Raw genomic sequence first — 144179 nt, 5'->3', positions numbered from 1 at the left:
TACCTAAAAAGGAGGAAAAGTAATTTAAGAAGCTATCTAAATAAAAAAAGGAATCGAATCTATAGGATAGGAGTTTTAAATTTTTAAATGTAAATTAAAATACTGCCTAGATTGTATATATAGAAGATAAGTAACTAAGTATCAATATACACTATGCCAATATATGGTATATTGTTGTAAATTTATATAATGGTTTCAATTAACTTACTCAATTTATTATGTAGATTCTTTTTTCACTTTTGGTAACTTGTTTACGGAAAGAAAAAGTTTTCAAAACTGATTATGTAGATTCTTTGGTCATTTTATTTTCTTGTTACCAATCTCTTTTTTTTTTTCCAGAGAAATATGAAGTGGATTATTCTCTTGTATTTCATCCTTAAAAAAATATGTTATTTTGGTCCAGTTTGATCAAGTAGGATGTCGTATTCAATATTTTAAAAGACGGGGGCGTGAGGCAAGGCGTAAGCCCTGAGACATGGGGCGTAAGTCCTACAGATCTTTAAATTTTATTAATTTTAAGATAGTATAAAATCATAAATAATTATAAAAATTACATTAAAATCACAAAATTATAACAAATAATCTATTTAAAATATTTATAAATTATAATTCAACTATGAATAATACGAAAAGTATGACATATATCATAATATGCAAATTTGGTGCAACGTCATTACAACTCAAACATCAAAAGTAATGTATTCGATACGAAATCTTATACATATCTCTTAAGGAACAATGAATCTTGAAAGAATTTCGATATATTTGATATTTTTTTTAAAATACTCATATTATTTAATATACTTTCTATTTGAAAGAGAACTTATATAAAAACATAATTAACAATTTAAATATGATTCACTAGCATCATTTATTTTTAAGCTTCAACAAGTTAATAAAGTGACACATAATTCACCATGCAATACCATGATAACTAATTATTTATAAACAGTTACTAGCTAATATCGAGCTATTAAATTAATAAGTATTGTATCTCGTAAACGTGAAAAATACTATTTAGGAAAATAATTATAAAAAAAATTATGGACTATTATATAATAAAGATGTAACAAAAGTTAATAAATAAATACATTTTAAATAAAGATTTATTTAAAATTTACTATCATAGAAGCCTTAGTAGATAATGTGCAATAAATTTTATTTTAGTTATGACATAAAATACTCTCAACTTAATGATTTATGCTTTAAAAAAGTAACTTTGAATAGTCAACGATTTATTAAGAAAATTCGAGGTTTACAAGGTTAGTTACATATAGTTGCATAAAGTTCTAAGAGGCGAGCGTGTCCCGAAGGTCGAAGCGTAAGTCTCACGGAACTAAGCCCGACCCACACATACGCCAAGAGGTGTTTTACGAGTGCACCGTCTCGGGGCGAGTCCTAATCCTGGCTTTTAAAACAGGATGTTGTATTCAGTTGAGTTGATGTAGTATATAAGTTAGTTTTATAAAAGATAGTATTTGCCCCTCCCCCGACCCCTTTAATTTCTTATGTGATTTGGTGCTATTAGTTAGAAAATATACAAAAAAGAGGCTCGCTGCTGAACTAATCTATATCTATACTATATTAAAAGCACGAAGGTCGTTAGCGAAATGTCGTTCGCCTTTTTTACTCTTTAAAAATAGAGATCACATTGGACAAGATTGTAATTAATTATTTTTCTAATATTTAGGATTTTGAAATCAAATAAATTTTTTCTTATTAAATTTTTCCTTATTTGATCTATGTAGAACTCCTAATATTTAGGAATTTGAGATTGAGTAAGATTTTTACCTCGAAATTTTCTATAAACTAGTAAATTTGATCGTGCTTCGCGCGATTATAAAGACATCAATAGTTTAGAAATAATATTTATACATTTTCAATCACAATAGAAAAATTATTATTTATCACGTGTATATAAAAATAATACATATATAGTTAAAATCACAAACACAATTTTCTCTTAAAATACAAGCTTAGACTAACCTCATTTTATCAAATTTTCTTTAAACAAGGGAAGAGAGTTCGTAACGAAACTTTTCACACAAACAATGAAACAAACACACATTAATTATATGTTTTGTGTGTATGCGTGATTCTTTTAGTCAAATTATATATTAGATACATGTTTATATGTACCTGAACTTTTGTTTTTTAAATAGTAAAACTTTCTAAATAATAGAATTTTCTTTTAGCCAAATAAATGAAACATAAAATGAAAAAAAAATCAGAAAAGAAAATTAGAAAGTGAAGAAACTACAGATAGAAAGAGAGAAAAAAAAAACAAATAAATGGCAACGCAAGTTGCTCTGTCTATCCTAGGGCTGTATTTTGTCCCGGGCCCGGGCCTTAGTGGGCCTAACGGGCCGGGCCTCGCGGTCCCGGGCTTCGTGGTCCCGGGCTCTGGCGGTCCCGGGCCTGGCGGTCCCGGTCTTCGTGGGCCTAATGGGTGGAACCGGCCCGTGACGGGCCTAAGCCCACATGGTCCTGTGCTTAACGGGCCGGGCTCGTGGGCTTCGCGGGCCTAGCGGGTTTTTTTTTTTTTTTTTAAAGACAATTTCTTGTAGTATCATGGCTATATTAATATGTAGTATATATGTATATCTAATTATTAAAGTGCTTGACGAAAAAGAAAATAACAAAACAATAGTAAAACACTAAATTGTCATGCATAAATATCACTTCTTGATATTATATTGTATCTTATGTATATATATTCTCTTATATATTTTCTTTTAGTATATATATTGTATCTTATGTATATATTGTAGCTTATAAATATATTTTCTTGTAGTATATATATTGTATATTATGTATATATTGTAGCATAATATATTTTCTTGTAGTATATTATATTGTATCTTATGTATATATATTCTCTTATATATTTTCTTGTAGTATATATATTGTATATTATGTATATATTGTAGCATAATATATTTTCTTGTAGTATATATATTGTATCTTATGTATATATATTCTCTTATATATTTTCTTGTAGTATATATATTGTATATTATGTATATATTGTAGCTTATAAATATATTTTCTTGTAGTATATATATTGTATATTATGTATATATTGTAGCATAATATATTTGCTTGTAGTATATTATATTGTATCTTATGTATATATATTCTCTTATATATTTGCTTGTAGTATATTATATTGTATCTTATGTATATATATTCTCTTATATATTTTCTTGTAGTATATATATTGTATCTTATGTATATATTGTAGCTTATAAATATATTTTCTTGTAGTATATATATTGTATATTATGTATATATTGTAGCATAATATATTTTCTTGTAGTATATTATATTGTATCTTATGTATATATATTCTCTTATATATTTTCTTGTAGTATATATATTGTATATTATGTATATATTGTAGCATAATATATTTTCTTGTAGTATATTATATTGTATCTTATGTATATATATTCTCTTATATATTTTCTTGTAGTATATATATTGTATCTTATGTATATATTGTATCTTATAAATATATTTTCTTGTAGTATATATATTGTATATTATGTATATATTGTAGCATATAAATAATTCTAAGTATAGACAAAGAAATATTGCGAAAAGAAGCTCATGGGTAGAAGCAATAAATTTTATTACCAAAAAATGACATATCTTTCTTAGTCATCCTTCCCCCAATGGAATGAGCACAACAAGGTACTAATACCACCATTAGAAGGAAAAAACTAAGGAAGATGTGCCAAAATACAAGTTACATATTATTCTATGTATTATCTCTAACAAATCTCATAAATCCTTCAAGGTTCGGAGGAGGTTGCGTTGGTGGTGGTGGAAAAGAAGCTTGTTCATCACCACTTCCGGGCGAAGCCGAATCCTCCGTAAGTTCCGCTATCATTTCTTCATAAGCTTCATCTATCGCCGGTTGTGCTTCTGCAATTCCAAAGTTTCTTCTTTCCGAGCGGATCCAATCTCTAAACAATACTGATTTTTCCAAGCTATCCCTCATAGACGCTCTATGATCACCTATTTGCAGTCTTGCTTGACTGAAAGCGCTCTCTGATGCAACAGTTGAAGCTTGAATTGATAAAATATCCCGAGCCATCCTTGCAAGAACAGGAAAATGTTTTTCCCTTGCCTTCCACCATTCCAAAAGATCAAAAGAGCCGTCTGGATTCTCCTTTTCAAGTCCCTGAGACAAATAAACTTGAAGCTCATTTAGATGTGAAGTTTCATCATAATTTTCACCTTGAGACCCCCTGAACTCCGTCCAAGATTTAAGAGCTTTTAAGCCCGCAACTCTTTTAGAGGATTGTGAGCTAGACGAAGTAGGGGTTGGAATAGTTGGCCTAGCATGCTCTAAGGCAAGTTGATAAGCATTATAAACTGTTTGAGCGTTAATCTTAATTGAAGCTTTTGCATCTGCAAGTGTCGCAATTTCCTCATTTGAAAGATCTAAAGCCTTATAAATATTTGAATACCAAAAATGAGGACCTCCCAATTTCATTGTAGGATTTAGCATTGCAGCAAGACCATAAATAGGAGGGATAGGAAAAAAATATTTTTTAAACTTTTGTTTCATTTCATTTATAGCAAGTTCATAAATATCCCCACCCTCACTAAATTCAACAAACAAATCAGATAGTGCTGCAATATAAACTAAACAGTTTGAAATAGTAGGATAATATTGCCCAGAAAATGCATTTGTTGCAATTTGAAAATGTTCTAAAAAATCTAAAAGAATTTTAACATTAGTCCAATCTTGAGTGGTAAGCATTTCATCATCATCTTCACCACCTACCCGAGAATTAAACGTTGCATTAATTGGGTTTCTATATTCATATGCTACTACTAAACTTTCGTACATACAATTCCATCTAGTCGGGCAAGGTTTAGGAACCTTTCTTTCTCTAAGGCCATATTCATCACATTTTTTAAAATACTCTCTAAGTCTACTTCTACGGTTTGAATAAAAAAGCCAATTAAGAGCCATTCTAACCTTTTCAATTTCTATGTTTAATATTCGCATACCATCACCGACAATTAAATGATAAATATGACAAATACATCTAACATGGAAAATATTAGTAAATGCAGGATTTAGTGTTGTTGTAAGCATGCCTATAGCACTGGTGTTACTAGAAGCATTATCCATTGAAATTGCCATTATTTTATCGCTAAAGCAAAAATATCTACAAATATCTGCAACAGTGTTAGCTATAAATTTACCTGTGTGACGCGAATTAATTATTCTATATGCAATTATGCGTTTTTGCATTATCCATTCTTCATCTATCCAATGACTTGTAACAGTTAGGTAATCACAATCATTACCACTTCTACCAATATCAGTAGTAATAGAAATCCGATTAGGTATATGAGTAAATAAATAACGCAAATATTGTTCATATTCATGTTTGAATTTATAAATATCACTCTTAACTGTTGCGCGAGGCCAACCTTTATAAGTAGGATTAAACACTCTTCTAATATAATGAACCCAATTAGGATTAGAAGCAAAAGTATAAGGTAAGCACATAACAGTAATCATCTTTGCTAATTCTTCACGATCTCTATTTGGATCGTAATATAAAATACCTCCAGTGACAGTGTTAATTCCTGGTTGAACTAGATTTGAACCTGTACTAGGGTTAATCGCAGAATCTACACTTGTCCCCTCTAGATGCGCTTTCATTTGAAAAAATCTAGCCTTATCTCTAGGGTGTGTTTTTATGTGCCTAGTCAAACTACCTGTGCCGCTACGGTCTCCTACATATTTATGCGACATTAATTTCCCACAAGTTTTACACTTAGCCTTATTTTTTTCTCTTACTTGAGTAAAAAAATTCCAAACTAATGATGTTTCTAAGCGTTTAGCAGGTTCTCTATTAAAAGTAGGAGTTTCTACAGGTGGGTCGACCGGTGCATCACTTGGGTTATTAAGAGGACTAGTAGGTGTATCATCTAAATCCGGTGCTTGAGTTTCATCATCATCCTCATTTTCCTCATTATTTTCTAAGATGGTTTCATTAGGATAAAGAGCATTCATAATTTCATCATCTAATCTATCACCTGGTGCAACATTATGATAAAATTCACTATCGGTAAATTGAAAACAAGGGTGATCACTATCAAGAATTACGGAAGGAGGAGGACGTCTAGGTTGGCGACTACTTTCAACTTGCTTATCTTTTCTAGGTCGGGGAGCCGGGGGAAGGGTAGTTGGTTGGCCACTACTTTCACCGGTTTTATCTTTTCCTTTACCAAACATTTTTTTCAAAGTAAATGCCATATTAATTATAATTATGCAAACTAAACCACACAAAAATATATTATAAAAACGTAAGAGTTGAAACGAGTTTACCGGATTGCCGAACAACTTCTTGAAAATTGAAAATCGTTGAACACTTGAAAACTTCAATTCAACAACTTCACAATTTTTCACGAAATTTCAACAATAAATTAAGTAATTGTAGTAGAGAGATTGAGAGAGATTGAGAGATATTGAGAGATATTGATGAATTGGTGAATAAAAATGAAAGAATGAGGGGGTATTTATAGTTGAGAAATGGGGAAAAGTGTAATTATATAAAGTTTGGGGTTAAAATAAAGTTTGGGGGCCAAATGGCCATTTTTTTAACTTAAAAAACGGTCATATTTTCAGCCCAAACGGCTAGATTTTAAATATGGCCGTTTGATTTTTTTTTTTTTTTTTTTTTTTTTTTTAAAATAGCCGTTGGGCCCGCCAGGCCCGCCAGGACCGGCCCAGGCCCGCCTGCCGGTCCCGGGCCAAACGGTCCCGGGCTCGTGGGCTCAACCATGGAGACCAGCCCGTGACGGGCTCAGAGGCCCACCAAGACCGGCCCACCCAGGACCGGCCCACCAGGCCCACCAGGCCCGTTAGGACCGCGGGCCCGGTCCGGTCCGGTTCAGGCCCGGCCCACCGAGCAGCATTAGTCTATCCATTACCGGTTCTTATTTCTTTTCTATCAAGTAGTATTATTTTTTCTTTAATAATCTTTTTCATTATTCTTCTATTCTTTCCTTTTCAGTTGTTCTTTTCTTCAATTCTTCGTGCCTTAAAGTAGCTCAAATTTTGATGTCTTGCCGCTTCATCTTTTGGAAAGATTTTGATGTCTTTCTGCTTCTTTCGTTGTTATATGTAATATTTTTATTACAATGTTACATCTACCTTGTAAATGTTGTTTTTTCCCATTTCCCCTATTGCAAGCACAAACCAATAATACGATTGCGCCAAGTAGTTATGTTGAAAAGTTTTAATTATGAGTTTCTTATATTTGGATAAATTAGCTTACCTTGGAGCATGAAAAATCCCGACAGTTCCAAGCTTGTGTTAGTTCCTTGGAATGCTTCTTTCATTCTCCAACACCTAAAATTATTTGGTAATTTATGTGACCTCAAAATTAATGGGCCAAAAAATAATAGCAAAATATTATTGCAATTTAAGTAATCGTACCTTGATTAACACTTGATGGTCTTGATATATTGTAAAAAGTCCGGCAATTTTTGGTTAGAGCATAAACCTTTCTTGAAATTAATCTTTGCATAAGGCAACCAACTATATGGCTCCCTATTCAAACAATACATTAATTTAAGCACAAGAAGTTTCTGCCAAAATAAGATTAAATGAAATAATCTTTTATGTTGAGTACATCAGATCAAAAATATAAGAAAAAGGTAAAAGAAAGAAAAATTTCAGAAATAGGCCATGACTTTTTGATCGAAATCTTCTCCTCCCATGTGAGTTTATCCGTAATCATCAGAACCTCAAAAAAACCTTAATATAAAACACCTAACATATATTGTTCTTCTTGTTGGACTTGATTAGATCACTGAACGAAAGTAAAATAGTTGGGGCATGTCGATCATTGGAGATCAAAATGAGATTGATTCAAACAGGACAACATGCTACAAAATTATATATTTTTACTGTTGCTACTTTCATATTATTCGATAAGGAAAGATGCAATTTAGTGTCTGCAAATTAAATATTTGGTGGTTACGTTATTGAAAAGTCACAACCTTATTGAAGAGTGAGTTTTACGGACGTCTTCTAAATTAGAAAATTATTTTTCACATTCCTATCTAATTGCAACGGTTGAATATCATTGAATGGATTGGAACAATTACATTTAATTAAAGGGAAAGTTGTGACTTTTGGATTTCTAAACATAAACATTAAATTTAATAAAATGGAAAAATGAGAGAAAAGCCAAAAAAGGAGAAAAAAGATAAGTGAGTTTCTTGGACAAAGAGAGGTGCCACCTCACTTTTCTATTGCCCTCTTTTATATAAATATATAGATTAGGCCAAGTAATAACAACTCACTTTTAAGCTCCTTTCATATTACGTTACAAATAAATAAAAATTTTGATTCTCATAATATTCACAAATAACAATATGATTTTAAAGTGGTTCATAAAAAGCAAAGAGACCAACGAAAACAAAAAAAAAGCAGAAGCACAAAAACTCTTTGTGGCTATATCAACAAATTAATCTAAGTGTTTTGTTAAATCACTTTTGTTGTTTTTTCTTTTCTCTTTCTTTACCTTTAAAGTCAAAATATATTTTAAAGGGATCTTTTATGATTCTCCCTTCAAAAATATATTTTACACTAGACTAAATAACTATTTAATTATTTTATTAATATTTTGGACATGAAAGTTCACTGAAATTTTGTTATTAAATTTTTACTAATTTGAATTCTATAATTAAAATTTAGGAATTTAAATCAATTAATTTTACCTTAAATAAATAGTTAAAAAGTCAAATAATTTTAGGACTTTGCTCTTTTACTCTTGTCTTCAATTTGTTGGTTTTTGTAGAGATTTATTAGCTCTTGAACTTCGTTTGGATCATTTGGCCAAATTTCTTTACAATTATTTCCTTCATATATTTTCATGCACGCCTTGATATCACAAAGTATTTAGAGCTCTGAGATTTTCTTGATTAAGCAAGCTTTCCTTTTTTGGAAAGTGGATTTCCTTGTCTTCTGATCTTGAATAAGTTCCATCTTGATTTTTGATCTTCCCATTTTAATTTTCCTGTTCAAGAAAACATACATATAATGAAGTTAATGAAAATAACCTTGATTTTATGCTTAGTAAAGTAAAAAGGAAAAACAGAGTCGGTAATGTTTCCTAACGGCTAGAAAAGCAAGAAAAGAAAATCGGTAATGAGAATTCTAATTTTAAAAAGGGCATCTAATTTTTGAATTTCTTTCTTTAAAACTAGAAACAAAAATTTTGGCTAAAATTGTCTCTTTATTAGTAAAGCACCAAAAAGTAAATTAACAAAGGGTTTTATATCATATATTTTCTGCATTTTTGTGAAGATTGGTTGCTGCTTTCTGGTAATTATAAATGTTAGAATTCACAAAAATCAGCAATGATTAAATTTTCAGCACAATGAATTAGAACTTTATTCCTTAATATTATAATTTAAAGAAATAATCTCCAATTAAGCCAAAACACATAAAATTCATTGGAGGAAGAACCACAATAGAATTTGAGAATTAATACAAACTTCAAATTGAGAACTATATTTAAACTTCAAGAACGTCTGCTATTACAGAATTTCAAGAACATGTATTACTCTACCAAAAGAGAAAAAAAGAAATTAATATATTATTTTCCAATATAATCCGTTCTACCAGATTTGCAACGAAATAAAGCTTCAAAATTAACAAAGTGAATACAAAGAAAAGATAGAAAGTTACCTGCTAATTAGGGGTGTACAAAGAAAACTAACAAACCGCGCCAACCCGATAATCCGAGTCAAACCGAGAAAAAAAACCCGACTATGGGTTGGTTTGATTTGGTTTGGTGTTGGAAAAAAAAAACCCGACCATAATCGGTTTGGTTGGGTTTTAAGTAAAGAAAGTCAAACCGAAACCAAACCAACCCGACATTTTATTTTTTGAGGTATTATTTCAAGGTTGGACTTAAAACTTTTGAATGTTCCAATAAGTTTTATAGCCATTAACATTAGTAAATTAAATAGTGGTAAAAAGCCCAAACCAAAATCAAATCAATACTAATGCTAACAAAAGACATTTAATTCAATACTACGAACAAGAATGTATTGAATATCTATTTTTTGTTTTGCAATAATTTAGATAAAAATGCATAACCTATTTTTATTTTTTCTTTAGCGTTTAATTATGTATTTAATACTCCCTTATTAGTCTATTTATTTTAGCATGACTTAGTATTCTTAGATTATGTTTATTTTATTATGGCTTTTTAATTAGCAATATTTATGTTACATAATTTTAATGTCATGACATATCTCATATTTTGTATTATTTTCTTGGAAAATAATTTATATAGTTGTATCTTACTAGGACTAAAGAAATATTTTGAGCATAATTTATATGTTTTGTTCTACGAAGATTTTACCGGAAAAAAAACCCGAAAAACTCGAATAACCCAAAAACCCGAGAGCAAAAAATTCGAGTTTTATTGGTTTTGGTTTGGTCTTTAGATTTAATAATCCGACATAATTGGTTTGTTTGGTAATTGTAAAATCCGAACCAACCCAACCTATGTACACTCCTACTTGCTATTGCTATGAATGAAAGCAAAGTGAACACTTCCACTCAAAAAGGCCAAATTAGCAATATGTTTTGTGAGAGTACAATGCCATAACAATATATAAGAGTTTGACGCGTTTTTTTTTATTTTAGAAACTATACTTAATTATTTTTCTTGTCCCTTTTCCAATTGGAGAAATTATAGGAAACTAGGAATATGTGTCCTTCCACCACTTTTTTACACCGTTTTTATACTAATAACTAAGATTATAAAAACATTAGTATTATTGTTTAACTATGTAATAAACAATTCAAGTCTTTAGCATCACAACGATTTTATCTGGAAATAAGGATAGCTTTTAGGCTTTTACCAAAGTCCCCAAGTGAGGACTTACTCGAACTCGGACATCCTTTGGACTCAATAGTCGAGTGAGTGTTTGCTCGAACTTGGAATAAATATAGCCCTGAGGCTTTATTAGTAGTCCCCGATTGAGAGCTTGCTCGAACTAGGGTAGCCCTTGGACTCTTTAGGCTGACCCTTAGGCTCTTACGCATTGGCCCTTAAGCTTTTTAGGCTGGCCCCTAGGCTCTTACGCATTGGTCCTTAGGCTCTTTAGGCTGGCTCCTAGGCTCTTTAGGCTGCCCCTTAGGCTCTTACGCATTGGCCCTTAGGCTTTTTTTAAATTGGGTCAATGCGACCTCTAATATGGCTATAGTTTTTCCTCATTTTGGCTAAAGACTTTTTGAAGTTTTGATTATGCCTTGGCATATTTTGTGTTCATCCGACTCTTCGACGGCTCAAACGAGAACCTCGATTATGAGTCGATATGTGTCGATAACTGAGTACCTCGGGAGGTTTGCTCGAAGGCTAAGTTTTCGAAGCCTTTTCATCGAAGGCTGATTGTTTTCGAAGCCTTTTATTTATTCAGAGCTGATATTATCGAAGCTCCTTTGCTTATGCCGAGGGTAGCCTGATTAACCGGTACTTTTCGAATATTTTCGAAGTATTTGGAGGCCTTTAGTTTTGTGGAGGCAGTCGGATGTCTCAGAGCCACGTTAATTCGGCCGTAGTCTTTATGTTTGGCTGTAGCCTAGTCACCGTGTGTGGTGACCTTGACGTCTATATCGAGGGTATGCCTTTTTAGGAGTCTTATAAGTTCGATATATAGCCTTGGCCTTAATATCGGGGTTATGAAGGTCTTACAGATTTGGTGTTGCCTCACTGAGGGCTTACGAACTCGAAGTTGCCTGATCGAGGTCTTATGAATTCAAGTTTTTGATGGCTCGATGAACTGACTGTTGATGACAGTCCCCAAGTGTTCGAGAGTTTCTGGCCTTTGAGCCATCTTATGAGAAAGTAGTGAACTTCTTTGAGGCACAAAGTGTTTTGATGAGCAAAAGGGCTTCCTCAATTACTTGATATATGCGTAAATGTTTTTTGCCTTTGGAGGCTCGACTATTCTACATGGACACGGTTCATTTGACCGTTTGGCCCAATACAACATTCTCCTATCGAGGTCCTCCTAGGCGTAGTTCGGTTTCTTCCAAGAGGTGACCTCGTCCCGGGGTGATGCCCCCGGTATTTGAGGTTGATCGAAGAGAAACCTTGAATACTCGATGAATTCTCCTTGGGTAGCATATGGATGTTGCCTCATTAAAAACCTCGCCGGTAAAACCTGTTCGGGATAAAATCTGGTCTAAGGGAAAAAGAGCGCAACACATACTTCAAAACCCGAGGTTTTTGAGTCGAAAGGTGCTTCGGCGTCTTTCGTCAAACACCTGTAAGAAACTAGTGTGAGTCATAAAGCGAAAAAGGGAGAAGGTTATACCTTAGCAATAATAGCGTTTGAGCATCGATATGTTCCAATTGCATGGAAGTTGCTCGCCTTCCATGATGCCAAGTTTGTAGGACCCCTTGCTTACTATTTCGAGGACATGGTACGGTCCTTCCCATCTCAGGCCAAGCTTCCCTTCATTTGGGTTTCAAGTGTTGAGGGTGACTTTCCTTAGGACTAAGTCATCGACTCCGAAATATCGTAGGTTTGTTCTTCTATTATAATATCTCTCGATCCTCTATTTTTGGGCGGCCATTCGGACTAGTGTAGCCTCTCGCTTTTCATCTAGTAGCTCGAGGGATATAGTCATGGCCTCACTTTTTAAGTCCTCAGTAGCATGCCGAAATCTGGCGCTTGGCTCTCTAACCTCGACTGGTATCAGAGCCTCGCACCTGTATACTAAAGAGAACGGTGTCTCTCATGCGTTTGACTTTGAAGTTGTTCGGTATGCCCATAGTACTTCGGGCAATACCTCTCTCCATTTTCCTTTCGCATTTTCTAACCTCTTTTTCAAGTATTGAATGATGGTCTTGTTTGTGGACTCGGCATATCCATTCGCACATGGGTGATAGGGCGTTGATAGGATTCTCTTGATCCTATGATCTTTGAGGAATTTTGTCACTTTGCTGCCTATGAATTGTTTCCCATTATCACATGCAATCTCGGAAGGGATCTCGAAGCGGCATATGATATGATCCCAGATGAAGTCAATGACCTCTTTTTCTCTTATCTTCTCAAAGGCACGTGATTCCATCCATTTTGAGAAGTAGTCAGTCATAAATAGAATAAATCTGGCTTTACCTGGTGTCGTTGGTAAGGGGCCGACGATGTCCATCCCCCATTTCATGAACGACCATGGTGATAATACTGAATGCAGCTGTTCACCAGGTTGGTGAATCATCTGCGCAAACCTTTGGCACTTGTCACATCTTCGAACGAATTCCTTGGTGTCCTTCTCCATGCTGTCCCAATAGTAGCCTACCCTGATCACCCTTTGAACTAAAGAATCAATGCCAGAATGATTTCCATAAGTGCCCTTGTGGATTTTTCGAAGTACATAATTGGTGTCTCCCGATCCCAAGCACACTGCTAGAGGTAAGTCGAAGGTCCTTCTATATAGTGTTCTGTTCTTGTCGAGTGAAAATCAAGTTGCTTTGGCTCGGAGGGCCCTCGATTCTTTTGGATCCGTGGGCAGCTTCCCGTTTTTTAAATAGTCGATATATTTATTCCTCCAATCCCATGTTAGACTTGTCGAGTTGATCTCGGCATGACCCTCTTCGATCACCGATTTGGACAACTGTACAACAGCCCCTGGGAGTATATCATCTGCTTTGACGGATGACCCCAGGTTCACGAGTGCATCGGCCTCACTATTTTGATCTTGCGGAATATGGATCAGATCCATTCTTTGAAATGATGCAGTATGACCTGAAGTTTGTCTAAGTATCTTTGCATCCTGTCTTCTCAAACCTCAAAGCTCCCATTCACTTGGTTAACTACCAGGAGGGAGTCACATTTTTCTTCGACGATTTCTGCTCCTAGGCTCTTGGCCAGCTCAAGACCTACAATCATAGACTCATACTCGGTCTTATTGTTAGTGAATTTTGGAGTTTTTATAAATTGTCTAATCATGCCGCCCGTAGGTGGTTTCAGAACGATGCCGAGCCCAGACCCTTTTATGTTCGAGGCATCGTCTATGAATAAGGTCCATACCCCTGATGACGTGCCCGTTTCTAGCAAGAGTTCTTTATCTACCTCGGGCACAAGGGCAGGCGTAAAATCAACTGCGAAGTCTGCCAAAATTTGGGACTTGATAGTCGTCCGAGGTTGATACTCGATATCATATCCCCTGAGCTCGATGGCCCATTTGGCCAATCTGCCCAATAATTCAGGCTTGTGTAAGATGTTTCGAAGAGGGTATGTTGTTAAAACACATATACGATGGTATTGAAAATAAGGTTTTAATTTCCGAGATGCACTTATTAATGCAAGAGCTAATTTTTCTAAGTGGGAATACCTAGTTTTAGCATCTCCTAGAGTCTGACTTACATAATAAACAAGGATTGCGTACCTTGTTCTTCCCGAATCAACATACCACTTATCGCTACTTCGGATACAGCCAGATATAAGTACAACGTTTCATATTCTTTTGGGGTGTGGAGCAAAGGCGGGCTCGAGAGATACTGTTTTAACTCCTCTAAAGCACGCTGGTATTCTGGAGTCCACTCAAAGCTGTTTTTCTTTTTGATCTAGGGAGAAGAAATTATGACTCCGATCTGACAATCTCGAGATAAATCGGTCTAAGGCCGCTATCCGCCTGCTCAGCCACTGTACGTCCTTCACATTGTTCACCACTGTGATTTCTTCAATGGCTTTGATTTTGTCTAGGTTAATCTCGATCCCCCTATTCGACACCATGAAACCTAAAATTTGCCCGATCCTACTCCGAAGGCACATTTCTCGGGGTTGAGTTTCATATTGTAACTTCTAAGGATATTGAATGTTTCCTGCAAATGAGTCAAATGGTCCTCTATGCGCAGGGACTTAACTAGCATGTCATCAATATAAACTGCCATATATTGGCCTATTTGATGTTCGAACATCTTATTAACTAGGATTTGGTACGTAGCTCCCGCATTTTTTAGCCCGAAGGGCATTACACTATAACATTATGTACCATACTTCGTGATGAACAAAGTCTTTTCCCTGTCATACGGGTTCATTTGAATTTGATTATACCCGGAATAGGCGTCGATAAAAGTGAGGGTCTCGTGGCCAGCCGTAGCATCAATCAAGCGATCGATGTTGGGCAATGAGAATGAGTCTTTAAGGCATGCTTTATTCAAGTCTTTATAATCTACACACATTATTAATTTATTTTATTTTTTTGGGGACCACTACTGCATTAGCCAACCATTGGGGTTATTTTACCTCCCTAATTGATCCTATTTTGAGGAATGTTGTTACCTCATATTTGATGAACTCATATTTTACCTCGGATTGAGGCCTCCTTTTTTGCTTCATTGGCTTGAACCTGGGTTCGACACTTTGTCGATGGGTGGTTATCTCCGGCAGGATCCCTGCTCGAGTTATTCGACCGTTGATTTTGTTGCTTCCGATTCCTCGGGGGCAATGAAGGTCCAAGGAGTGAGGAAGTCTTCTTCGTCGTCTTCATTCGAACGCTCACAGACTACCTATCCCTCGGGGTAGGCCTATTTCCTAACTCATCCCAGACGGGGGGAGTCGATGTTGGTGCCATGTCGTTTACCGCGAACATCTCCTTTGCTACATGTTGTTCTCCGTACACCATTTTTATACCATTTTTTGTTGGAAACTTCATCATCTGGTGTAGAATTGATGATGCCGCCCCCATGTTATGTATCCACGGTCTCCCAAGTAAGGCATTGTACCTTATGTCACCTTCGATGACATAAAACTTGGTGTCTTGAACTGTACCGGACACGCTAACCGGGAGGATGATTTCTTCTCTCGTTGTCTCGCTTGCCAGGTTGAATCCATTGAGGATTTGAGAGGTGGGTATGATTTGATTGAGCAATCCGAGTTGCTCCACCACCTTCGACCTAATTACGTTAGCCGAGCTACCTGGATCCACAAGCATACGTTTAATTTGAACGTTATTCAAAAGAAAAGAAATTGCTAGTGCATCATTATGTGGTTGGGACGATGCTGCGATATCTTCTTCTCTAAATATAAGAGCATCCCCAGGTACATAACTCCGAGTTTGCTTTCCAGTTGCGATGGACACTTTGTCCCGTTTGAACACGGGTCCTTGTGGGATGTTGGTTTTTCCGACAATCATGTGAATGATGTGCTAAGGTTCTTCTAGTTCATTCTTTCCATGAAGCCCAATACCGTTGTTTTCGTGTACATTTGTCGGGTTAGATATTTTTTGACATAGAATCAAAGATCCTTGAACAAGAAAAAGTGTGAAGAATAACTTATTTTTTCAGGAAACTAGCACCAAAATAATCACTAATATTCTTAGCCCCACGGTGGGCGCCAAACTATTTACCTTGAAAATGGTATTTATAATTATATTTGGTTTATGGTTCTAAAAATACGTGATTTATCTTAATACTAGTTGTTAGGAGAATACTGCTTTACAGTATAAAGAACAAAGTAAGAGACTCAAAGAAAGCAAACTAAATTATAGATACGAAAGTTTCCCTACAAAGGGGCTGGCTTCAACAACCCATAAGGGACGACTTGCCAAGCTACATAAATAGTTAATTTGTTTATAGTCGCAAAAATTTTCCTACAAAGGGGTTGGCTTCAACAATCCATAAGGGACAGTTTGCCAAGCTATACAACTCAAAAAGTTTTTGTACTATAACCAAGTTGTTTATAACTCAGAAAACTTTCGCACTACAATAAGCTAACTTTCAAAGAGTATTCTTACTCTATTTTCATACATGGACTGACCTTTCCATCCATTCGAAAGAAAGAACAAGAGGGAAATTTAGAAAGCACTCATATGTAATATATCACAAAAGATTTACAAAAGTTACAAGATGATCTTCCAACTACTATAAGGCCTCTTTTATATAGGACTAGGAGGTTATTACAAGACAAACTTACATGATAAAATAAATCTATCTTACATGACAAACTTATCTACATATTGGTCCTTCTTGGCATGTGAAGGACTTTAGCCAAAACAACTAAAAAGCTCATGAAAACATGTGAAAGGGGCAAAATATGCATGGTGTAGCATGTGAAAGTATGAGGGAGCATGTGACTACATGTGAAAGTAGGGTGTTGCATGTGACGAAGCATGTGGAAGCATGTGAAAAAGTGGAAGTGGACCCCAGATAGTATGGAAAGATGTGAAAATTTGTCTTGGCATGGGTAGATGATTTTGAAGGGTTTTTTGGTGGGTAATGTAGGATTATGGTGGGATTAGTAGGGATTTAGATAATTATCCTTCATTGATTCTAAGGTTGTCTTCTAGGCATCTTTTCAAAGACCTTGTGTAGTAATGCTTGGAACTTGACAGTCCTTCTCCGCTGTATTCTTTCTCCTTTGGATTGAGAGATGTAATCCACAACTTTAATCTAGAAATGTCGTGAGTGATTTTTTCTCGAATGACTTCGTATGGGGTTTGATACCCTTTTGCTGCTTCCCGGAATCTTTTCCAGTGAGGATGAGTGTTGGTATAATTCCAGCTTGCCCAATCTTTTGGCCATATCTCTCTCACTATGCACCTATTTTGCTGGAAAAGGATTCTTTGTGCCTCGTTATACTCTTCCTCCATTGATAAAATGGACACGGGAAATTTCCACCAGAATGATACCTCTACTTGCGCCTGGACTTTTCCATTAATAATCTTCACTGGCCTGTGGACCATGAATACCTTTGCTGTGTAGGAATTGTTGAAACATTTTATCCAATATCTTTTAGGTTTGAACCATAGCAAAAATACTTTAAGGGCTGGTGCAATGTTATCAAAATCCTTGAAGATGTTGCATTTTAATTCCATGAAAATATGATACTGATGGCACATGTACCAGAAAAACCATAATAGTTCTTGTGGAAAATTCTTGGCTTGAGCTATGAATGTATGGCAGAACGGATATTCTGGATTGACCCCATATGGCTTGAGAATGGATCCTCCATGTTGCCAGAAAACTTGGAGCTCATAATAAGTTCTTCTTTCCATAATAATTGACGGATCAAAGGGATCCATGAGGTTGAACAACTCCGGTAGATGATCTGTTGGCTTTAATGAACTTGTTCCTGGTATATTTGAAAGCATGAAGATGTGGCTAATTAGATTTTGCTTTGACTTTAGTTTTGTTGGGGAAAATATTTTTGAGAATTCTTCTGGTCGAGACAGAAAATCCTCGAGAATATTATCCTTTCCTTTCAGGTGCTTGACTTGAAATTTGTATGGAGAGAACCATTGAGCCCATCTGAGAAGCTGAGGATTGGAAATAATTTTTGCATTTATCTGGATCATCTTTGGAAAGGCCTTCATATCCATCTCTATTAGAAATTCTGTATGAATAAGGAAGAAATTGAATTTCTTGATTCCATTCTTTACTGCAAGAATTTTCTTGAAAGTGGAGTGATAATGTTAATCGACATCTTTGAACTTTCCACTAGCGTATCCGCATATTTTCCTCTGGCCATCTTTTTCTTCAAATAGAACAGCACTCCAATATTCATTGTTGGCATCAGTTTGCAGTATCTTCTTTCCATCTGAAGGGATGTAAAGGGACTTGCCATTTTTAGATATCTCCTTTATTTTTCTGATTGCTTCATCCTGTTTCTCTCCCCATGATGGAGCATTTTTCTTGAGCATTTCTGTGAGCGGTGAAATGTATGTAGAGATATTTGGGATGAAATCTCTTACATAATTTATTACACCCAAGAACTGTTGGATCTGCTTTGTTGTGAGGTTGGTATCCGGAAATTTGAGTAATTCCTGATATATATGTGGTCCTGGATTGTATTCATCTTGGACAAAATGCATTCCGAGAAAATCGATCTCCTTTTGAGCAAGAACCATTGTTTTTGCTGAAAGCATAATCCCGTACTGTGTTACCAATGCCTCAAATTGACGAAGCAAATTGACATGTTCTTCCAATGTATTACTAAATAACAAGATGTCATCAATGTAAACTAAGGAGGTATGGAGGATGGGTTGGAAGAGTTTTATCATGGCTTTTTGGAACAAGGAGGGTGTAGTTTTCAACCCGAAGGGCATGACTTTCCATTGGAAGTGATGATCGGGGATGCAAAATCCCATTTTGGATCGTTCTTCAGGGTGGATTCCCAATTGCCAAAATCCAGATTTTAAATCAAACTTGGAAAAATATTTTGTCTTTGCTAAGTGGGAGAAAAGAGTGAGTTTATTTGGGATGGGGAATTTATCATCTTGGAGGAAATGGTTAAGTAGCTGGTAATTAATAACTAACCTGAGTTTTCCTCTTGTCTGCTCAGCTCTTTTGTTGACATAAAATGCTTCGCATGCCCATTGTGAATCTGTAGGCTCTATCAGATCAAATTCCAAAAGTTCTTCGCATTCTTTCTTTGTAAGCTGAAGATGATCTAGATTCATGTCTGAATGACTGGCCTTTGTCGGATTGATGTTTTCATTTTTCTTGAAAGGGAGATTGATAAAAACTCTTGGTTTTTCCATAACGGGATTTTCCCTTTCTTCATGAAATCCTTATGGGATTCAGCACATGAATGTTCAATGAGATTTTGCTCAATCTCTTTGATTTGTTCGTCATTGGTGATTTGGAATAGCCTTGGAATCTCAGAATAAAGTTTGAACTGCTTTTTAAAAGCTATCCCATCAGCCTTGATCTGGAGTTGATACCTAAGTTGTCTTTAAATGTTGAATCCAACAATAAGATTTTTTCCTGGTACATCAGACCCTATCAGCTTGGTTCTGTACTTCAATCCTGGAAAGAACTCAATTGTGACTGGATGCTTTGTGATGACGGTGTAGTTAGGATTCCATTTGATGAGTGTTAAAATCCTTAAAGTGCGGCACCCATTGATCTTCAGGGAGAACAACAGGATATATGAGTGGGGAAGTAGCTCCGGTGTCGATGAAAGCAATAACTCGAGTTGATTTTTCCTATTTGGATGAATAGACCTTGAGTTCTACTTGAGGAACGACTACGAGAGCATTGATATCCTCTCGGGCTTCGATCACTAGTTCTGAAATTTGGTAGTGATCATTACCTTGATCTTCATAGACATCAAGAGAGAATAAAGTTTCTTCATTAGGTTCATCATCCACAGAGAATATGGATTCAAGGTCCTCCTCTTTTCCGAGATGTATGCCAGTGTAATCTTCAATCTCTTCAAGGAGTTTGACAGATCTTCTCGATTGGGGGCAGTTTTTAGCGAAATGTCCAATCTTGTGGCAAATAAAACATCTATTTTTCTTGTGAAAATTTCCTGGCCTTCTATGTATGAAGTATTTTGTGCGTCTCTTGGACCTTGATTTCCCGTTTGGAATTCTTGGCCATTTGAACATCCTAAATTCTCTCTGTCGCCTAGATGTGTGGCAGGAAAATCCTGACCCGGTGATTGTCACATCTCCTTTTTGCGCGCCCGCCCCCGAAGGGTTAAATGCGCGAGGGAGTTTTTCCAATTTAAGTGACAATATTCGAAATAGGATTATTTATTTGATTCAGAGTCGCCACTTGGAAAGGTTTGGCTTTTGGTGTCCCAAGTCACCAGTTTATCTTGAATCCCAAATCGAGGAAATTTTTGACTTTTCCAAATGAAGTCTGCGAACCAGAAATTCTAAGTAAGGAATTCTGTTGACCCGAGGGAAGGTGTTAGACACCCTCGAATCCCGTGGTTCTAGCACGGTCGCTTAAATTGTTATAATGGCTAAATATCTGATTAAATACATGTTGTGACTTATGTGCTTTTATTAAGTTTAAAACCACTTTTATTATTATCCTTTATTTTTATAGAATTGCAACGTCGTGAAAATGCATCTCGAACCACGTCACAATCAATGCACCCGTAGTTGTTAACACATTTCAACTCCGTTGAGATTTGAATTTGGGTCACATAAATGCGCACCCGAATTTAAGAACGTAATTTAATTAAGCCGCGCCTAGAGAGTCTAACGCGTTATTATCTTTGGGGAAGGCCATGAAATTCACTAAAACGGCCTGTCCTGAATTCTAAATATTTATTATGGTTGGTTATTGAGGGCCCCACAATTTGCATTTTTATTTGGCGAGGCTCGTCTCATTATTTTAGAAAAAGATATCCTAAAGCGACTACATTTCTATTACATTTGTCCCTAAAAATAAAAGAGAAAGATACCAAACTTACTTGTTTAAGCAACTACATACTAAATATTTACTATGTTTGACGAATTCGAATTTTGTTTGATTACCTAATTGGTTGTTTATGAGATGAGAATTACCTCATGCCTTGTCTTCAAGGAGTGAATAAGCTTTGTTAATTTGCTAAGGGGGATTGCAAGCAAACTAATAACGTACACTAAATTTACATTAAACGACCTTCCAGTTTGAATTTTAAAACTAGCTCATTTGGGCTTGATAAATGAAATCAGTTGTTTATTAGGAAAACTACTATTAATTGAACTCAAAAAGTAGTCGCATTACTTCGAAACAATGAATCTATATCGAAACCCATATCGAACCTATATAGGAGCAAGTAATCTAACAAGAGGGTTGGTATACATGGCCATCCTGTTAACGTAACACCACATGAGAATTAGCTTGGGGTACATTTATCTTGAAATTAAATAGAACCAAATATAATAGATTTGACAGTTCAAAAGTCTAGACAAAATACATACAGAAGGTTGCCATGATTCTATGTTATACTGTCATAGCTAAATCGAAACCTAATGGTTGTACACATTGAAAATACGTCTGATCTAATGAACAATATTATCTGATACATCAATCAAGATGTGCATAATTCATACAGAGCAATCGTGGTTGGAACTAACTTAAACAAATACAGACCAAGCTACCATTCAACCTATTTTTGAACACAAGGATTGTAAAGTAAACAGATGTTCATTTCTTTATTTCTGCTTCAAACTTCAAACTTTCAACAACACATGGTTTCAGAAGTTGTGTACCTGGAAGTATTCACAATTGAAGAAGAAGGGAGGTCAGCAGAGTAACAAATGGCAACACCAAACAACAGCAGTAATAGCAGGTAACAACCAAGGACAAATCCCAGTGCGAGATATAACTATAGCCGATGGAAAAATTGGCAAAAAATGACAGCAGCAAACAACGCAGTAGAAACAAGGTTCCAAGACAGGCCAAATCCAGGAGAAACAAACAATGCGAATCAACCAATAAACTTAGCTGATACTCCAAAGAAAACAGAGTTGATTGAACAAGTTGAACAAACTGAGAATCAAACAAACAGTAGGAAGAAACAGTTTCTGATTTTCTGTATGTTTTTCTCTCTTGTGAGTATGTCTGTATAAACCTCTCTGTTTTTCCTCTAACTATCTCTTTCCCGTGCCAATTTTCAGTTTTTGAAATCTACTTGAGTTATCAAGAAGAATCCTTTTCCAGTTTTTCTGTTTTTCAGAACTCAGCTCTCAATGTTTAATCTGAGTTCCCTATGTGTGTCTGCGTGTGTGTGTCTCAATGTGTATTCCCCCCTTTTATAAGCCTAATATCAGCCCTTTAACTGCCTGTTAGACCAATCAGACAACCTCCCATGTGCTCTCTTCTTTTCAGTTTCCACTCAAATATTTAAGTATAAAACCTTCCCATCATATTCCTGACAGTACCCTTTAATATTTAAACTAAAAAGCAGACAGGGGCAGCAAGAATGTAATCTGACAAACATGCTGTCAAACTATTTTAATCAAAATGGCTTTTATGAACATGTTGTGCACTAATGCACATGCCCTCCAGTTCAGATTGTAGCTAACAAATCAACCCTTTTATTTCTGATCCAAATTAACAATTATAAGCAGCTAAACTCAGTTTCTAATAGATTCAAGCAATGCTTAACAGAAGCAGGTCAATTTGTTATTGTTCAGACAGCTAAAACTAATTGACGACACATGTCGACTCGACTATACTAATCATAACATGTACAATCGAAACCATGATTAGATGTCTAACAGTATCGAACACATGACTCGAGTCGTACTGACTAAGCAAAATTGTACTGGGGAATCAGTTGATCAGTCAAATTTGAGGTTCGATTGATTGCACAACACATACACATATACACATTATCAGTAAAAATAGAAGAAGGACTCAATCAAACACAGAGGTTCAGGCAAGGTGGACAGGACACAGTTGGTAAAATTCAAAACACAAATTAAACAAGACATTATGCCAACGGACAGACCTTTAATCAACACATGAACTGAATAAAGAAAAAAAGGAAAAACAAACTCACCTTAAACCTCCGAAAAAATCAGGAAGCCTTAGGTCGGATTTGCACAGACCCTTCTTGGGGTTGAACGGACTTTAATCAAAGTGTTTCTCAAATGAGAAACACTTCGATTAAGGTCCATTAGACCCTAATCACTCGGCTCAAACAGACACGGACCGGGCTTGGGGTTTCTAGGGTTCATAGATGGTAGATTTGGGATTTGGGTTTCCATGGTTAGATTCGGACCAAACCAAACATGGTTTGGTCACGAGGGAGGTCCGGGGACTATCTGGTACGAAACTGGGGTGCATCGGTGTAAGTCGAGTTTTGACTCGAATCTTCAAATGAAGATTCGAGAAGGTGGGATGGGATTCGAGCTGAACAGTTGGTGGATTCATGTTCAGGGTGTCAAGGTGGTCCTAGGGTGTTAAGGTGAAGGCCACCGGCGTTCATGCCGCCGGGATTAATGGTGAGGAATAAGGGGGCGGCTAGGGTTTCGTGGGGAAGGGGATGAGGACGAAGGCGGGGGTCTTGGATATGGGTGCAGGGTATGGTAGGAAGCTTATATATGGAATGGGTGGATTGATTTCAGCCGTTGGATGAGGCGAGATGGAAGGCCAGGATCCTTCAGCTAACGGGAAACGGTGTCGTTTTAGACTAAAGGGGGTTGGGTCGGTCCGGGTGGAATGGGTCGGGTTTTGTTTATGGGTTATGGGGAAGTGATTTTGGCCGTTGATCAATCTGAGATCAACGGCCCAGATCAAGCACGACCCAAATGACGCCGTTTGAGATAGTTAGGGGCTGAACTGGATTGGACCGGGTAATTTTGGTTTTGGGTTGGGTTGTTTGGGCTTGTTTATTTAAAATCGGACTGGCCCTAGTCCTTCCCTTTTTTTTTTAATTTCTTAAATTAATTTGCCAAATAATACCATATAAAACATTGAACAACAATTATCACACAATTAACATTTAATTATACTAAACACTTAATGACAAAATACAATGAAGGATGCACACATTTTATTTTTTCTTTTAATAAACGGATTACGGTTCACACGACATATAGACATATATTTTTTTATTTTTGTTTGAATAAAACAACCATGGGCAAAATTACAAATAACTAGCAAAAAATGCCACGTAAAAATCCAGCAAATGTACAGCAAGACCAATTGCCATTATTTTGTTTCTTTTGGAGTGATTGTCGCGTAAAACAAAAATCACGTGCTCACAGCTGCCCCTCTTTGTTCGAAAACATGAAGAGTTTTCGTACAAAGATAAAGTGAGCGGATATGAGCGATTTTTGCCTATGGACTACTCCGTGTGAAGCGTGTTTTGAAAGATTTGACCGAATCTTCGCTTCAAAGATTTCCTACATATCCTGGGCTACACAGGAATCAGGTCAATATAGTTCGGGAAATTCTTGGCAGCTGGGACTACCATGGGATTGCAATGCTGGCTGTACTGCTGTTGCTGTTGTCACCGTTGCTTTACTGACCGCCTTATTACAAACAAAGAAAAATTGAAACTGAATTAAATACTTATATGCATGTCAACTGCTAGTTACAAGATCCATATCTATGATTCTTTTGCGACTTGATCTTGGGTCTTAGCTGATTGTGCTTGGAGACTTCGATCTGAATCTTGATGCTTGCGAGTTGTGGCGACTTGTTTAATCTTTGGGATACTGAGTGAGAAGCGACTGGCGGAGTTTGGGACCTTAACCAAAACTTGGAACGATCCGCCTTCCATTTTCTCCGGTATCTCGGGACATCTTCTTTTTGTCTTTTCCTTCTTTGACTTTGAGTTGAGACTCATCTCGTGGGTCATTTCGATCCGTGTGGATCGAGGTTAGACCTGCGGGAAAAACAAACGAACGAAATTTCTGCCCCAGTTTTACTAGGAAAATTTCGTGAATTATTCGCCAGGAAGTTCATAAAATTGATGAAAGAGGATATGAATGCTCAGTTCAGGGGTGGAGCCCTAATACCGACTAGCTGGGGAGAAGTTCAGTTTTAAAGTTGAAACTCTAATACTGACCAACTAGGGAAAAGTTCAGTTTAGGGTTTTAAAACCCTAATGCTGATTAAAGGAAAAGAGTTCAGTTTAGGGTTTAAAACCCTAATGCTGACTAAAGGAAAAAGTTCAGTTTAGGGTTTAAAACCCTAATGCTGACTGGCTGGAAAAGTTCAGTTTAGGGTTTAAAACCCTAATGCTGACTAAAGGAAAAATTCAGTTTAGGGTTTAAAACCCTAATGCTGACTGGCTGGAAAAGTTCAGTTTAGGGTTTAAAACCTTAATGCTGACTGAAAGGAAAAGTTCAGTTTAGGGTTTAAAACCCTAATGCTGATTAAAGGAAAAAGTTCAGTTTAGGGTTAAAAACCCTAATGCTGACTGCATGGAAAAGCTCAGTTTAGGGTTTAAAACCCTAATGGTGACTGGCTGGAAAAGTTCAGTTTAGGGTTTAAAACCCTAATGTTGACTAAAGAAAAAATTCAGTTTAGGGTTTAAAACCCTAATACTGACTGGCTGGAAAATTCAGTTTAGGGTTTAAAACCCTAATGCTGACTGAAAGGAAAAGTACAGTTTAGGGTTTAAAACCCTAATGCTGATTAAAGGAAAAAGTTCAGTTTAGGGTTTAAAACCCTAATGCTGACGAAAGGAAAAAAATTCAGTTAGGGTTTAAAACCCTAATGCTGACTGAAGGAAAAGTTCAGTTTAGGTTTAAAACCTTAATGCTGACTGAAAGGAAAAGTTCAGTTTAGGGTTTAAAACCCTAATGCTGACTAAAGGAAGAGTTCAGTTTAGGGTTTAAAACCCTAATGCTGACTAAAGAAAAAAGTTCAGTTTAGGGTTTAAAACCCTAATGCTGACTGAAAGGGAAGAGTTTAGTTTAGGGTTTTAAAACCCTAATGCTGACTGAAAGGGAAAAGTTCAGTTTAGGGTTTAAAACCCTAATGCTGACTGAAAGGAAAAGTTCAGTTTAGGGTTTGAAACCCTAATGCTGACTAAATGGAAAAGTTCAGTTTAGGGTTTAAAACCCTAATGCTGACTGGCTGGGGACAAAGTTCGAGAATACTAACTGACCTCTTTTTTTTTTGGATTTTCTTGTTTTAGTAGAAGATAAAAGGGAGTCTCGTGGAAACTTACCTTTCGAGTGAGTTCCTTATTGCAAAAATTATTTATTGTACCCATGTACCTTCTTCTTTGGGCGACACCTGCTTCTTGCACGGTTGTCTTGGATTATACCTGTTTCAACTTTTCAGACAAAGAACAATTGTTAGTTCGGAAATGACGGTCGGTTCGGTAACCTTGATCGTTCCCAGTTGCTTTGTTGTGTCCTTATTTCTGTTGCGAAGTCCTGCCATTGATTGGATTCAAATGGCGAAACCCTTTAGACTGCTCATGCTTGTATTTCCAGATTCTGTGAAGATTTGCCTCGTAAGGCTCTTTTTTTTTTCTTTTTTTTTTGTGTGTCCCGTTTTGCTTGGAGATTCTCAACGGGGATTTTATTGGAGGTATTATGTGGGGATTTGTACAAAAGGCAGCTCTGTGGGGGAATATTTACAAAATGGATTCTTTGTGTGGATGTTTGTACAACGGGGCATGCTGGGGATTTGTTTCAAAGCGGGCTTTCTAGGATTTATTGGGGTAAGCTTGTTGAGGAATTTTTACAAAGGGACTCGCTGGGGATGTGCTGGGGAAATACCATTTTTTTTTCTTTTTTTTTTCTCAAAGGGAAGACTCTGGGGGATCTGTACAAGGGAAAATCTGTGTGGATTTCGCTGGAGCAGACCTTTTGGGGAATATTTACAAAGTGGATTTTTTGTGCGGATTCGTACAAAGGGAAGCCCTGTGGGGATTTGTCCGAGGCGAACTTGCTGGGGAAATTTCTCTTTTTCCTCTTTACTTCGAACGCCATCAAACATCATGATTCATCAGGTTTGGACAGACGTACCAACGAACCGAGGTGTTTTCCTTCATGAAACGGAATTCCGTGAAACCAAAGCTGCCACCTGTCCTTTCCGGTATATCTAGAACTTGGGGTTAAACATGAAAGAGATTAGAAGAAAAACAAAGAAAAGGAAAAACGAATTTCAGAAAGGAGTATCCCCTTCGGGATGAGAAAGACTTATCTGAGGAAGACAATGCTGGCTTTAAATGGACATGACATGCTTTTTGGACTGGACGCCTGATCTTCAATGAATTTGCATTTCCTGCCGAACCAAAATGGAGCTGTGATTCCAAACCGGTGGCACTTGCCGAGACCTCCTTGGGGTGGAGTCATTCTTTTTCGGCCAACAGCGCCCTTTGCGGGTTTTCGCTGGCTGACCTCTCTCATTTCTCTTCTTGTCATCGCTTGATAGCACTCTTTGCGAGTTTTTACTAAACAAGCTCTCTCATTTTGGTTTCTCTACTCCCGTCGCCTCGTGGTGCCCGAAGGTTTTCACCGACGAGACTCTCTCATTTTATCTCTCTCAATTTAGAGTGTGCCGGTCTCCATTTGTGACGCTTATTGGCTTCCCGCTATCTTTGGTAATTGATCTAAAGGCTTGTGCTTGGTAAAGAGAGGTAGATTATACCCCGGTTTCAATTTCAGGGTGAATAGTATTTTATTGTTGGTGTGACTGAACCTCAGGGAGAGGCTGCCTACGTATCCTTTCGGAATCAAGTCAAACGTAGTTCAGGCTCTCGTCAATTTTTTTTGTAAAGTCGCCGAAGGGATGTGTCCGGCTCAAAGGGCTTGTAGAGAGAGTCGGTAGTGGGAATAAAACCTTCAGCATTTCAACTGTGTCAGGATCGCCGAGGCGTCACTCAGACGTAGTATCTCTTGACTGCATCTGCATTTACTGCTGTTTCGGGGTCGTTTCCTTTGATATCACCTAGATACAATGCTCCTCTTGGCAATATCTTCCTTATGATGTATGGGCCTTTCCAATTTGGAGAAAATTTCCCTTTCGCTTCCTGGTGATGTGGCAGAATGCGCCTCAGTACCAGTTGACCTACTTCGAAATTCCTGGGTCGGACTTTCTTGTTGTAAGCACGGGCCATTCTTCGTTGGTATAACTGTCCGTGACAAACCGCGGCCATTCGTTTCTCATCAATCAAAGTCAACTGCTCCAATCGAGTCTTAACCCATTCGCTGTCCTCGATTTCTGCTTCAACAATGGTTCGAAGCGAAGGGATTTCTACTTCTACTGGTATCACAGCCTCGGTCCCATAAACCAAAAGATAAGGGGTTGCTCCTACTGACGTGCGTACCGTAGTACGATATCCCAATAATGCAAATGGCAACTGTTCGTGCCACTGTCGGGAACTTTGGATTGTTTTCCTCAAAATCTTCTTGATGTTTTTGTTCGCTGCTTCCACATCACCATTGGCCTTCGGCCGATAAGGAGTAGAATTCCTATGCGTTATCTTGAATTTCTCGCATACATCTCCCATCAAGTGACTGTTCAAGTTTGCTGCGTTATCTGTAATGATAGTTGCAGGAATACCGAAACGACAGATAAGATTTGAGTGTACAAAATCCACTACAGCCTTTTTAGTGACCGACTTGAGAGTGACAGCCTCTACCTATTTTGTGAAGTAGTCGATGGCAACCAGTATAAATCTGTGTCCATTTGAAGCCTTTGGTTCGATTGGTCCAATGATGTCCATGCCCCAGGCGACAAATGGCCAAGGTGCAGACATGAGATGCAATTCCATGGGAGGTGCATGAATCAAATCACCGTGCACCTGACACTGATGACACTTCCGAACGAAGCTAAAGCAGTCCTTTTCCATGGTCATCCAGTAATAACCCGCTCGAAGGATTTTCTTCGTTAAGACATACCCGTTCATGTGAGGTCCGCACACACCTGCGTGTACTTCGTGCATGATCTTTCTCGCCTCCTCGACGTCGACACATCTTAGTAGGTTGAGGTCCGGGGTCCTCTTGTACAACAATTCACCGCTCAGAAAGAAACCACTTGCATGTCGCCTAATGGTTCTCTTTTGATCTCCAGTAGCATGCTCGGGGTATTCCTGCGTCTTCAAGAACCTCTTGATGTCATGGTACCAAGGCTGCTTATTTGATCCCGCCTCGATTATATTGCAGTAACCGTGCCTTTCCCTGATTTGGATTTCCAAAGGATCGACGTGGGCGTTGCCCGGGTAGGGTAGCATTGAAGCCAGAGTAGCAAGTGCATCTGCCAGTTCATTGTGACACCTCGGGATATACCTGAATTCTATTGATTTAAAACGCTTGCCGAGGTCTTACACGTGCTGTCGGTAAGGGATAAGTTTGACATCCCGAGTTTCCCATTCACCTTGGGCTTGCTGGATAATCAGGTCAGAATCTCCCATAATCAGTAAGTCTTCGACATCCTGATCGATCGCCATATGCATGCCCATAATGCAGGCTTCATACTCAGCTGTATTGTTTGTGCAAAAGAAACGCAGTCTAGCTATGGCAGGATAATGCTGACCAGAAGGCGAAATCAAAATTGCCCCAATCCCTACACCTTTGGCGTTTACAGCTCCATCAAAGAACATCTTCCAAACAGGAGCGTCCTCCGAGACCACTTCTACGGCGTTTACTTCCTCATCTGGAAAGTAGGTACTCAATGGCTGGTATTCCTCATCGACTGGATTCTCGGCCAAATGATCCGCTAGCGCCTGGGCTTTCATTGCCGTGCGAGTGACATAGACTATGTCGAATTCAGTAAGCAAAATTTGCCATTTAGCCAATCTTCCGGTAGGCATCGGTTTCTGAAATATATACTTCAAAGGATCCAACCTGCTTATGAGGAAGGTAGTGTGAGTTTGAAGATAATGTCTCAGCTTTTGGGCAACCCACGTCAGAGCGCAACATGTTCTTTCCAGCAGAGTGTACTTGGCCTCATAGCCGGTGAATTTCTTGCTCAAGTAGTAGATTGCTTGCTCCTTCTTTCTGGTTATGTCATGTTGCCCGAGGACGCAACCGAAAGAGTTCTCCAAGACTGTCAGATACAAGAACAACGGTCTCCCTGGCTCTGGGGGGACCAAAACCGGGGGATTCGAAAGGTATTCTTTGACTTTATAAAAGGTTTCTTGACACTCAGTTGTCCATTTGATTGCCGCATCTTTCCTTAACAGCTTGAATATGGGCTCACACGTGCTTGTCAGTTGGGCAATAAATCAACTGATGTAGTTCAACCTTCCCAACAAAGTCATCACGTCTTTCTTCGTTCTCGGGGGAGGTAGATCTCTGATAGATTTTATCTTAGTTGGATCTAGTTCGATACCTCTCCTGCTTACAATGAAGCCCAAAAGCTTGCCCGACGGAACTCCGAAAGCACATTTGGCTGGGTTCAGCTTCAAGTCATACTTCCTTAGTCTCTCGAAGAACTTCCTCAAATCTTGGATGTGATTATCCTGCGTCCTGGACTTGACTATCACGTCATCCACGTACACCTCTATTTCCTGATGCATCATGTCATGAAAAATGGCAGTCATGGCCCTCATGTAAGTAGCCCCGGCATTCTTCAGACCAAATGGCATGACCCGATAATAGTAGGTGCCCCAAGGCGTGGTGAAGGCAGTTTTCTCGGCGTCCTCTTCATCCATCAATACCTGATGATATCCAGCGTAACAATCTACGAAAGACTGTATCTCGTGTTTGGTGCAATTATCAACGAGGATGTGGATGTTGGGCAGTGGGAAATTATCTTTGGGATTTGCTCTATTCAGATCTCGGTAATCTACACATACCCGAGTTTTCCCGTCCTTTTTCGGTACTGGAACCACATTTGCCAACCACGTTGTATACTGGACTACCCGAATCACTCCCGTTTTCAGTTGTTTGGTGATCTCCTCTTTAATCTTGTTACTGACCTCAGTTTTGAACTTTCGTTGCCTTTGTTGAACTGGAGGACAATCAGGATGAATTGGCAATTTATGAACCACTAGATCAACACCTAGTCCCGGCATGTCATCGTATGACCAAGCAAACACGTCTTTAAATTCAAAAAGAAGTTGAATTATCGCATCTCGTGTTTTCTTGTCCGTGTGAATGCTTATTTTGGTCTCCCGGATTTCTTCAGGAGTTCCTAAATTAACCGGTTCGGCGTCATTCAGATTTGGCTTAGGTTTATTCTCAAAATGTTCCAACTCTCGGTTTATTTCCCTAAAAGCTTCTTCTTCATCATATTCTGGTTCTGGGTTCATTAATTCACAGTTAAATAGCTCGTTATGATCTGGGCATGAAGTCCACAAGCATGTCATATTTAAAGCCGCAATATTATAACTGAAAGGAAAGATAAAAGGAAAAATAACAAGAATCAGAACAAAAGAAAGAATGGGAAAACAATGATGATTTTTTTTATTTTCTTTGGGAAGTTGGAAGACAACAATGTTTACAACTTAGGAATTCAAAACAACAATTGAAAGGAAGAAAACGTTCAAGTTATGCCCTGGAGATAACTTGTGACACAGGAAAGGTGGCAGGACAGGTCTACCCGGACTTCCATCTAGTCGGGAATGGCGTGGCCTCCCAGTTTCGAAGTTTGGCGTTTGGCCCCACGTACAATATCTCAACAGTGCTTGTGCCTTCACCTGGTTGAACCATGTGAGTCTCGTAGAGCATTTCTCTCATTGCCCCACATATCTCCTCGATTTCCTCAGCCGTGAAGACCTCATCGTCTTCTTCTTCGGTGTATCTTGGCCTGATGAAAGTTTCATATAAATCCGGCAATGGTTGAGGTAACTTCCAACCCTCATTTCTCCTTTTCTTTGCCCACTCTTCGTCTCCTGGAGTGGGTTTGAAACCTAGTCCAAAAGGTTTCTTGGTGACTGGCAAGGTGATGGGTTCTGTTATTCCCTGCAGGGTTCGTCCAAGCCCTTTCCCTGGCCTAAATCCGTGCCGGATCATCTCTTTGGCCACCATAACCGAGGCGTTAGACAAGAAAGGCTGGGGGCAGGGTATTCCCTCTTCGTGCTGCTCTGCCAGTACAATCTCGAAAGCTTGATAGACCGTATGTTCGCTCCCTTCTCTTGGTTCAAGATATGGGATGGATGGGTCCCGATAAATAGCATGCTCATCTTCTCCATGGACCACGATCTCTCGGTCTTCGTACTCAAACTTCACCATCTGGTGAAGAGTGGAAGGCACAGCTCCTGCCGCATGGATCCAAGGTCTGCCGAGGAGAAAATTGTAGGATGTATCCATGTCGAGCACCTGGAAGGTTACTTCAAACTCGACTGGTCCTATGACCAACAACAGGTCTATTTCCCCCATGGTATCTCTCTTGATGCCGTCGAAAGCCCTTACGCAGACATTATTGGGTCGGATTCTTCCGGTCCCAATTTCCATTCTTTGTAGCGTGGAGAGCGGGCAAATGTCAACACCTGAGCCCCCATCCAACATTACCCGCTTGACATAGTAGTCCTCGCATTTAACTGTTAGATGCAAGGCCTTGTTGTGTGCCGCTCCTTCTGGGGGTAAATCGTTCTTGCTGAAAGAGATTTGGTTGACGGCGAAGAATCTTTCTGTCATCCGCTCCAGTTGTTCAACCGAGGTTTCAACTGGCACATATGCTTCATTCAGGGTCTTCAGTAAGATCTTTTGATGCTCGGCCGACCTCATCAACAATGATAGCATGGACACTTGCTCGGGGTACTTGCGCAGTTGATCTATCACTTCGTAATCCGGCATTTTCATTTGTTGGAAGAACACTTCCGCTTCTTCAATTCTTACAGGCTTCTTTGGTGGGAAGCGTCTCTGTGTGGCGTTGTTCAGCTCTTGGGTGCTTGAATGCCTTCCAATGAAAGTATTTTCCGGGAGTTCCCCCGTGATTTCTTTACCTTTGTACGTTACCAACGTCCTCTGATAGTTCCACGGTACTGTGGACAGGTTTGTCATTGGCCTTTGTGGCACGCGTCCAATAACCACTGGCTCATTCAGCCGAGGTGGTTGAATCGTCCCCCGAACCACATAGGCCCCCTTTTGCACGTACATAGGTTTTGCCTTTTTGACCCCGAAACTCTGCGGCTTCTCTGCCCGACCTTGTGGTATGTAAAGAACTCCATCCTTTACCGGTACCACTTTCTTCTCCACCTTCTTTTCAGGCTCGCTCTTCAAAGCATTGGCCTCCTCCCCCTTTTCTGGTTTCTGTGCTGTCTCAGGCTTTTTCCCTGTGTCGACAATGGCGATTATAGCCTTCAAAGCAGGGTCGAATTCTTTGTCTTCGCAAATCATTCCGATCAGCGGCCCGTTATTGTGAGCAGGCAATGGATTGTTAGTCACATTTGGGATCTCCTCGTCCCTTAGCACTATTTTCCCTTGTTCTATCAAATTCTCGACCACTCTTTTCAATGACCAGCAGTCATTTGTATCGTGTCCCTCGGCCCCTGAATGATAGGCGCATCTGACTCCAGCTTTGTAAGAAGGTGACGTCGGGTTTTGCCTCGTTTGAGGGATTGGTTGCAAGAAACCCAACTGGACTAGCTTCGGGAACAAAGTAGAGTATGGTTCACCGATGGGCGTGAAAGTCCGCCTTCTAGGTGGCTCCTGAGGGCGGAAGTTATTCTGCAGAGGTTGTGGGTTATAGTGGTTGCGGTAAGGAGGCTGATTTCTGGGAGGTGGGGCTTGGCCTCAGTTGGCTTGTTGCGGCGGATGGGCATAAGGCTGGGCATTCATGACTATATAGGGTTGATGAGCATATGCCAGATTTGAGTGGGGGTAGTAGTGTTGTGGGGTTCTTTCCGAAAAACGGGGCCTGGGATGACATATTCCCTTGCTTCCGAGGCTGCCATGGTCGTTTCTTCCTTTTTCTTCCCTCTTGCCATTCCTCCGGACCCGCTTTGGACGGCTTGGGAGGTCACCCTTATGGCTGCTTGACTCAGAATCCTACCTGTTTTCAGACCATTCTCCACCATCTCTCCAATCTTAATTGCTTCTGCAAACGGCTTTCCCATGGCTGACATCATGTTTTGGAAATAGTCAGACTCTTGAGCCTGGAGAAAGGTAGTGACCATTTCTACCTCTTCCATGGGAGGCTTCACCCTCGACGCCTGCTCACGCCACTTAATAGCATATTCTCTGAAGCTTTCTGAAGGTTTCTTCTTCAAATTCGACAGAGAATTTCGGTCTGGTGCAATATCGATGTTATACTGGAATTGTTTCACAAAATCTTTGGCGAGATCATCCCATATATGCCATCGGGACATTTCCTGGTCCATATACCATTCCGAGGCTATCCCTACTAGACTTTCCCCAAAATATGCCATTAGCAGTTCTTCTCTTCCGCCGGCTCCCCGTAATTGGTTGCAATATTTCTTAAGATGTGCAATGGGGTCACCGTGCCCATCGTATTTCTCAAACTTTGGGGTCTTGAAACCCATTGGCAGGTGCACGTGAGGGAACATGCATAGGTCGGCATAAGAGACGCTATTCTGTCCGCTCAAACCTTGCATATTCTTCAAATTTTGTTCAAGGCTTCTCATTCTTTTGGCCATCTCATTTTGTTCTACAATTCTGGGGTTCTGATCCTGCCCGAGTGCAAGTTCGCACTGAGGCGGCAGAGGATTAGTGTTGGTAGCGAACCTAGTTGGTTCCATTGAGAACGAGGGTGCTTGGAATGTAAAAGAGGATGAGTCAAAGCTTGGCTTGTACATAGCAGGCTGTGCCGTAATCGGGCAGGGCAGTGCAGTAAAGATGTTCATGCTTGCATCGGTGGCTGACTTTAGGGGATGAGGCTCAGAAGGCGATCCAGCAGAGAAGGCTGAAGTGGCTGGGTACCCGAATGGGGTAGCGGGATAATTTATGGGGACATTAGAAGTTCTGCTTGACCTGGAGAATAACTCAGGGAATCCGGGGACGACACTTGGCGGTTCTTTTCCGTTATTCCAGTCGTCCAGCATTTCCAACATGCGGAGTCGTAAGATTCTATTTTCTTCCGCAGTTGCGGATTCAGGTGTGAGGACGACTGAGATCGAGCTCTCCTCGGAAACAGGGATTGTTTGCAACGGAATTTCTGAAGACATTTCCACACTTCCTTTTGACCTGGTGACGTAAGTGTGAGTACTGCTTCCGGTCTTAACAACAGGTAGTTGAACACTTCTCTTTGACCTCGTGAAGTATGAGTGCGAGGCCAAACTTTCACCAAACCAACCGTCTTTCCAAAAACCTGGAGAACTCAATCGACACACGAGTGGTTAATTCGAAATAAATAACAGATAGGCAACCTCACGTTGAGCATGATGCACCTATACAGTTAAGTGAATTCTACATGTTTGCGACGAAAGCATGCGTCATTCCGGCATTCTTTTTAGGCTTCCCTTTTCTTATCATTTTTTCTTCTCTTTTTGTTTCTCTTTTATGTTTTTATTTTTGCGGTAAAAAATGCGACCGGATCCAATGAGGATTGCCTACGTATCACGACGCCACGTGAATCAGATCATTACATAGTTCAAATGGCACAAATGAGCATAAAAAGAAACACACCTTTTATTGTTGAAAAGGTCTATTACAAACTACATTTTGCAAAAGAAAGAGCGAACTTTGAAAATAAACCTAGACTCAACATAGACTAAAACAAACTGATAGGAAAAACAGGCAGAAGATGCTAAGATACAGACTCAGACTTATGAGTACATTATGGTTTTAAAAATTGGTGCCCGCGGGGCATCGTTCGGCCTCGCCGCAGTCCTAGGTGTGAGATCCCTCTCGAGCTGCTCCAACTCATGCATGGTCTGTTTGACATAACCCATCACTGCCGAGAGGACGGTAACACTGGTCATGTTCTCACATCGTAGACATCGTCTGGTGATGGCATGGGCAATGGCCTTGATCCTATCTCTGGTTTGCTTCTTCTCTATAAGTAGGCGTTTTATCTGATCGCTACATATCTTGAATACCTGGGAATCCTGTATATGTTGGTTCTTCAGTCGCCGTACTTCTAACTTCATCTGGGCTATTGAGTCGTACCAGTATCTGCTCTCAATTTGGAAATTCTTGGCCTGATTAGCTGCTTTGATCTCACGTATAGCCATCTCTCTCTTCATTTTGGCAACAGTTTTCTCGTGGTCGCGTTTCGATTGGTTCAAGTATCGGCGATGCTTCTCTACTTTTATTCCCCACTGTGCCTTGAGCTTCGCCATAATCTTTCCCGATTCTTCTAAACCATCTCGCCATTCCGCGACTTCTCTTCTCAAACCCTTAATCAACTGCTGGTCTGATCGACTTCTGGGCTGTTCATGAAGAGACAATCTCAATTTTTGGATTTGGGCCTTAAGTTCTTAATTCTCTTGGACCAATTTATTCTTTTCGCTTCGATCCGCCGCGATTTGTATGCTGTTATTGAATTTCATACTGTCAATTTGTAGCTTCAAATCACCGATCTCGGCCAGATACCCCTTTTCTTTTGCTAACCAGTTCCATTGCCCTTGGGACGATTCCACAAAATCTTTGAGATGCGGTCTCTTAGCTGGTCTTTCACAAGACAGGTCGCCTCTGAACCAAGCGTGATATCCTGGGGCAACTTCCCCTTTTGCTATATCCATCACACAAGTGCTTGCTGTCAGATGTTGGCACTCACTCTAGATTTGGCGAACTTCTTCTTCGGAAAAACGACCGTCTGGACTGATTTCAATCACTTGGGTACTCAGATCTTCATCTTTCGGCACCACTTGGTATCTCCCAAGTTGCCTCAAAACCCGATATGGTGCGTAGGGTTGGATGTTTTTAAGTCCCATCAACAGGAAATAGGGCCTGGTTGCCGGCATATATATGATTTCCTCAACAGGCGACCATCCGAGCGTCCACTGGATTTGGTTAGCAGTGGGAGTTCGGAAAAATGAGGTCCATGATGCGACGCCCTCAGGTAGATTGAAACCTTTAACTCTAGTGTTGTATTCTCCAATACAAGTCTTTTCGGGCGAACCGTAACCCAAGAGCGGGGAGCGGTGGCATAAATGATCGGTCATCCATATTTGCAATAGTAGGTTACATCCTTCGAAAAAGTCGCCCATGGCTCGACAAGCGGTGAGAGCCCGGAAAATGTCAGCCATAATCATAGGCGCTAGAGTACTTTTATCTTGGGTGAGCAAAGTACTGACGACCCCAGTCATTTTTAGATCGATGTTGCCGTCCTTCCTTGGGAACACTATAAGACCCAAGAAGGCCGTCATAAAAGCTAACAGCCTGTGTTCGTCCCACTTTTTTCGGTTGCCTTTACTACACAGTTTGAAATTCGGCTTATTGAACCCGCCCTCGTGACCGTATCTAGCATATATGAGGTGGAGACAGCAAAAACCTTTGGCAAGATCTGGATGATGAAATGTTCAGGGTATTTTCAGAAAATCCAGAAACCGGTGTACCGTGACGTCCCTAGGTGCAATCAAGTATTTGAACCTTAACGGAGCTTCATCACCCCCAATGTATCCCGCTATTTCCTCCAACGTCGGGGTGAGTTCGAAGTCTGATAAATGAAATACATTGTGCGCCGAATCCCAGTAAGTGACCAATGATCTGATAATATCGCCCCGAGGCTGAATGTCTAGTAAATCTGGAAGATTTTTCAGATATTTCCTCACTTTGCCTTGCCCCTCCTTGCCTAAGTCGTTCCACCATAATCGCAACTCAAAAGGGATCTTGGTCATTATTGAAAACGGTTCGTTTTGTATCGTGCTCATCCTGCACATTTATTTAGGGCGATAAACTTTTATTAGACTCAAAAATTAAAATTATCTAGATATTTTTAAGAGATTTTTTTTGCAAAAATGGGAGGTTGGACCCGACGAGGGTTGCCTACGTATCCCACCCCGTGCGAGAATCAAACCGGCGTAGTTCAGTTCAAAATAGGGGAAACAAAAATAAAGTCCCTTAAAGAAAAAAAAAGAATAACCTTTTTTTGAAATTTTGTTATATTTTTTATTATTTATTTTTGAAAAGAGACCAAGGAAATATTTACACATTTTAAACTTCCTCTTTTTTTTGAAATTTCCAAAATCTTTTAAAGAGGTGCTACAAATGAAACAATAAACTTTTTTTTTATTTATATAATTTTTGGATTTTGAAAGTGATTAAAAGGAATAGTCAAACTGAAAGACAAGCTTCTTTTTTTTTATTTTTCTTTTATATATATATTTTTTTAAAAGAAAATTCCGGCGAGGTTTTGACATTACTTGGACATTGGTTTTTTTTCAAAAGAATAAGTAATTATCTCCCTACCCTGCTATTCTTTTTTTTGAAAATTTTTCGGAAACCGGTCAACATGCAGATCTGAAGCAAATAGATGCGCAAAACAAACGGGATGCAGCAGGATGGTCTTTTCATTCCAGGTTGCCTGTCCTAGACGGACCCAACCCCTGTGTTGAGTCCCCTATGTCAAATGCAACATGATGCAGATAAGCGTTCCTACTAGGGATCCGACATGAGGTTTCGTTATACTAGGTTTATAACCTGGGTAGATGTTCTAGACTATGTACCCGAGCGGACAACTCGAGTCGAGGAGGGGAAACTTACCGGGAACCAGAAGGCCGTCCGGCTTCGTAACTTATCTGTCCTCTTTCTTATTTCAGGTATTGACACTAACAGAATAGGGAGTCTCAACCAACGAGCTTCTCCCCGGAGGTGAAGAGAGAAGGGTTTCGGCACAGTTTATATACAGTTCAGATAATATCAAAGCGGTAAAAAACAACATTTAGCACGTTATGTCAAAACATGTAATAAATATCAGATAATAAAGCCAAATATAACAATTATTCTAAGCTCGAATTCTTGAACCCTGAACCAGTGGTTCTGGGTCAAAGTCTCCAGCAGAGTCGCCAGAGCTGTCACACCTCCTTTTTGCGCGCCCGCCCCCGAAGGGTTAAATGCGCGAGGGAGTTTTTCCAATTTAAGTGACAATATTCGAAATGGGATTATTTATTTAATTCAGAGTCGCCACTTGGGAAAGGTTTGGCTTTTGGTGTCCCAAGTCACCGGTTTATCTTGAATCTCAAATCGAGGAAATTTTCGACTTTTCCAAATGAAGTCTGCGAACCAGAAATTCTAAGTAAGGAATTCTGTTGACCCGAGGGAAGGTGTTAGGCACCCTCGAATCCCGTGGTTCTAGCACGGTCGCTTAAATTGTTATAATGGCTAAATATCTGATTAAATACATGTTGTGACTTATGTGCTTTTATTATTATCCTTTATTTTTATAGAATTGCAACGTCGTGAAAATGCATCTCGAACCACGTCACAATCAATGCACCCGTAGTTGTTAACACATTTCAACTCCGTTGAGATTTGAATTTGGGTCACATAAATGCGCACCCGAATTTAAGAACGTAATTTAATTAAGCCGCGCCTAGAGAGTCTAACGCGTTATTATCTTTGGGGAAGGCCATGAAATTCACTAAAACGGCCTGTCCTGAATTCTAAATATTTATTATGGTTGGTTATTGAGGGCCCCGCAATTTGCATTTTTATTTGGCGAGGCTCGTCTCATTATTTTAGAAAAGGATATCCTAAAGCGACTACATTTCTATTACATTTGTCCCTAAAAATAAAAGAGAAAGATACCAAACTTACTTGTTTAAGCAACTACATACTAAATATCTACTATGTTTGACGAATCCGAATTTTGTTTGATTACCTAATTGGTTGTTTATGAGATGAGAATTACCTCATGCCTTGTCTTCAAGGAGTGAATAAGCTTTGTTAATTTGCTAAGGGGGATTGCAAGCAAACTAATAACGTACACTAAATTTACATTAAACGACCTTCCAGTTTGAATTTTAAAACTAGCTCATTTGGGCTTGATAAGTGAAATCAGTTGTTTATTAGGAAAACTACTATTAATTGAACTCAAAAAGTAGTCGCATTACTTCGAAACAGTGAATCTATATCGAAACCCATATCGAACCTATATAGGAGCAAGTAATCTAACAAGAGGGTTGGTATACATGGCCATCCTGTTAACGTAACACCACATGAGAATTAGCTTGGGGTACATTTATCTTGAAATTAAATAGAACCAAATATAACAGATTTGACAGTTCAAAAGTCTAGACAAAATACATACAGATGCTTGCCACGATTCTATGTTATACTGTCATAGCTAAATCGAAACCTAATGGTTGTACATATTGAAAATACGTCTGATCTAACGAACAATATTATCTGATACGTCAATCAAGATGTGCATAATTCATACAGAGCAATCGTGGTTGGAACTAACTTAAACAAATATAGACCAAGCTACCATTCAACCTATTTTTGAACACAAGGATTGTAAAGTAAACAGATGTTCATTTCTTTATTTCTTCTTCAAACTTCAAACTTTCAACAATACATGGTTTCAGAAGTTGTGTACCTGGAAGCATTCACAATTGAAGAAGAAGGGAGGTCAGCAGAGTAACAAATGGCAACACCAAACAGCAGCAGTAATAGCAGGTAACAACCAAGGATAAATCCCAGTGCGAGATATAACTATAGCCGATGGAAAAATTGGCAAAAAACGACAGCAGCAAACAACGCAGTAGAAACAAGGTTCCAAGACAAGCCAAATCCAGGAGAAACAAACAATGCGAATCAACTGATAAACTTAGCTGATACTCCAAAGAAAACAGAGTTGATTGAACAAGTTGAACAAACTGAGAATCAAACAAACAGTAGGAAGAAACAGTTTCTGATTTTCTGTATGTTTTTCTCTCTTGTGAGTATGTCTGTATAAGCCTCTCTGTTTTTCCTCTCACTATCTCTTTCCCGTGCCAATTTTCAGTTTTTGAAATCTACTTGAGTTATCAAGAAGAATCCTTTTCCAGTTTTTCTATTTTTCAGAACTCAGCTCTCAATGTTTAATCTGAGTTCCCTACGTGTGTCTACGTGTGTGTGTCTCAATGTGTATTCCCCCCTTTTATAAGCCTAATATCAGCCCTTTAACAGCCTGTTAGACCAATCAGACAACCTCCCATGTGCTCTCTTCTTTTCAGTTTCCACTCAAATATTTAAGTATAAAACCTTCCCATCATATTCCTGACAGTACCCTTTAATATTTAAACTAAAAAGCAGACAGGGGCAGCAAGAATGTAATCTGACAAACATGCTGTCAAACTATTTTAATCAAAATGGCTTTTATGAACATGTTGTGCACTAATGCACATGCCCTCCAGTTCAGATTGTAGCTAACAAATCAACCCTTTTATTTCTGATCCAAATTAACAATTATAAGCAGCTAAACTCAGTTTCTAATAGATTCAGGCAATGCTTAACAGAAGCAGGTCAATTTGTTATTGTTCAGACAACTAAAACTAATTGACGACACATGTCGACTCGACTATACTAATCATAACATGTACAATCGAAACCATGATCAGATGTCTAACAGTATCGAACACATGACTCGAGTCGTACTGACTAAGCAAAATTGTACTGGGGAATCAGTTGATCAGTCAAATTTGAGGTTCGATTGATTGCACAGCACATACACATATACACATTATCAGTAAAAATAGAAGAAGGACTCAATCAAACACAGAGGTTCAGGCAAGGTGGACAGGACACAGTTGGTAAAATTCAAAACACAAATTAAACAAGACATTATGCCAACGGACAGACCTTTAATCAACACATGAACTGAATAAAGAAAAAAAGAAAAAACAAACTCACCTTAAACCTCCGAAAAAATTAGGAAGCCTTAGGTCGGATTTGCACAGACCCTTCTTGGGGTTGAACGGACTTTAATCGAAGTGTTTCTCAAATGAGAAACACTTCGATTAAGGTCCATTAGACCATAATCACTCCGCTCAAACAGACACGGACCGGGCTTGGGGTTTCTAGGGTTCATAGATGGTAGATTTGGGATTTGGGTTTCCATGGTTAGATTCGGACCAAACCAAACATGGTTTGGTCACGAGGGAGGTCCGGGGACTATCTGGTACGAAACTGGGGTGCATCGGTGTAAGTCGAGTTTTGACTCGAATCTTCAAATGAAGATTCGAGAAGGTGGGTTGGGATTCGAGCTGAACGGTTGGTGGATTCATGTTCAGGGTGTCAAGGTGGTCCTAGGGTGTTAAGGTGAAGGCCACCGGTGTTCATGCCGCCGGGATTAATGGTGAGGAATAAGGGGGCGGCTAGGGTTTCGTGGGGAAGGGGATGAGGACGAAGGCGGGGGTCTTGGATATGGGTGCAGGGTATGGTAGGAAGCTTATATATGGAATGGGTGGATTGATTTCAGCCGTTGGATGAGGCGAGATGGAAGGCCAGGATCCTTCAGCTAACGGGAAACGGTGTCGTTTTAGACTAAAGGGGGTTGGGTCGGTCCGGGTGGAATGGGTCGGGTTTTGTTTATGGGTTGTGGGGAAGTGATTTTGGCCGTTGATCAATCTGAGATCAACGGCCCAGATCAAGCACGACCCAAACGACACCGTTTGAGATAGTTAGGGTCTGAACTGGACTGGACCGGGTAATTTTGGTTTTGGGTTGGGTTGTTTGGGCTTGTTTATTTAAAATCGGACTGGCCCAAGTCCGAAACTCTTTCTTTTTTTTTCTTTTTAATTTCTTAAATTAGTTTGCCAAATAATACCATATAAAACATTGAACAACAATTATCACACAATTAACATTTAATTATACTAAACACTTAATGACAAAATACAATATAGGATGCACACATTTTATTTTTCTTTTAATAAACGGATTACGGTTCACACGACATATAGATATATATTTTTTTTATTTTTGTTTGAATAAAACAACTATGGGCAAAATCACAAATAACTAGCAAAAAATGCCATGTAAAAATCCAGCAAATGTACAGCAAGACCAATTGCCATTATTTTGTTTCTTTTGGAGTGATTGTCGCGTAAAACAAAAATCACGTGCTCACAGTGATTAGGTCAGATTTGCAGCATGCTTTGTCAAGCGCTGGATTATGTTGGATAATTTGTTTTAGGGCATATCACTTAGTACAAATGCCATCTAATGCACCTAAAATAGCTTACCTGATATAACCAATTTGAGGGATTGATATAGACTGCAATTTTTCTTCAGTGATGGTCATGGTTCGGCTTGCCAACAACTTTGGAAGAGAAGAGACAAAGGCTTGCTTTAGATTGATGTCTCTGCCGATCTCGAAGTATATCTTCTCCATTTTTTAAAAATACCTATCAATGTCATTTCTATCGAATGATACACACTTCATCTCGAAGAGTTGTCTTCGCATTTTCTCCTGTCTTTAGCCAGTATCTCCGCGGAAAACTTCATGTAGGATTCTGATGTTGAAGGCAAAATCTTGGGAAGTAAGAAAAGTATTTTTGTCTTGAATTCCAAGTGAGTTCCACCAATCTCTGAGAATTCCTGAGAACCGTGAAGTGAGTTCTGACAGGATGATATACTTTTCTCGTTCCACCAAATTTTTGGTCACCATCCAAGTATAGAAGTCTTGGATCCTTTGAGGCCATCTTGAAACCTTGACATCATCTAAGGTGAAAGTGTGAAAACCAGTTCCAACTGGTTTTGACGCCATGGGCTCATATCTTCTTTCTGGGATTGGTTCATCTGTCATGCCTTCTTGTTCCTCATCTACTTCAGATACTTCTGGGTCTTTTGACTGATTTACAAATATTGGGGGATTGTCATCTTCGGAGGAGTTTGTTGTGGATTCATTGCTTGATTGAGAGCTATCTTCCATTGTTTCATCGTCTGATGAATTCAGAGATTTCAACCATGGAGTATCTTCTTCTTATATATATCTTGGTTGGGATACATAGAGGTCTGGAGCCTTCTAGTCAGAAATCATCAGATTTTCGGGGTTCGATCCTTTTGAACTTTCTCCTTGGTCTCGCCTTTTCTTTGTTTGTTTTTGTGCCATAAGAGTGTCCTTCCTTTCCCAAACCATTTTTGCAATATCAAAATCATGTTCTTCTTTTAAGGGTTGGTTGAAAATGATTGGATTTTCTGAGGTAGATGGAAAAGTAGAAAAGGTGTAGTCTAATTTAGGTGGGGAATATGCTTGTGGAGACATAGGGAAGAAGGTAGGTTTTGAGGGGAAAACTGGGGTCTTTTGTGGCTCAAAGTGGTCATTTCTCAAAAGTTGAATTTGTTCTCTGATGGAAATCTTCTCATTTTATTATTGTTGGAAAAATAGAAAAGTGAAGTTCTTGGAGGACAAATCTTGTATTGTAAATTTGCCGACCTCAGTTCCAAGGCTTTGATTAGTTCGGCATGGTGAGACGATGTTTGCTCCATCTTTTTCTCAATTGTTTCCACTTTGCTCATCATTTTGTTTTGTGTATGGGCCACATTCTTTATGGTGCTGCCAAGGTTGTTCAACACCTTATTTTGGCAGATGAAGTTTTTTGATTGCCAGTTCATTGCTGCTTCGATGTCACTTATTGGGGTTTATTCTCTAGTAGGTAGCACTATGTTTTTCTTGGAAATATTTGGAGCATGGCTTATAACCTCCTTTTCAAAAGGTTGGAGTGAAGGTAAATCTAGGGTATGACTGGAGCTTGAAGGACTTAGCATGAATATCTGTGGTTGTGTGGGATTTGTGGTTTTTTGAGTTGGTAAAGTTTCAGGTTCAGGTGGCTTTTTGGATTATGGGGTATGAGCTGATGGTGATTTGGGTTTGGGTGTGGTTTCACTATCCTCCCAGCTTAGAGTGAATTTTTCTGATAATTTTGGCCATTCATGGGGTTTGTAATTGACAAGAAATTCATATTTACATGGATGGCTTAATGAGTCAATTGAAGGATCTTTATTTTCATATTTGGCCCGAAATTATTTTTCAGTGGTCTTCCCCTTTTTCTTGTTTTTTAGTTTGGTTTTGTTGAGGCCGAACCTTTTCCAATGACGCTAGTGGTGTTCATTGTATTCTCCAATTGGATCTTCCAAATAGTCTTGGCAGTTGCAATCAAGACCCCAAGGGCAGTGTCCCGTAAAGGGGCATTTGAACCACCAAGCCCTCTTTCTTTCTCTATCAAAATTTTGACACCAGTCATGTTCTTCCATGATGCTTTGTATATTCCAAAAGAACTCTCCATCAGGTTCAGGGTATGTATCTATTGTATCTTTGGGTTGAATCATTTGGCAAGAAAAGATGGTTTTATTGGGTTTTTTGAGATGGGAACAGTCAAAGCTTATGGTTTTTTTTGAGATTCCTCCGGTTCTCTTAACTTTTCATAATTTGTGATCCAGGAATCAGGAAGAATTTTGACAAGTTCATCTCTGGAAATTTGTCTGGGTATTTGGGTGCACATGGTGTTTCCTTTGGTAACATCAATATTTAAGAGTAAAGCATTTTCTCCTCCGGGAAGGCAAAGATCCATGGCATGATTTGGACTCGCCACGCCATTTGGTGATGAAGAGTGGCTTGGATGGAATCTTTGGCTTTAGGGGCTCCTTGGATTTGGACTTGGATTTTTAGTGCTTCGGTTAAGTATGGATCATAAAGGGACATGTTGAAATTTGGAAAGATAGTTACGAAGACAGTCTCAGCATTCAGGGTAACTTCCGCAATACCCAAATTTACATGTTGGTACTCCAAGTATCTTGTATCTAGAAGAGAAAGTCGAGCTACAACATGTTGACCTTTTCTTTCGTGATATGTTAAAGCGATTCAGATAGCACCAAAATGGATATGGGTAAAACCATAATCTCTCCATTGCCTAGGAAAATCATCTGGGATTTGAAGGGTGATAAATTGTTCCTCTCAAGTGGCAAGAATAGGATGCTGGTCAAGTTTTGAGGCAGCAACATATTCTTTAACTCCTTTTGGTCTGTGTTGGACTAAGGAACAAATTTGGGTCCAAGGTGCAAACGATTTTTTGGCAAAAGCTAAGTTGGGGTTTATGAGGGGTAGTTCAGTGGAGGATACTTTTTGTTCATCAGGCAGGATATCTACTTCATAGAGGTAATCAATTTTTTGGACAAGGTTTTATATAGAGTAGGAGACATATTTATTTTTGCTAGGGAAGAGGATGGTGGAAATGACTCAGACATTTTTAGTAAACTGTTCCTCCCTCCGAAAGGATGACCTGGCTCTGATACCATAGTATAAAGAACAAAGTAAGAGACTCTAAGAACGCAAACTAAATTATATATACGAAAGTAAGAGACTCCAAGAAAGCAAACTAAATTATAATGTTGAGGGCCTCGAGCTCTGTGATGTGAGACCTCGAGGGCAGCCTTTGATAGGTTAATGATGATCAATAAATTAAGAACAATATATGAACAAATAACAACACAATAAATGAGGAGCAATAAAGTTATAGAGTAATTGTTGAGCAAGCTTTAGCAAGAAGAAGCAGAGAATGTGGTATATTATTCAACAAGGTGTCCTCTACAAGATGACAAGGGTCCCCATTATATGGGAGGGGGGAAATGTTATTGTTACAGCTGTATAATGGCTCAGTACTGATTTGTCCTATTCTTGCAGGCCCTATCAGTTCCGATCACGTGACCTTAGGAATTTTTCTCTTTTTCATGATGGTCGTTGATTCTCGTGCTGCCTCGAGGTACATTATGATGAGTCTTCGGTATACCTTCTCGAGGCGGGTGCTTCGGCGACGAGTCCGGGATAGTGCTCCAAGCCTATCGAGGCCGGGCTTGAAGTACTATAGAAGCCTCAAAATCTGCCTTCCTTGATTTGATCGTATACAATATATATCAAATAATAAAAATCCCTTCCATTTCCACTTCTAGTCCTTGACCACTCACATATCTCAACTATTGTTGGTGAAGTGGAAAGAAAAGGTGTGTGTGATGACCCAAAAGGTCATCACTTGTTTTTAAAATGAATTCTGCATTCCGAGGCCTTAAAGACCTCTTTCAGCATCACCTCGATTTGTGTGTGTATTTCGAGCGTGTAGCCAAAAATCTATTATGTGAAAATCTGTGAAAATATTGAAATTTTGACTTAAAATGCATTTAAGTTGACTTCGGTCAATATTTTGGGTAAACGGACCAGGACCCGTGATTTGATGGTCCTGGAGGGTCCGTGGAAAAATATAGGACTTGGGCGTATGCCTGAAATCGAATTCCGAGGTCCCAAGGCCGAGAAATGAATTTTTAAAGAAAATTATTTTTTGAAAATTTCTATGTGTTTGGAAATGAAATGCATTTAGAATTTGATGGTATCGGGCCCGTATTCTGGTTTTGGAGCCCGATACAGGTCTTATATATGAAATAAGATGAAATTGGGTAAGAAACGGAAGTCGTTTGAAGTGATTCAGACCCGTAGTTATGAAAATTTCCTACTTTGAAAGTTTTGAGATTTTTCTTAGATTTCTATGCTAAATTCATTGTTTAAGAGGTTATTTTGGCGATTTGATCGCACAGATAAGTTCATATGATATTTTTGAGTTAGTATGTATATTTGGTTTGAAGCCTTGAGGGTTCGGGTGAGTTTTGGATGGGTTTCGGAAAGTTTTGAACTCATAAAAAGTTGCAGGTTTTTGGCTGTTCAGTGCCCAGGGATTTTGTTCTTCGCGTTCGCGTGGTCCCACTCGCGAACGAGTAAGGCAAATCTCCCAGGTGCCAGATTTCTTCTTCGCGAATGCAAAGCCTGAGATGAGAACGTTAGGCTGAGGGGGGATACCTTTCGCGAACGCGTCCAAGCACTCGCGAACGCGTAAGGTTAAAGACCTGGGGAGGGGTTCACATTTTGGTCTACGCGAACGCGGCCATTGGCCCGCGAACGTGAAGGCTCGAGGGGGAAAAGCTCTACGAACGTGAACCCAATGTCGTGAACGCGAAGGTCACTTAGTCCCAACTCGTCGCGAATGCGACAGGCCTATCGCGAACGCGATGAAGGCCTATCCAGTGATTTTAAAACAGAAGCAAAAACGGGACTTAATCAAAATTTCATAACTTCTTCTTCTAAACTTCAAATTGGGCGATTTTTGAAAGGGGATTTCACTACCAATTCATAGGTATGTAATCTTAGACTCATTTTCTTCAATTTTTTTAACACACATTAGATTTCTAGGCCTAAATCATATTTTTAAGGGTAGAAAATTAGGGATATGGATAGAGTTAGGGCTTTTTCTATATTTGGGATTTAGACCTTGTTTTGTGGTAGAATTTTGGAACTAATTATATATTCGGGCTCGTGGGTGAATGAGTGATCGGGTTTTGGTCCGAACCTCGTATTTTGACCAAGCGAGCCCGGGGTCAATTTTTGACTTTTTAGGAAGAATGATAGGAAAGCTATAATTAAGTATTGTAATTGGATTGTTTAGCGTTTATTGATGTTATTTAGTCGATTATGTCTAGATTCAATTGATTTGGAGCCAAATTCAAAAGGAAAAGCGGTATTTGAGGCTTGAGTTAGCCGTGGAAGTTCGAGGTAAATGTTTGATCTAACCTTAACTTAAAGGATTAGGAGTTGTGTCCTATTTGCTATTTGATTCTTGTTGAGTATGACGTATAGACATGGTGACGAGTATCTATACGTTGGTATCGAGCATGACAGTGAGTCTTATATTGAAATTTATTGTGTTCTTAAATACTACTACGAATGCTTAAGTTGGTGATTCTCTGGATTGAGCAAGGATTATGATTATTCTCGCGGAAATTACTTATGACTGAGTATTGATGTTAGCTGAGGTAGTTAGATGTTGGAACAAGTTTGGTTATAGTTGTTTCTCCCTTGCCGGGACGTAGTTACTTATACTGTCGATTCCCTTGCCAAGATAGTATAGTTCATTATTGATCCCTTGCCGGGACCCTTGTTATGATTGTTGTTTATTGTATATGTGGATTGGGTTGCGCGGCGCAACAGTTATATATTTGGATCGGGTTGCACGTCGCAACAATATTATATGTGGATTGGGTTGCGCGGCGCAACAGTTATATATTTGGATCGGGTTGCACGTCGCAACAATATTATATATGGATCGGGTTGCACGCTGCAACAAAGATATAATTGGATCGGGTTGCACGTCGCATCAATGATATAATTGGATTGGGTTGCTTGATAAATGATATGGATCGGATTGCACGCTGCAACAGTGTTGTTATGTGTTTGGATCGGGTTATGCGCCACAACAATTGATGATATAAGTGTTTATAGATTGGATACAAGTTCCTTATTGTTTTGCTGTGAATTCTAAGTTGTCCTTATGCCTTTACTCTTGATTTACTGTTGATATTGATATACCCCCGCAGCATGTACCCCCTCCCATCTTTACTTGTTGTTCCTGTTTTATTTTCCGTTGCATATTATATAACTGCACAGGTTTATTTGGTAGTCTGGTCCTAACCTCGTCACTACTTCATCGAGGTTAGGCTAGACACTTACCAACACATGGGGTCGGTTGTGCTGATGCTACACTCTGCACAATGTGCAGATCACGGAGCAGCTCTTGAACTATAGCCTTCAGTCCAGCTAGAGATCTCGAGGTAGTCCTGCAGGCGTTCGCAGGCCCGACATTCTCTTCTATCGTATTATGTATTCTGTTTTCATTGTTTCCGAGACAGATTGTACTTTCTTTTCAGACTTTTGTTGTAGTAATCATAGACAGTCCGTGATATTGTGACACCAGATTCAGGGTAGAGACGTATGTTGGCATTGTAGTACTGGCTTTGGTTATTTTATCAGATTAAGTCTTCCGCTTAATTTTATTCATCGTTAATATTTCAATGTTGATTACCTGTTAATTCAATTGTTAAAAAGGGCTAAAATGAAAGAGTTTGTGATTCTTCATTTCGGGGCTTGCCTAAGTTCTACGAGTATGCACCATCACGACTTCCGAGGATGAAAAATTCGGGTCGTGACAGTGTGCTTGGGTGACCCTAACTACTGGTATGTCCACTTCTATAATGTTGCAATTTCATTTGCTGAATATGTCTTCTGACAGTGTTTTTAATAAGGCAGAGGCCCTGTTAAGTGTCTTACATAATTGTCTTTTTCTTAAGATTCTTTAGTTGGCTTCTGTAAATTCGATTTAGCAATAATGAAAGATAATCTGCTGGTCATTAGCATGTTGTTGACTTAAGGCAAAATACCAATAGCCTCAAAGAGTTTCTTTTTTATTATTTCCTCCACTAGTTGCATAATTATAACGAGGAATTCTTTACTGCATTGTAATCATTAGTCCTTCTAGCAGCAGAAAATAATCCTCTGTAATACAAATTGAACTAGGCCGATAAACGGCCCGATAACCGTCCGATAATAGTTAAATCGATATCAATTTGTTCAATATTTTATTGGGTGGCTAACGGATTAATATATTTAAAAGCCAATAACCGATAAGCCGAACCGTTTAGAGTAAATAACTGCCCGATTCACCCGATAATCAACTTTACCTTAGGCAATATAGTAGATTGTATTCTTGCATAGATGCTCATGTACTCGGTGACAACCCGATTTTGAGATAGATTGTATTGTGTTGCAGATTTATTTCTGTTTCAAAAAGGTTTTTCTCAAATATTAATTGCTTCCGTCTATATTTTCAAAGCTTTTACTGTTAAGATGGTTGAGTAGTGGCTTGCCTAGCTCCACGATAGGCGTCATCACGACGGTTGATTTTGGGTCATGACAAGGGTATCTGCAAACCATTTAGCAAATGATAGGGGTAATTTAGGCCCTTTTTCGTTTATATATTTGTGGATCGAGTTGTGCGCCGTAACGAAAAAAGAATTGTTATTCATATATATATATATATATATATTTGTGGATCGGGTTGTGCGCCACAACAAAGAAGACTTATTCCGTTGTATTTGATTGTTGTCACTATATTTGTATTGTTTTGAGAAGTTGAGCATAAATGTTATTCTAGGGCCCTATGTTATGTGTTTTCAGTTCCGGTTTTATGTAAAATTCTCGTTTTTTCTATCTTTGCTAGTATTAATTTTATAACCATTCAGGTTTTTAGTGAGTGCCTTGTTATAGACTCATCACTATTTCGTCGAGGTTAGGCTCAGAACTTACAGAGTACATGGGGTCGATTGTACTCATCCTATACTTCTACACTTCTCGTGCAGATTCTGGTGTTGGTCCCGGTAGTAGCCAGTGGAGGCTCACTCGAATTAGCTTTCTTTCACGGAGACTTGAGGTATAGATGCACGACAATCGCAGCCCTAATGTCCCCTTCCTTATCTAGTTGTACTGTTTATTTTATCTCAAACAGTTGTATTTTCATTCAGACGTTTGGTGGTAGTACTTCTAGTATGCTTGTGCACTTGTGACATTAGATTTCGGGATTTGATTAGTCTGTATTTGGAATTGTTATATCTATTTTGAATTTCTACAGCTCGATTTCTTATTAAATCACTTTCTAATTAGCTTTAAAATGATTAATTCTGTACTAATGTTGGTGTGATGACCCAAAAGGTCATCACCTATTTTACAAATGAATTCTGCATTCCGAGGCCTTAAAAACCTCTTCCTATCTCACCTCGATTTGCGTGCATAGTCTGGGCGCATAGCCAGAAAGCTAATATGTGAAAATCTGTGAAAAATAATAAATTTTGACTATAAAATAAATTAAGTTGACTTCGATGAACATTTTGGGTAAATGGACCCGGACTCGTAATTTGACAATCCTGGAGAGTCCGTAGGAAAATATGGGTTTGGGCGGATGCCTGGAATCGAATTCCGAGGTCCCAAGCCCGAGGAATGAATTTTTTAAAGAAAATATTTTCTGAAATTATTTATGAGATTTGAAAATGAATTGTGATTAAAACTTGTTGGTATTAGGCCCGTATTTTGGTTTCGGTGCCCGGTACACGTCTTATATGTGATTTAAGATAAGTCTGTGAAGTTTGGTAAGAAACGGACTTGAAACGACGTGAAACAAATCGTTTTTGAGGAAAATTGGAAATTTGAAGTTTTTAAGAAAATTCCATGATTTTGATGCTAAATTCATAGTTGTTGATGTTATTTTAGTGATTGGAATGCACGAGCGAGTCCGTATGGTGTTTTTAGATTGGTGTGCATGTTTGGTTTGGAGCCCCGAGGGCTCGGGTGAGTTTTGGATAGGCCACGGGGTGGATGTTGGACTTGAGGATATTGCAGACTTTCAGCTGTGCACATTAGGCCTGCAGGCTTCGCAAATGTGAGGGCCTTGTCGCAATTGCGAAAGTAGCCTAGGCCAGCTCCATCTCGCAAATGCGATACACCCCTTTTGGGTCAGTCATCGCAAATGCGATCTCTTGTTTGTATTTCCCAAATCGCAATTGCGAGAACCCCTTCGCAAATGCGAACATAGCAGGGGTCGGGGTTTGCAATTGCAAACCCTGTTCGCAATTCCCATACCTGCGACCTGCAATTTTTATACTTAGCCGGAAATCAACCATTTTTCACATCTTTTCAAAACACAAACCCCCTAGGGCGATTTTTCAAGAACAACTCTTCTTCCAAATCGATTATAAGTCAATTTTAACTCGTTTCCTTCAATCATTAACATCTTTTAACATCGTTTCAACTCAAAATTAATGATTTTCATGGGGAAAATTGGGTGTTTTGGGTAGAACCTAGGTTTTTCAAAAATTGGGGATTTGGACCTCGATTTGAGGTCCGATTTCAAAACCAATTATATAGTTGGGTTCGTGGGGGAATGAGTAATCGGGTTTGGTTCGAACCTCGGGTTTTGACCATGTGAGCCCGGGGGCGATTTTTGACTTTTTAGGTAAAATTTTGGAAAATTCATTCTCATGCATTAGAATTGATTCATTTAGCGTTTATTGATGTAATTAAGTAACTTGTGGCTAGATTCGAGCGAATTGGTGGTGGAATCAAGGGGTATAGCGGTAATTGGGACGTGAATTGTGTTCGTGGCATCGAGGTAAGTGTTTGGTATAACCTTAGCTTGAGGGATTAGGAGTTGTGTCCTATTTGCTACTTGTTTCTTGTTGAGTACGACGTATAGGCATGGTGACGAGTATCTATACGTTGGTGTCGTGCATGACTGTGAGTCTTGAATTAAAATTTATTGTGTTCTTAAATAATACGACAGATGCTTAAGTTGATGATTCTCTGTATTGAGCAAGGGTTATAGTTATTCTCATGGAAATTACTTATGAGTGAATATTGGCGTTAGCTGAGGTAGTTAGATGTTGGAACAAGTTTGGTTATAACTGTTTCTGCCTTGCGGGGACGTAGTTACTTATACTGTCGATTCCCTTGCGGGGATAGTGTAGTTCTTTATTGATCCCTTGTCGAGACTCTTGTTATGATTGTTGTTGATTGTATATTTGGATCGGGTTGCATGCCGCAACAATGATATATTTGGATCGGGTTGCACGCCGCAACAATATTATATGTGGATCGGGTTGCACACCACAACAATGATATATTTGGATCGGGTTGCATGCCACAACAATATTATATTTGGATCGGGTTGCACGCCGCAACAATATTATATGTAGATCGGGTTGCACACTGCAACAGTGATAAATGATATGGATCGGGTTGCACGCCGCAACAATGTTGTTATATATTGGGATCGGGTTGCGTGCCGCAGCAATTGTTGATACAAAGTGTTTATAGATTAGATACAAGTTTCTTATTGTTTTGCTGTGAATTCTAAGCTCTCCTTATGTTGTTACTCTTGTTTTACTGTTGATATTGATATACCCCCGTGGCATGTACCCCCCCAATCTTTACTTGTTTATTCCTGTTTTATTTTCCGTTGTATATTATATAACTACACAGGTTATTTGGTAGTCTGGTCCTAGCCTGCCCACTACTTCGCCGAGGTTAGGCTAGGCACTTACCAGCACATTGGGTCGATTGTGCTGATACTACACTCTGCACTGTGTGCAGATCCCGGAGCAGCTCTTGGACCATAGCATTTGGGTGGCTACCTTCAGTCCACGAGGAGATCCAAGGTAGGCCTGCAGGCGTCCGCAGGCCCTGGCATCCCCTCTATCCTTTATTTCCTATTTTATTTCTTTGATTTAGAAACAATGTATCTTTTATTTTCAGACTTTGTATTTAGCACTCTTAGATCGTCTGTGCTACTATGACACCAGTTCTGGGCGATTAAGGCTTAAATAGTTGTATTAGATGCATATTTTAGATATTTTACTATATTTCTTCCGCTTATTGAAATTTCTGCTGTTTTTCACATTATTGCTTTATAAACGCTAAAAAGGTATAAAAATGGATAAAGGTAAGTCGTTCTAATAATTGGCTTGCCTAGCTCACATTAGTAGATGCCATCACGACTCCCGAGAGTGGGAAATCCGGATCGTGACAGTTGGCTTGCTTAGCAAGCGAATGTTAGGCACCATCACGACTCTGCAGTGGGAGATTTCGGGTCATGACAGATCAGGGAGGATGTTGTATTCAGTTGAGTTGGTGTAGTATGTAAGTTAGACTTATAAAAGATAGTATATGCATTTTCCCCCTATAATTTCTTATGTGATTTGGCACAATGAGTTAGAAAATGTATAAAATGAAGGCTCGCTATTGAACTTAGAATGTAGAATAGAGGACGGAAATTAGAGAAGGAAGCCTCTAGAATTTAGTCCTTAGCCTATATAAAGCATATTGGTGATTCTAGAAATTAATCTCTGATATTCTAATTGAAAATTTCAGCCTCAAACTTTTGGGAAGTGAGTTTCAAAAATTTTGTCGCAATTCCTAATATTGCACTAAAAGAAAATGAGACCTCAAGTTTCGGATAATGAGAACTACTTTTTTTTTTTTTTTAATATTTGGTTAAAAAGGAAATATTATGTATAACTATACGTATCATTACAAAAGAGATTTCAAGTAGGAGCACTAAAGTATAAGATTACATGATATATTTAATCTAACAAAAGAAGTTCCTAATTTGTTTGCTCCAACTGCTTTTAAAGTAAACAAAGAAGGAACTACTAAATATACAAAAATATCATTTCAATTGTTTGTCATATAACAATCTAATCAAAATCTACTGAAATTATCCATAAGGCATTTGAGTAGAGCCAGTGTATATGAAAGGGTACTGATTCAACTCCATAGGCTGCGTTCTTGAACTTGAACCAATAATACCATTATTCACCAACCATTCTTCTGCCTCAATTTTCATATAATCTGAATTTCCAAATTCATAATCACCAACATTAAGATCAATATTATCCAAAATTCCCATTGAATTCACATTATCAGCTGTCAATTCTTGAAAAAACTGGTTATCCATATAAGAAATAGGCTGTGTATTACTTTGGTTGAAATTGTCCATTAATTCAGGATAGTCCCAAATTTCTTGATTTGAATCTTGATTAATATTCCTACTACTTTTCAAGAATTCAGATTTTCCCTTTGCATTCTCCATCTTTTTCTCAAGAACCCCAGCAAGATTTCTTAATTCTTTTTCAGATAAATAGTTGAATCTTGAATCCCAAGTTGGGTATTTTTCTGTCTTGCTTTTATTCTTCAACTTTTCCATTTTAATCTCAAGAAGCTACACAAACTGTTTTCTCTTTTTGGTTGGTTTTTGTAGAAATTTATTAGCTCTTGAACTTCGTTTGGATCATTTGGCCAGATTTGAGGAGAAATAACTTCATAATTATTTCCTTCGTTTATGATCATGCATGCTTTGATATCACAAAGTATTGAGAGCTCTGAGATTTTCTTGATTAAGCAAGCTTTCCTTTTTTGGAAAGTGGACTTCCTTTTCTTGTGATCTTGAATAAGTTCCATCTTGATTTTTGATCTTCCCATTATATTTTCCTGTTCAAGAAAATATACATAAAATTAAATAGAAGGAAAAAAAAAAACACTATAATGAAGTTTCTGAAAGTAACCTTGATTTTCTGGATCATATAGAAAAAGAAAAAACAGAGTCGGCAATGTTTCCTAACGGCTAGAAAAACAGAGCATCAAATTTTTGAATTTCTTTCTTTTAAACTAGAAACTAAATTTTTGTTAAAATTGTCTCTTTAGTAGTAAAGCACCAAAATTTAAATTGACATAGACTTTTACCAAAGAAATTCATCTATTGTCTGCATTTGTGTGAAAAGTGGATGCTGCATTCTGGTAATTATAAATATTAGAATTTACAAAAATCAGCCATAACGAAATTTTCAGCAGAAGCCACTAAGATCCTTAGAACTTTATTCCTTATTGATAAAATTCAAAAAATAATCTCCTATTAATCCAAACACATAAAATTCATTGGGGGAAACAACATAATATAATTTAAAGAAAGAGCAATTTTATTGTGTCTTAATCAAAGTTGAGAATTAATACAAACTTCAAGAATTACTGCAGAACTTGAAGAACGTCTGCTATTACATAATTTCAAGAACATGTATTACTCTACCAAAAGAGGAAAAAAGAAATTAATATATTATTTTTCCAATATAATCCGTTCTCCAGATTTGCAACGAAATAAAGCTTCAAAATTAACAACATGAAAAAGAAAAGAAAGAAAGAAAGAAAGTTACCTGGTAATTTGTGAGAGCAAATTGAATACTTCAACTCAAAACGGCCAAATTAGCAATATGTATTCTGAGAGTACAATTGCCATAATTATATATAAGAGTTTGACGCGTCGTTTTTTTTTAGAAACTATACTAGTAATTATTTTTCTTGTCCCTTTTCCAATTGGAAAGACTTATAGGAAAATATGGAATAGTTGTCCTACCAATTGCCAAATAGAATATTGTTAATTACACAAACACATATCATCACTGTAATATCACGACATGTACTCATAGTTAAAACACAAGCTGCAGCCAACAGAGATTCTTGCTCACTTTTATCGTTTAGAGTTGATGAAAAATATAGAAACTTTTTAAAAAAGGTTGCAAATATGTTTAATTCCTGTTTTGTAGTAAAGAGGAACTTCTTAACACCCACCAAATAATATGTTGAAGAACTTATGTTTGAGGGCTTTTCTTGAATAAAATGTAAAACTTGGGCAACAGTGCATTGCGGTATTATAAAACAGTGTATTTCGTTTTATCGCGAGAGAAAGTAATCCAAACCTTAGACACAGTAATAGAATAAAATTCCTTAAGGACACACAATAAATTTTGTGGATTCAAAATTATTTAATGCTTCTGTTTACTTGTTTTCCAATTTATTTCGAATATTTCGGTTACTGTTTTGAACACAACATGCTAACTAAACTTCCTCGGTTGTTTTAGAGAATTCTTTTTAAACTAAGACAACTACTTATTTTCTATAAATAATGCGTGAATGCGTAACATATCTTGTTTGTATTGAATCAGCTCAGACCTTGATGATGAGGCTTTGCTTATTTGGTGAGGCGAGAATGCTGGAATTTTGGGAAACCACTATTGTTTAGTCGCTATTAATTTCCTATAGCTACTATATACATAATTACTTCCTATAACTACTATTCAATTGTTATGGTAGTGTATTCGCTGTATTCGCGCAGCTGTATTCATGAATACAACGGCAAAAAGAGCCTAAAATCAAGACAGTTCAGCTGTACGTGCATGTATTCACATATATTCGCGCTATGTATTCATGAATACAGTAATGACGATCACCTTAAAAATAGATATATCCAGTTGTTTGATAATGGAAATAATATCAATTAGCGTGATACACTCCTAATATAACTCAACAAAACCAATTCTAACATGACTCATTGTAACGACCCGGCCGATCGCTTTGAGAGTTGTAGCCTCGTTCCCCTATTTACTGCTCATTTATGCTTAATAGCTGCTATGTGACTTGCGGGTAGTTGGTTCGGTTCCAGGGATGTTTCGGAATGAGTTGAGACACTCAGTCTCAAGGTAGGAAGCTTAAGTTGAAAATGTTGACCAGATATTGACTTATGGGTAAACGACTCCGGAATGGAGTTTTGATGGTTTCGTTAGCTCCGTTAGGTGATTTTAGACTTAGGTGAGTGTTTGGATAGCGATTTGGAGGTCTGTAACTGATTTAGGCTTGAAAGAGTGAAAATTGAAAAACTAGAAGTTTTGGAAATTGAGAAGTTTGACCGAGAGTTGACTTTATGGTTATCGGGCTCGAATTTTAGTTCCCAGAATTAGAATAGGTCCGTTGTATCCTTTTTGACTTGTGTGCAAAATTTTATGTTAATCAGACTTGATTTGATAGGTTTTGACGTCGAATGTAGAATTTGGAAGTTCATAAGTTCATTAGGCTTGAGTGGATGCGCGATTTGTGGTTTTGGCGTTGTTTGATGTGATTTGATGCGTCGAGCGAGTTCGTATGATATTTTTGAACTTGTTGGTATGTTCGGACGGGGTCCCGAGGACCTCGAGTGTGATTCGGATCAAGTTCGACTTCATTTTGGACTTTGTTGCACTGCTGATATATGTGTATTTTGTTTCCTCCTTCGTGATCGCGAAGAAAAGGACGCGATCGCGAAGAGTTGTTGCTAGCAAGTTGTAATTTATTCTTCTCATTCACGATATTAGTCCCCCATTCGCGAAGATTTGAGAGTCTTCTCAGGTCATCGCGGACGTGAGAAGGTTCACGCGTTCACGTAAAGGAGTAGTCAGTTGGAGCATCAGGCTTTAAGCCTACGCGATCTCGTAGTTGTTCATGTGTTTGTGAAGAGTCAGGTCGGGTAAGCATCACGTTCACGGTAGTGTCTTCGCGTTCGTGTAGACTATTTTGGAGGTTGTGACTATTTGTTCTTTGCGATCTCAATGTAGGTCCCGCGATCGCGATGCATAACGTCTGGGCAGAAACTAAACTATTTCAAAACGAGGGTTTGAGTTCATATCACAAATTTAATTTTGGGAGCTCGATTGGAGGCGATTCTTGGAGATATTTTTAAGTGAGTGATTGAGATAAGTAATTCTTACTTAGTTTTGGTTAAATTCCATGTTTATGTCTTTGATTTCATCATTTAATTAGTGACTTGGGTTGAAAAATTGGGGGAAAAGAGAGGAAAGTTCTTAGGCCGAATTTTGGGGATTTGATCAAGATTTTGGTATCGGATTTGAGTAATTTTGGTATGGGCGAACTTGTTATTGAAAGAGTATTCAAAATTTATGACTTTTATCGAATTTCGAGTCATGGGCCTGGGGGTCGGCTTTTTGGTTGACTTTTTGACTTTTGATTAAGAACTTAGTAATTTCATATGGAATTGGTTCCTTTAGATTTTGTTGATTGTATCGAATTGTTTGTGGCTAGATTCGAGGCATTCAGAGACCGTTTCGCGAGGCAAGGGCGTGTTAGAGTAGAGTTTTGCACAGCTTGAGGTAAGTAACAGTTCTAAACTTGGTTCTAAGAGTATGAAACCCCGAATTTTCGTGTTCTGTGATTGGTGTTGAGGTGACACACATGCTAGGTGACGGGCGTGTGGGCATGCACCGTAGGAATTGTGATTCGGTCAATTCCATGGAACTGTATAGTTGAATAATCATATTGTTATCCATACATTCTCCATGTGTTAGAGAAATTGAACTGCAAGTCATGCTAGAAATTATTCTTAGGCTATATGTTGGTACTGTTGGGACCCATAGAGGTCACATTACTTGTTGAATTAATTACTTAATTTGAAATCACGCACTCAGTCACAGCTATTATTTGCATATCATATCTCAATCATTGTTATCATTCATTTATATATTATATCATCAATGTTTGTGCTGATTATCATAATTCTTGTGACCCCGAGAGACTGGAGAGATTATCATGATTCATTTATTCTATGTATTTCAATGTTTATATCATGTATTCATCTATATTAAAAAAAATATAGATCTTTAAAATACATAAATACAGACAAAAAAATTATATTTATATAAAAATAAAATGTGTTTGAGTGAATTTGTAAAGAATACAATGTATTTGTATCATTGTATGTAACCAAATAGCAAAGAAAGGAAGAAAGTTTATCGGATCTGTACAACAAATTTATGATAAGAGTTCATCACATTGCTCCTTTTCATTTGAAAAATTCACGCTTTTCTATTTCCTAGCTGCTTTCTACTCTATTCTAATGTCTCGTCGGCCATCAATACTAGGGCGTGTATCTTGAGTTGCTTTAAGATAGAGAAATTCTTATTTCTCGTCAGCCATCAATACTAGGGCTTGAGTTGCTAAAAGAGAGAGAGAGAAGGAAGAGAGAGAAGAAGAAAAAATTTGAGAGAGAATCTTGTGCTAATTGAAAGAAAGAGAGAGTAAAAATATAAATAGAGTATTTCATGCCTCAAAGATAGTATATACCATAAATACCTATTCTGCTATAAAATATAAAAGGTAACTATAGAAAATAATATTTTAAAATAATTATGGTTTATAATAAGGGGAGGATGTAACAACTCAGCCGGTCGTTTTGTGAGTTGTAGCCCTGTTCCCCCTTACTGCTCATTTATGCTTAATAGTTCTTATGCGACTTGCTGGGCATAGTTTGTTCGGTTCCAGGGATGTTTCAGAATGAGTTGAGATACCAGTACCACCTTCTAGGGCTAGAGGGACAGCCACCAGTACCACCTACTAGGGCCACGAGAGGCCGGGGTCATGGTAGGGGCAGAGGTGCAGCAGCTAGAGCAGCACCTGCATATTCACCAGTTGCTCCAGCTCAGGAGCAGGTTCCAGATGTGGTTGAGCCAGTGGAACCAACTCAGGCACTAGTTGTGCCCATTGTGATTTCAGGCCTTCAGGAGGCTCTAGCTCAGATATTGACTATGTGCACTAGCCTCGCTCAGGCAATTTCTATTCAGACCACACTAGCCATTTCTCAGGCCGGGGGAGGAACTCAGACTCCCGCCACCCATACTCCAAAGCAGGTGATGCAGGGACTTCAGACACCAGGGGTGCTACCAGCCCAGCCAGTTGTAGCTGCTCAGGCCCAGGTGGGTCTTGTTATGAGTGATGATGAGCAGAAGAGACTTGAGAGATTTAGGAGACTCCATCCTCCATCATTCAGTAGGGTTGAGTCAAAGGATGCCCAGGACTTCTTGGATAGGTGCTAGCGGATTTTTCGTACGACGGGGATTCTAGAGACTAGTGGAGTCACGTTTACTACTTTTCCATTTACTGGGGCTGCCTTCAGATGGTATGAGGCCTATGAGAGGAGCATACTAGTCCATGCTACACCACTTTCATAGCATGAGTTTTCCGTTCTCTTCTTGGATAAGTTTGTGCCACCGACCCATAGGGAGGAGCTGCACAGACACTTTGGTATTGACTTGGTACCGGGCACTCAGCCCGTTTCTATCCCTCTGTATCTCATGGCACCAGCTGAGTTGAAGGAATTTAAAGAGCAAATTCAGGAACTTCTTGATGATGGATTTATTAGGCCTAGTGTGTCACCTTGGGGAGCACCAGTTCTGTTTGTGAAGAAGAAGGATGGTACTATGCAGATGTGGCAGTTGAATAAAGTTACAATCAAGAACAAGTATCCATTGCCGCGTATTGATGATTTGTTTTACCAGATTCAGGGATCAAGGGTGTTTTCTAAGATTGACTTGAGGTTTGGGTATTACCAATTGAAGATTCAGGACTCGAATATTCTAAAGACAGCATTTAGGATCCGTTATGGTCATTATGAGTTCCTTGTGATGTCTTTTGGGCTGACCAACGCCCCAGCAACATTCATGCATTTGATGAACAATGTATTTCAGTAATATCTCGACTCGTTTGTCATAGTATTTATTGATTATATCCTGCTGTACTCATGTAGATAGGAGGAGCAAGCTCGGCATTTGAGGATTGTACTACATCGGCTAAGGGAGGAGAAGCTTTATGCCAAGTTCTCCAAGTGTGAGTTTTGTTTTAGTTCGGTGGCGTTCTTGGGGCACGTGGTGTCTAGTGAGGGGATTAAGGTGGATCCAAAGAAGATAGAAGTGGTTCAGAGTTGGCCCAGGCCTTCCTCAGCTACTGAGATTCAGAGTTTTCTCGGCTTGTCCGATTTTTATCGTTGCTTCTTGGACGGTTTCTCATCTATTGCAGCGCCTTTAACCAAATTGACTTATAAGGGTGCTCCATTCAGGTGGTCGTACGAGTGTGAGGAGAGCTTTCAGAAGCTCAATATTGCCTTAACCAGAGCTCCAGTTCTAGTTTTGCCTTACGCATTAGGCTCTTATACAATGTATTGTGATGCCTCTCGGATTGGTATTCGGAGTGTCTTGATGCAGGAGGGAAGAACGATTTCTTATGCTTCCCGTCAGTTTAGCCCCATGAGAAGAACTACCTTGTTCATGATTTGAAGTTGGCTGCCATCATTCATACATTTGAGATTTGGAGGTATTATCTCTATAATGTGTCTTGTGAGGTATTTACAGATCATCGGAGTCTCCAACACTTGTTCAAACAAAAGAATCTAAATTTGTGGCAGCGGAGATGGTTGGAGCTGCTAAAGGACTATGGTATCACCATTCTGTATCATCTAGGAAAGGTCAATGTGATGGTCTATGCCTTGAGTAGGAAGGCGGTGATATGGGTATCCTTGCATTTATTCTTGTTGGTGAGAGACTGATTGCAGTTGATGTTCAGGCCTTGGCCAACCACTTCATGAGATTAGATGTTTCAGAGCCAGCCGGGTTCTAACTTGTGTGGTTTCTCAGTCTTCCTTATATGATCGCATCAAAGAGCGCCAGTATGATGATCCTCATTTGCTTATCCTTAAGGACATGGTTCAGCACAGTGATGCCAAGGATGTTACTATCGGGGATGATAGGGTGTTGAGGATGCAGGGCCAAATATGTGTGCCCAATGTTGATGGGTTACGTGAGTTGATTTTTGAGGAGGCTCATATTTCGCATTATTCCATTCATCCGGGTGTCGCGAAGATGTACTAGGACTTGAGGCAGCACTATTGGTGGAGGAGAATAAAGAAGGATATAGTAGGGTTTATAGCTCCGTGCCTAAATTTTCAACAAGGTACGTATGAGAATCAGAGATCGGGTGGAGGCTTGAGATTCTGGAGTGCAAATGGGAGCGTATCACCATGGATTTTGTAGTTGGACTCCCACAGACTTCGAGGAAGCTTGATGCTATTTGGGTGATTGTGGATCGGTTGACCAAGTCCGCAGACTTCATTGCAGTTGGGACTACTTATTTTTTGGAGCGTTTGGCTGAGATCTACATCCGTAAGATTGTTCTCCTTCACGGTATGCCAGTATCCATAATTTCAGACCGGGGCACGCAATTTACATTGCAGTTTTAGAGAGCCGTGCAACAAGAGGTGGGCATACAGGTTGAGTTGAGTACATCTTTTCACCTTCAGACGGACGGGCAGCCCGAGCGCACTATCCAGATACTGGAGGATAAGCTACGTGCTTGTGTTATAGATTTTGGGGTTCTTGGGATCAGTTTCTGCCGCTCGTTGAGTTTGCCTACAACAACAGCTACCAGTCGAGCATCCAAATAGATCCGTATGAGGCTTTGTATGGGAGGCGATGTCGGTCTCCGGTGGGATGGTTTGAGCAGGGTGAGGCTAGGCTATTGGGCTTGGTTTAGGATGCTTTGGACAAGGTTAAATTGATTCAAGATGGGCTTCGCACGGTGCAGTCTAGACATAAGAGTTACGCTAACCAAAAGTTTCATGATGTTGCTTACATGGTCGGGGAGAAGGTACTGCTTAAGGTTTCACCCATGAAGGATGTTATGAGGTTTGGGAAGAAGGGTAAATTAAGCCTTCGGAATATTGGGCCATTTGAGGTACTTCTGAGGATTTGAAAGGTGGCTTACAAGCTTGCCTTGCCACCTAGTCTATCGAGTGTTCATATAGTGTTTCATGTTTCTATGCTCTGAAAGTATTTTGGCGATCCGTCTCATGTTTTGGATTTCAGTATGCTTCAGTTGGATGGCGATTTGACTTATGATGTAGATCCAGTGGCTATTTTGGGTCGGCAGGTTCGAAAGCTGATGTCAAAGGCCATAGCTTCATGGAAGGTGCAGTAGAAAGGTCAACCAGTTGAGGAGGCTACTTGAGAGACCAAGTGGGAGATGCAAAGCAGATATCCACACGATTTGAGACTCCAGGTACATTTCTAGACCTGTTCGAGGACAAATATTTGTTTAAGAGGGGGAGGATGTAACGACCTGACCGTACATTTTGAGAGTTGTAGCCGCGTACCCCCATTTCCTGCTCATTTTATGCTTAATAGTTTCTATGTGACTTGTGGGGGGTAGTTGGTTTGGTTCCGGGGGCATTTCGGAATGAGTTGAGACACTTAAGTCTCAAGGTAGGAAGTTTAAGTCGAAAAGGTTGACGAGATATTGACTTATATGTAAATGACTCTAGAATAGAATTTTGACGGTTTCTTTAGCTCCATTGGGTGATTTTGGACTTAGGAGTGTGTCCGGATAGCGATTTGGAGTTCCGTAGTTAATTTAGGCTTGAAACAATGGAAGTTGGAAAATTAGAAGTTTTAGGAATTGAAAAGTTTGACCGAGAGTTGACTTTGTGGTTATCGAGCTCGGATTTTGGTTTCGGGAGTTGGAGTAGGTCCATTGTGTCATTTGTGACTTGTGTGCAAAATTTGAGGTCAATCGGACCTGATTTGATAGGTTTCGGCGTCGAACGTAGAAGTTGGAAGTTCATAAGTTCATTAGGCTTGAATTGATGTGCGATTTGTAGTTTACGCATTTTTTGATGTGATTTGACACTTGCAGCGAGTTCGTATGATATATTTTGACGTGTTGGTATGTTCGGGCGGGTCCCGACGGCCTCGGGTGTGATTTGGACTTTGTTGGACTGATGATATCTGTGTATCTTGTTTCCTCTTTCATAATATCAAAGAAAGGGACGCGATAGAGAATTATTATTGCTGGCAGGTGGTAATTATTCTTCATGTTCAAGATATTATGCCCACATTCGCGAAGCTTTAAGAGTCTCAAGTCATCGCAGATGCGAGAAGGTTCACACGTTCGCGTAGAGGAGTGGTCAATTGGAGCATTAGGCTTTAAGCGTACGCGTTCGCGTACTTGTGCAAACGTTCGCAAAGAGTCAGGTCGGGTAAGAATCACGTTTGCTATAGTGTCTTCACATTCCCGTAGACTATTTTGGAGGCTGTGATTATTTGTTCTTTATGATTGAGACGTAAGTCCCGCAATAGCGATGCATAATGTGTGGGAAGAAACTTAAATATTTCAAAATGAGAGTTTGAGTTCATATCACAAATTTGATTTTGGGAGCTCGATTGGAGGCGATTCTTGGAGAGATTTTCAAGGGAGTGATTGGAGAAAGTGATTCTTACTTAGTTTTTGTTAAATTCCATGTTTATGTCTTTGATTTCATCATTTAATTAGTGATTTAGGTTGGCAAATTGGGGGAAAATGGAGGAAAGTTCTTAAGCCGAATTTTGGGGATTTGATTCAGATTTTGGTATCCGATTTGAGTAATTTTGGTATGGGTGAACTCGTGGTTGAATGTGTGTTCGAATTTTGTGACTTTTATCGGATTCTGAGACGTGGGCCCAGGGTTCGGCTTTTGGGTTGACTTTTTGACTTTTGATTAAGAACTTAGTAATTTCATATGGAATTGATTTCTTTAGCTTGTGTTGATTGTATCAAATTGTTTGTGGCTAGATTCGAGGCATTTGGAGAAAGTTTCGCAAGGAAAGGGCATGTTAGATTAGTGTTTTGCACGGGTTGAGGTAAGTAACAGTTCTAAACTTGGTTCTGAGGGTATGAAACCCCAAATTTATGTGTTATATGATTGGTGTTGAGGTGACGCACATGCTAGGTGACAGGCGTGTGGGCGTGCACATTAGAAATTGTGACTCGGTTAATTCCATGGAACTGTATAGTTGAATAATCAGGTTGTTATCCGTATATTCTCCATGTGTTAGAGAAATTGAGCTGCGAGTCATGCTAGAAATCATGCTTAGGCTATATGTTGGTACCAACAGAGGTCGCATTACATGTTGAATTAATTGCTTAATTTGAAATCACGAACTCAGTCACAGCTATTATTTGCATATCATATCTCAATCTTTGTTGTTATTCATTTATACATTATATCATCATTGTTTGGGCTGATTGTCATGATTCTTGTGACCCCAAAAGACTGGAGAGATTGATAATTGAGTGAGGCCGAGGGCCTGATTATTAGGATATTATGGGATCGGGCTGTACGCCGCAGCATGTTTGTTTGATTCATGCCATGATTGGCATATTATAGTGCTTGGGCTGGAATTTCCCATTCGGAGTCTGCATACCTGCATTGAACGTAGGTACCTACCGAGTGCCGAGCGCAAGTGTCGAGTGATTAGGAGGATTGAGTGTCCATGAGTAGTGAATGGGAGGAATGAGTGACTGATACTCCGAGAGTATGCATATGATTTCATTTTTATCTATATGCTTCAGTTGTCATATATAACTATCATGTAGATGCCGAGCTGCGCCATATCTTGTTTAAATTTAATTTGACATGATTTACCTGTTTGGGCTTTAACTGTTAAACTTAAAAGCCTGTCTATATTTCTGTACTGTAATCCTTTAGTTGAACTATACCTGTTAAGCTCGCCACTACTTTCAGCCTAATAGTTAGACTTGATACTTACTGAGTTGGTTGTACTCACGTTACACCCTGCATGTCGTGTGAAGATCCAGGTGTTTCCCGACATGGTGGGTGCTGATTCTCAAAGTCGTTCACTCTTTCGAAGATTTTCGAGGTAGCTACTCTCGTCGTGCAAATTTGTTGATTCTGGGAACTAAACTTCTACTATTCTATTCTCTCACAGATGGTGAGGACACATGCTATCGGGCTAGAAGAACAGCTACCAGTACCACCTGCCAGGGCCACGAGAGGCCAGGGTCGCGGTAGGTGTCGAGGTGGAGGAAGAGGGGCAACTCGTAGAACAGCTAGAGCAACACCTGCAAATCCACCCGTTGCTCTAGCTCAAGAGCAGGTTCCAGATGTGGTTGAGCCCGTAGGGCTAACTCAGGCACAAGCTGTGTCCATTGTGATTCCATGCCTTCAGGAGGCTCTTGCTCAGATATTGACTTTGTGCTCTAGCCTCGCTTAGATGGTTTCTATTCAAACAGCGCCAACCACTTCTCAGGCCGGGGGAGGTACTCATACTCCCACCACCCGTACTCCAGAGTAGGTGATAGAGGGACTTTAGACACTGGAGGTGCTACCAGCCCAGCCAATTGCAGTTGCTCAGGCCCAGGTGGATCCTATTATGAGTGATGATGAGCAAAAGAGACTTGAGAGATTTGGGAGACTCCATCCTCCATCATTCAGTGGGGCTGAGTCAGAGGATGCCCAAGGCTTCTTGGATAGGTGCTAGCGGATTCTTTGTATGACGGGTATTCTGGAGACTAGTGGGGTCTCGTTTACTATGTTTCAGTTTACTAGGGCTGCCTTCAGATTGTAGGAGGCCTATGAGAGGAGAAGTCCAGTCGGTGCTACCCCACTTTCATGGCATGAGTTCTCCGTTCTCTTCTCAGAGAAGTTTATGTCACCGACCTGTAGGGAGGAGCTACGCAAGCAGTTCGAGCAGCTACGTCAGAATGACATGTTTGTGACCCAGTATGAGATGAGATTTTTAGAGTTGGCTCATCGCTCATTTTGGTTGGTTCCCACTGAGAGGAAGAGTATTTGGAGGTTCATTGATGGCCTTACCTATCAGTTGCGTTTTGCTATGACTCGGGAGAGTGTATCTGGTGCTCGATTTGACGAGCTGGTTGATATTGCTCGACGGCTAGAGATAGTCTGTAGTTAGGAGCGTGAGGAGAGGGAGGCCAAGAGGCCTCGTTGATTGAGTGGTTTCAGCGGTGTTCCTTTTATGGGTCAGTTCTACCACAAAAGGGGTCGTCCTTATAGGCACGCTCAGATAGCCCGTCCAGTTCATCATGGTGAATCATTCTGCCATGGTTCATACCATGTTCATCAGGGTCAGTCATCTCTCAGTGCCTTTCTTGCTTAGAGTTCATCTCATGCTCCATCGATTCAGGGTTCATCTGTGCTAGGTCCTTCTAGCAGTTATTCTGGTACTCGAGGACCGATGCAGTCCCCACCATCACCATTGGGGAGTTGCTTTGAGTGCGAGGAGTTAGGGCATACGTGGAGATAGTGTCCTTATTACTCGGGAGGTCCAGTTCAATAGAGGGGTCAGGCTATGACTTCCACACCAGTTACTTCACCACCCGCCCAGCCAGTTCAGGGTGGGGCCTACCTAGCTAGAGGGGAAAGCCAATAAAGTAACGGTCATGCCCGATTCTATGCTATTACTGCCAGGATAGATGCTGTTGCTTCAGATGCAGTGACCAAAGGTATTATTTCAATGAGCTAAAGAGATACTTCCACATTATTTGACCCTTGTTCTACTTATTCTGATGTATCATCCTATTTTACTCATTATTTGGATATGCCCCGTGAGTCCTTAGTTTCACCTATTCATGTATCTACGCCGGTGGGCAATACTATTATTGTAAACCATGTATATCGGTCGTGTGTAGTGACTAGTGGGATTGGAGACCAGAGTTGATCTTTTATTGCTTACTATGGTTGATTTCGACATGATCTTGGTATTGATTGGTTGTCTCCATGTCATGCTATTCTAGATTGTCACGCTAAGATCGTGACGTTGGCGATGCCGGGTTTGCCAAGGATCGAGTGGAGAGGCTCTCTAGATTATGTTCCTAGCAAGCTAATTTATTATTTGAAGGCCCAACAGATGATTGGAAAGGGGTGTCTATCGTATTTGGCCTTTGTGAGGGATGTGGGTGCTGATACCCCTACTATTGATTCTTTTCCGGTGGTGCAAGACTTTTCGGATGTGTTTTCTGCAGACCTGTAGGGCATGCCGCCCGACATGATATTATGGGATCGAGCTACATGCCACAACATGTTTATTTGATTCATGCTATGATTGGCTTATTACAGTGCCTTGGGCTGGAATTGCCCCTTTGCAGTCTGCACACCCACAGTGAAGGTAGGTACCTACCGAGTGCCGAGCGATTGGGAGGATTGAGTGGCCATGAGGATGGAGTGAACGAGAGGACTGGGAGATTGATAATCCGAGAGTATGCATATAATTTTATTTCTGTCTTTATACTTCAGTTGGCATATATAACTGCCATGTAGATGCGGAGCTATACCACATCTTGTTTAAATTGAATTTGACATGATTTACCTGTTTGGGCTTTAACTATTAAACTTGAAAACATGTCTACATTTTTGTATTATAATCTTGTAGTTGGACTATACCTGTTAAGCTCACTACTACTTTCAGCCTAATAGTTAGACTTGTTACTCAATGAGTTAGTTGTACTCACACTACGTCCTGTACTTCGTGTGCTGATCCAGGTATTTTCGGACACGGTGGGTGCTGATCTCGGAGTTGTTTAGTCTTTTAGAGATTTTCGAGATAGCTTCTCTAGTGTCCGCAGACCTTGACTCTCCTCCCCTATCCCTCAGTTTTTATTTATTCAGTTTTAGTTTCTTAGACAGTGATTCAGACCCTGTATTTATATAGTTTCTCATGCACTCAGTGACACCTCGATTTTTGGAAAAATGTATGTATTGAATTGTGGTATTATGTCCCGTTTTATGAGACTTCTATTTATTTAAACTGTTTTGGTATATTTCAAAGTTGAAAGTGCTGGAAATATCTGGGTAGTCGGCTTGCCAAGTACCATGATAGGCACCATCACGATAGGTTGGGTTTTGGGTCGTGACTCTCATTATCAACCCAATTAATTAAAATAATTTTTCAGTTGTATATAACTATTGTATTTAGTGTGTTATAATTTTTTTTAATTGTTGCATTCATTAGATTCAATGTTTGTATTTACTGTATTCGTTATTTTATATTTGGTGTATTCAAATGTATTTGTAAATAGTATTTTAGTTATTAGAATACGTGTTATTACTACTGTATTTAGTATATTTTATTGGTTATATTCATTGTATTTTTATTTGTATTCAGTGTATTTCACTTTATTTAAAAATTAAAAGTATTCACTATTTATATTTGATGATGTCCAAATCCACTATTAAAAAGTAAATGGACACGGTCGCATGCAATATAATTTATCCAACTATGAGTCGGGGTCGAATCTCATAGAGAACAATATGTAAGCGATTAGGAATGTAAGATAATTATCACTTGTTATGCAATGCAAAACACTTAGAATTGATTTGAGAAAATATTTATACCTAAATGCGGAAATGTAAACTAACCTAGAAAGTGAGTAAAATGATCAATGGCTACAAGTATGGATGCATCGGGAATTACACTCAAGTAACAATCCAATGTATTTCATGATTTTACAAATATGAGCGAGTTTATGTTAATTAGCCACGGGTAATAATTCTATATTAGCTTCTTCTAAAGACTAACAAGACTTCCTAATTGAATTATCCCTAAAACAATTAAGAGACTAAGTACACCCGATTATGACTACAAGTAGTTCATTCTCAGTTCTTGTTAATTAATCTTTTCCAACCCCAAATAATCTTTCCCAAAATTAATTCGAAGTTAATGGGCGAGTCCTAGGGTTAGATAATCCCTTTGGAACATTAAAGAGCAAGAATAATTAAAGTAACAATAACTCACTTCATAAAAGGATAAAAATCATTCAATACATAAGCACAACAAGGTATTTAATCCACACTTTAAATATGATTATTTCCATAAACAAAATTCAAGTGTTGGATACAATACTACACAGCTAGATAATCAATACAAAGCAAGAAATGAAGAAATGAGTACAAAAGAGTAAGAAATTCTTAACCACAATCTTCAAATCTTCAAAACCCAAGTGTAAGTGCATAAACCCTAGCTTCCAACCTTGTTCTCTCTAGCCCTAAGACTGAAAATAAACCAAAGATATTTTGCAAATGAGTTGGTTTGTGTATTAAAGGGTTTGGGGTCAAAAACTATGAAATAACAAAAGTGCCCAGAACTGAAGCACGATTTTCACATTTGCGAACTATGACTGCACTGTTTATCTTCGCATTTGCGATCAGTACTTCGCATTTGCGAAGGTTGACTGCCTGGTTGGCTTTCGCATTTCAGAAGTATTCTTCGCATTTGCGAAGACTGCCTGAATGGTCTTTCTTTGCAATTGAGAGATACTTCTCGCAATTCCCATCACTGAGATTTTCGCAATTCCCAGGAATATGTCGCATTTGCAACAACTGAAGCCCTTTTCCAGATTTTCCTCTTTTTAACTTTTTTTTGACTCGTTTCACTTGGTTTCCTCAAGATCACTTCTAAATCACATAGAACCTGTAATATAGAAGTAAATGGCATTAAACACGTGTTTTTGTCACTCAAACATAGCAAAAATATAGGCTTAAAGACAAGATAAGTTGGTAAAATACCAACTTATCAAACCCACAAACTTAAACTATTGCTTGTCCTCAAGCAATGAAAGCGACAAAATCTCCTCCCAAGTACTTAGCTCATCATTGCATCCTTATCATGCCAAGCCAAAAAGGTCTACTATAAGCACAAACGCATAACTTCGATTGGTACCAACAATTAATCCAACACATATGAATTGCCGAACACTTTTCATGAACTTTATTATATTTCAAGTGCTCAAGCACTATGCAAATCAAAGTAGCAAATCAAGTCATGAAACTAAAGCTTCAAAGCCTCTCTATCACAATTATCTTTCTTTGGTCATTCCTTCCAATTGAAAATGGGATTAAATTCACAACTCAAATCTCATGTGCCCTCACATTTAAGAGAGAATCCCACACTCATAAATCTTAGTTCAAAACAAAAATGGGATATCAAATGGAAAGAATTAACTCTCTCTCACAAAGATGTTCAAATGCATACAAGTAGTACCATAGGCTTGCCCTTCATGTGTTTCTCCACTAATGTAGAAATCAATTAGGACTTAAAAGGTTGTAGTTTAGGCTTTTGGTTAAGGTAGGGCATAATTTTGGTTAGAGTGACTCAAAACCTCCCCAAGCACTACAAAATTTACAATCAAAGTTTGCTTCCTTCAAAAACATTCTCCGTCCTTTCTTCACTTTTCATTCCACACCTAATCTTCCCTTTATTCACAACTTCTTATTATTTTATTTTATTTTTTTCTTCTTTCTTTTTCAAAATCAAGGAAGGTTTCACTTTTTACCATTTTTTTCTACCTTCCACCTTTTAAACAACTTACATATCACAACTTTTCCAACCTTCACCCCCCAAACTTAGGCTTGTAGCTTATGTTTACACTTTCAAAGTACTTAGGGAGGTAGGGTGCCAAAAGCTAGATCAATAAAGAACAAAGGATTGAAGCTTGTAACATGGTTGCCAAAGAACAAGGTTAAAGGTTAAAAATGGGTTGACTAGGAAAAATATTCAACGGGAAGAAATTTAAGGCACAATGGTGGTCCAAGAAAGGCCTAATATCATTTTTCAAACCAAGTTAGTCCATGATTTCACCTTGAATCACATTCCGGGCAAGTTTTAGACTACAAGTAATGCAAAAGAACTCACAATAAATCTCACCACACATGGCACATGAACACTCAAGTGGAATACAAATCCAAAATCCAATTGAAACCAATGACTCAAAGAGATTACATATAGCATAGGAAGCTATTTAGTGAATCAAAGAGCCAAAAATTGAGTCTAAAAGTCATGCCATCTTTACTTAAATTATTTTTCTTTTTCAACAACCAAAAATTCATATGCCGAGGTTTAAATCATGTTGATACCAAACAAACCACAACTTGGTCAATGGGCATAAACCCCAACTCAAACCATTTATTTTTTATAAATTAACATAAGCTATATCTAAACTACAAGACTAATTCCTTTAAGAAAATTGCCTAGCTATCCATCATCGAGAAAAGTCAACAAAAATTTACTAACAACTACCCGGTTCAAGAAGAAAATTGGCATCCTTGGAAAAAGAACTGTGGTACAAAGAAAACCAAGGATATCACCACTAACATAAAACATACTATATATAATAAACAAAATATTAAGAAGCTAATAACCAAAATTAAGAAGCTAATAAACATAATAATATCACACATCACATGAAAATACAATAACAACAAAATGAAAACAACCAAAGTATCAATCTGCCATATCCACAATTATCCACAATTATACAAGAATAACAGTTATACAGGAAGCCACCCCCAACTAAAGATGTTGTAATGTCCCTAATGCAACTAAACATGATAGAGTAAAATGGTGGAAAGTGCTACCTGAATACTGCATCAGGTGCTCTCCTCGCTGTCTGACTCAGAGGCATCCTCCTCTTCTTCTTTCTCAGACCAAGCAACAGGAGCATCATAATCATCTACCGGCCTGGTCGATGGCATTGGGTCTTGAGGCTTTAGGACTTTCCACAGCCCCTTCACACCCTTCCACATGCGAATAAAGAATTTGTCTCTTTTCTTCTCCCTTTTCTTCATCTAGGTGTGTGCCTTTGCTAGAGTGCCATGGGAATTGCTCAACTCACCATGCGCCTTGGCCAGATCAGTGTATGCCTTCTCCAGTGTCTTAAGGTGATCCCCCAACTTCCTCTGATCATCAAGGTATGTTTGAAAATCTTTCTTTGAAATGTATGCGGGTTCGTCAGATGTTTCCCTAGGTCCCTGTGGAAGGCCAGCTACTAGCTCGCGAATTACTCGTATCTCCCCACTAAGCAGAACAAATGGTCCTCCTACAGAAGATGATGGCTGACTACTCTGATCAACCTGAGAAGAAGACACCATCTTTCTCTTTTTGCTCTTCACAACGCCACCCTCTTCTCTTTTCTTCAACGGATTTAGAGGCTTTCCCGGCTCTATCTAATTGTCTCCCAGAGCTTCTTCCACCCCAGCAAGTTGGCACAACTTAGTAATAAGCGATGGGAATATCAATGATGTACTATTTTGGATCCGATACTCCCTTAGTTCATTGATGAAGATTTCACCAACATTTAGCTGAACACCATCAAGGATGCGGGCTATCATTTGAGCTCTTGTAACCGGTACATTCCATATGTTCGACATAGGGAGATACGACTGCATATGATGGCCAGCCATATCTTTGCTTCGGCAGTGAACTCTTTAGATGTGATCCCTCTTTTCTCAGCTGCCCATGGAACATCTGCACCCGGGCATAATTGGACACCAACCACTCCCTTGAGGCACAATCTTTTGCATGGAATGGGGCCATGTCGCAGTCTTGCATGTGATACACTTGATTCACAGCTTCAGCTCCAAAGTGCAACATTTTGCCACGAATTCTCATCTTTGGCTTCATTAGTGTGATAGCTGGGAGATTGGCATAAAATTCCCTCACCCATTGCTCATTGGCTCGGCAAGGTTAAGGGGCAAAACAATCTCATCCCATATTTACTAGCCTTTGATGGAACTCGGGAAGGCATTCCGGGACGTTGTCTAGCAATATACCACTCTTCTGGAGCAACATTTTCGAGATTAGTTCAACAAAGTACCGTTCTTGGCATTCCAATGACAAGAACCGGTGTTGGTCATAGTTCTGCTCAACTTCCAAGGGGTTGTCATTTGTGGATCCTTCATAGTTAGAGCTCATTTTCAATTATAGTAGCTATCATTAAATGATAGGAGTGAAAACATGGTATGGCTATGAAGAATATTGCAAAATGAATCAAATATGCCAAAGGAATGATCGGATAGTTGAAACCCAGCCTTAGAAAAAATTTCAGGATTTTGAGATTTTGAACTGATTGCTCTCTGATGTCGCAAATCCCAACAAATATTTGCAATTGTGAAGTTATCAAAAGCCACAATTGCGATAAATTTCTCGCAAATTCAAAGAACACAGACTTCTGATAGGATCGCAATTGCGATGAGATTTTTGCTTCTGCGAAGTTTGCTAGAATTGGGATTTTTCACAATTGCAACCACCTCTTCACAAATGCGAAGTCGCAAATGCGAAGAGGTCATTGCAATTGCGAGATCATCGTCCCAGCCTCACCTTCCTCAGAGAACAGTTCCGAGCCCTAAATTTTTTGAATACAAGCCATTCCTAATGAACCCAAGCATCTTTTAAACATAAAATCATGAACTAGACTTCATAGACAACCATGAATCAACAAAAATATCAATGATTCGGCCAAGAATCTCATTTGGGCCTTTCATCGATCATATAAGAAGCACAAAAATTCACTTCTATTTGACAGGCCCTAGGTACTCAGACTTCCCCATTTTTTTAGCAAAGAACAAAACTCACACTCTCAACCAGCCTCACCCAGAAATCAACCTATGATTTGAACAATTTTTAAACAATTTCGGGCAAAGGAAATGTTACCCATTTGAAAACTTAGGGTTTCAGAGAAACTAAGAGGAAGAAGAAGAAGAAGAAGAAGCAATTAAGCTTTCATACCTGGATTTCTGCAATTAGGAGTGAGAGATAATGGAGTTTTACAGTGATGAGAGTGAGGGAGACAAAGGTTTGAGAGCCTTAGACCTTTTCTTCACTTTTGTTCAAACTGAGTGAACGAACCTGTTTAATCCCTCTGATGTCGCAATTGCGACACAACCTTCACAATTACGAAGGTTAATTAATATTTATGTTGTCGTAATTGCGACAATATCTTGGGAAATGCGATGGCCCAGGTTCGCAAATGCGAAGCATGTGCCCCTGCAAGTTTCATCAGTTACTGTTTTTCATGCTCTCCGTCGCCCCGACCTACTCAAATCAACTCCAAAAATTATGAAACTTGGCAGATTGGTTAGAAACAATATAATAAGCTATTTTTTAAAAAATAAAATTTTAAAAATGACTAAAATTTTTGAAAAACGTGGGTTGCCTCCCACCAAGCGCCGCATTTAACGTCGTGGCACCACACAACTCAACTTTACCACTTTTCTCGCCACTTGGACGATATGAATTGGGCACCCCACTTGGAATCAAGCTTGTGACCACGAGCGGTGGGGGTGGTAAGTAGATGATCAAGCCAAGACTTAATTTCTTCATTTTGCACTTCTTGGCTTTCATGTGAGGAATGTAATTTTGCCTTCTTGTTCCCTCACATTGTAAAATGTATGGCCTTTGTCGTTCCTCCTCGCAATCCCTCATTGACTCGTGTAGTTCAATTCCCATTTCACCACATAATTCCAATGTTAAAAAATGCTTGGAATGTGACATCAACCCTCCAAATTATAATTCTTCCCGGATTTTGACATCCTCTTTTTCCCCCGGACTAGAGTCAATTTCAACTAAATTTTTATTTACACCGGTTGACTCTTATTCCATATTTTTTGGCATCATTAACACTCATGGAGTCGGTTGGAGGATGTTCAATTCTTGATTCCTCAAAGTCGAGCTCACTTTCTTCCTCGAAATCGGACTCTTCTTGACTTCCTTCCACACTCTCAAATTGGTGGGCATAGTGAGCCTCAACCAATATTTTAATTTGCTCTTCCAAAGTGCGGATATGTTCATCATTGTGAGCCAAGCCTTGTTTTAAGTTCTCGAGTGCAAAATTGTGCTTCTACTCATTTTCAAGAATGGTTTCCAACATGAGCATCGTCTTCTCATTTTGAACATATGAGAGTTCTTCTTGGTTTTGATCAAGTTCCAAGGAAGGATTTTCGGCTTCCACATCTAAGAAAATTTCTTGGCTATCATTAACTTCCGAGGCTTTTTGGACCTCTAAAGCTTCAAGCATTTCTCCCATTTTTGAGTGCAATTTTTCAAGTGCCAAGTCATTTGGAGACTATTTTCCAAAAGCTCCTTCAAAGCACTTTGTTCTTTGTTTCCTCCTTCAAATAGGCATTCTAACATGAGCTTGAACTCTCCATTTTGACCATGCTCAACTTCTTCCACTTCCATAGCCCTATCATTTCCATCACAAAAAGTAGAATCATCATAGCGGGGGCTTGGGGAGGGGAAGGACAAATAAGCACAATACTCTCAATGACCATTTTGACGACCATACTTATCACAAATACTCCACTCATGGGGTTGAGGTTGTGCGCACAATCTATCCCCAGGATAATTTAAATAATTTTGCCATGAGTGTGGTCCTGCACAATAAGGACAAGGGTCATCAAAGTATGAACAACTACCATCTGACCAATTTTCATTATATGATGCCATTTTTCAAAAATAAGAAAATAAACAAGAAACAAACAAGAAAAAATAGACCAAGGTAAAAAAAACTAATTACACAAATATTCACAAGTTTAGACCAAAGCACTTACGCTTATTTCTCAAACAACCTAAATTACGCCAAATTATTCCCCGACAACGACGCCAATTTTGATGACGTCTAAATCCACTACTAAAAAATAAATGGACACGATTGCGTGCAATATAATTTACCCAACTATGAGTCGGGGTCGAATCCCACAGAGAACAATATGTAGGCGATTAGGAATGTAAGAGAATTATCACTTGTTATGCAATGACAAACACTTAGAATTGATTTGAGAAAATATTTATACATAAATGCAGAAATGCAAACTAACCTAGAAAGCGAGTAAAATGATCAATGGCTACAAGTATGGATGCATCGGGAATTACACTCAAGTAACGATCCAATAAATTTCATGATTTTACAAATATGAGCGAGTTTATGTTAATTATCCACGGGTAATGATTCTATATTAGCTTCTTCCAAAGACTAATAAGACTTCCTAATTGAATTATCCCTCAAAAATTAAGAGATTTAGCACACCCGATTATGGATACAAGTAGTTCAATCCTATCCCTAGGTAGAATCTATAAAATGAGGGTTAAAGCCTCAAGTTCTTGTTAATTAATCTTTCCCAACTCCAAATAATCTTTCCCAAAATTAATTCGGAGTTAATGGGTGATTCCTAGGGTTAGCTAATCCCTTTGGAAACATTAAAGAACAAGAATAATTAAAGTAACAATAACTCACTTCATAAAAGGATAAAAATCATTCAATACATAAACACAACAAGGTATTTAATTCACACTTTAAAAATGAATATTTCCATACACAAAATTCCAGTGTTGGATACAGTACTACACACTTATATAATCAATACAAAGTAAGGAAATGAAAAAATGAGTAAAATGAGTAAGAAATTCTTAACCACAATCTTCAAAACCCAAGTGTAAGTGCATAAACCCTAACTTCCAACCTTGTTCTCTCTAGTCCTAAGACTGAAAATAAGCCAAAGATATTTTGCAAATGAGTAGGTTTGGGTATTAAAGGGTTTGGGGCCAAAAATTGTGAAATTACAAAAGTGCCCAGAACTGAAGCACGATTTTCGCATTTGCGAACTATGACTGCATTGTTTATCTTCGCATTTGCGAAGGTTGACTGTCTGGTTGACTTTTGCATTTGAAAAGTACTCTTTGCATTTGCGAAGACTTCCTGAATGGTCTTTCTTCGCAATTGCGAGATACTTCTCGCAATTCCCATCACTGAGATTTACTGAAGCCATTTTCCAGATTTTACTCTTTTTAGCTTCTTTTTGACTTGTTTCACTTGGTTTCCTTAAGATTACTTCTAAATCACATAGAACCTGTAATATAGAAGTAAATTGCAATAAACACGTGATTTTATCACTCAAACATAGCAAAAACATAGGCTTAAAGACAAGATAAGTTGGTAAAATACCAACTTATCAATATTCTGTTCTATTCTAATATTTGTGTTCAGTGTATTTCAATGTTTATATCTATATTCAGGCATACTGTACGTATAGTTGTGACGACCCGATCGGTCGTCTGAAGAATTAATGCCCCGATCCCCTATTAACTACTTTCCCTAAGTTTATTTCTGCTATTTTGATTTGCTGGGATGTTCGGCTTTGAGTTTCAGGGAGCTTTGGGACACTTAGTCCCTAAATGAGAGCTTAAGTGTTGGAAAGTTGACCGTAGTTAGAACAGTGTGAAGATGGCCTCAGAATGGAAATCTGATGGTTCTGTTAACTCCGTTAGGTGTTTTCGAGCTTAGGGGCATGTTCGGATTGTGTTTTGAAGGTCCATAGCTAAATTAGGCGTGAAATGCCGAAAGTTGAATTTTTGAAGTTTCAGTTCGATAGTGAGATTTTGATTCGAGGGTCGAAATGGAATTCCGGAAGTTGGAGTAGTTCCGTAGTGTTGAGTGTGACGTGTGTGCAAAATTTCAGGTCATTTGGACGAGGTTTGATGGACTTTTTGATCGAAAGCATATTTGAGAATCTTGGAGTTTTTAGGCTTAAATCCATGGTTAATTCAAGGTTTCGATGTTGTTTTAGGTGTTTTAAGGATTGGTACAAGTTTGGATAGTGGTTTGTGACTTGTTGGTGCCTTTGGTTGAGATCCCGGAGGCCTTGGGATGATTTCGGATGGTTGACGAAAAGATTTTGGAATTTAAGTTGCAGCTTCAGCTGATAGTTCTATCATAACCACACATGCGGTTTGGGTTCCGCAGGTGCGGCACCGCAAAAGTGGCTCAGTGACCTCAGAAATGGAAATTGGGAACTCCTTCAGGAACTGCAAAAGCGGTGGTAATTCCGCAGATGCGGTGCGGTACCGCATCTGCGGATTGGGAGTCAATGTGGAAATCGCTGGGCAGAACATATAAATTCTTGCCTTTGCGAAATTTGTCCATTTTTCATCTTTTTCAAAACGGGAAGAAGCTTGAGGAGCACTTTTCAAGAGGGATTCTCAGAGGAGTTCATTGGAGTAAGGTCTTTGGTTCCTAAACTCGTTATTGGAATGATTTCTATCAATTTAAGCATGAAAAATTAAGGAAAATCAGTAGTAATTGGGGGGTTAGGGCTTGTATAATTGGAGACCTTTGAGTGATGATTTGAGGGACAAATTGAGGTTCGATTTTGGTACTTTTGATATGACTGAACTCGTGAGAGTGCGAGGATTCTAGAAATATAAATGTTACCCGATTCCGAGACGTGGGCCCAAGGGGCGTTTTGGTCATTTTACCTAATTTCGCATATTAACTTAGAATTTGATTGTAGAATCAGTTACTTGAAGTTTTATTTACATATAAAATTGAATTGAATAGATTTGGGCCATTTGGAGTCGAGTACTCGTTGCAAGAGCGTGGTTTCGAAATGATTTTGAGCCGGTTCGAGGTAAGTGGCTTGTCTAACCTTGTGTGGGGGACCTTCCCCTTAGGATATGATATATTTGATAATTGAAATGCCTTGTATGTGATTTGACAAGTGCGTACTTGAGTTAGTTGTTGAAAATTCGGTTTTTCTTTAAGTATTTCAATTGAGTTCCTTTTTCCTGTTTTATTCTACTTGCGAATTAGCCTGTTGTTAGTTAGAAAAGCATGTTTAGTTGACTTAATTGCCTATTTGCTTAAACTGCCTCAATTGTTTTTTCCGTGAAGCATGTTAGACTAGAATTAACTGTTTACTTAGTAAGAAATTTAGTAATTATTGAGTATTCTTGCGTTGCTGCTATGTGTTTTTAATTTGGGACTACGGGACGACATCCCAGGAGATCCCCTGTATGTATTTATGATCTGGACTGAGGTGAGGGATACCAAGAGATCCCTGACACGTATATTGAAGATACCAAGAGATCCTCGGGATACCAAGAGATCCCCAACATATATTGAGGATACTAAGAGATCCTCGGGATACCAAGAGATCCCCACCATATATTAAGGATGCCAAGAGATCCTCGGGATACCAAGAGATCCCTTGTATACATAAAGGATACCAAGAGATCCTCGGGATACCAAGAGATCCCCGGTTATCATCCTTGTTATGAGTGGTACTTCCTTGTGGTTTGCCTTTATCTCTGTTTCCGTTATTGTACTCTTATTATCCTGTATAGATTCTTACTGTAGATTCTCAATTGTACTGCTTATCTTATCCTGTCATCTTTATATTTTATTTAATCTCAGTAGGGCCCTGACCTTCCTCGTTACTACCCAACCGAGGTTAGGCTTGGCACTTACTGAGTACCACTGTGGTGTACTCATGCCCCTTCTGCGCATGCTTTTCATGTGCAGATCCAGGTACCGCTACTGTTACACCCCAAGTTTTCATACGTGAGAGTACGTCGTAAGTCATTGATGTAAGATCGGAAATGAGATTATATTTGGAAGCAAATAAAGTAAGTTAATCATGTTACCTTGGAGGTTACAAATATTTAAGATCATGAATAACGAGTACCAAGAGGGTTGGAAATCTTAGAAGCTAAACCAATTGAAGAAAATAAGTTTCGTCAAAAGTCGACAAGTTTGGAATGTTATAACATGTACTTTGGGGTGAGACTAGGGTTATTAACATGATAAGGAGGTTATTCTATGAGTTATTGTAGTCGTATGATAATCATTTTTTACATTTTGAAGGCAAGCAAGTTGTGGAACAAGAGTTGGCAAAGGTCATCACAAGTTACATTCATAAATTTGCTAAACTTTAGGTCAAATATATCTGAGAATTTCTCCAAATATACTTGGAATCATGGGGTGTTCTACCTACAAAATTGAATATCTATGAGTGTAGTTTCTAATACATTAAACCGTTCGTCAATACGACATCGGAGTAGAGAGATATTCATGTTTTCGCGAGACCGCGTAAACGGCTCCCAATGGGACCCACTTAGGCGGTGGTTGACCTACTTCAATTTATAAACGATTTGAACGCCTATTTTTGCTCATTTTTCAACTAAGATTTGTCTCCAAACTTCTCTTAATCCTCCTAAACATATACCACAAGGCTTTGAAGTGATTACACCATATTTCAACATCAAAATTTAGTTCTAGTGAAGAACAACACCTCTTTGAGGTTGTGTTGTCCTTGAGGATTGTTGTGGGCTGTATTTGGATGAAATTCCAAGTTGTTGCTGCTGTCTAAGGTGAGTATAAAAGCCTACTAATTGTGCTTAATCTTGCTTGTATGTTAGTTAAGTTGTTAGGATGATAAACTACAAGATAATACTTGGGTTAGCTTAAGTCACTTCTATGGTGTTGTATTGCTATTGAGGTTTGTTGTAAACTGAATATAACTTGGATTTTGACTTGAAGTTATTGCAGGAGGTATTTATATTGTGTTCTTACTTGTGCCTAAGGTTATCTTGATGTTGATTAAGTTAAATGGATGGGCTAGACATGAACTAGTGAATAAAGTTGCTAATTGAGGATAGTTGAAGTTGTGGATTATTTTCGTTGTTATAAATATATGGTTTAAGGCTGGAATCATCGATTAATGACTTCATTATCATGTTAATGATACTTTTATGTTGAAGTAATAAGTCTATAAGGATTGATAAGGGGTATACGGATTCCAATCGGAGCTTGCCGCTTGTCGTAATGTAGTTGTGACTTGTTGTTGTTATATGGTGTCTTGATATTGATGTATTGATGGATTGCTCTGGTCATTGTTGTTTGTATATGGTATTGGAGGAGGCCCTTGTTACAAGGGATATGCTGCCAAAATTTACGTAAACGAGCTACTAGCTTAAGTTATAGACTTAGCCTTTGCTCAACACTGATTTTGAATCTCCTTATACTATGATAGATTGAGTTGACTTGTTTGAAAAGTTGCTTGGAAGTGATTAAGGACTCAACGAGTTTAAGGTATGTTAAGGCACTTTCTTCTTTCTTTTGGCATGATCTAAAGTGAAATGAATACGCTACTTCATAACGGATCTACTCCTAGCAACTAAGGTTGTCCATGTTGTTCTTTCCTTATAAAATTATTCTAAGCAAGTGTGTATGATCCTTGAATCCTACTAAGGTTCATATTGAGGGTATGGATGTCCATAGTGCTCTTAAGTCACTCCAAAAGGTTTAGAAGGTGATTCCATGAGTCTAGCATGCATTATATATAGTATCTATTTTACTCTACCGAGCCGCTCTATAGTCGGCCGGGTACGGCACCTATTGTGCAACCACTGATCAGTTGGGTTTACCGAGCTCCACGTGGCCGGGTACGATTCTACCGAACCTTATGATGGTCGGGTACGCTTTTACCGAGTCCTCTTTGAGGCCGGGTACGATATGATGATGATGATGCCCACAGAGGCGAATGTTTTAAAAAGTTTATGTATATATATGTATTATGCATTTCATATCATATCCCCTAGAGGCACTCAGATGTTACAGGTTGTATCTCCTCTATCTCTCTCTTTACATTACTGTTCTTGTTTATGCTTTCCTACCTAACATACTCGGTACTTTATTCGTACTGACGTCCCTTTTGCCTGGGGACACTGCGTTTCATTCCCACAGGTCCCGATTGATAGGTTGACAGTCCTCCTAGTAGGCTATCAGCTCAGTGAAGTTGTTGGTGCACTCCACTTGCTCCGGAGTTTCCTATTTGGTCAGTATGCTTTGGATATGTATTGATTGTTATGGCGGGGCCCTGTCCCGACCTTTATGATTTTATGTACTCTTAGAGGCTTGTAGACAGATGTCAGGTGTATGGATAATTGTATGGCCTTGTCGGCCTATGTTTCGAGTTTACTAATGGTCATGTCGGCCTTATAGGCCCGTATGTCACATATATTAGTTTGTATATCATGTTGGGTCTTCATATGTTGAGTATTCCCTTATGTTTTATTCTTGTTATCTCATGACGGGTTTTTTGGCTCATTTACTCATGATAACATGATAAGAAAGATATGTTACGTTGGTACTCGATTGAGTAAGGCACCGGGTGCCCATCGCGACCCTTCGGTTTGGGTCGTGACAACTACTCAGGCCTACCATCCTTGAGGGAGGTAACTGCTTTAGAGACTTCGAGGTATATCTGCCACATCCGCAGACCGAGAAGTCCCTTTCTTTTCCTGATTTTAGAATTTAGCCCTTCTGTATTTTTCTGTTCTTATTAGACATTCCGGAGTTAGAGTTATGTAATATTTTCTCTTAGCTTGTGATTCGTAGGTTTCGGGATCTTGGATTTACGTATTGGTATTAAGAGTTAAACATGGTGTATGTCGAGCGGCACATTTAAAACACTGTTATTACTTTATTTCTGTTTTAAATTGTTTTACTTCCGCAAATTTTGGTTTTCCTTTCGCAATTTAGGCTTACCTAGTTGTAGATACTAGGTGTTGTGACGATGGTTCACAGAGGGCAAACTGGGGTCGTGACAAGTTGGTATTAGAGCTCTAAGTTCATAGGAGTCATGGATCACAAGCCAGTTTATTAGAGTCTCGCTGATCGGTACCGAGACGTCTCTACTTATCTATGAGCGGCTATGTAACTGTTAGGAAAATTTCCACTACATTTGATTTCCTCATCGTGCGATATTTTGACATCACAATTCTAAACTTCTGTCTTCTATTCTCTCACAGATGGTAAGGAAACATGCTACCCGAGGTGATTAGGCACCCGTGCCCCCTACTACAGTCGTCAAAGGCCGGGGCCGGGGTAGAGGCCGAGGACGTGCATGTGGTACAGCCAAAGCACCTACATGAGCTGCCGCCGAGGTACCACCAGCAGTTCCAGCCGAAGTCCAAGCACTTGACACGCCTACTGCTACCACTACTCCAGCTCTTCAGGAGACTCTGGCATAGTTTATGAGCATGTACACCACTCTTGGCTCAGGCAAGGTTGCTTCCCCTTGCTGCAGCCACATCTCAGGCCGGGGGAGGAGCACAGACTCCTACCGCCCGCACTCCTGAGTAGCGAGTGCATGTTGAGCAGGTCCTTGATATCATTCCTATACCGCCTGCAGTGCCAGTTCAGCCTGAGGTCAGGGCAGCAGTTTCCGAGGAGGAGAAGCTGAGGCTTGAGAGGTTCAAGAGGTACAAGCCTCATGTATTCAGTGGTCTAGCATCGAAGGATGCTCTGGGATTTCTAGATGAGTGTTACCGCATTCTCCGTACCATGGGTATATCAGGATCGAGCGGGGTTTCCTTTATTACTTTCCAGCTTCGAGGAGCCGCCTATGAGTGGTGGCGCACCTATGAGTTAGACAGTCCAGATGAGGCTACTTCACTGACTTGGACTCAGTTTTCAGATCTGTTCCTGAGGGAGTATGTTCCTCAAAGCCTTAGGGACGCATAGCGTACAGAGTTTGAGCATTTGCGCTAGGGTACTATGACTGTATCAGAGTATGATGTCCGTTACACCATTTTGGCTAGGCATGTACCAGCCTTGGTTTCTACTGTTCGCGAGAGGGTTCGCCGATTTATTGAGGGCCTTATTCCCAACATCAGGTCTAGCATGGCTCGTGAGTTGGAGATGGATATTTCTTATCAGTAGGTGGTGAGCATTGCTAGGAGGATTGAGGGTATGCATTTTAGGGAGAGAGAGGAGAGAAAGGCCAAGAGGTCTCGAGAGTCGGGCCATTTCTCTAGTGGTCGTGCCCCAGTAGCAGGTCTTCATGTAGGGGTTATATGAGTCACCCTGTTCATTCAGCTCTTCTAGTAGCCAGTGGTATTCTAGCTTCTCCTAGGCCTCAGGAGCCTTATTATGCACCTCCGGTTTCTAGCGCGCCTCCTACGCAGGGTGTTTTCAGGGGTCAGTCCAGCAGACCTGGTCCGAGTCTTTCACAGCTAGCACGTCCTTCCATAGCTTGTTTTGAGTGTGGTGAAACATGCCACGTGGTGAGGGATTGCCCTAGACTTGGGAGGAGTGCACCTCCATAGACTTCTCAGCCATAGCGTGCCCCGCAGAGTTCTCAGGCTATGATTACGGCTCCAATTGCTACCCCACCTGCTCAGCCAGCTAGAGGTGAAGGTTGGGGAGGTAGAGGTCGCCCTAGAGGGGGAGGCCAGGCAAGATACTATGCCCTTCCTATCCGTACTGAGGTTGTTACCTCCGATTCTGTCATCACAGGTATTATATTAGTTTGTCATAGAGATGCATCAGTTCTATTCGATCCATGCTCTACTTAGTCTTGTGTGTCTTCTGATTTTGCTTCGCATTTGGGTGTATCTTGGAATTCTTTGAGTTCCCATGTTTATGTTTCTACTCCTGTGGGAGATTGTCTTATTGTGGACTGCGTTTATCGGTCGTGTTTGGTTGCTCTTAGTGGTTTTGAGACTAGAGACGATTTATTGTTGCTTAGCATGGTAGATTTTGACATTATCTTGGACATGGACTGGTTGTCGCCCCATTATGCTATTCTTGATTGTCACGCCAAAACCGTGATGCTGGCTATGCCAGGTATACTACATGTTGAGTGGAGGGGTACTTTAGATCACACTCCTAGCAGAGTTATTTCTTTTCTTAAAGCTCAGCGTATGGTTGAGAAGGGGTGTGACACGCATTTAGCTTATGTGAGAGATGTCAGTATTGATACCCCTTCAGTTGATTCGGTTCCAGTAGTACGGGATTTCCTCGATGTGTTTCCAGTAGACCTTCCAGGCATGCTGCGTGATAGAGATATTGATTTTGGCATTGATCTGTTGCCGGGCACTCAGCCTATTTCTATTCCTCTATATCGTATGGCCCCTCCTGAGTTGAAGGAGTTGAAGGATCAATTACAGGAATTGCTTGATAAGGGTTTCATTTGGCCCAGTGTATCACCTTAGGGGTGATCCTGTCTTGTTTTTGAAGAAAAAGGATGTTTCTATGCGTATGTGCATTGATTATCGCCAGTTGAACAAAGTTACAGTGAAGAACCATTATTCTTTGCCTCGTATTGATGATTTGTTTGACCAGCTACAGGGTGCACGAGTGTTCTCTAAGATTGACTTGCGTTCAGGTTACCATCAGTTGAAGATTCAGGAACCAGATATCCCGAAGACTACTTTTAGGACTCGGTATGGCCATTATGAGTTCTTTGTTATGTCATTTGTGTTGACCAATGCCCCAGTAGCCTTCATGCATTTGATGCACAGTGTGTTCTGGCCGTATCTTGACTCGTTCATCATTGTCTTTATTGATGATATTCTGGTATATTCCTGGAGTCAGGAAGATCATGAGCAGCACCTGAGGACTGTGCTTTAGACTTTGAGGGAAAAGAAGTTATATGCAATGTTCTCAAAATGTGAGTTTTGGTTGGATTCTGTGGCATTCTTAGGCCACGCGGTATCGAGTGAGGGTATTCAGGTGGATCCAAAGAAAGTGGAAGCAGTACAGAGTTGGCTCAGACCATCCTCAGCTATAAAGATCCATAGCTTTCTTGGCTTGGAAGATTACTACTGTTGTTTTGTTGAGGGGTTTTCATCGATTGCAGCCCCTATGAACAGGCTAACCCAGAAGGGTTCTCCATTTTAGTGGATAGAAGAGTGTGAGGCGAGCTTTTAGAAGCTCAAGACAGCTTTGACTACAGCCCCAGTTTTGATATTGCCTACAGGTCGGGGTCTTATACTGCCTATTGTGATGCCTCGAGGATTGGCCTTGGAGCGGTATTGATGCAGGACGGTAGGGTGATTGCCTACGCATCCAGACAGTTGAAGGTACACGAGAAGAATTATCCTATCCATCATCTCGAGTTTGCTGCCATTGTTCACGCCTTAAAGATCTGGCGTCACTATTTGTACGGTGTGCCTTGTGAGATTTATACTGATCACCAGAGTCTACAACATCTGTTCAAGCAGAAGGATCTTAATTTGCGCCAGAGAAGGTGGTTAGAGCTGCTGAAGGACTATGATATCACTATTTTGTATCACTTGGGCAAGGCCAATGTGGTGGCCGATGCCTTGAGTTGTAGGGCATAGAGTTTGGGGAGTTTGGCTTATTTACCAGCAGCGGAGAGGCCCATGGCGATGGATGTTTAGGCCTTAGCCAGCCAGTTTGTGAGATTGGATCTTTAGGAGCCCAGTCGGGTTCTAGCTTGTATGGTTTCTCGGTCTTCCTTATTTGATCGTTTTAGGGAGTGTTAGTTTGATGACCCTCATTTGCTTGTCCTCAAGGACAAGGTTTAGCATGGTGATGCCAGAGATGTGACTACTGGTGATGTGGGGTATTGAGGATGCAAGGTTGGATTTGTGTACCCAATGTTGAAGGGCTTCGGGAGTTAATTCTAGAGGAGGCCCATAGTTCGCGGTATTCCATACATCTGGGTGCCTCTAAGATGTACCAGGATTTGAGGCAGCACTATTGATGGAGGCAGATGAAGAAAGATATAGTTGGGTTTGTAGTTCGGTGCCTCAACTATCAGTAGGTGAAGTATGAGCACCAGAGACTGGTGGGTTGTTTCAGCAGAGAGATTCCGGAGTGGAAGTGGGAGCGGATAACCATGGACTTTGTAGTTGGGCTCGGACTTTGAGAAAGTTTGATGCCACTCGGGTGATTGTGGATCGGTTGACCAAGTCCGCGTATTTCATTCTTATGTGTACTAGCTATTCTTCAGAGCGGTTAGTGGAGATTTATATCCGGGAGATTGTTCGTCTGCATGGTATTCCAGTTTCCATCATTTCAGATAGAGGTACTCAGTTCACATCACAGTTCTGGAGGGCCGTTCAGCATGAGTTGGGGACTCAGGTGGAGTTGAGTACATTATTTCACCCTCAGATGGACGGACAGTCCGAGCGCACTATTCAGATTCTTGAGGATATGCTACGTGCGTGTGTGATTGAGTTTGGAGGGTCTTGGGATCAGTTCTTGCCATTGGCGGAGTTTGCCTACAACAACAGCTATCAGTTCAGCATTCAGATGGCACTATATGAGGCTTAATATGGTAGGCGGTGTAGATCCCCGGTGGATTGGTTTGAGCCGGGTAAGGCTAGATTATTGAGCACAGACTTGTTCAGGATGCTTTGGAAAAGGTTAAGGTGATTCAGGATAGGCTCCGTACAGCCCAGTCCAAACAGAAGAGTTGTGCGGACCGGAAGGTTCGTGATGTTTCTATATGGTTGGAGAGTGGGTTCTGCTTCGGGTTTTACCTATGAAGGGCGTTATGAGATTCGGGAAGAAAGGGAAGTTGAGTCTGAGGTTTATTGGTCCTTTTGAGATATTGCGGCGTGTTGGGGAGGTTGCTTATGAGCTTGCCTTACCTCCCAGCTTGGAAGGAGTTCATCCGGTATTTCATGTTTCGATGCTCCGGATGTATCACGGTGATCCGTTGCACGTGTTGGATTTCAGTTCAGTTCAGTTGGACAAGGATCTATCTTACGTTGAGGAGCCAGTGGCAATATTGGACAGGCAGGTTCAAAAGCTGAGGTCAAAGAATATTGCATCAGTGAAGGTTCAGTAGCGGGGTCAGCTGGCCGTGGATGCGACCTGGGAGACTGAGCAGGATATGCGCAGCCGTTACCCTCATCTTTTCACTACTTCACGTATATCTCTATGCTCGTTCGAGGACGGACGAATGTTTAAGTGTAGGAGGATGTAACGACCCGGTCGGTCGTTTTAAGAATTAACGCCCTAATCCCCTATTAACTGCATTCCCGTATTTGTTTCTACTATTGTGAGTTGCCGGGAGGATTTATTTGGAGTTTTGGAGAGTTTTGAGACACTTAGTCCCTAAATGAGGGTTTAAGTTGTAGAATTTGGGACGTAGTCGTAGCAGTGTGAAGACGACCTTGGAATGGAATTCCGACAGTTCTGTTAGCTCCGATGGGTAATTTTGGGCTTAAGGGCATGTTTGGATTGTATTTTGGAGGTCCGTATCATATTTATGCTTGAAATGTCGAAAGTAGAATTTTTGAAGTTTCCGGTTCAATAGTGAGATTTTGATATCAGGGTCGGAATGGAATTCCGAAAGTTGGAGTAGCTCTGTAGTGTTGAATGTGACGTGCTTGCAAAATTTCAGGTTATTCGGGCAAGGTTTGATAGACTTTTTGATCGAAAGAGTAGTTTGAGTGTTTTTGAAGTTCTTAGGCTTGAATCTGATGCTAATTGGTTGATTCGATTTTGTTTGAGGTGTTTTGAAGATTCATATAAGTTGGAACAGTGGTATTAGACTTGTTTGTACTTTTGGTTGAGATCCTGGGGGCAACGGGGTGATTTCGGATGATTGACAGAAAGATTGAGAATTTGGAGTTGCAGCTGAAGTTTATGGCTGCTGTCATAATCGCATCTGCGGTTCAGAGGCCGCAGGTGCGGCTCTCGCAAATGCGGAATCAAGTCGCAGAAGCGGCCATAAGTAGAACTGTGAAGAGCCGCAGAAGCCGATGTTTGGACGCATCTGCGATGGCGCAGGTGAGAGTGAGCGACCGCAAATGCGGTCCCAAGCCTTTTAGTGAGAACCATAGATGCGGTGGGTTAGACCGCAGAAGCGATCCCACTGATGCAGAGATTGGACCGTAGATGCGGATTTACTGGGCGAAAAATAAAAAATTCGAGGGTTTAGTTTCAAAAGTTAGAAAATTGATTTGGAGCTCGGGAGAGTGCGATTTTGGGAGGATTTTGAAGAGAAAATCAGTGGGTAACAATTCCTAATCCCCTTCTAGTTGTTTTCCTATAATCTAATTCTAGTTTTGTCATTCAATTTCGGATTTGGGATGAAAATTGGGGGAAAATTTAAAGAATGTTATTAGACCTAAATTTCGAGTTTTGATTGGGAATTTGACATTGGATTTGGATAATTTTTATATGGTTAGACTCATGAGAGTATGAGGATTCTGAAAATGTAAATTTTACCCGATTCTGAGACGTGGGTTCAAGGGATGTTTTGGTCTTTTTCCTAATTTTGCGTATTAGCTTAGAATTTATTTGTAAAATCAGTTACTTGAAGTTATATTTACATTATGCAATTGAATAGAATAGATTTGGGCCATTTGGAGTTGAGTACTCGTGGCAAGAACGTGGTTTCAGATTGATTTTGAGTCGGTTCGAGGTAAGTGGCTTGCCTAATCTTTTGTGGGGGAAACTCCCCTTAGGATTTGGTATTATTGGTATTTGAAAGGCCTTGTACGTGAGGTGACGAGTGCGTACTTGTGCTAATTGTTGAAAATCCGATTTTCTTTAAGTAATTTTAATGGTGTTTCTTTTTCCTGTTTATGCTACTTGCAATTTAAGCCTGTTGTTAGCTTAGGGAAGCATGTCTAATTGATTTAATTATTTTACTTGCTCAAACTGCCTTATTTGGATTTTGTGTAGCATGCTAAGCTAGAAATACCTGATTTACCTTGGTATGACATTTGAATCGAATTGTGTATTCTTCGTGTTGTTGATGTGTGTTTACTTTGGGACTACGGGACGGTATCCCGGGAGATCCCCCTGCATGTTCATATTTGGGACTACGGATCGGTATTCCGGGAGATCCCTCTGCACTTTTATATTGGAACTACGAGACTGCACCCGGTAGATTTCCCATGTATTGGATATTTACATTTAGGACTACAGATCGGATTTTCGATAAATCCCCGCGCATTATGAGTTGGACTACGGGACTTCACCCGGTAGATCCACTAGATATTTATATTTGGGGACTACAAGACGGTATCCTGGGAGATCCCTGGTTGTTATCTCTGTGTTGAGTTGTACTCCTTTCCGTGATTATTTTGTCTCTTTTATAGTTGTTGTTGTTCTTTCTATTTTGTGTTATTTCTTACTGTTGTACTTAGTTGTACTGTCTCATTCTATACTGTTATACCTTATATTTCATTTAATCTTAGTAGGGCCCTGACCTTCCTCGTCACTACCCAACTGAGGTTAGGCTTGGCACTTACAAAGTACCGTTGTGGTGTACTCATGCCCTTTCTGTGCATGTTTTTCATGTGTAGATCCAGGTACTTCCACTCAATCTTATCACACTTTAGGCGAGGCTCTTTCGTAGAGACTTCGAGGTGTATATGTCGTGTCCGCAGATCGAAGAGTCCCTTTCTATTCTCAGTACTAGTATAGCCCTTCTGTATTTTCCTTGTTGATAGATATTTCTGGAGTTAGAGCTTTTTTTTTATGTAAACTCTTAGCTTGTGATTCATGGGGTTCCAGATTTTGGGAGTGTTAGGTTGAGATTCTTGTACTGTTATATGCTAGGCGGAAACTTAAACACCATTTTATTTTGTTATCTCAGTTTTTAATTATTTTCTTTCCGCAATTGTTTCTTTTCCGCATTTTTTATGCTTACCTAGTCGTAGAGACTAAGTGCCGTCACAATAGTTCACAGAGGGCGAACTATGGTCGTGACAAGGAGCAAGCTAGAAAAACGGTGAAGCATAAGAGGTGGGAATATCGAAGGGAGGCCCTCGAGGGAGTCCATGCTCAAAATTTTGTTATATTGGCCAAAATCGAGAATGGCAAGTTATGCAAAGCGAAGGCCCGAAAGCTGGCTTATTCCAAGGAGGGTTTTGAAGGGTAGTGGTGAGTCTGATGGTGGTGAAGACGACGTAGCTCCCGATGAGGATTAGGCTTTCGCACTACTTTTTTGTTGAGGTCATTCGACCTTTGTAAAAAAATCATTTATCGGGGCTATTCATCCCTTGTAAAGAGATTTTGATATATACAAGGACTTTCCCTTTTATGGCTTTTGAATTTTTCCTTTGCTTTTTTATTTGTATAAGGTTGAAATGCCTTAGAATGAAATAGCTACGTTATGTTCGAAGGTTCGACCGAGCTTTGTCTTTAATGCTGCTTTGTGTTAGGCATTGTAGGGATTCGATGTTTACCGATAATTTTTCCCTGAAATATCTTAGGTTTATAGCTTGTCGAGGGTAGCTCGAACTACCCGAGATTATTTTCGGACTGGTTACCCTCAAATCGGATAATAATTGAATTTATATGTTGTTTTAAGGATACGTGATATAACTTGATACAAATTGAGAAATCAGAGTAACGTGGAGGTAACGAATAGAAAGATCAATGCAACCTTTGCAAATTGAGCAAACTTTAGCCTTTTGAGGTAACTCTACCTTTAGCTAGAAATGATATTGTGATTGTGAGAGTAGAATAAGCTGTGAAAAAAGCTAGAAACAACAGTATATTGCTTTTGATATGTGTTACAATGTATCCCTATGAATTACCAAGTCCCCTCTATATATTGAGGGAGATCTACCTTTTAAGACATTATTTTGTAAGAAACATAAATCCTTAATTTTAAAGATCGTTGGCTCATTATGATTCTGTGATTTTTGCCATAATGATTGGCTAATGGCAAGAATTACGAACCCCTGTCAGATGAGCTGGCAAAGCTTTTCTTGGAGGCCGTTAGAAATAAGATCAGTTAGGCCTTCGATAAACTTGAGGGCAAATTTGATGGTCTCGATGGTTGGCTTTGACGATGTTTTTGAGTCCGACAGTATCATATTTCGATTTTGGCTGACCATGTTGAGCATTAGATTGAACTTCGAACTTCGATATGGAGCTCGGTTTCACCAATAACTTCGATTTCTAACCAATTACAGATGTATCGACCCTGTCCTACCATTTCAGATGCTCGATCAAGCATCGAGCTCGATTTTACCTGTAAACAAATCAATTTATAGGTTGTCACGACCCAAAACCCACTATAGGTCGTGATGGCGCCCAACGTCGCTATTAGGCAAGCCAATATTGGATTACCAACTTAATTATTCATTTTATTATGCTTGAAATCATGAATATTATTAGATAGAGAAATCAAGGCATTAAAATCATAGATACATCCAATTTAAATAAAATATAAAGTAAAAGTGTGTCAATGTAAAGCAAATCATAAATAAATTCTGGAACATCCCAAAATCCGGTATAATAAGTGCATGAGCATCTACTAGGAAATACAATAACACTATGACATTTGTTTGAAATACAAGATAGACATGATAAAGTAAATAATTATGATGGAGACTATGTGTGTTGCGAATCGTAGCATGGAATGCAGCTCACCATGAATTCCCCTCAACCGCTGCACCTACGCACCCAAATGACCCCCTAATGAACCTATCAGATCCTGCACATTTAGTGCAGAAGTGCAACATGAGTACGTAAATCAGCGCGTACCCCGTAAGTATCTAGTCCAACCTCGAAGAGGTAGTGATGAGGGGTCGACATTGGCACTTACTAGAGGTCCAATAAATCAAATATAACAAAGTATATAAGTATGAAACATGGTAAGTAAACAGTGAGTGCATATTGGGAAAATAATATAGTCTACAGCTGAATAATGAGCACAAAGTCCTAAATTATCGGATACTTCCTCAAATGGTATACGTAATGGTCATACCAAACCAATGGTCACATCTCAAGTCAGGAAACTCATGAGTACGCGGACTCCTTATCAAGAATTTCTCATGATTCAGCCGAGCCGAGCGGTGCAATCCCATAAGAGGTTTTATAAAATTGCCCAGGCGAACGAACCGAACTTATAAGAGTGTGATACATAATATTGCCGAGGCGAACGACCCGATACCATAAGAATATAATACGTGATACTGTCGTGGCGGACGGCCATATCCTATAAGAGGTTGTTACAATATCCTGCTGAGTCGAACGACCCGATCCCGTAAAATATGATACGTGATACTGTCGAGGCGAACAACTCGATCCCATAAGAGTGTGTTACAATATCCTGCCGAGGTGAACAGACCGATCCCATAAGAATGTGATACGTAATACTATCGAGGCGAACAACCCGATCCCATACGAGTGTGTTGCAATATCATGCCGAGGCGAACGACCTGATTCCATAAGAATATGATACGTGATACTACTGAGGAGAACGACCAGATCCTATAAGAGTTTGAGGTTTTTACGGGTCTTTGACCCCATTCACGAATGTATGTGTGAGTTATGAAATTCAAGAAAAACATTCTGATGGATACGCACAATGCGGGAGAAATCCGTAAGAGAAGTACAATTTCTACGGCTAATCAAGTAACTCGTCAAATATCTAAAATAACAATTCCATTACTCTATGCGAGTCTAGTATCATGTCATAATGCAAATTAAAGTAATTAAACATGCAAGAATAGATCAAATAGTACAATTAAAGCATGCCGTGAATTTAAGTCTACCTAGACAAAATTAGGAATTCTAGCATACGTACGGATACTCGTCATCTCATACATGTGTAACTCCCACAACATGTAGCATTTAATAAATATAACACCTACGGGGTAAATTCCCTCTCACAAGGTTAAACATGAGACTTACCTCGCTTCGAAATTCGATAATCGGCTCCAACGCCTCTCTAACACCTCAAACCAATACCAAACGATCTGAAACTAGCCAAAGAACGTGCAAACCAATCACTACTAGAAATATATGGTTTTCCCACGGCAAAATCAGTGGGAAATTAGTCGGAAAATTGAGTTTTCACACTACATTCCCACATAAACGGATCATCCGAAAAGGCCTAGTTGGAAAATATTTCCCAGAGAAGTAGTGGGAAGTTTCCCACGGTTTTCCCAACGAAGATTTAATAGGGAAAATAATGAAGTTTCCCACCAACAATCTGTGGGAATTATTATTAGTAATTTTTATTATTTTAATATATTAGCCAGGGAAGTGGTGGGAAAAATGCATGTAATGAAAACAAAAGTATGAACTTTCCCATCGATATCAGTGGGAAGTCTGTGTGAAATTTATTTTTGTGCAGAGTGTTATTTTTTATACTGCATCACCCGCCAAAATACAAAATACAACCACCAACAACAAGCCTAAATACTTAAACATTCACATATAAAATTCAGCATTGATTCTGATCCATTTCATAAATATCCAACCAAAACAGAAAATACAATAAATCAATAATGCAACTAAACATTCAAATAAAAATTCAGCATTCAATCTTATCCAATTGAATGAACTCCTCCAATAATTGGTTGAAACTCTGCAAGTCCATATAATTCTCCTAGGATGTTTGGATTGACTTTCCTCGATCATCGGTTGGTTGGCTTTCAATGAACTCCTCCAACTATTGTTTGAAAGTATTCTGCAAAAACTTACAACTATTATATGAAAGGATAATCTTTCAAGCTTCATAAAGCTAAATCGAATTCAAAATCTAATAATAATCATCTAAAATTAAAGTGAAAGGAGAAGATAAATTTAACCGAGTCTATGAACTCAGGACCCGAGAACCCAACTACACACACAAAAACACACACAAAAGATGAGTTTTTAGGCATGGAGGAGCCCTAAGTTTTCAGGCATTTAGGGTAAAATCAAAAAATGGATAAAGCAAGGGAGGGAGAGAGAGTGGGGGGGGGGGAATGCGTCACTTACCTTTGATTTTACATGAGTAAAATCTCCTTGGACAAGAATGAAGGATTTGCAAAAAAGAGAATGAGAGAGAAAGAGTGAAAAAAAAGAAAGAATAAGGAATGTACTGTAATGGGAAAGACATTTCCAGTTTCCCACTGATTCACTGGGAATATATGTGGGAATTGTCTTATTAATTTTTTTTGTGAAATTTTTTTAGGCTCGCGGGTTTTTTGGAGCAAAAATTAAAAATTCAAAATTTTGAATTTCCCACTACGTCTGTGAGAACATTAAAATAATTTTTATCTTTAAATTCCCACCGTTTCACAGGGAAGAGTTTAATAATTTTACGTAGTAATTTTTCTAATGATATTTCCCACTGATTCGGTGGGAAACAAATTGCACGCTTTTTTGTGCCAAATAATTTTCACCTATCGTCTGTGGGAACTTTTTAAAAAAAAAAGGTAAAAGAAAAATCTTTGTCACGACCCAAAAACTAACCCGGTCGTGATGGCGCCTATTGTGAAACTAAGCCATCCGACACAATTCCCGAATAAACCATTATTCTATAAAAGTCATTTTTATACCATTTATTAATCAATAATCGCATGATGTAAGTCTAAGTGAACATTACGGAATAAATACACAAGCCCGACATTGGGGTGTTACTAGTCATGAGCATCTACTACAGCTATCTAACAACATCAAGACCAATATGGCCGGGATAATCACAAGAATACATTAAGGAAGAATAAGAAGGGAGAAAAACAGGGTTGCGATCGCCAGGCAGCTACCTGGCTAACTCCGATGAACCTGCCACCGAGCTCAGAAATACCTGAATCTACACACAAGGTGTAGGGAGTAATGTGAGTACGCCAGCTCAGTAAGTAATAAAAGTAAATAAAGTCTGAGCAGTAAGAAATCACGTAATCCACGTCATAACACCACGACGGGTACAATAATTTTTACAAAACAAGATACAAATCAAATCATCTCGTTAAACCCCAATTTCAGTAAAATCCTTTGAAAGATAACTTTCTAACAGTTTCAATAAAGGTTCGATGTAGTTTATAGTATAAGTGATAAAAAATCATAATAGGCCCCTCGGGCAAAATAATTCATAAACAGCCCTTCCGGCAAACCTCTCGGTCATTCATATACATCACATAACATGAAAATCTTAGTGGAAATAACAAAACCAAATCAGTAATTTAATTTCCAAACATCTCGTAAAAATTCTAGTTTCAATGAAAGTTGTTCAAAATATTTGTTTAACATTTTCGATAGAGGCTCTGTATAAAGATGAGTAAAAATAGTAATTTCATAAAACAAGCCCCTCAAGCAAGGCATCACTCGTATACATGTATATATAGCCCTCGGGCAAGCCTCTCAGTCACTCATCACTCAACTCTTATCAATCAGTACTCACGCTTAATAGGTACCATATAATAACCGCTGCGGCGTGCAACCCGATCCATATATCGCTGCGGCGTGCAACCCGATCCATATATATAGTCAATTGCACTCACTGGGGGTGTGCAGACACCGGAGGGGCTCCTACAGCCCAAGCGCTATATCACTGCGGCGTGCAGGCCCGATTCATATACATACATATATATATATATATATATATATATATATATATATATGTATGTATGAATGTATGTATGTATGTATATCACTGCGGCGTGCAGCCTGAATCATAAATATATAATCTTCACAACCAGGCCCTCAGCTCTCTCTCAATCATCAATCTCATAATCAGGCCCTCGGCCTCTCTCAATCATCAACCTCACAGTTAGGCCCTCGGCCTCTCTCAGCCATCAATCTCACAAGCCACTTAGACTATCAGTAAAACAGGGCGTTCAGCCCAAAATATCATTTATAGCATCAAAACTGGGTAAATAAGGCTGAGTTATGAAATCAGTAAAACACAACATGACTGAGTACAAATATTAAGTCAAAATAGTGAGGAATAGTAGTAAAAAGCCTCTAAGGGTCCAAACAGTTGACACGAGGCCCAAATATGGCATTCAACTCAAAACATAATAATACTTTCCAAAACACAATAGTATCAAATAGTTTTCAATCAAATACGTGACTTAATAATCGTACGGGATGTACCAGGTGTTTCTCCCAAACGCACACGTAAGTATACATGGTCGACAAGTAATATAGTATTGTAAGTCCAGATATCGTACCCACAGGGACTTGTGATTAACTATCAACTAAATTAAACCAAACAATTAATCTATTCAAGTGAATCCTTTAGTATGAATATTTTACTAAAATTAATCTAAAGTAACAAATTAAGAGATCAAAGAAAACAATGACAAGCTTAACGACGAATTCAATGTGGGTGAATATTCTAGAGTTATGGGTTAGCTAACAATCCCGTTGAGTTTTCCACTTAAATCAACTAATTAATTTATCTGGTTTATTGGTTGACAGGGTTAATATTGCTCGTAGCCTTCTCCTGAAGTACAACTCGCCTATTCAAGCTAACCCAACGCCTATATTCCTATGGAATTAGAATTAACAAGAATGCATTAATAATTCCTGTATAGTAACCAAGCAAGGCGATTAGGTATATTCCTATTCCTATCCTAACCGCAATTCTGCCCTCCCTAAGAGTTAAGATCTTGCTCTACCCAATCTTATATACAATCTAGAATTCTCTCTCCCGAGTTCAATCATAGATTCGTAGATAGTATTCAATTGGTGATCAAGTAATTAAATAATTAAGCGCAAGATTGAATAAATAAACCAATATGATAAAATAATAAGAAAAATCTAAGCTTGAAACTACAACATTCATGTAGCACCCAAAACTCTAGAACTAATAAGCTATGAAACTAAAAGAAGATAAGAGAAAAAAACTAGTTAGAAGCCTCCTCCAAGCGTGGTTTGTCTTCCTCCACGTCTAAAGTGTGTCCCTTGGTCTAAGATGTGTCAAAAGTCTGTTAGATATCTTCAAAGTAACGTTTTTCCATGTATATATACCAAGTAGGGTCGGGTCCAGACGAAAATACCTTCTCCTGCGTGAAATAGGACTCTGGCTCTATAAATTTTGTACAGCCGCGCCGCACCATGCGGCGCGCTAATGGAAATTATCAGTAGCCTCAACTTTTCACATCAGGCAGCATTTTACACTGTTGAGTCGTGCCTTGCAGCAGCCCATGCGGCACGGTAGTGTAATTTTCTCAGAATGAACTTATTTCGTCCTCTTTTAACATCCGAATTTGGTACACGACCTCCGAACACGATCCCGACTTAATGTCTTGGGCTTTTACTCAGACTTCAAAGCTCCAAATCACTTGAATTCATTCCATAATGCTTACATAGATCGGAATCACTCCTACAAGGCATAAAACACAAAATTAGTGCAAAACACTAGCGATTAAAGCTCAAACTCAATTAAAGTGCAGTAAATTAGAGCGTAATAAGTGACTAAAATACGCAATTATAACCTATCATCAACACCCCACACTTAAACCATTTCTCGTCCTCGAACAATTAAACTACACTTTATATAGACACAACCTTTTTAAGCAATTCTCCTAATTCATCACACCAAGAATATTTAAAATAGACTAAGCACAAGACTGTAACATCTTAACCTCAAGATTTGACTCACAAGTACCACGCTTTATTACAACTCATTCACTTACTCTAACATCGAGGTCAATGACATCACCTTTCCTTCATGAATCAAGTGCCCTCACACAACAAAAGAGAGTAGTTCCACACACTAAAATTTAAGAACAATTAGGAACTCAAGATAGAAAGAATTCACTCACTCTCAGAAATAACATTCATATGTGTAACGACCCGACCGGTCGTTTTGAGCTCTGGTGCATCATTCAGTAGTTTGAGGCTATGAGCGGCTTCATCTCAGGTATATTGACTTGTGTGTATGGTCAGAATTAAAATTCGGGAAGTTTGGAGTCAAATCTAAATGGAAATTCTCATTTTGAAAGCTTAAAATTTAAGAAATGAACTAGGATTAGAATTTTGAGTAAACGACCTCGGAATTGGGATCCGAAGGTTCCAGCAGGTTCGTATGATGATTTCGGACTTGGGCGTATGCCCGGATCGGGTTTTGCATAACCCGGGAGCGTTTTGGCGCCTATTGTGGAAGATAGCATTTTAGAAGAAATTGCATCAGTTTGGCTTAAAATGCATTTCAGTGTTATTGATGCCCGTTTGGAATTCTGAGACTATGAGTAGCTCCGTATGGCGATTCTGGATTTGGGAGCGCGATCGGAAGAGAATTCGGAGGTCCGTAGGTCATTTTGGAGCCGTTTGGCTAAATATAGAAATTTGAAGGTTTTTGAGAAAATTCGACCGGAAGTGGAAATTTTGATATCGGGGTCGGAATGCGATTCCGAAAGTTGGGGCAAGTCCGTAATGTCGAATGTGACTTGCGTGCAAAATTTGAAGTCATTTATGAATGATTTTGGTAAGGTTTGAGACACTTAGTGTCTTTTAAGGAAGCTAAAGTTGGAAAAGTCAACCGGATATTGACTTATATGTTAGAGCGCTCGAAATGCGAATTTTATGGTTCGGATAGCTTTGTTAGGTGATTTGGGACTTAGGAGTTTGTCCGGAATATTTTTGTGATGACCGGTGTAGAATTAAGCTTGAATCGGCAAAGTTAGTATTTTGGCGAATTCCGGTTGATAGGTAAGATTTTGATCCAAGGCTCGGAATGGAATTCCGAGAGTTGGTGTAGCTTCGTTATGTCATTTTGGTTGTATGCAAAATTTGAGATCATTCGAACTAGTTTTGGCGTGTTTCGACATCGAATGTGAAAATTTGAAGTTTCAAAGTTCATAGGCTTGAATCCGTGGTGAATTTAGTATTTTTGCGTTGTTTTTGGTGATTCGAAGGAACAACTAAGTTTGTGTCATATTATGGGACTTGTTAGTATACTTTATTGGGATCCCATGAGGCTCGGACAAATTTTGGAAGAGTTTTTGGAAGATTTTTGCCGTTTTAAGCATAAATGTAATGATCTAAAGGTTCATTTTTAGTTTTAGAGATCCAAATTTGATTCCGAGACTTCTAGAATTTTGATAATGAATTATAGGACTGATCTGGAAATTTTGGTCTAATTTCATCAAGTCGCGGTTAGGTTTTTGACACGAAACATGAGTAATTGTTTAACGAGCGAAATGGATATCGCACTGGGCAAATAAGCTCCGAATTGAGTTTCGATTGAAGGGTTGTGTTCGTATTATTATTTGTGACTCATAGAAACAAGAATCGTCTAATTCTGAGTTTGTATGATGGTGTTAGAGCCATTTTAGTGAAAAATGGCTGTGCTGCAATTTAAATTGGCTGCTGGTGCCTTTTTTTTGCAGCAGTGAACAGTAACCCGCACGTGAACAGTACCGCACGAGTGAACAGTGATTGCGAAAAATCTGGGCAGTGAGTTTATATCCGATTTTGGGTCATTTTTCCACCATTTTCAGTCATTTTGAGAGCTTTTGGACGGGGATTGAAGGGAGTTTCAACTGAGATCGATTGGAGGTAAGTTTTATGATTAAATACATGATTTTATTGAAGAATCATCCTTAAAATCCATGAAAACATAGCCAAATTATAAGAAATTAGGGCTTGAGATTGAAATTCTAGAATGAAGATTTGAGGGGCCATTTGAACTCCGATTTTGGTAAATTTTATATGTACGGACTCGTGGCGAGACGACTTTCGTAATTTTTCGAGAAGTGGGCCCCGGGCTCGGGTTTTGCAAATTTCGTGATTTTCGATATTTTTCGAGTCTTTTCGATTGAGTTATATTCCCTTAGCCTATTGTAATATATTCCTTGTGGTTTTGGCAAGATTCGACGCGCGAGGAGGTCGATTCGAAAGGAAAGGGCATCGCGGAGTAGACTTTTGGCCATCTTGAGGTGAGTAATAGATGTAAATGCTGTTCTGAGGGTTTGAAACCCCGGACTTTCACATCGTAACGCTATATTGAGGCGTGACACACACTCCATGGCGAGTGCGGGGTCGGATACTATTGGGGATTGTGACTTGGTCCATCCCTTGTGATGTTTATACTATACTGGTGATTGATACACATACTTCATTGATATTACAAGGCTTGATGCCATGTTTGGGGCCTTGTGCCGATTTGTAAAATCCTTCGAGGATTGATATTACTGCTTAACATGATTTGCATATCATTTAATTTCAGTCCAATGTTTTAAATGCTGTTTTGCAAACTCAGCCATAATTCTAAGTGTTGAAAACTTAAATGATATTTTTAAATGTATTCCGGGTTGGGAACTTCTGTTTTGTAAATGCCCAAGAGGCTTATTATATTATTTTCTGGACTGATTATAAAGTGACTTGAAACAGTGGTAACAATGACACTGTGTGATATACTTGAAACAGTGGTAACAATGACACTGTGTGATATACTTGAAACAGTGGTAACAATGACACTGTGTGATATACTTGAAATAGTGGTAACAATGACACTGGATGATATACTTGAACAATGGTAACAATGGCACTGTATGATATAAATTGGTCAGGTAACAATGGCTGACCGGTCAGGTAACAATGACTGACCAAGATATTGTGCTTGGGCTGTAGGAGCCCCTCCGGAGTCTGTACACACCCCCAGTGAGCGCCGTTGACGATAAATAAATATGGATGGCTCGGGCTGCACGCCGCAGTGGGTACTGGAATGTACCATCATATGCATTGCATTGCATTCATGTATTTGTATTTATACTGGTGTTTAGCTGCTCAGTTCCATATGTTGCTGTATATTCGGATTGTAGCTTACTTTGTGTATTTACTGGATTTTCTTATCTTCGGACTGTAGTTACTTTTATTACTCACTGGGTCGGAGTACTCACTTTACTCCCTGCACCTTGTGTGCAGATACAGGGCAGTCTCAGGCTCAGTAGATCCAGTTGATCAGCAGATCCAGCCTTTGGGAGTATCGAGGTAGCTGCACGGCATTCGCATCCATTGATCTTCTCCCTCCTATCCTATCTCTTTATTTCCGCATTATCAGACTTTGGATATACCATGTATTAGGATGATATTCTGTATTCTAGAGTCTCAGATTCGTGACACCGGGTCCTAGTGAGATTATATTGTGTATTTTGTTAAATTCTTTAGTACTTTAATCTTGCTTAATTGATATTTCTTTCCGCTATTTTTGATAAATTGGGTTAAGTGTTGAATAATGGTCGAGCTTGCCTAGTAGTGTGATGGGCGCCATCACGACCGGGATTTGGGTCGTGACAAGTTGGTATCAGAGCCTAGGTTACTTGGTCTCGCGAGTCATGAGCCAGTTTAGTAGAGTCTCGCGGATCGGTATGGAGACGTTTGTACTTATCCTCGAGAGGCTGCCGAACCTTTAGGAAAACTTTACATTCTTGAATTCTTATCGTGCGTCCTTGATTCGGCTTGAAAAGAAACTTTTGAAATTCTTTCCGCGTGATCGTATGCACCAACGTGCGCTCAATATCAGATGTGTCTCGATGGCTTTTGATTCCCCGATCGAGGGGCGAGGTGTAATCTCTGTGAGTTTGAAGTTAGACTAGTCTGGAGGACTTGAGGCCAAATCTTTGCCAATGGCTTGAGTACCGAGGTGCTGATTTTGTGAGCAAGTGTTTTGAACTCATATGTTCATTATTGTCCTTGTTAGCCGGAATGGCGGTTGGATATCCACGTGATGAGTATGTTAGTGTTACGAGGTGTATTTGTACGACTTGGTAGTGGCGAAGAAGCCTATTGGATAGTAGATGAACTGTTAAGTGATTCGTTTCTTATTGTGATTTGTTGAGTAGCCCGAGTTATGGGCGCGTGAAGAATATTTTTCGTGTCTCCTAGTTAGATAAGTCTGGGAGCTGAGATCGCTTCCGTAAATGTATTATGACGAAATCGTTGAGTCAAGGAGACCACCTTGAAGGTCGAAAATATTAAAGGAAGAATATGTTTCTACTTGGTTGAATAGCCCAATAATGGAGGGTTGAAGGGTATTTTCTATGTGTTATGATTCAAATAGGTGCAACACATGTCCATGTATCAATTTAGATTTATGTAATTGATATACATTGTGATGCTTTGTCAAGTTGTGGATGTGTTGTTAGGATGGTTTGGTGATTCTCTGGCAGGTGGATAGGACCAATTACAAAGGAGGCTCTGCCAAAATTTTTGAAAAGTTTAGGACTTAAAAAAAATTGGTCGCCTAGAGAGTGGGCTTAACTGTTGTGTGAGTAAATGCAAGAATTGCAGAAGAGTTAAAATTCCAGATGATTCGTGTTTCCACGAGCTTATGATGGAGTGAGTTTAATCTCACCATGGTATTACGACAGCAATAGAGTATATGTGTTGTGATCTATGGCTTCGAGCCAAGTTGGAGAGCTTGCTGTTGATTAGCTGATAGCACGGTTTATTACCTGCGTGAATTCTGGTTATTGGCGTATTGGTGGGTTATTGTAGCTACGGAAAAGGACCATGAGTGGTAATTTGAATAAATGAATTGTTGGATACATGCTATGGTTAGCCTTATTGGCTCATGTTCGGACTTGAGGGAAGATTCATGATTTATGCCTCGTATAGGTGCAGGCTTCGAGGGAAGTGATCCCTCTAGGTGCTTTATCGAGAGGGTATTCATATGTTATAAAATTCAGTAGAGTTGGTTGCATTCGGGGCCAAGTCAGAGCTGGGTGGCTCTCAATAGTGGTCCTAGTTAATTCAAGAGGTAAAGTGTGGTGCCTAATGATTTTGAGTCTATAAGTATGGTTAAGAGTCAAGCTTTTGAAGCATCTTATGAAGAAAGGCATAGAATGTTCTATGATGTTTTGACTTGCGGTGTAGCATTTGAGAGACATGAAATGGTCATGGTATTTGAGACAGCATGGTCTCGTGATTTAAGGTCACTCGGGGTGAGTTTGGTTGAAATAAGTTAGGTGTTAAAGGGAGATATTATTATTTCTAAGGCAATCAAGGATAAATTGGAAGGAAGTAGATTGATTAGCCATAGTTGAGTTGGTATACTGGTGTCAGTGATCGGTTCGTTCAGCGTGATCGAGTTATGCATGTGAGGCTTGTCGGCCGCAGTGATTGATGTTATTCTGAAGCATTCTTTTGTTAGGGCCTATTATGAGTAGGTGGATCCCAGAAAGTGTTATGGTGGCTTGGACAACTACTTAGAGATTGGCATATTCGATGATTATGAGGATTCGCCTATATGCTGCTATAGTTCTCCTGAAGTAAGTTAAATGGAAAGTCTTATGTGATGAAGTATTAGCCTATCGGCGGTTCCAGAGTTGTGATGGAAATCGCGTCTATCGTATATTGGCACGTGAGGTGCAGTGAGTGGTATGGAATTTGAAGTAAAGACCAAGGTTGCAGTTTGGTCAATGACTGTGATGTCACGATCTCGGATGAGCAGTATATGAGTTTTAGTGTTTTGAGTAAGATGGGTATTGACGTCAGTATCACCTGAGGTCAGTGTTCTGTGAAAAAGGCTTTGCATCCTAGTTAAGGATTCTTGATCGCTTTTCAGCGTTAGTGCAGCCGGTGGTTTGGATGTGCAGCCCCATTAATTATTTCAGAAGATGGTGGGAGCTTGTCCCACAGGAATATTGTATAAGTGTGACATGTAGTCACTTGATTAATTAGAAAGTTAAACCAAGTATGAGGATTTTGGTAATATCATCCATTTGAGAATTTATGCCTGGAGGGCACTCTGTTTATTGGGTTATGGACCTGTGAAAGATTATTGGCCTAGCTTGGCACGATTAGGATCGACTTGAGGTTGGTGGATAGATTTAAATGTGGAAGTGAGCCTTACGTCAGGCCAGTTGTGTTTATTTCAGCAATGCACTCTTTATGGAAGGATAGTTGCGGTCTTATTTCGTGGTCAGTTAATTCATGTAAAGATATATTGCACCGTATGAGTTGTGAGACGGCTTGGTAAATTCCTTATGTGTTGAGGTTCCGCTCAGCGGTGATGTTATATGAGCATGATGAGACTTAGATCATGTATCGTACCTCAGTTGTGCTTGAGTTTATAGCCTATAGCGCTAATGTTTCCTTGGGAATGATATTATGCACCTTAGTGTGTTTATGACCGATATTCGGTATTTTGATGTGATGAGCTATTCAGCTCGACGTATATCTCCTTATGTGAGTTCTATATGTGGATCGGGTGGCACACCGCCATGGGTATGTTATTTGGATCGGGTTGCACGCCGCAACAGTGTGATGTTCAGTTCAGTGCCCATATTTGCTTTTGTGTGTTCTGTTTCCCTGTTTTCTGAGGAAGTCTATGTTAGTGTGCGAGTTGAGTAGTTCCTTCTAGAGTTCGCCTTCCTTTTGTATCGCGTTCGAATTGATAGCATACTGGCACATTGTGGCGTCTTGTGGGAGTTTTGATTATGTCTGAGGTGGCTTATTGCCTGAGCAGTTCGTACTGGGTGAGACGAGGTTACTAGATTTGGGGTCAGTGCAAACTGATTATATGAAGTATATTATAGAGCAAAGATCATTCTTTGGTTTGGGACAAGGTAATGGAACTTGTCAGGAGTGTATATCCAATGAATTGTTGATTCAGCAGTTGGTTGTGAATTTCGGCACATCTCTTCAGTCGTATCGGTGTTGGAAAAAAAACTAAAACTAGAGCAAGACCTATATAGATCATGAGATGCAATGGGAGCATCAGATTCATGGAATTTCGACTATTATGTTTAAAGAATGTTATTGTGGTTCTATGAGTAAAGTGATGCAAAGTGTGAATTCAGCAAAGTTATGCAGTCATGTTTGGGTACAGCGTGTGGAGATTGATATGGTGGTCGTATGATGGAAACAGGCTTGGCAGGGAAATTCAGGATGTTGGAATTGGGCCTAATGGCTTATTTGCTTGAATAAATAAGTATATCTACAGAATTATCGAGCTAATGTGCTCAACGGAGTAGTGGTAGCATGGGAAGGTGCATGATGTGTTAAACAAGTGATTTCAGACTACTTCAGTGTAGTTCTCAGCACGTTCGAGGACGAACGTATGTTTAAGTGGGGGAGATTGTAATGACCCGACCGGTCGTTTTGAGCTTCGGCGCGTCATTCAGCAGTTTGAGGCTATGAGCGGCTTCATCTCAGGTATATTGACTTGTGTGTATGGTCAGAATTAAAATTCAGGAAGTTTGGAGTCAAATCTAAATGGAAATTCTCATTTTGAAAGCTTAAAATTTAAGAAATGAACTAGGATTAGAATTTTGAGTAAACGACCTCGGAATTGGGATCCGAAGGTTCCAGCAGGTTCGTATGATGATTTCGACTTGGGCGTATGCCCGGATCGGGTTTTGGATAACCTGGGAGCGTTTTGGCGCCTATTATGAAATATAGCATGCCCGGATCGCGTTTTGGCTTAAAATGCATTTCAGTGTTATTGACGTCCGTTTGGAATTCCGAGACTATGAGTAGCTCCGTATGGTGATTCTGGATTTGGGAGCACGATCGGAAGTGAATTCGGAGGTCCGTAGGTCATTTTGGAGCCGTTTGACTAAATATAGAAATTTGAAGGTTTTTGAGAAAATTCGACCGGAAGTGGAAATTTTGATATCGGGGTCGGAATGTGATTCCAAAAGTTGGGGCAAGTCCGTAATGTCGAATGTGACTTGTGTGCAAACTTTGAAGTCATTCCTGAATGATTTTGGTAAGGTTTGAGACACTTAGTCTCTTTTAAGGAAGCTTAAGTTGGAAAATTCAACCGGATATTGACTTATGTGTTAGAGCACTCGAAATGCGAATTTTATGGTTCGGATAGCTTTGTTAGGTGATTTGGGACTTAGGAGTATGGCCGGAATATTTTTGTGATGACCGGTGTAGAATTAAGCTTGAATCGGCAAAGTTAGTATTTTGGCGAATTCCGGTTGATAGGTAAGATTTTGATCCGAGGCTCGGAATGGAATTCCGAGAGTTGCTGTAGCTTCGTTATGTCATTTTGGACTTGTCTGCAAAATTTGAGATCATTCGAACTAGTTTTGACGTGTTTCGACATCGAATGTGAAAATTTGAAGTTTCAAAGTTCATAGGCTTGAATCCGTGGTGAATTTAGTATTTTTGCGTTGTTTTTGGTGATTCGAAGGAACAACTAAGTTTGTATCATATTATGGGACTTGTTAGTATACTTTGTTGGGATCCCATGAGGCTCGGACAAATTTTGGAAGAGTTTTTGGAAGATTTTTGCCGTTTTGAGCATAAATGTAATGATCTAAAGGTTAATTTTTAGTTCTAGAGATCCAAATTTGATTCCGAGACTTCAGAAATTTTGATAATGAATTATAGGACTGATCTGAAAATTTTGGTCTAATTTCATCAAGTCGCGATTAGGTTTTTGACGCGAAATATGAGTAATTGTTTAACGAGCGAAATGGATATCGCACTAGGCAAATGAGCTCCGAATTGAGTTTCGATTGAAGAGTTATGTTCGTATTATTATTTGTGACTCATAGGAACAAGAATCGTATAATTCCGAGTTCGTATGATGGAGTTAGAGCCATTTTAGTGAAAAATGGCTGTGCTGCAATTTAAATTGGCTGCTGGTGCATTTTTTTAGTAGCAGTGAACAGTAACCCGCGCGTGAACAGTACCGCACAGGTGTACAGGGATTGCGAAAAATCTGGGCAGTGAGTTTATATCTGATTTTGGGTCATTTTTCCACCATTTTCAGTCATTTTGAGAGCTTTTGGACGGGGATTGAAGGGAGTTTCAACTGAGATCGATTGGAGGTAAGTTTTATCATTAAATACATGATTTTATTGAAGAATCATCCTTGAAATCCATGAAAACATAGCCAATTATAAGAAATTAGGGCTTGAGATTGAAATTCTAGAATGAAGATTTGAGGGGCCATTTGAACTCCGATTTTGGTAAATTTTATATGTACGGACTCGTGGCGAGACGACTTTCGTAATTTTTCGAGAAGTGGGCCCCGGGATCGGGTTTTGCAAATTTCGTGATTTTCGATATTTTTCGAGTCTTTTCGATTGAGTTATATTCCCTTAGCCTATTGTAATATATTCCTTGTGGTTTTGGCAAGATTCGATGCGCGAGGAGGTCGATTCGAAAGGAAAGGGCATCGCGGAGTAGACTTTTGGCCATCTTGAGGTGAGTAATAGATGTAAATGCTATTCTGAGGGTTTGAAACCCCAGACTTTCACATCGTAACGCTATATTGAGGCGTGACACGCACTCCATGGCGAGTGCGGGGTTGGATACTATTGGGGATTGTGACTTGGTCCATCCCTTGTGATGTTTATACTATACTGGTGATTGATACACATACTTCATTGATATTACGGGGCTTGATGCCATGTTTGGGACCTTGTGCCGATTTGTAATCCTTCTAGGATTGATATTACTGCTTAACATGATTTGCATATCATTTAATTTCAGTCCAAGGTTTTAAATGCTGTTTTGCAAACTCAGCCATAATTCTAAGTGTTGAAAACTTAAATGATATTTTTAAATGTATTTCGGGCTGGGAACTTCTGTTTTGTAAATACCCAAGGGGTTTATTATATTATTTTCTGGACTGATTATAAAGTGACTTGAAATAGTGGTAACAATGACACTGTGTGATATACTTGAAACAGTGGTAACAATGACACTGTGTGATATACTTGAAACAGTGGTAACAATGACACTGTGTGATATACTTGAAATAGTGGTAACAATGACACTGGATGATATACTTGAACAGTGGTAACAATGGCACTGTATGATATAAATTGGTCAGGTAACAATGGCTGACCGGTCAGGTAACAATGACTGACCAAGATATTGCGCTTGGGCTGTAGGAGCCCCTCCGGAGTCTGTACACACCCCCAGTGAGCGTCGTCGACGATAAATAAATATGGATGGCTCGGGCTGCACGCCGCAGTGGGTACTGGAATGTACCATCATATGCATTGCATTGCATTCATGTATTTGTATTTATACTGGTGTTTAGTTGCTTAGTTCCATATGTTGCTGTATATTCGGATTGTAGCTTACTTTGTGTATTTACTGGATTTTCTTATCTTCGGACTGTAGTTACTTTTATTACTCACTGGGTCGGAGTACTCACTTTACTCCCTGCACCTTGTGTGCAGATCCAGGGCAGTCTCAGGCTCAGTAGATCCAGTTGATCAGCAGATCCAGCCTCTGGGAGTATCGAGGTAGCTGCACGGCATTCGCAGCCATTGATCTTCTCCCTCCTATCCTATCTCTTTATTTCCGCATTATCAGACTTTGGATATACCATGTATTAGGATGATATTCTGTATTCTAGAGGCTCAGATTCATGACATTGGGTCCTAGTGAGATTATATTGTGTATTTTGTTAAATTCTTCAGTACTTTAATCTTGCTTAATTGATATTTCTTTCCGCTATTTTTGATAAATTGGGTTAAGTGTTGAATAATGGTCGGGCTTTCCTAGTAGTGTGCTGGGCGCCATCACGACCGGGATTTGGGTCGTGACAATATGCCACAAAAGATGCATCATAGGCTTGCCCGTAGTGTATTACTCTACTAATCGAGCTCATTCATTCTAGGATCAAGTAGGACTTTATTTGGCTGTAATGTAGGCTGCGGGACGGGTATGATACAATTAGATATAAGAGTGACTATACCTCCCTAAGCACTTTAATACATAAACTTTAACGTTGAAAACCCCACACTTATGTCAAACCATAACTCCACCTTCACATCAATGTACATTAACTCCATACTTCTTTAAGCACAATTACATCAACAGTCACCACTATCAGCAATACAACTAATTTTTTCCTTTTCAATTCATGTGGCTCTTACTTTTTCAAAACAGTGCACATTTCTCCTTATTTCATTAGTTCCACTCAAAAGCCAGCCCAACCACCCCACAGTTTAAATTTTACAAAGTTCATAATAATTCAAGTGCTCATGAGAGATGAAAAGGTTCAAATAGATGGTTAATTCAAACAAATGGGTAAAACTTGTAATGTGGTTTCTAAAAAAAAGAATTATAGGCTTAAATGGGTTAACTATGATACATAACAATTAGGCGGGTAATATATTTATATGGCTCAACAAAGAAACGCCTATATCACTTCCAGGATTGAACAAAACTACTATTTCGCTTTGCAAACACACGGGGCAAGTTCTAGACATCAAATGCAATGCACAGAATAATAAAAAATCTTACACACACATGACACATAACTCACTCAGGATTGGACTCATCAAGACACTCTAGTCAAAGAAGTTAAGCAAAGTTAAGATCGTACAATTTAAGGTACTTATATAATAGTCAAAAACTGAAATTAAGCATCACAACAAAAGTACTCAATATTCTCAAGGCATGACAAAGTTAAAAGATATTGCTTCAATTTCAATCATAACACAATGGTTTCTCTCCTAAAAAAATAAAACTACCTACACCCGGTTCAAACAAAACCCTTGGAAAAGAACCGCGGCACAAAGAAAAACCAAGGGGGAATTGCTACACTACCTACAAAGAAATTTTTTTTGTCCTTTTTCTTTAGACTTAAATCCCTCAAGAAAACTGTCTAGGAAATCCATCGTCGGGAAAAGTCCAATTTTTTTGTTTTTTTGACAAAAACTCCTGCTACAATTAAGCTAAAATAGCACAGAAAATTACCCAAACAATCTCCTCACCCCACACTTAAAATTGTGCAATTTCCTCAATGCACACTATAAATAACAAGAGGGTAAAAGAGACTCCCTGGTAGGCCAAAGACCGAAGTATTAGCAGCTCACGGGATACTCAAACTTCTCCCACGTATGATTCCTTGTGCGGGTACCTCACACTTAGTTTCAAACACCTGCTCGCTTTTGCACATGCCTATTGGCTTTGCCTCCTGCTTCTACTCCTACAAAATACAAAACTAATACTACCAAAAAAATCAACACAATAAAAGACAAAAATTAATAAAAGAAAAAGAAAAAAATAGAATTGGGTTGCCTCCCAACAAGCGCTTGATTTAACGTCGCGGCACGACGCCATCACTTTCACCACTTTTTCTTCCACTTTGAGGATATGAATTGTGCCCCCAATTTTGCATCAATTTTTCTGTCACGTTCATGAGGCGGTGGTGTGAAAATAAAGGAACCAAGCAATAGATATTGCATCTTGCACTTCTTGGCTTTTAAGTGAGGGATGTCGTTTTGTCTTTTTGGTATCGCAAATTTCAGAATATAAACACTTTGTTCCTCATGTATTGGCTCCTCCATATGCTCGAATGGATCAATTCCCATGTCACCAACCAAACACAATGTTGAAAAGTGTTTAGAATGAGGTCCAATACGCTCCAACTCCAAAATTGCATTATTTTTGACATCCTCAATTTTGCACTCTTCGTCAACCTTGGCATCATTAATAATATTTTGGTCGGATAGTTGGAATTCCTCTTTCCGCTCCTCAAGCTGGCCAGTATCCACAAAAATTGGTTGTAGGGCATCAGACGCCTCAACCGTTTTATTCAATTGATCATGAATGTCATGGATATCTAAGCCAAATTGGTCTATTTCTTGCCTGAGCTCAGTTCTTCCTTCTGTCAGTTGTTCTATCATATTTGAAAGACCATCACGGAGAAACTCATGAGATTTTATCAGTTGAGCTTGTTCCTCAAACCAAGATTGGCTCACTATATCTGTTTCTTCAAAATAATCTTCTTGTGGGAACTCGCTCTCTTCATCGAATTGATGTTCTTTTTGGAAATTGGCTATTAATTCATCCATTCTAGCCTGAAGTCTTTTGATCGTTAAAGCATCAAGACTTTGTTGCTCGACTATTTGCATCATCATGTCCATAATACGATCCATGCTTTTCATATCCTCCACTTCATTGCTCCTATTAAACTCATAAACATTATTAGAAACATTATAATAAGAACTCTGAGAAGGATAATAAGAATTAGGACAACCATCCCAATGGCACACCTTGACCACCACACATATTACAAATATTCCATTCATAAGATTGAGATTCACAATTTTGCCATAAGTGTGGTCCTCCACAATATGGACAAGGATCACCATAAAAAGAATAACTAATATTCGACCAATTATCATTCCAAGATGTCATATCAATAAAGATAATAAAATATTAAACTAAGATAAAAATAAAAAGAAACTTGAATAGAAAAAAAGTAAAAATCTAACCTAGTAGACTAGTTAATTTCTAAGTCCCCGACAACGGCGCCAAAAACTTACTGCTCCCAAATGCACACGCAAGTATACATGGTCGACAAGTAATATAGGATTGTAAGTTCAGATATCGTACCCACAGAGACTTGTAATTAACTATCAACTAAATTAAACCAAACAATATCTATTCAAGTGAATCCTAAAGTATGAATATTTTACTAAAATTAATCTAAAGTAGCAAATTAAGAGATCAAAGAAAACAAAGACAAGCTTAATTGAGAATTCAATGTGGGTGAATATTCTAGAGCTATGGGTTAGCTAACAATCCCGTTGAGTTTTCCACTTAAATCGTTTAATTAATTTATTTGGTTTATTGGTTGACATGGTTAATATTGCTCGTAGCCTTCTCCCGAAGTACAACTCGCCTATTCAAGCTAACTCAGTGCCTATATTCCTATGGAATTAGAATTAACAAGAATGCATTAATAATTCCTGTATAGTAACCAAGCAAGGCGATTAGGTATATTCCTATCCTAACCGCAAATCCGCCCTCCCTAAGAGTTAAGATCTTGCTATACCCAATCTTATATGCAATCTAGAATTCCCTCTCCCGAGTTCAATCCTAGATTCGTAGATAGTATTCAATTGGTGATGAAGAAATTAAATAAGTAAGCGCAAGATTGAATAAATAAACCAATATGATAAAATAATAAGAACAATCTAAGCTTCCAACTACAACGTTCATGTAGCACCCAAAACTGTAGAACTAATAAGCTATGAAACTAAAAGAAGAGAAGAGAAGAAAAACTAGTTAGAAGCCTCCTCCAAGCGTGGTTTGTCTTCCTCCACGTCTAAAGTGTGTCCCTAGGTCTAAGATGTGTCAAAAGTTTGTTAGACATCTTCAAAGTAATGTTTTCCATGTATATATACCAAGTAGGGTCGGGCCCATACGAAAACACCTTCTCCTGCGCGAAATAGGACTCTGGCTCTATAAATTTTGTACAGCCACACCACATCATGTGTTGCGCCATGCGGCGCGCTAATGGAAATTATCAGCAACCTCAACTTTTCGCATCAGGCGGCATTTTACACTGCTGCGCCATGCCTTGTGGCGGCGTATGCGGCGCGGCAGTGTAATTTTTTCAGAGTGAACTTATTTCATCCTCTTTGAACATCCGGATTTGGTACACGACCTTCGAACACGATCCCGACTTAATGCCTTGGGCTTTTACTCAGACTTCAAAGCTCCAAATCACTTGAATTCATTCCATAATGCCTACATAGCTCGGAATCGCTCCTACAAGGCATAAAACACATATTTAGTGCAAAACACTAGCGATTATAGCTCAAACTCAATTAAAGTACAGTAAATTAGAGAGTAATAAGTGACTAAAATACGCAATTATAGCCTATCATCACCAGGTCACAATCCCTAATAGTGCACGCCCTATGCTCGCCATCTAGCGTGTGCGTCACCTCAAAGTAGCACAACGATGTGAAATCGGGGTTTCATATCCTCAGGACAACATTTACAATCATTACTTACCTCAATCCGGTCCAAACTCTAGCCCGCGATGCCTTTGTCCCTCGAGTCGGCCTCCAATTGCTCCAAATTTAACCAAAATCAGATTCATACCATCAAAATATGCTAAAGGAACAAAGCCCACTCGAAAATAACCAAGTTACATAAAAAATCCTGAAATTGGCCAAACCCGACCCTCGGGCCCACATCTCGGAATCCGATAAATATCACATCAATAGAATCCTTATCCTCCCACGAGTCCATACATACCAAGAACATCAAAATTGGATCTCAAATGGCCCCTCAAATCCCCAATTCACACTCTCCAATTTAAAGCCCTAATTCCCCACTTTTAGGCTTTAAATCCCACTAATTTCATGTTTAAACAAGTAAGAATCAATATAGGATCGAATATTGAGTTAAAAAATCTTACCTCCAAGTGTTTCCCTTCGATTCCCTCTTTAATCCTTCTCAAAAAGCTCCAAAATCGCTCAATAATGGAGGAAATATACCAAAAATTGCGAAAACCACTTCTAAAACATTTTGCCCAGGTAATTTTACTTAATTGCGATCGCGGAAACATCCCCGCTGTCGCGAAGAACAATTTTTGCTGCCTCAATATTTTACTCTACGCGACCGTGTTACCCCTCATGTGAACACGATGCAGTGATTTCCCTGAGATATGCGATCGTGATTGACCCCACGCGAACGCGAAGGGTAACACCAGATTCCTCTGCTGCCTTATTTCTTCTACTCGAACGCAGCCTGGCCCATGCATTCGCGTTGCACAACTTGAAAGACCTACACGATCGTGTACCTTTCTCTGCGAACGCAAAGAGTTAACCTAGTTGGCTTCCCATATGCCTTACGTAATCGCGAACCTCCTCCCGCGATCGCGATGAAGAACATACCAGTTGCAGAACACCAGCAAACCAGTAACTCCTTAAGTCCAAAAAATGACCCGTTGAGCATCCGAAACTCACCCAAGGTCCTCAGGACCTCAACCAAACATGCCAACATATCCCATAACATCATTCAAACTTGTTACAACCTTCGGAACGCTCATAACAACATCAAAACATCAAATCATCAACGGATTCAAGCCTAAGGACTCTAAAAACTTCCATATTCCGCTTTTGATCGAAAAGTCTATCAAACCTTGTCTGAATGACCTAAAATTTTGCACACACGTCACAAATAACATAACGGACCTACTCCAACTTTCCAAATTCTATTCCGACCCCTATACCAAAATCTCCCCTATCAACCGGAAAACGCCAAAATTTTAATTTCATCAATTCAAGCCTAAATCTACTCCGGACCTCCAAAACACATTTCGATCATGCTCCTCCAAAATCACCTAACAGAGCTAAACAAATCATAAAAATCCAAATCTGAGATCGAATACTAAAAAGTCAAAACTTTCAAAATTAAAGCTTCAAACTAAGAACTATTCTTCCATTCTGATTATCCTGAAAACCAAAAACAACGATTTACATAAGTCATAATACATCACACGGGGCTAGTCATGCCCAAGAACTGGCGAGCGAAATGAAAAATCTCAAAACGACGATCGGGTCGTTACATCCTCCCCCACTTAAACATACGTACGTCATCGAACGTGCCCAGAATTGCTCCGAAAGCCATCAAATCGCTGTGTAACCTTACCATGCACATACCTGGGGCTGATCCCACGTCACCCTATCTCACATAGGCCCGATAACACAATGTAACTGAAATTTCACAATCCAACCTAGCCTATAAAAGTTAGAACAACATTTTCCACTTTTGAAATCATCTACCAAATCAGAGTCTCACATCTATACTCTGAGTAAGATATACCTTAGTCTCACATGTAATTACATGATATACCACATAACGCAAACACTCATAGCTATAATATTCTAATCATAGCAGTTGCTCAAAACAATCGAATATCAATAATAAACCTCTTATCAAATAAAGCCTCATTCCAACACTTCTGTATACTGCCAATGATGAATGAAACACGCAGAAAGTCATAACTATTCCTCAGGTCAACCATTCATGAAGCTCCCTCTCCTTTGGCATGGACCATAGTAAATTTCTAAGTCGAATCTCGATATTATCCTTCCAACATGCTGAAATCGAATCCTATAGTATTCATTCTAGATCCCAACGACCTCATTTCATCCAATACGGCTACTCTAGTGATATGACACATCGATACAATCTCAAGCCACAACACATGCAACCTGTGCACCAATAAGCAATAGTCCAAATATACTCAAATAATGGAAAGTGACTCAAATGAGAGAGTTGTACCGCAAGCTCACTAGTACCACCATCACACAATGCTGAGAACCCATCATACATCGTAGAACCAGAACACACGAATCTAACTTGAAGGATCATACTTCCACATAACTTCTCTAAAATGCGTGACCCTATCCAAACACTAGTCCACATGAAACATCTCGAGCCACCACGCTCAAAGTCAACAACCACACGCAATTTGATGTCTAGTACCAACAATGAATCACCATAACCATGGAGAGCAAACAACACAAGGTCATACCAGTCCGAGAGAACATATCCAATGCGCAGTCAATCATGCAACACCTAAATACCCATCTCACTGAAATTCCGCTATAAAGCCCAAACGAAACCGCACCATGCGTGCATATAACCAACAAATCGCAACTTCTCATAACACAGATGACTATCTCATAGATCACTCCAGAACACGAATAAGCTCAACAACAATCAAATAGCACATCTCTTAATAATAGCAGTTCGGAGTCAACCAATCCGACTCAATGTAGAACACACATCCATATTGGCCTACCAATGAACCCCTTATCAAGGAGTTCCTGAAGTTGCTCCTTCAACTCCTTTAACTCCGCCAGTGCCATACGATACGGTGCCCGACACCAAATCAATACTGAAATCAACAACCCTATCCGACGACACATCCGGCAGCAGGAAACACATCCGAAAAATCCCTCACCACCAGAACTGAATCAATGGTAAGAGTCTCTGCATTGACATCCATCACAAAGGCCAAATAAGAAAGACAACCCTTCACAACCATCCGCTGGGTCTTCAAAAATGAAACCACCCTACTAGGAACATAATCCGTCGAACCTCGCCACTCAATTTGTGGCATTCCTGGTATAGCCAACGTTGCCATCCTAGTGCAACAACCCAGAAAAAACATGATGCATAGACAACCAGTCCATACCCAATATCACACCAAAATCTAGCAAGCTAAGCAATACGGATCCACTTGGGTCTCCAAACCTCCAATAGGACATACGAATCACCATTTTTGATCCCAGCTACACTGCCCGAACATCTAACACACATCTGATTCTCGATCATTCCATGAGGGGTACTCCTATAATTCTTCTGTGCTACTAAGCGAACTTGAATATCAGCCGTCGATCTAACAAGAGAGTGCTGCCATACCAATGAAGTATCCATAACTCAACACATCGCCCTTTCTGAAATGTATTCCCTCATCAAGCCACACCAATTAGTGATCTCATTTGTTTAGTCATCTGAAACTGTCCATGCTGCCTAAGAATTTATAACCTTCCTTCCAAAACTGAATCGTAACCTTACACATGTAATATCAACCCTACACAACATATCGCATATACCATGCCATCCTATGTCAAATATGAGGATTTCATAATCCCTTCCAAGCCACAAGCTACCATGTACTCAACTAGCCAAGACTTTCCATATGATCCCATCTAGGAGAAATCCACTATACCTCTCATGCTACTCACACCAGTAGAAAATATACATCTATAACCGTGGTAGAAACCATCAAGAACTCTCCGAATTCCATTTGCACAAAATCGAACCATCAGGACTGACTCTTCTAACTCAACCAAGCTACACAAGCCATCAAAACCTAAGAGCAATACCATGAAACACCTGTAGAAACCCATCGCTTCATAAGCACCCAAGAACCGATCATATCCATTACCATGTCAATCCAGCCTACTACCAAGTTGTACCATTTATCCCAAGTTCCTTCTGAATTACCTTCAATTGATATGTTTCCTTGTTAGTACACCACTACTCTTAACTAAAATTTGCCCCACGAATTTTAACATAAAACCACATCGCCCTAAGGCTCATAAACCATTGTATTCTTCCGAAGCACCCCCAAAAGTACCACAATCGAGATACCTGCTTTGAAGAGACCTTCTCTGATTCTAAAGCCATTACCATTTGCCTTCCTGATACTGGTATGTAGAATCTATAGTGATGCAGAAATGCCATAAGTCTTGTCATCCTCCAATGTAAACCTCGGTTTCTAGAAAAATACACACCTGAAATCCCAATTATTACATGTAAGATCTTCAACCATTAGAACCATTCTCGAGAGTCATCCACTCTGCTTAAACCTCAATTAGACTGATCAAACGGACTGAACGACCTTTTCTCCATTAGCACTCCAACATCGCAAAAAGTAACCCCATCGTAATGCAACCAAATAAATTCCTGCTCCATGTACATTACATCTTTTACCAATAACAACTCAAGTCATTCCATAAATTCTTATACGCTCGTAAAGCATAACGCAACCCCTATCCAAGATTTCCTTTATTCGGCTCGTCATCGACCTCAACCTCTGTAAGCTATAACTGATTCACCAGTATGCCCTAAACTGGAACCAACATAGCACATAACCCGTGCAATCAACTAACCAATAGCAGACTCCCCCACTTGGCTCAAAGTCATAGATCAAAATATATAATAACTCATAATGCATATACTCTATTACTGCCATAATACCATAGTGAGATTAAACTCAATCCTTCATAAGCTCGTGCAACACAGACCATATAGTACTTAAATCTTCTGCAAATCTCGTATTCACCCTCGTAACAGTCAAGCCCACTCTCTTAAGCGACCCAAATTCAAATTGCAACACGTATATTTCACTAGTAAAAGAGGTCTTCCAACCAACAACATAAGGATCACACAAACTTCAGAACACTCCACAGGAGATAACCCACCTGCTTCGCCTCAAATTAACATATCTTTATGCTCTTCCACCGTTATAAAAATCACACTGTCACTTAATCTTCCTGAGTCTGAACTCATATCACAACGTGAAATCTACTTCACTTCCCAACTAGGAAACATGAAAAGATCCTTCAACACACCCACAACTTGTGGCTATACATCAAATCAAGATGGAAATCAAGCACCATATAGTTCTTGCTACCCCCAAGCAGACCCTTCTCGTTTCATTCAATTCATATGAACACTTCTCGCAGTCACATCATACTCATCGCGTAGCTATCCAATCATCACTTCCCTTAATAGGGACATTATCGAACATATAAATCCAGATGCACATGCTCACACAATCAGCACCTCGGTGCTCAAGTTATAGGCAAAAACCCGGCCTCAAGTCCTCCAAACTGAACCAATATCAACACACAGAAGTCATATCTCGCCCGTTGATCAGGGAATCACAAGCCGTCGATGCACAGTTGATACCGAGCGCTCATGCGCGCATACGAATGCGTGGAAGGAATTTCAAGGGTTATATTTCAAGGTGAATCAATGTCGTGCAACGAGAATTCAAGAATGTGGGATTTCCTAAAGGTTCTGCAGCCTCTCGAAGATAAGTACAGACGTATCTGTACCGATCCACGAGACTCTACTAAACCTGCTAATGACTCGTGAGACCTATGTAACCTAGGCTCTGATACCAACTTGTCACGACCCAAAAATCGAGCCGGTCTTCATGGCGCCTATCGTAAAACTAGGTCAGTCGGCACAATTTCCGAATCAACCATTATTCAATAAAAGTTATTTTTATATCATATATTAATCAATAATCTCATGATGTAAGTCTAAGTGAACAGTGCAGAATAAATACACAAGCCCAACATCGGGGTGTCACTAGTCATTAGCATCTACTACAACTGTCTAACAACATCAAGACCAACATGGCCGATAAAATCACAAGAATGCATTAAGGAAGAATAAGAAGGGAGAAAAGCAGGGCTGCGATCGCCAGGCAGCTACCTAGCTAACTCCGATGAACCTGCCACTAAGCTCAGAAATACCTGAATCTGCACACAAGGTGCAGGGAGTAATGTGAGTACGCCAACTCAGTAAGTAATAAAAGTAAATAAAGTTTGAGCAGTAAGAAATCACATAATCCACATCATAGCACCACGACGGGTACAGTAATTTTTCCAAAACAGGATACAAATTAAATCATCTCCTTAAACCCCAGTTTTAGTAAAATCCTTTGAAAGATAAATTTCTAACAGTTTCAATAAAGGTTTAATGTAGTTTATAGTAAAAGTGATGAAAAATCGTAATAGGCCCCTCGGGAAAAATAATTCATAAACAGTCCTTCCGGCAAACCTCTCGGTCATTCATATACATCACATAACATTAAAATCTCCGTGGAAATAACAAAACCAAATCAGTAATTTAATTTCCAAACATCTCGTAAAAATTTCAGTTTTAATGAAAGTTGTTCAAAATAGCTGTTTAACATTTTCGGTAGAGGCGCTGTATAAAGATGAGTGAAAACAGTAATTTCATAAAACAAGCCCCTCAAGCAAGGCATCACTCGTATACATGTATATATAGCCCCTCGGGCAAGCCTCTCAGTCACTCAGGACTATACTCTTATCCATCAGCGCTCACACTCAGAACTCACGCTCAATAGGTACCATATAATAACCGCTGCGACATGCATCCCGATCCATATATTGCTGCGGCGAGCAATCCGATCCATATATATAGTCGATTGCGCTTACTGGGGGTGTGCAGACTCCGGAGGAGCTCCTATAGCCCAAGAGTTATATCGCTGCGGCGTGCAGCCCGATCCATATACATATATATTGCTACGGCGTGTAGCCCGAATCATAAATATATAGTCCTCGCAACCAGGGCCTCGGCCTATCTATCAGTCATCAATATCACAATCAGGCCCTCGGCCTCTCTCAATCATCAACCTCACAGTTAGGCCCTCGGCCTCTCTTAGCCATTAATCTTACAAGCCACTCAGAGTATCAGTAAAACAGGGCGTTAAGCCCAAAATATCATTTATAGCATCAAAATTGGGTAAATAAGGCTGAGTTATGAAATCAGTAAAACAAAGCATGACTGAGTACAAATATTAAGTCAAAACAGTGAGGAATAGTAGTAAAAAGCCCCTAAGGGTCCAAACAGTTGGCACGAGGCCCAAATATGGCATTCAGCTCAAAACATAATAATACTTTCCAAAACACAATAGTATCAAATAGTTTTCAATCAAATACGCGACTTAATAGTCGTACGGGATGGACCAAGTCACAATCCCCAATGGTTCACACCCCCACGCTCGTCATCTAGCGTGTGCGTCACCTTAAAGTAGCACAACAATGTGAAATCCGAGGTTTCATACCCTCAGAACAACATTAACAATCATTACTTACCTCAATCCGGTCCAAACTCTAGCCCACGATGCCTTTGCCCCTCGAGTCGGCCTCCAATTTCTCAAAATCTAACCAAAATCAGATTTATACCATCAAAATATGCTAAAGGAACAAAGCCCACTCGAAAATAACCAAGTTACATAAAAAATACCGAAATTGTCAAACTCGACCCCCGGGCTCACATCTCGGAATCCAATAAATATCACATCAATAGAATCCTTATCCTCCCACGAGTCCATATATACCAAGAACATCAATCGGACCTCAAATGGCCCCTCAAATTCCCAATTTACACTCTCCAAGTTCAAGCCCTAATTCCCCAATTTTAGGCTTTAAATCCCACTAATTTCATGTTTAAACAAGTAAGAATCAACATAGGATCGAGTATTGAGTTCAAAAATCTTACCTCCAAGTGTTTCCCTTCGATTCCCTCTTCTATCCTTCTCAAAAAGCTCCAAAATCGCTCAATAATGGATGAAATAGACCAAAAATCGCGAAAACCACTTTTAAAACATTCTGCCCAAGTAATTTTCCTTAATCGTGATCGCGAAAACATCCTCGCGATATCAAAGAGCAATTTTTGCTGCCTTAATATTTTACTCTACACGACCACGTTTCCCCACAAGTGAAAGCGATGGAGTGGTTCCTTTGAGCTACGCGATCGCGATTGACCCCACGCGAACGGGAAGGGAAACACCAGATTCCTTTGCCGCCTTATTTCTTCTACGCGAATGCCGCCTGGCCCATGCGTTCGCATTGCACAACTTGACTGACCTACGCGATCGCGTCCCTTTCTCTACAAACGTGAAGAGTTAACCCATATGGCCTCCTATTTGCCTTACGCGATCGCGAACCTCCTCCCGCAATCGCGATAAAGAACATAACAGTAGTAGAACACGAGCAAACCAGCAACTCCTTAAGTCCAAAAAATGACCCGTTGATCATCCGAAACTCACCCGAGGCCCACCGGATCTCAACCAAACATGCCAACATATCCCATAACATCATTAAAAACTTGTTCCAACATTCTGAACGTTCAGAACAACATGAAATCATCAACGGATTCAAGCCTAAGGACTCCAAAAACTTCCAAATTCCGCTTTTGATCGAAAAGTCTATCAAACCTCATCCGAATGACCTGAAATTTTGCACACACGTCACAAATGACACAACGGGCCAACTCCAACTTTTGGAATTCTATTCCAACCCCTATATCAAAATATTCCCTATCAACCAAAAAAGCCAAAATTCTAATTTCGCCAATTCAAGCCTAAATCCACTCCGGACCTCCAAAGCACATTCCGATCATGCTCCTAAGTCTAAAATCACCTAACAAAGCTAACCAAATCATAAAAATTGAAATCCGAAATCGAATACTAAAAAGTCAAAACTTGGTCAAAACTTTCAAATTTAAAGCTTCAAACTGAGAACTATTCTTCCATTCTGATTACCTTGAAACCAAAACCAACGATTTACATAAGTCATAATACATCACACGGGCATAGTCATACCTGAGAAATAGCGAGAGAAATGCAAAAGCTCAAAACGACCGGTCGGGTCGTTACAATGTTCCAATTCCCATTAAGTTTTTTCAAATTTCAGTGGGAATTGCAATTGATAATATATTTGTGGAAAATTTTCCTGAAAAAATTGCATTTTTCTAGGAGTGGATCAAAATATACTCAAAACTCGCAATTCAACAATTAGAAATAAACCTCCAACTCCGCACGAAAAGTCAACAAGTCAACGTCGGGCCCGCATGCTCGGATTTCAAAAATTATCGAAAATTAACATTACCCATAAATCATATAGTGTATATCCATAAAAATACCTAATTACGTCCATGAATTGACCATCAAATCAAGGATTTACCATTTCTCAACTTTGGGGCTCAAAACCCTAATTTTTATAATCGAAACACAGATAAAAATAATAACCAATGGAAATAATCATGGTAAAACATCCAAATAAAGGTCAAATATTTACCCCCTTGTTGAGACGAGAACGACGCCACAACAATCACCTCAAATGAAGCTCTAGAACTCAATATATGCTCAAAATACTAAAATGCTCGGTTTTCCCATTTAAAATACCGCCCAGGTAATTTTTTTCTTTACCTTCGCGGATGGTCAACCAGATTTTCTTCTTCGCGTTCGCGAATAACAAAGTTCGCACCAGAAACCAACAATCTTTTCCGATACGGAAATGAATATAACTCACTCATACGACCTCGAAATTCGACGATTCTTGTTTCTATGGTTCCATAATTATGATACGGATCTAATGGTTTAATATAATAAAAAATAAAAGGTTGTTTGCTAAATATGGTATCCTTTATGACAAAAGAAACGATGAGGAAATATCAAATAAGAGCGCGACACAACCCAAACATATCTAAAACACACTCGAGGCCTACGGGACCCCGTCCAATCATACATACCAGTCCCAAAATATAACACGAACCTAATCGAGGCCTCAAATAACACCAAACAACAACAAAAATATGAATCACATATCAATTCAAGCCTAATGAACTAATGAACAATTAAATTTCTAAAACTTATATCGAACCATACCAAATCAACCTGGAATGCCCTCAATTTTTGCATGCAAGTTTCAAATGACACAACGGACCTATAACAACTCCCGGAACCACAATCTGGATCTGATATCAACAAAGTCAACTTTCGGTCTTATCAATCTTCTAACTTTCACCAAAAAAGCATCAAAACCAATATACGGACCTCCAACTACAAATCCGGACATACGCCTAAGTCCAAAATCATCATCTGGACCTAACGGAACCATCAAAACTCTTATTCGAAGTTGTTTATGCAAAATTCAAACCTTAGTCAACTCTTCCAACTTAAAGCTTTCGAATTGAGAATTATTCTTTCAAACCAACTCTGATCTTCCCAAAAATCTAATCCGACTACACGTGAAAGTCATAATACATGAAGTGAAGCTACTCAAGATCTCAAACCACTGAACGACATGTTAGAACTCAAAATAACCGGTCGGGTTATTGCAATTTCCCCCACTTAAACATACGTTCGTCCTCGAACGTGCCAAGAAATGTTCCATAGTTGCTCAAAATCACTATTTAACACCTTGTGCACCTACCCGTGAAACAACAACCCATATGAGAATATTAATTCAAGACAAACTTAAGATCCTTCCTACTACCTTAACCCACAAGCCTTAGAATCAAATTCCAACATCTGAAATTCTCTACCAGGTCTGATTCTAACATACACATGCCGTATCAATCTCAATACGTTGTACCAAAACATGATCTTGCACCCATGCTAAATTCACACAATGCACCGCATAATTCGTATGATCATAATAATATTGTCCAACCACAAGAGCTGCAAATTTACGAACCCGATACATGCAATATACCTCATAACACATATAAGCCATGTTCCAACCCTCGCAAAACTGCAACGATGAAAGAAGTGTGTAGAAACTCATAACTTCCTGCGAAATTAATAACTCATGGAGTCTCTCCGCTTGGCGAGAACCTTTAGTGACATTTTTCCTCTGATATACATTATATAAATCTGCACTAATTCCAGGTCCAACAACCTTGTCTCACCCAATACAATCTGGTCGGGCAATAAACCACCTCAAACACCGTCTAAAATCTCATAGGACACCGTCAATGCACCAACAAGGCACAACTCGAATATGACCAATAAGGAATAACGAACCCAAATATAAGACTATTTGGCCTGTGCAACGAACATAAATAACTAAACCAATCCTACGAACCTATCTTAGAGATGAGAAACAAAACGTACAAAATAAGTATAAAGAACCATACTCAGTATCTTACTATTGCGGCGTGCATCTCGATCTAAACGTCTTACCCATGGCGGCGTGCCACCCGATCCACACATAACAATGAATAAGGAAATACTCATCAAGTGAAAATGAGCATACCCATAAAATGCCTAAATATCGACCACAAGCATGCCAAATTCATAAACATAACCCTGGGAAGCCAGATTTCCCAATGCGCTACAAAATGCCAAGCACGACTAAGGTGCAATAAACGATATGCATATCAAGAGCCATCTCGCTCACATACCACCACAATCTACACAGGATCTCAACACACGTGTGAATAATCTAAGCCAACTCACAACCCATATAGCATAAAGAGTGGCACCTGAAATAGGCGAAGGAAGGAATATTATCCACCATGCCTGAAGACCTATCCATAAGCAATACTATACCGAATAAGCATATCGTATCTAGTATGAAATATACATTCATATTAGACCTACCCACGGACCTTAACGCCGATTCTGATCATCCCCAAATGAGTCTATAACCTCCTAAAGATCCACAATGACCCCATCTATGACACATACGATAAACCATCAAATCAAGAACAAAATTTCACAGTCCACAACCAAAGAAATAGAGCGCCTCTCAGACATAAACTCTTGTATCAACAATAGTACTAGAATCTCCATACTTGATTTTAGTCTCTACTATATAAATGGCTGACACGTCACACTTATACAATCATCCCGCGGGAGATACTCCCACAACCGTTCATACTAGGTAGAAAAATCTACACATACATGGCTACCAACTATACTATTATTGTAATGCAAATCAAGAATCAATAAATCAATAAACAATGCCTCTTCCATAGAACACCATTCTCAGGTGACACAAAAATAGCGCCAACATACTATGTACATCTGAAATCCCTCCTCAGCTCTTTCAAATTCATGGCATTCCTGTCAAAACTGGATCGCAACCTTGATCCTCTGCTACACGAGAGTAAAAGAATTTCATCATAACTCCTAAACCACCAGTAGAATAAACACTTCATCGGCTAGAACCTTTCACTTAACTCATTTCAGAAGAAGAATCACAACACACAACCAACATCACATAGCTGCAAAAGACATAGAACTCAAGTCGTGTTCTAAACTGCCATAACTCCTCTGGGACCTATTTGCACATAATCAAAACCATCATAATCAAATACCTCCAAATCAATTAAATTACAGAGCCCGCGCATACAACTATGAAACATTTGTATTGCCTTACCACACGAAGGCACCGATCATTTACTTAACCATGCCTATCCAAACCACTACTAGACTGACTCGACTTCTTAGGATTTCTTCTTGACTTGCCTTCAGGATCAATACCTCTATTCAATCACATAACGGAACCCAATCAATGGTCATCTCGAGTGACCCAAATCATGAGACCATGTTTTGTCAATACCCATAAGCCATTTCATACCCTCCTCATACAATTTATAGTAACTTTAACTAATACACATGTGTTGATTAGATCTTCTATGAATTGTCAATAGGTTATAGCCACTTGTGTCGATTCAACTCCACCTGTGTGCCCAACTCTCGTTGAACTGCCCTCCAGAAGTGTGAGGTAAACTGCGTACCTCGGTCCGAAATGATAGACACGGGCACACCATGAAGACGAACAATCTCCCGGATATAGATCTCAGCTAACCTCTCGAATGAATAGGAGACTGTCACAAGAATAAAATGCGCTGACTTGGTCAGCCTATCAACAATGACCCATACCACATCGAACTTCCTCCGAGTCTGTGGGAGTCCAACAACTAAATCCATAGTGATCCTCTCCCACTCCCACTCGGGAAGCTCAATCCTCTGAAATAAACCACCAGGCCTCTGATGCTTGTACTTAACCTGTTGACAATTCAAACACCGAGCCACTTTCAATACCCATAAGCCATATTTTCTCCTAATTTTCTAACATTACATCATAGACCCATTAATAACATAGAAATGCTCCCAGTACCCTTTACACTCTACTACAAAACCCGATTCTCAACCACATAACGAATCTGAAAATCCTTAAGCACCACACCTAAAATCCAGAATCCATTAGAACCATTATTGAGAGTAACCCACTCTAGCCCAGTCTCGATTATTTAACCAAACCACTAGTGCTCCGTTAGCACATGGGAACTCCAATAAAGAAACTGGATGAATACTTTCTTCCCTTAGTAATAAATACTCCACCAACATACCGATGTGATGACTCGATAGGTCATCTAGAGTTTTAGAACCTAATTCTGTGTTTCGAAGCCTCAAATATCTTATTTTAACTAGCTCAATTTACATGCATAGTCCGGGTGTTTTTTCAAAAAGCTTTTATGTTAAAAACTGACAAAATATGAAATTTCTACCTTAAAATTCATTTGAGTTGACTTCGGTCAATGTTTTCAGCAAACGGACCTGGATCCATATTTTGATGGTCTTGATGGGTGTGTATCGTGATTTGGGACATGGGAATATGTCAAAAATCGAATTCGGAGGTCCCTAGCTTGAGTTATCGCTTTTTGTTGAAATTTGAAAGTTTAAAGGCATAATGAATCTAAATGTTTGACCAATGTTTGACTTTATTGATATCGGGTCGATATTTTAGTTCCGGAACCCAGTATAGGTCCAATACTATATTTATGACTTGTCTGTCAAATTTAATGAGAAACGAAGTTGGTTTGACGTGATTCGAACGTTCAGTTGTCAAAATAGAAGTTCATGAGCTTTCTTGAAAATTTTATTTGATTTGGTGCTCAATTCGTAGTTCTAGGTGTTATTTTGGCGATTTGATTGTGCGAGCAAGTTAGTATGGCAATTTGATTATGCGAGCAAGTTAGTATGGTATTTAGGCTACAGGGTGAATTTTGGACCTAGGAAAGTGCTGGTGTGTTTCAGCTCTGGTGCAAGCCTCAGACCTCGCAATTGCGAATCAGACTTCGCATTTGCTACCTATGTTAGGTTCGTATTTGTGAAGAGTAGTTGGGCACCTTATGTTCGCATTTGCGAACAAGACTTCTGTCACGCCTCGAACCTGGGCCTGGACGTAACACGACACTCGGTGCCTGACTACATATGACTAAGCGAACCAACTGGCTGGCTGAATCAACACGTGATATCATAACATACTGAATGCGGAATATAAACAAACACATGCTGATATACTGAAAGTCTGAATGATATAAATCGAAGTACAGCAATATTAATACAATTTCTAAAATGTATTTGTAGCAAATATAGCTTAACATGAAAAACTTGAGACTCTGTCTAACTGTTACTCTAGTCTATGAAACCTCTATTGAAGTACTGAAAATACTAACTATTTGAAAATACTGAAAGGCTGTAAAGTAATGATAATGCCCCGAAAGAATTGGGGATCACCAAATAGCTGATACGAGAGTCCTAGCGCTCTGAATCGTCAACCTGTAAATCATTACATGCATTGTGAGATGTAGGCCCCGAGCAAAAAGGGACGTCAGTACATTTGAATTGTATTGGTATGTAAAGCAACTGAAAGAAAGAATTAAAAATGTTGAAACTGAAACTAAGCTAATAACTGAGAATGGATAATTAATAACTGAAATGATAACTATTGAAAATGAAACTGAAATGATAACTGATAACGGATAACTAAACTGATAACTAATAACTAAACTGATAGCTGGTAACTGAACTGATAACTAATAACTGAAATGATAAAGGAAGTAAGGATATGAATACTTCCTCTTCTGAATGATGAACAACTTGTTTATCTGAATATTAAACTGCGGCCTCAGGCCCAATCAAACTGCGGCCTCAGGCCCAAGTATACGTATACATAACTGCGATCTCAGGTCAAAAATGCATAAAGCATAAACTGCGGCCTCATACCCATAGATGCATAAAGCATAAACTGCGGCCTCAGGCCCAAAGATGCATAAAGCATTAACTGCCGCCTTAGGCCCAAAGATGCATAAAGCATTAACTGCGGCCTCAGGCCCAAATATAGGTGTTCAATATTCAGGGATTTAAAATCAGGAACTGAGAATCATTCTGCAATACATGATAGTGAAATACTGAATCACACTGAGTTACATGATACTGGAATACTGGATTACGCTGAGTTACATAATATTGGAATACTGATTAGGACTAGACTGAGACATGTATTCTTGAACTAATTATGAACCCTGAAACTTTAACTGTTAATGACATGCTGAGTAAGCTATACTGAGACTTAGGGACATCAAGACCAAGTCTATATTGAATACGAACTAAGCTCACAACGTTCAGAATGAAAGTCATGAACGACTTTTGAAGCTAGAGAATAGAAGTTCTACAACTATTCAAGGAACTAGGCTTAACTATATTTCTGAGGCAATTGATACGTCGTAAAAGAAACGTAGTGTAGGAAGAATCATTAACATTCCCAAATATAGAGAGTTAGCCTCACATATCTTAACTTCCTGCTCTTGATCGTAATACAACATTCTCCAACCCTTTCACCTTTAATCTATATCAATACAAGTCAAAGGGATTCCATATTAGCAACAATACTCATGTTTTGGTTACTTAGGCATCTTCTCAAACACTTGGTGGCATAAGGCTTCATAGTCCTTATTAATGGTGTTTCTACACCCAATACCCATTCTCTTGCTCCTAAATAAATTCTAAAGTCTCAAATGGTTATAAACAGCATTATTCTTTATCACTCATAAGGTAATCAACACCCATAGCCAATAATAACTAATCAACAACCCAAACCTATCACCGTTCATGCTTTTCTATCAAACCCATCAACTCATATCTCATGAAATATAGTCTATAATCATTAATTCAATGATAGAATCAACTAGAGGGTGAAGAGATTAGCTTTTTGACGTTCAATCTTCTTGAATTCGAGTTCTAAGGTTTCTTATCTCAACAATGGTGTCTCAATCAAATATCTAATGATATGGAGGGTTTACCCATGTTAATAAGATGTTGGGAAATAAAAATTAACTTAGAATCACCATTAGAACTTACCTTGGATAGTGGAGGGACCCTTAAGGAGTTAGTTTTTTTTTAGAGCTTTCCTTTGTAGAGCAAGTTTTTATGTTTTGGGGCTGTGGGGGACGAAATAGGGCTAAAATAATGACTTTTCGAGTCAGCCCCTGCATCCCAGTTTGCGCGACCGTGGTCCCGACCGCGGTAAATCGCTGAGACACTGCCTCGCCATCGCGGCCGCGGTAAAAATGCGGCAGGACCGCAGTGGTTATACACCTTTATGTAAAATGGGCATAACGTTTTGCAAAGAGCTCCATTTGGGCTCCAAAATATACCGTTGGAAAGATATTTCAAAGGCCTACAACTTTTGTGCTTTGAGTTTTCCAATATTACCTACAAATTTCACTAAAACATACTGGAAGGCAGACTTTTTGCAAACTTAGGCGATTTTGTCAAATCTTATGCATCTCACTTTCCTTCTTGATTTTGAAACAACTATTTTCACCCATAATCATCTCGATAGGACATAATATGTCCAAAATATAACCTTACTACTCATTTAACTCATTCATACCTAATTTGAATGTGCGGGATGTTACATTATCTCCCCCGTGGGATCATTCGTCCTCGAATGATTGTCCTGACTGTAACTTCTGCTTACTCCGGACCTTAAACGGGTCTGGTAGAAACATGAACTTTCATAAACACTTGTATACCAAACTGAATGAATACATGATTACTGAACTATTGCGATACTGAACTGAATGACTACTGTATTGACTGAATATTGGTCTGCCATGGATACGTGAATACTGAACTAACATGGATATATGAATATTGAACTGGCACGAATATTTGAGTAATCTGAGTACTAAGCTGGCATGAATGTCTAAATATTGGACTAACATGAGTAGATGAGTATTGAGCTGACATGAGTATCTGAGTACTGAATTGACATGAGTATTTAAGTACTGAACTGACATGAGTATCTGAGTACTGGAAACTTGAATGTTATAACATGACACGTGAAATACGAGTTGTACCACCACTAATTATGGTGGCAACTCCAACTCATAAGCTAATTGATCGATCCTTCACAAGAATCTATATGGCCCAATATAGCAGAGACTATGCTTCCCCTTCTTCCCAAATCTCATAACCCCTTTCATAGGTTAAACTTTTAGAAACACCCAATGATCAACTTTAAACTCGAGGTCTCTATGCCGCACGTTCGAATAGGACTTTTGGCGGCTCAGAGTCGTCTTCAAACGCTCTTGAATCAACTTAACTTTCTCTATGGTCTGATAGACCAAATTTGTTCCCAACAACTCCTCTTCACCAACTTTGAACCAACCAATTGACGATCTACACCTTCGCCTATATAGAGTCTCTCACAGTGCTATCTTGATACTAGAATGGTAGGTGTTATTATTATCAAGGTCAATGAGAGGTATGTGATCATCCCAATTACTTTTAACATCAAGGACATATCCTCAACTGATTAAATAAAATGCTCTGCCTGGCCATAAAGTTTATGACGTTCTTTTTCATGTTGTTCAACCAATAAATCTCCTTGGTCATGATGTATATTAGGGAACCTGGATGGAAAGAATACCTAAAATTATGGAGTTTTTAACATGATCTTCCCTCTTTAAGTCCATCTATGTCTGGCACAATCTGTCCTAGTACTTCAAAGTACTATCATCGCCCCCTTATTCAAAAGCCATCGTCTTATACTTGTGAATCTCCTCTTTCAATTGCACCACGTAGGGATCATCAAATTATTTCTCCTTCCCTTCAGCTACTAAGGGGGAACAAGTCATATTCTTGACAACAACTCTACTATCTTTGGAGTACGCAAATTGAACTCCTAGCTGGGCTAAGCGGTGAACTTCTTTCACCAGAGTTGTCTTATCTACCTCGATCATGAGTTATACTTCTCACACTTGATTATCTTCTTAAGCACTTCCTGAAAACACTTATAGAATTATTGTGAGCTAAGTCTTTAACCAGTACCCCGAAGACTAGAGTCTCGTGCAATGGCACTACGCTCGTGATACATAACTGGGCATGATTTTATAGCTTTCTGCGATCACTTTATCATCAATAACTAAACTCGGTGATCATTCTACTCACTTTGTTTTTCTTACACATGCTAGACATAATCCGTGTGGTAATTATACAATTTTCCCTCATTACCGAATTGATTTTCGTTTTCATATCCCATGCTACTATTCGAGTTTCAGATCTCCAACTAGACTTACTGAAAATTTTCACATCACCCCTTAGACCAAAGGTCTTATACTTGTGGATCCTTCTCTTTTTGCTGGGATCCAAATAACTTTCCTTATTCTCTGCAATTCTTTGCACTCTACGTCAACGACGACTCATCTTCCAACTTACTTTTGAGAAGTCTTTCTTACTAGGAAAAATGAAATTATTCACTTAACGGAACGTTAATGTATTCACAACTATCATACACAATCTTAATAATTTAACTCTACTCACACTGTCAATCCTGGAGAAACCATATTACGAAAATTCCTAAAGGCTACTCTTCTATAGTTTTCTCTCTTACTGCCTAGCTGATTTTTTCCTACTACCATTGTACTTCGAGTTTAACTTAAACTCTTTGGGTTCTAACACATGCGTTAGGTATTTCAAACTGCCATCCACTCACTAGAGATAACCTGGCTAAGTGAATCAAATTGTACCTCTACTAGCTCTGCTGAAATGCTAATTTGTTGTATCTACTCAACACTTACTTAATATCCTTTTTCTAACCACCTGCTAGTGTCATATTTTCTTCTCCTTCTTTGAATAACTAAAATGAAGCATAAGGTTACTCCTAACTTCCCTCATCATCTGACCATATTCTTTTGTCGTGCACTATCATTCTTTTTGAATTATGCACATGGATTTCACTTAGGGAAAGTTCATCCGCCTTAAACAAAATTGGAATATCTAACCCCCAAACTTTCTATACACTTCAAAATCACTTCAGACTATAAACCTCCAACCTAAACACATAGTCACATAAAGGGGAATTGTCATATCTTTTATCTTACAGTAATAGCCACTTCGTATATAAATTCAATAACATGGTACTTTCTAGTTCTGATTTGAATAAATCTAAACAATTTAAAATCATTCCCTAAAATTCAATGTCGCCTGCTCTTGGTTCTAATTTCGCACATCATATTAATCTTAGCTATATTTTCCTTAGGCTCTTTTCTGTCCAAAACTATAGTTATCAATTTTATGCCCGCTGCGGTTGAATTCTTAACCTGATACATCGTGGGGTCTGACATACGGATACACTGCCATACATATCTTATAAATCACTTTATGCACCATCCAGTGAGTCTTGGATCTTAATCCTTAAAACATGCAAAGACTTTGCTATAATCACTGTTACTTACATTCTCTTTGAGCATCCATATGCATCACTGTATACTCACAAGTCTATAGAAATTTTGATACACTGAAAATTGGATATCTGGTAAACATATAACTGAATACTGGCATACTGAATAACCATAAACTTGCTAACTAAAAGACTGTATAACTGGTAACTAAGGTAAACTGATAACCATAAGACATGATAACTGCTTTTGTACTTTCTGATAAGGTTATGCTCTAATCTGTAATACTATCCATTGCATCCCACTCTTTACATCCTCTAAAGTCTCATATTTACCAACCTATACTCTATGATTATACCCCAATGGGCAGTTATCTTCTCTAGGACCTTACATTTCTCCTGCGCGTCGCTTGGGAATCCAATACATTTGGAATTCGATAGGAAGAGAAGGTTACCTTTTGCTATAAGCTTCATGAAACGATCTAGAGTAGAAAAAAGTGAGACAATCCTGGATGTCTTGGTAGTTAATCGTTTATATGAGTGGCCGGCACACACATATAAAGGAAACTCCACTAAACACAACTTCATAAACTCCCTAGGACACTTGAACCTAGTGCTCTGATACCAAGCTTTGTCACGCCCCGAACCTGGGCCTGGACGTAACACGGCACTCGGTGCCTGACTACATGTGACTGAGTGAACCAACTGGCTGGCTGAATCAACATATGATATCATAACATGCTAAATGCGAAAGATAAACTAATACATGCTGATATACTGAAAGTCTGAATGATATAAATCAAAGTACGGAAGTACTAATACAATTTCTGAAATGTATTTGTAGCAAATATAGCTTAACATGAAAAACTTAAGACTTTGTCTAACTGTTACTCTAGTATATGAAGCCTCTATTGAAGTACTGAAAATACTAACTATCTGTAAATACTGAAAGGCTGTAAAGTAATGATAATTCCTCGAAAGATTTGGGGATCACCAAACAGCTGATATGAGAGTCCTAGCGCTCTGAATTGTCAACCTGTAAATCATTACCTGCATTGTGAGATGTAGGCCCCAGGTAAAAAGGGACGTCAGTACATTTGAATTGTACTGGTATGTAAAGCAACTGAAAGAAAGAACTAAAAATGCTGAAACTGAAACTAAGTTGATAACTAAGAATTGATAATTAATAACTAAAATGATAACTATTGAAACTGAAACTGAAAAGATAACTGATAACGGATAACTGAACTGATAACTGATAACTGAACTGATACCTGGTAACTGAACTAATAACTGATAACTGAAATGATAAAGGAAGTAAGGATATGAATACTCCCTCTTATTAATGATGAACAACTTGTTTATCTAAATATTAAACTACGACCTCAGGCCCAATATATATATGTGCACAAACTGTGGCCTCGGGCCCAAGTATACGTATACATAACTGCGACCTTAGGTCCAAAATGCATAAAGAATAAACTGCAGCCTCAGACCCAAAGATGCATAAAATATAAACTGCGGCCTCAGGCCCAAAGATGCATAAAGCATTAACTGCTGCCTCAAGCCCAAAGATGCATAAAGCATTAACTGCAGCCTCAGGCCCAAATATAGGTGTTCAATATTCAGGGATTTAAAATCAGGAACTGAGAATCATTCTGCAATACATGATAGTGAAATACTAAATCACACTGAGTTACATGATACTGGAATACTGGATTACGCTGAGTTACATAATATTGGAATACTGATTAGGACTAGACTGAGACATGTATTCTTGAACTGATTATGAACCCTGAAACTTCAACTATTTATGACATGTTGAGTAAGTTATACTAAGACTTAGGGACATCAAACCCAAGTTTATATTGAATACGAACTGAGCTCACAACGTTCAGAATGAAAGTCATGAACGACTTATGAAGCTAGAGAATAGAAGTTCTACAACTATTCAAGGAACTAGGCTTAACTATATTTCTGAGGAAATTGATACGTCGTAAAAAAACGTAGTGTTGGGAGAATCATTAACATTCCAAAACATAGAGAGTTAGCCTCACATACCTTAAATTCCTGCTCTTGAGTGTAATACAACATTCTCTAACCCTTTCACCTTTAATCTATATCAATACAAGTCAAAGGGATTCCATATTAGCAACAATACTCATGTTTTGGTTACTTAGGCATCTTCTCAAGCATTTGGTGGCATAAAGCTTCATAGTCTTTATTAATGGTTTTTCTACACCCAATAACCCATTCTCTTGCTCCTAAATAAATTCAAAGTCTCAAATGGTTATAAACAACATTATTCTTTATCACCCATAAGGTAATCAACACCCATATCCAATAATAACCAATCAACAACCCAAACCTATCGCCGTTCATGCTTTTCTATCAAACCCATCAACTCATATCTCATGAAATAGAGTCTATAACCATTAATTCAATGATAGAATCAATTAGAGGGAGAAGATATTACCTTTTTGATGTTCAATCTTCTTGAATTCGAGTTCTAGGGTTTCTTCTTTCAACAATGGTGTCCCAATCGAATATCTAATGATATGAATGGTTTAACCATGTTAATAAGATGTTGGGAAATTGAAATTAACTTAGAATCACCATTAGAACTTACCTTGGATGATGGAGGGACCCTTAAGGAGTTTGGTTTTTTTGAGAGTTTTCCTTTGTAGAGAAAGTTTTTATGTTTTGGGGCTGTGGGGGACGAAATAGGGCTAAACAAATGGCTTTCCAAGTTGGTCCCTGCATCCTTGTTGGCGAGACCGTGGTCCAGACCGCGGTAAATTGCTGAGACATTGCCTCGCCACCGCGGCCGCGGTAAAAATGCGGCAGGACCGCGGTGGTTGCACACCTTTATGTAAAATGGGCATAACTCTTTGCACAGAGCTCCGTTTGAGCTCCATAATATGTTGTTGGAAAGATATTTCAAAGGCCTACAACTTTTATGCTTTGAATTTTCCAATATTCCTTACAAATTTCACTACAACCTACTGGAAGGCAGACCTTGTGCAAACTTAGGCGATTTTGTCAAATCTTATGCACCTCACTTTCCTTCTTGATTTTTAAACAACTATTTTCACCCATAATCATCCCGATAGGACATAATATATCCAAAATATAACCTTACTACTCATTTAACTCATTCACACCTAATCTGAATGTGTGGAATATTACAACTTTGCTTTTGCGAAGTGGGACTGTGGAAGGCTTGGTTGCATTTGAGATCGTTTTGGTCGCAATTGCGAAAGATCAATGTTCACATTTGCGAACAAATCATCGTAACTGCAATGATAGCAGAGATGTCAAGACTTTGCATTTGCGAAGGTTTTCTCGCATTTGCAGGGTTCGCATGCAAATGGTCTAATAGCTGAAAAACGAGATTTTCTCTCATTCTTCAAATTTTCAAAAAACGAAAACCCTAGAGGCGATTTTCCCTAGAACCCTTCTTCCCCAATCCATTGGTAAGTGATTCTAACCTATTTTCTTTCAATTTTTCATTACATTTTATAAGATTTCAACCTAAAATCTTGTGTTTTCATGGTAGAAATTAGGGGTTTGGGCAGAACTAGGGATTTTTGTAAAATTGAGATTTACACCTCAAACTGAGGTCAGATCAAAAAAAAAATACATAACCGGGATCGGGGGTGAATGGATAATCGGGTTTTGGTCCGAATTTTGGGTTTGGACTAAGCCGTCCTGAAAGTTGACTTTTGTTGACTTTTTCAAAAATGACCTAAATTGAATCTTTTGTAATTGTGGGTAGTTCCTAAGGCTTATTTTGAATCGTTTGGTTGGTAATTTGCTAGATTTTGTTGGTTTGGAGGCTTGTTTGAAAGGCAAAGCTGCGGCTGAGCTTTGAGTTGATCTTTGGAGCGAGGTAAGTGTTGTAGTTAACCTTGACTTGAGGGATTAGGACTAGTTTGCCTATTTTTTACATGTTTAGATGTTGGGAACAACGTATATGTGAGGTGACGAATACTTATGCGTTGTTGTTGGGTTAAAGCATGCGGGTGAGACTTTTTCCTTGTAATTTATTTTCTACTTTGATCATGTTGTCCATGATTAGACTAGTTACTTATCAAATTAATCGTTCTTTCCGCGTTTATGGGCTTTCTGTGATAATTGAGTATTATTTCTAAAGTTGAGGTTGGTATTGTGGAACCAGTTTGACGTAAGGCTTGTTCTTGTTCATTCTATCTCCCTGTTGTTATATGTTCATTGTTATGTAGTAAGGGAGAGTGTTAATGCACGAAGGGTGATGTCATGCCGTATTTGAGTGTTAATGCACGAAGGATGATGTTGTGCCATATTGTGAAAGTTAATGCATGAAGGGTGATGTTGTAACATGTTTAGAGAGTTAATGCATGAAGAGTGATGTCATGCCGTATTTATTGATTTATAATGAAAGTGAGAGTAAAAGCACGAAGGGTGATGCTGTGCAGTTTTTTCCATTGTATTTATCCGTTTTACTAGTTAAGGGCATACTGACTGTTCTGGTTATCTTTTCATATTGTATTTTATCGTATCTTGTACCCCTTTTTGCATGCCCCTCCCAATAGTACATGTTTAGCCTTTATCTGCTATTTCTTGTATTTATATTGTTATCTACACAGCTTATTTATATGGTTGTCTTGTCATAGCCTCGTCACTACTTCATCGAGGTTAGGCTCAACACTTACGGAGTATATGGGGTCGGTTGTACTCATACTACACTCTATACTTCTTGTACAGACTTTGGTACTGGCCCCAGCTATTCGTGAGGCGTAGCAGCTTGGATTTGCTCATTGGAGACTCGACGTAGATTCGTTGGCCTCTGCAGACCTTGAAGTCCCCTTCTATCTCCTCTATTTTACTGTTCTTTTCGTTCAAGTCAGTTGTATTTATTTCAGACCATGTATGTAGTGATTCTAGAAGCTCGTGAATTGTGACTCCAGATCCGGATTGTATTAGATATTATGGGTTTTTATGTTATTATGCACTCAGTTTTAGCTTCTATTTCTCTTAATTGATTTTGTTATTTAAATTAACTAAAATTGGCTTAAAGAATCCTCTAATATTGGCTTGCTTAGCAAGTGAAATGTTAGGCACCATCATGGTCCCGAAGGTGGGAATATCAGGTCGTGACAACCGCAAAACTGCAAAGGCACGTCACCACGTGACCCAATCATAGATGGTAGGCTTCCCCACTTAGCTTTAATCCACAGTCACATAAATCCAGAACCCACAATGACTCCTCCTCAGTTACCATGATCTCACATCATTGCTCAACCAAATTTCTCATAATTTCTTGTTGCACTAATCATAACACATCCTGAATTATCAGCCACAGTCACACACCCAACCTCCTGACAATCATACCACATTCTTCAAGCGATCTAAGCTCACATTGCAATACATGCATCCCATTTTGGGAAAAAAGTTGAACTCTTCGTAGGAACCTCATCAAAACCACACAACCACTAACCTGCTCACAGGAGATATCCCACCTATGTAACCTCATATCGACATCCTCTAATGTCATTGTTATTGTTACATCCATCATGAAATCAATTAAGCTCCCTGGGTCCACACTGATCTGCTGGCCATAAGAATCATTTCATTCATTAACATCACTTGAAGATCCAATAATATGTTTGAAACTCGAAGCTGTATTGCATCCAAAACAATGATCGGATACTCACTTTTTCTTACATTCCAATCAAGCCGTTCACATCACATTCAAAATTCCTAAGCACAGAAACCACCTCAGGTATCATCTCCATTGAACCATCAATACTGGAAACGCCGATTTGATCTTGAAGTCGTAATACACAACCATCTCTGATAACTTCCTCTTAGATTCCATCTCACAACATCGTGCCCAAAGGTAAACAAATGAAGACCAACATGCTGATGAGCCTTAATGCGTTCAATCAAGGATGACGACACCAAAATGTTAACGGGAATTCTACCAAATTTGGAAATATCAAATCTTGACTGTAGGTAACACCAACACTGGGATGAAATGACAAAACACTCCTCCACAAGGCGACGATAATATTCTGCCCGCATTCAAAGGGAAAAGCATCATGCACTGCATCGGTAGCGTCTTTACAACTTGTCGATGCTCAAATGATAAAAAAATTGTCTGACATCGTGTATGAATTAGTAGGAAGGAACCGAAGGCATAACCTTCAAAGAAATCAAATTGCACACATAGGAATCAGGGAAGGGAAGCTCTTCTAACAACTATGTAGACTCTCAAAGATAAGTACAAATGTCTTTGTACCAATCCGCTAGATTCTACTAGACTTGCTCATGACACGTGAGACCTAAGTGAACCTAGTGCTCTCATACCTAGCTGCCACGACTCAAAATCCACTATAGGTCGTGATGGCGCCCAACGTCGCCGTTAGGCAAGCCAACGATGAACTACCAACTTAATTATTTATTTTATTATGTTTGAAATCAAGAATCATATTAGATAGAGAATCAAGGCATTAAAAATCTTATATACGTACAATTTAAATAAAATATAAAGTAAAAGTTGTCAATGTAAAGCAAACCATAAACAAATTCTAGAACATCCCAAAATCCAGTGTACAAGTGCATGAGCATCTACTAGGACATACAATAATGCTAAAACAGTTGTTTAGAATACAAGGTAGACAGGATAAAGTAAATAATTATGATGGAGACTCTGTGTGCTGCGAATTGTAGTATGGAATGTAGCTCACCATGAAGTCTCCTCAGCAGCTGCGCCTACCCACCCATATGACCACCAAATGAACCTCTCAGATCATGCATATTTAGTGCAGAAGTGCAGCATGAGTACGTAAATCAACGCATACCAAGTAAGTATCTAGCCTAACCCCGAAGAGGTAGTGAAAAGGGGTCGACATTGACACTTACTAGAGGTCCAGTAAATCAAATATAAACAAGTAGACAAGTATGAAACATGGTAAGTAAACAATGAGTGCAGATATGGGGAAATAATATAGTCTACAGTGGAACAATGAACACAAAGTCCTCAATTGGATACCTCCTCAAATGGAATACGTAATGTTCAATACCAAATCAATGGTCACATCTCAAGTCAGGAAACTCATGAGTATGCAGACTCCTTATCAAGTAATTTGCATGATTCTACCGAGGTGAGCGGCCCGATCCCATATGAATGTTTCATAGAACTGTTGAGGCGAACAACCTGATCCCATAAGAGTGTGATACATGATTTCGCCAAGGCGAACGGCCTGATCCCATAAGAATATGATACATGATACCACCGAGGCGAACGATCTAATCCCATAAGAGTGTGTTATAATATCTTGTCAAAGCGAACGACCCAATCCTATAAGAATATGATGTGTGATACTGTCGAGGCGAACAACTCGATCCTATAAGAGTATGTTACAATATCATGCCGAGGAGAACGACCCGATTCCAAAAGAATATGATACATGATACTACCAAGGCAAATGACCCGATCCCATAAGAGTGTGAAGCTTTTACGGGTCTTTTACCCCACTCGTGAATATAAGTGTGAGCTATGGAATTCAAGAGAAACTTTTTGATGGATACGCACAATGCGGGAGAAATCCGTAAAAGAAGTACAATTTCTACAGCTAATCAAGTAGCTCGTAAAATATCTAAAATAGCGAGTCCATTAATATACGCGAGACTAGTCTCAGGTCATAATGTGAATTAAAGTAATTAAACATGCAAGAATAACTCAAATAGTACAATTAAAGCATGGCGTGAATCTAAGTCTACCTAGAAAAATAATCAAAAATTCTAGCATACACACGGACACTCTCTACTTCATACGTGCTTAGATCCCACAACATGTGGAATGTAATAAATATAATACCTACGGGGTAAATTCTCCCTCACAAGGTTAGATAGGAGACTTACCTCGCTCTAAAATCCGATAATCGTTCCAACGTCTCTCTAACACCTCAAACCAATTCTAAACGATCCGAAACTGGCCAAAGAACATGCAAAACAATCAAAATATACTTATAACTTGTAATTCAACAATTAGAAATAAATTGTCAACTCCGCACAAAAAGTCAACAAGTCAACTCCAGGCCTGCATGCCCGGACTTCAAAAATTATCGAAAATAAATATTACCCATTAATCATATAGTGTATATCCATAAAAATATCCAATTACGTCAATGAATTGACCATCAAATTAAGCATTTAATATTTCTCAACTTTGGGGCTCAAAACTCTAATTTTTACAATCCAAACACGGATAAAAATGATAACCAACAAAAATAATATAGTAAAATATCCAAATAGAGGTCAGATATTTACCCCCTTGTTGAGATGAGAACAATGCCATGAAAATCACCTCAGACGGAACTCTAGAACTCAAAATATGATCAAAATACTAAAATGCCCGGTATCCCCATTTAAAACATTGCCCGAGTAATTTTTGTTCTTTGCCTTCGCGGGACATCATCACGTTCGTGAAGTGTAATTTTTCGTGTTGATCGATCAACCCAGATTTTCTTCTTCGCATTCGCGGGACCTCCTTTGTGTTCGCGAAGAACAAAGTTCGCAGCAAAAAGCAGTAATCTTTTCCGACACGAAAATGAACATAACTCACTCATACGACCTCAGAATTCGACGATTCTTGTTGCTATGGTTCCATAATTATGATACAGATCTAATGGTTCAATCTAATTATAAATAAAAGGCCGTTTGATCAATATGGTACCCATTAGGGGTTTACATGGACCGGGTTGATTCGGTTTTTATTAAAACCAACCCAAACCAACTATATCGGGTTGGATTGGTTCGGTTTTGTTGGGTTTTTCAGATTTTTTGGATGTTTTTGTTACATGAATATTATTTCAGTCTTACTTTGTTAAACTTTTTATAAGCAAATATGTGTTTAGTAAAAATTGAAAAAATTGACAAACATATGATATACTAAAATATTTTTATGGTAGAATTTTGTTAATAACACATGATAGTTATTTTTTTAGTCGTCTGACAATAATTTTTCGTTGATGTATACTTTCAAGGTTAAACGAATTTAATAATTAAACATAAAAATTAATATGATACCTAATTAATGATAAGTTCTATTTAATTTTACATTATCGAAATACCACTTCAAATTCGAAAAAAGATATAAGAATTTAATAAATCTTGACATATGAACATGGAAGAACAAAGAGAATTGACGCATTTCAGTAACACTTGATAAGAAAGTGATCATATAACCCATTATTTAAGATTAATAAAAATGGAGTATTTTATATTCTATTAAATATTACATTTCACAATTAAATACCAAATATTTTTGTAAAGAAAATTATTCATAAAGTTTTAAAAGTATATACAAAAATTATATATTTATATGTGGGTTTGGTTCGGGTTTTTTTACTCAATACTAAACCAAATCAAACCAAACCTAGTCAGGGTTTTTAATCAGTTTGGTTTGACTTTTCGGTTTGGTGCAATTTTCCGGTTCGGTTTGTACACCCCTAGTACCCATTATGTCCAAAGAATGTGAATTAAAAAACAAACTTTTCCGGTTCGGTTCGATGGTTCGATTAGCTTCGGGAGGTGATTTATGGCTTAGGAGCGTGATCAGAATGGGTTTTGGAGTGTTGGAGTAGTTTTAGGCTGGAATTGGTGAAGTTGATATTTTGGCGATTTCCGGTTGGTAGGTGAGATTTTGATATATGGGTCGGAATGGAATTCCAAGAGTTGCAGTAGATCCATCGTGTCATTTAGGATGTGTGTGTAAAATTTCAGGTCATTAGGACGTAGCTTGGTTGTGTTTTTGAATAAAAGCGTATTTCAGAAGATTTTAGAAACTTAGGCTTGAATCCGATGTGATTTGGTAGATTTGATGTTGTTTGAGGCGTTTTGATGATTGGAACAAGTTTGAATAAGGTATTGGGTTATGTTTGTGCTTTTGGTT

This window comes from Nicotiana tabacum, chromosome 6 (genome assembly GCF_000715075.1).
Source record: "Nicotiana tabacum cultivar K326 chromosome 6, ASM71507v2, whole genome shotgun sequence".
Lineage (NCBI taxonomy): Eukaryota > Viridiplantae > Streptophyta > Magnoliopsida > Solanales > Solanaceae > Nicotiana > Nicotiana tabacum.
Note: the sequence above shows the minus strand (reverse complement) of the source record.